Here is a 144,179-nt window from a genome sequence, read left to right on the forward strand (position 1 = left end):
CTCTCCTGAATGAAAAATGGATCAAAACAGAAATGAAGAAATTAGAGACTTTCTAGAATTCAGTGAAAATAAATGCAGAATATACCCAAACTTACCAGACACCATGAAACTGGTGCTAGGAAGAAAGTTCATAGTACTAAGTACCTGCATTAAAAAAAAAATGGGGAAATATCATACTAATAACTTAACAACACACACGAAGGCTCTAGAACAAAAAGAAATAATCACAACTAAGAGAAGTGAATGGCAAGAAATAATCAAATGGAGAGCTGAAATCAATAAAATAGAAATAAGGAGAACAATCCAAAGAACTGATGAAACAAAGAGGTGGTTTATTGAGAAAATCAACAAGATAGATAAACCCTTATTGAAACTAGCTAAAAGATAAGAGAGACCAATAATATCCAAAGAAATCACTAGATCATACTTTAAAACCTGTACTCACAAATTTGAAAAATATAAAAGAAATGGATAATTTTCTCAATTAATACCATTTACCAAAGTTAAATCAATATTAGATAAACAATTTAAATAAAACTATAATCCCTAGTGAAATAGAAGCAGTCATCAAGTCTCCCAACTGAAAAAAAGCCCAAGGTCAAATGGTTTTAGTGCAGTATTCTACCTGACTTTCAAAGAGCTAATGCCAATACTCCTCAAATTATTCTACAAAACAGAAACAGAAAGAACATTGTCAAATCCATTTTATGAGACCACAGTAACCTTGATTCTCAAATTACACAAAGATTCAATTAAAAATATTCCACTAAAATCAGGAGCAAAACAAGGCTGTCCACTCTCTCCATATCTATTCAAAATAATACTTAATGTACTAGCTAGAGCAATAAGACAACAAAAGATCAAGGGGATACAAATTAGAAAGGAATAAGTCAAAGTATCATTATCTGCAGATGATATGATACTTTACATAAATGATCCAAAAATTCCACCAGGGAACTCCTACAACTGATAAACCCCTTCAGTAAAGTGGCTACAAGATTAACTCAAAAAAAAAATCAGTAACCCATTTGTATAGAAATGACAAACAAACTGAGAAAGAAATTAGGGAAATAATACCCTTCATAACAGCCACAAATAAAATAAAATACCCTGGAGTAACTTTTCAAGTTATTATTCAAGCAAAAGAAAGACTTGTATGATTAAAAACTTCAAGTTTTAAAAGAAAGAAATTGAAGAAGATATCAGAAGATGGAAAGATCTCCTATGCTCATGGATCAGTAGGATCAACAGTAAAAATGGTAATCTCATCTTATCAAAGCAAATCTACAGATTCAATGCAATCCCCATCAAAATTACAACAAAATTCTTTACAAAACTTGAAATGACAACTTTCTGCTTCATATGGAAACATATACACACACAAAAAAAAATAACTTAAACAATCCTGAATAACAAAAGAACTTCCAGAAGTATCAACACCCTGGTTTCAAGCTATACTACAGAGCTATAATAATAAAAAACCACATGGTATTGACATGAAAACAGGCACACTCATCAGTGGGATCATATAAAAGAACCAGACATAAATCCACACATCAATGAACACTTGATTTTTGATAAAGGAGACAAAAAGACACAATGAGGTAAAAAAGAATCCATCTTCCACAAATGGTGCTAGTTTAACTGGCTGTCTGCATATAGAAAAATGCAAATAGATCCATATTTATCACCCTACCCAAAATTCAAGTTCAAATAGATCAAAGACTTCAATATAAAATCAGATACACTGGACCTGAAAGAAAAGAAAGTGGAAAATAGCCTTGAATACATTTGCACAAGAGTCAACTTCCTGAACAGAACACCAATAGAACAGGAATTAAAATGGACAATTAATAAATGAGACCTCATAAACTGAAAACCTCCTGGAATGCAAAGAACACTGTTGCCACAACAAAACGATAGTCTACAGAAAGGGAAGAGACTTTCACCAACCTCATCCCAGGGCTAATATGTAAAATATATAAAGAACTCAAGATACTAGACATCAACAAACCAAACAATCCAATTTAAAATGGGCACAGATCTAAACAAAGAATTCTCAATAGATGAATCTTAAACAGCTGAGAAACAAATAAATGTTCAACATCCTTAGCAATTTTGAAATGTAAATCAAAATTACTTTTAGATTCCATCTTAACACCTGTCAGAATGACTAAGATCAATAACACAAGTGACAACCCATGCTGGTGAAATGTGGAGCAAAGGGGTCACTGCTCCATTACTGGTGGGAATGCAATATTGTTGAGCCACTGTAGGAACCAATATGGTTGTTTCTGAGAAAATTGGGAATCATCTATCTCAAGACCCACTTATACCACTCTTGGGCATATACTCAAAGGACACTCCATCCTATCACAAGGACAGTTACTCAATTATGTTCATAGTGGCTTTATTCATAAGAGCCCAGAACTGCAAACAACTTAGATGTCCCTCCTGAAAAATGGATTTAAAAAATATGGTACATGAACACAATGGAGTGTTACTTAGCTGTTAAAAACAATGACGTCATTAAATTTGCAGGCAAATGAATAGAACTAAAAAAAAAATCATCCTGAGTGAGGTAACCCAGACCCAGAAAGATAAACATTGTCTGTACTCACTAATAAGCAGATATTAGCTGTTAAGCAAATGATAATCATGCTACAATCTATAGACCCAGAAAGGCTAAGGAACAAGGAGGGCTTAAGGGGGAATACAAGAATCTCCCTGGAAAGGAGAAATAGAACAGATTTTCTTGCAGGTGGACTAGGGGTGGATGGAAATGAGCTCATTCCCAGTAGAAGCCAGGTTTGGGAGAGGAATGGAAGGAGACAGTATGGGGAGTGACAACTAGAATTGGAGGGCACTGGGGAAGGGGCAATGTGGAAACCTAGTGTAGTAGCGACTCCCAGGAATCCATAAGGATCACCTTATTGAAGACTCTGTCTTAGTTTATGTTCCTATTGCTGTGAAGAAACTCCATGACCATGGCAACTCTTCTAAAGGAAAACACTTAAATGGGGCTATCTTACAGTTCAGAGGTTTAGTTCATTATCATCATGGTAGGAAATGTGGTAGTATACAGGCAGACATGGTGCTGGAGAGGTAGCTGAGTCCTACATCTTGATCTACAGGCAATAGAAGAAGACTGTGTGCTACACTGGGCAAAGTTTGAGCATATGAGACTTCACATCCTGCCTCCAATAAGACCACCCCTCCTAGTAGTGCTACTCCCTATGGACCTAGCATTCAAACAAATGGGTCTATGGAAGCCATTCCTATTCAGACCACCATAGATTCCTAGTAAAGAATATGGAGACTCCATTGTTGGGACTAGTCCACTAACCCAGCCACAAAACCTTCAACCTACAATCGATCCTTCTGCCTGCAAGATGTGCTGGAACAATAGAGCTGCAGAACTTGTGAGGGTGGCCAACTAATGACTGGTCTGATTTGAGAGCCACCCATGAGTTGGAACTCATGCTCTACTGTGCCTGGATGACCAGGAATGGGGGTGGGGTAAGAGTGGGGACTGGACATCCGAGAAACCTTGGAGCTTTGGGTACCCCTGTGAAGATGGAGAGGAAGAATTGTAGAAGTCTGAGGAGTCAAGGACACCAGGAGAACTTATGCCCACAGAATCAACTAAGCAGTGCTAATAGGGGCTCACAGAGACTGAAGCAACAATCATCAGAGCCTATATGTGTCTGAACTAAGTCTCTCACATATATGCTAGGTTTGTTAGCGTAGGGGTTCTATGGGACTTCTAATAGTGGGAGTGGAGGTGTCTCTGACTCTTTTGCCTGCTCTTGGGACTCTTTTCCTCTTACAGGGTTGCCTCATATCCAGCCTTGATAGGAGAGTTTGTGCCAAGTCTTATTGTATCTTGTTATTCTGAGTTTGACTGATATCTGTGGGAAACCTGCTCTTTTCTGAAGGAAAACAGAGGAGGAGTGTCTCTGGGGGATAGGTGAGGTCTGGGGGTGGGGGAGCAGGTACAGTAAGAGAGGAAACTGCTGTCAGGAGGTATGAGAGAAAAATAAATAAAAAGTAAATAAATACATAAATAGATGTTATGACTATATTTTAAGAATGTAATTTACTAGAATCTGATTATTCATATATGTATATGTAAGATTATATATATTGTCTGGACATTGATGGCACATACCTTTAAACTCAGCATTTGGGAGGCAGAAGTAGGCAGATCTCTGAACTCAAGGCCAGCCTAGTCTACAGAGAGAATTCCAGGGCATCCAATGCTACATAGAGAAACCCTGTTTCTAATATTTGTATCATAAGCATATTGAGGAGTTATGTTAATTTAACACATTGGAGTGATGAGTAAAATCAATAATTTAATGAGTACTGTTAAAAATAAAACTTATTTTAAAAATAAGAATAAAATTTTTTAACAATAAAACTTTTCTATTTTGTTGCAAGGCAACATGGAGGAGTGAATTGTAGATCTGGGTCTCATTGTTCATAAAATGTTAAACTTGTGATGACACCTTCTATGGTGGTTTGAATGAGAATGGCCCCCACAGGCTTAAATATTTGAATGTCTGGTTCCCTATGGGGCATTCTCATTCAAACCACCACACCTTCTTACTATGCTTTATTAGTAGCAGCACTAACTAATATCTGCAATCTTCATGTTGGAAAGCACCTCTTAATATTTATCCTAGGGGCCTTTTAGGCAGAGGACTCAGTTACTCTTAAAATGCCCAAGTAAGGACATTCAAGAAGCTTAGTGTCAACAGTGAGCTAAAATAGACATTTGAAGGAATAAAAACATGCCAGAAATGGAAACTGAGCTAGCGTTTCCTAGAAAAGCCTCTGTCAGTGTCACTGTGGTTATGCACTTAGCTGAGTTTCTCATTTGCAAAAAGCCGTGTCACAGGCATAGGCTGACATTTTGGTTCACATGTTGGGCTCCTGCTGCCTTGCACGAACCACCTCCTTAGACAGCACCCTGGCAAGCCTCTCTTCCTCTCTCACTAGACAAGCAGCCACCTACAGTGAGGAGGGAGAGAAGGAGAATGGAGAGAAGGAGAATGGAGGGAGGAAAATAGAAAGCTCTGCACTGATGCAAAGGTCCCAGATTTGCTAGGAATACTGTCATTATTCAACAGCCTTTTAACTCTGTTGAAAGTTTTGAAAATCCAAAATAAATACCTAGAGTTTGGAATGACCAAAGAGAATGAGCTCTTTTGGAAAAAAGCTAATTCAGCTCAGTAACCCTTTATTGAGCTTCCTGCCCTGTGCCCTTCCTTATGCCATGTGCTGGAGGCAAGAGAGCAGGCATGGCGCACAGGATCCTTGTGTTTTCGGAACTTAAAACCTAGGGAGTGAGTGGAATGAGAGGAGCACTCTAATGCAAAACTACTAGCACAAGTTCTAGTTGACCCAACCCTGAAAAGGTTCAGTAATAGATGGGGAACAGGCTTCTATGTTATGTAAGAAAGACCATCTGATTGAGTTGCCCCTGGAGAAAGAAAAACCAGAGAAGGTTGTATTCTCTCAGTTTGATGAACTTGCTTCATGAACATGTCTAAACTTGCCTCTTAAACTCCTCATGCCCTTACTTCTGAGGTAAATAAAATCTCTCAGCAGCATTTAAAGCAATGGGCATCTAAAAGTAATGCTGTAAGGTAGATGGAGGTTGGTAACCAGTGGTCTTTTGGCATTTTAGATTATATTTCTCTCAGAGAAGAAAAAGGGATTGCTTTGAATTTTTTGTGTTGTTTGGTTTGGTTTGGTTTTTTTTGAGACAGGGTTTCTCTGTGTCACAGCCCTGGCTCTCCTGGAACTTGCTTTGTAGCCTAGGCTGGCCTCAAACTCACTGAGTCCTGCCTGTCTCTTCCTCCTGAGTGCTGGAGTTAAAGGCTAACGCCACCACTGAGCAGCAAAAGAGGAATTTTTAAGACCACAGTTCCCATAAACATTCAGCTGCTTTTCATTGTATATGCATAGATGAATAACTAACAAGCTAATAAAATTATTGAGCAATAACCTAACTTGGGACAGAGAGACAGCTCAGAGGTTACAATGCACTGCCTGTTCTTCTAGGGGTCCTGAGTTCAATTCCCAGCAACCACATGGTGGCTTACAGCTATCTGTAATGAGAACTGATGTCTTCTTCTGGTCTGCAAATAGAACAATGTATATATACTAAATAAATTGGTCTTTAAAAAGGAAGGAAGGAAGGAAGGAAGGAAGGAAGGAAGGAAGGAAGGAAGGAAGGAAGGAAGGAAATCTAACCCATAAACCACAGAATTTATCATCAATATTTGGCCACCATAGTTTTTATATATCGTCTCTGATATCACCAACTGTCCTTTCAACTAACCCGAAGCTACTGTGTATTTGCTTATTCGTTATTTATTTAGCTTATTCTCATTTGGTGTTAAAATTACTTCAATGACACCACAAAACTTATATATTTGGGTTTTTAATGTTTTGCAGAAAAAATTAGGTAGCATATTATGGACAATTCTATAAAAAATCATCAAATTTGAAATATTTGTTTCTATAAAACTAATTAGTGACTTAATTCTATAACTCACGCAGTCCTTGAACTTACTGAAGTCCTCCTGTCTATGATTAGAGGTGAGAAACACTACACCTGTTTTACATACTTTACACTGAGGCAATTCCGTTAACTTTGTTAAAAATGATTTCCACAACTCCTGTTACAAAGCAGTGTGAATTCTGACATTTAAAAGCTGTGTTTGTAGCTCTCACATAACTTAATTAGAGAACGCAAATTACATGTGGCACAATCTACTTGCAAGTTGTAAATTCGAGAGGTGCACTTTTCCCAACTTTTACACAGGTAAATTAGAAGGCAGAAAAACTGAAGGCTAAGGGCCTGTGGTCTGGGAGGGACACGGGGTGGGGGTGGGGGGAGGTCCGGGAGTAGCGGACTGGGAAGGACAAGCGTACAGCAGCAACGTACACACGTGCTTCTGAAGTTCTACTTTATTCATCGGCTGATAATGAGGGCAAGAAAAACGTTTAGTTAGGCGTGTTAGATTCTCAGTATGAACGCAGATAAGAAATATTTTACCTAATGCATTTTGTTGTAAGCCCCCCCCCCCCCTTCTGTTTTGTATGTCCTTAAAGGGACGTTTAAATAAATGAGATGTTAGTTAATGAGTTGCTAAGTGGCTCTGGGTCGGTTCGCGCGTCAGCCTTGTCATTTTCTGGCACACGCCGCCCGCCCTGGGCGGTTTCCCTCTTTTCTCAGAACCACGCTAAGCACGCGGGGCGCTAGTGCCGGGGTCACACGCATAGGCTCCTTTCTCACTTAGTTTTAAACCCTCCCTCTGCGGCTCGCTGCGGGCGTGGTGAGAGCGCAGGAGGTACTTCCCCAAGCTCCCGGCACACCCACCGGGGTACTTGCCCTGGTCACAACACCGGGGACCACGCTACAGCGCGGACTCCTGCGGGTGGCGCGGCGCTCGGCCGGGGGTTGCCGGGATCCCTCTCTGCGTCCTGTGCGCGGGAATACCTCTGGTAAGTGGCAACGAGGAACCCAGCAAGGAGGCTTCGCGACTCCGTGGTCCAGTGTCGGACTTCCTTTCACCCTTGGATACTGACTGGTCCTTATTAACTGAGCTTTGCAGGCTTCACTAGGATGAGAATAATGGTTGGTGCTCTTAACGGGGGTCTGGCGGGGAGCCACACCTGGGTGTCATCCGTGACCCGTCCCATACTCAGGAAAGTAAGTCAGGCATTACGGATTCATTATAGTGAGGTGCTGTCTTAGAAGTAGAAGTGAGAGGGAGGAATGAAGAGAGAGGAGAGAGGGAGAGAGAGAGAGACAGAGACAGAGACAGAGACAGAGACAGAGACAGAGAGAGACAGAATTAAATTTCTGATATTCCGAATGGGTACAGCGCTGCTTGTCTTCTGCATCCCCCAGGCCTGATTCGGTGAGTCCTCCGCTATCCCTTCCTTAGGCACATCAGTAAGCTCAGATTCGTACCTTGTAGCTCTTGAGTCACCGTGATTAGTTAGATAGGATGGCAAACTCTGAACCTCAGTCTGACTTTAGAGGAGAAGAATCATCTTACAATAATTTCTCAGTAATGGGTTCTCTTTCCTTCTGCTGCACCTGGCTTGTTCTCTAGCAAATTCTTGCCGTTGCTGCTTTTAAAATGTAACCACCAAATCTCAGAAGAGATCTGGAACAACGGTTTCCTTTGCTCTTGGAAGTTTCTAGTACTCTTTGCATGCGGCAGCAATATTTTTTTTTTTTTTTTGCTGTTTTTAAGATAAAAATATGAACTGAATGTCTGTTTTTCCACACTACCTTTGGTGGGCACTGTAGCTAATAGAAGACTTACTTCACTCCTTCAAAGTTAAAATCAGAGATATACTAAGAGTACAGCAAACGAAGAGACAGCACCTAGTTTTAACCAAATTAATCTTTCAGTGACACTAGAAGAACGTTTAAAGAGAGGGATCAAAAGTTCAGGCTACCTACCTGAATTTTAACAATGTCTTTGAAAAAAAAAATGTGCTGGTGTTCTTTTCCTTTTCAGCTTCAGATAGGAGGGTTACTTACTGAGCATGTTCTATATGATGGGTACAGGGCTTAAGAGCATCTCATGTTAACCCCACAACAGTCCTATGAATCAGGGACCGTTTTCTTTCTCATTCTGTAGCCAGGCCTCACAGCTAGAATCATCAGCTGAGACTGCAGCTTCTTTCCCAGGTCTTCTCAGTTCTTGACTAGGCCAGTTGCTGCCTAGGGATCTCATTTGGAAAGCTTAAAATGAAGTGATAAGAGCATACATCATCCAATTCAGCTGTGAGCTAACTACTTCGTGGCACTGACATGGGAGCACTGAGGCTCACTGAAAATAAATGAGTTGTATAGACAGACCAGTTCCCAGAGAACTGCGAAGGGCAGCATGAGCGGAGCTGCTCTTAGGTTAGCAAGCATCTGGAGTGATGGAGGAGCGAGAGGAATGCACGGGACATACTCTAGTGTGACTCTGAGAACGCTCCTAAGATGCCCGTGTCATCTTCATCACTGCATACGTCACCACAGTCTAGAAATGGTAAGAGTTACTTTGTACAGTAAAGCAAGGATTAATTACTAAATTATGTGCTCTGCATTATGGAAACTTGTTAACAAAGGCCAGAAAAGATGCTCAAGTTTAGAATAATCAGAATGTGTTTTGTCATTATAATGTCAAGGAAAGGAACTGGTTAAGTAAACATCAGGCAGAGATGTTGACATGTGGGATGACCCACATCGGAGCACTGGACTGAGTTCCCAAGGTCCAGTTGAAGAGCAGAAGGAGGGAGAATATGAGCAAGGAAGACAGAACCACGAGGGGTTGGTCCACCCACTGAGACAGTGTGCCTGAGCTAATGGGAGCTCACCATATCCAACTGGACTGGGGCTGAACGAGCATGGACCCTGGACCCTCTGAATGTGATTGACAATTGGGGAAGACTCAGGGGCCAATGATAATGGCACTGGGATTTGTCTCTACTGCATGAACTGGCTTTTTGGTATCCTTTTCTCTTTGGATGCATACCTTCCTAAGCCTGGATGTTACAGGGAAGGCCTTGGACTTCCCACAGGGCAGGGTGCCTTGCCCTCTCTCAGAACTGGAGGGGGGTGAGGGGACAGGTGTGTGGAGGAGTGGGAGGAACGTGGGAATTTCGATTGGTATTATTTATAAAGTAATTTAAAAACGAGGAAAAAACTTAAATCTAACCTCTAAAAGAAAAAAAGAAAAACCTTGTAGGATGGCTGTTTGTCTTAAGTTCACCTCACTTTATGAACAGGCAGAGGGTGATGTCACAGGGGAAGCAAACTTGTCAGGATTTTCCAGGGCTCAAGAGGGAGAAATAAACCTCATGCCTCCACGTGTTGACCACGCAACTTCAGTCCTGAAGTATCATACAGAGGCCTGTCCAACAAACCGAGGAAGAAGCATCTTGCAGGGGATTTGATGTTCTTTTAAAAAAGGATTTATTATTGTTGTTTTCACGTGTGTGTGTTTGTGTGTGTGTGTGTGTGTGTGTGTGTGTGGTGATGAGGAGTGGGTAAGTGCACATGAGTGCAGTTGCCCATGGAGGCGAGAGGTATCCAATGCCCTGGAACTAGAGTTCAAGATTGATGTGAGCTGCCTGATATGAGTGCTGGGAACTGAACTCAGGTTCTCTGCAAGAGTAATTCCACCTTGTAACTACTAAGCAATTTCCCCAACCTTATGATTTAATTTTCTCAATAAATGTTGGTTTTATTTGGGGTCATTTTCTTTTGTTCTTTTATTTGGGGGGGGGGGTTCTGTTTTGTTTGATTTTGGGTTTTTTTGTTTTTACATCACAAAGTTTCTCCTCCCTCCCCTCTTCCCAGCCCCTCCCCCTACTCCACTACCCTTCCACACCTCGACTGTTTCTCTTCAGATACAGGTGGGCATCCCACAGCTATCAGCCATGGTGTATCAAGTTGTAGTGAGACTAGGCACCTCCTCTTCTGTTAAGGCTGATGAGACAATCCAGTAGGAGGAATGGGTCCCAAAAAGCAGAAAACATAGTTAAAAACAGGCCTTGCTCTCACTGTTAGGGGGTCTCACAGGAAAACCAAATTACATAACTATAACTTATATGCAGATGGTCTAGATCAGTTCCATACAGGCTCCCTGGTTGTCAGCTCAGTCTACATATGTGTGTGTGTGTGTGTGTGTGTGTGTGTGTGTATCAGGATGTCATTAGAAATCATTTCATGACGCTTTATTTTAGATGAACTTCTTGCTATGCTTCGCAGGCTGGCCTTGAACTCCTGTGCTATAGTGATCTGCCAGTTTCAGCTTCCTGAGTGCTAAAGTTGCATGTGTATACCACCTTACCTAGTTTGGCCATTTAAATCTTTTAGTAGCAGCAGTAGTAGTAGTGATAGTAGTATGTGTTTATGTGTACCCATGTGCACACCTGCCACAGTTAGCGTGTTGAGGTCAAGGGGAATGCATAGGCATTGATTCCTTTCACTTAGGAACCCAGGAATCAAACTCAGGTCATCAGACTTGCACAGGAGCACTGCTAACCTCTGAACCACTTGCTAATTCTCCTTGTTGTCTGTTTTTTGTTTTGTTTGTTTGTTTGTTTTCCTTATGCCGTCCTGACTTAGATGGAATCTCAATGTGGTTTTTATTTGCATTTCACTGGTTGGTAAAGTCGGACAGTTTATATATGCCTGCTAGTTCTTTGTACTTCATCTTTTAAGAACTGCATGTTCTTTTCATTAGCCCATTTATTGACTGGGTTGTTTGATTTCTTGTTGCTTAGGTTTCTTTTTTTATTTTTATACATTCTATATACTAATACTCTGGTGCATAATTCACAAAGATTTCTGCAGGCTGTCTCTTTACTTGATTAACTATTTCTTTTTCTAAGTAGAATCTTTTACATTTCATTAGGTCCAATATGTCCATTTGGGTTATTCCTTGCATGACTAGAATCCAGGTGAGGATGTCCCTGTCTATGCCCATGTCTGGAAGTATTCTTCTTACCTTTCCCTTAACAATTCTAGGGTTTCTGGTCTGTCACTCAGGCCTTAGGTCTGTTTGGAGGTGATTTTTGTACAGGTCCTAGGTTCAATCTTCAACATGTGGCTATCCAGTTTTCATAAAACTACTTGTTGTCTTAATAGAACTACTGACTTAGCCACATTTAGTATTTTGAGCATCTTTGTTAAAAGAAAAAGTAGGTGACTGTGTCTGTGAGATAGAATCTTTGTCCTTGGTTCCACAGATCATGTCTGTTTTGTGTGAATATTGTGCTGTTTTAGAGTCCTGGAGTACAACTTGAAATCAGGAAGGTAACACACCTAGCTTTATTCTTTTTGCTCTGGATTGCTTTGGCTATCTGGGAACTTTTGTGTTTACAAACAATTTTAAAGGTTTTTTTTTTTTTCTGTCCTGTGAAGAATGTCGATGGAATTTGATTGGTGGCTTCACTGAAACTGGAGTCTGCTTTTGGAAGTGTCACCATTTTCACAATGTTAACTCCTCTAATCCAGGAATACGGGATGTCTTCCCCATCTTCTAGTGTTCCTTTCTTGAGTGTTGAGTGTTTTAGGCCTTTCATTGAAGAGGTCTTTCACTTCTTTACTTGGGCTTATTCTAAGGTGAGATTTTTGTTTTGTTACTGTTTGTTTTAGCGTGTGTGCTAAATGCATGTGATCCTGAGCACATGCATGCGTGTGTGTGTGTGTGTGTGTGTGTGTGTGTGTGTGTTAAATGGGATGGTTTCCCCAATTTCATTGTCTGCATGTTTGTCATAGGTATATAGAAAGATTACTAATTTTTTTATTAATTTTTTATCCTGCTACATTACTGATAGTGTTTATCCATTCTAAGTTTTTTGGTGGAATTTTTAGATTAGTTGGTTGGTTGGTTGGTTGGTTGGTTGGTTGGTTGGTTGGTTGGAGACAAGGCCTCACTATTAAGTCCTGACTAGGCTGGAACTGCCATGTGGAGCAGGCTGACCTCTAACTCACACAGATCTACCTACCTCTGCCTCCCCAGTGTGAGGACTATCATACTGAGCTAAATTTCCTCAGGTGTAGATGTCTTTTGCAAACAAACACACCTTGACTTCTCCCTGTCTTCTTTGCTCCCCTTTTATTACCTTCTCATGTCTTCTTGTTCTGTACTATATTGAGTAAGAGTGGAGAAATTAAAAGCCCTTGTCTCGCTCCCAATTTAGAGGAAATGCTTTGAGGTTCTTCCCATTTAGCATAACGTTGGCAATAAATTTGCTGTGTGTATTGCCTTTATTATGTAGAAATATATTCCTTCCATTTCTAATGTCTTGAAGGTTTTTATCATGAAAGGATGTTGGATTTTTTTAAAAAGCCTTTTTTGTTGAGATGATCAAGTGGTTTCTATCCCTGATTACATTAATGTACTGTATTACATTTACTGACATGTGTGGCAAGCCATCCATGTATCTCAAGAATTAATACAGCAAAAATTTTTTAAGGATAAATGAAAAATAGATCCTAAAAGTGCTGAAAATAAGCAAGCAAGCAAACAAACAAACAAAAAGAAAACATTAAGGAATTTGCTAAACTCAAGCAAGAAAGGAAAGTTCCTTTTCTCAAGTAAACGCTAAGGAACTTATCTTAGAACTGGAGACAGTGAGATAAGTGAGAATCCAATGGCACCTCAGTAGCTACACCCAGAAGACAGGTGTGTGTACCAAATTTGGTTCACATCAATGATGTTTCAGCTTCTGGGGAGAAGAGAAAACTTTGAACTCTGAAGAAGGGTTGCTGGCTACATGGTGACTTTAGAAACTGCCTACTAATTTCAGAAGAAGGAAGGAAAGTCTAGCTCTCTCAATTTTACTTAGCTGAAAATTTTGATTTACTAAAGCTTGTCACGCCATATGGAAAATTATGAAAGAACACACTAAAAGAATAGATATTAGGGTATCATGGCACTTAACTATCATGTGATTGGAGCAGACCACCCTCCTCGACCAGTGCAGGTCTGCATATCCTTCACAAAAACCCAAAAGGTGTGTCAAGCAGGAGATACAGCATCAGAAAAGAGGCCAGGTCTGTTTTTTAAAGCGGTATTTCTGTGCCAGACAAGAACATAACAAAGATGGTTCCCCAGGTGTCCAGCTTTTGCCTGGTAAGAGGCAGGGGTGACATACAAATTGAAAACTCAGATGAGGCTGCACAGACTGCTGGAACATTCCCAGCAGGAAATATTCACCATCCTGTTGCTGTTAGAGCAGAGGTGAAACAAGATGTTAAAACAACCCCCTCCTCCACCCCCTCCTGCTTTGTAAGCCTTTTAGACTCAAGCAAAGAGAACACAGGCCATGATAATTTGTAGTACCTGTAATGGAAAGATCCCTGCCACCATCTCCATCTTCTACTCCAAGGAGAGGTGGGTTTGTTTTTTGCTTTTTGTTTTTGTTTTTGTTTTCAGTAATGACTAGAGAAAACTTTATACTACCAAGGTCCAACCCTCAGTATCTGCAGATGTTAAAAGAGGAGTATTAGAGAACTTTAGAGAATCTAAAACTTTTGGATTGTCTATTCAGGAGGAGAAGGATGAACTTGAAAATACAAAGGAACAGCCAGAGGAGAAGCTGAAGGCAGGTTACTTGCAGCACACTGCACCTGAATATATTTTTTCCTTTTGCAATCTATGATTTGATCATTTTGTTATTTTATGTGTGGGAATGTTTTGATTGTATGTATATCTGTACATCATAGCCATGCCTGGGGCCTGTGGAGGCCAGAAGAGGGTGTGAACTGGAACTGAAGTTAGTTACAGATGATCATGAGTCACTATGTGGATGCTGGGAATCAAACCCAAATCCTCTAGAAAAGCAGCCAGTACTCTTAACTGCTGAATCATCTGTCCTGTTCTAATCTGATAATTTTAATGTTGGCTAAAAGAATTATTTTATGGGAGACCAGGCATCACTCAGGAGGCAGAGGCAGAGCAGGCAGATCTCTATGAGTTTGAGTCCAGCCTGGTCTAGAAAGCAAGTTTCAGGACAGGTAGAATTACACAGAGAAACAAAGTCCACTCTTAAAAAATTATATTTTAATCAGGGAATATCTTGGAACTGAACACATGTTTCATAAAAATGTTTTGTATCTCTATTATGGAAAAACTTTTGACATGACTTTCTTAGTATTCTGATTATTTAAAAGCATACAAGTACAGGCTTAAGCTTGTAATCCTAGCATTTAGAAGGGGGAGGTAAGAGGATAAAAAGTTCAAAATTAGGACTGATGAAATGGCTCAGTGGGTTAAGTAACTTGTCACCAAGTCTGAAAACCTCGGTTTGATCCCTGAGACACACAAACTGGGAGAAGAGAACCAACTTCCACAAGTGGTCCTCTGACCTCCGTACACCTGCCATGGCACAGGTGCACATGCACAAATAGATAGATGATGATGAGAATGAGGATGATGATGGTGGATAGATAGATGGATAGATAGATAAAAGATAGAATTTTAGAAATTAAACAAAGAGTTTAAGATTATCCTCAACATGCAATGAGCGTGAAGCTAGCTTAGATTACATATAGCCATGTCTCAAAAAAATTTCAATTACACAAAAATATTTGTGTTTTTTCAAAGTTTTGAGTCATTGGAATTTTGTATTAGAACCTTGAAAGTTATCAAAGATTTGTTTTTGTTTTGTTTTGTTTTGTTTTTATAACAGGCTTCCTTGACTCTGCTATTAAGTTACAGCATGACTTTGTAACACAGCAAGCAGTGCACATTCAGAGTCAGCATTTGGTAGCTCAGCGGTGAACAAAAATGTCACCTATCAAGAAGGTGGAGTAGTGAGGAACAGACAGCAGCCCATAACAGTTACCTGTTAACCTTTGAGCGGGCTTCTTTCAATGTCTAACGTACAATATTTTACCTTGTTCAGGGAAATGTACAATTCCAGTACACTGAAAATGATTAAGAAAGCAACACAACCCAGGACTAAAGAGAAAATGAAATAGGCAGGGGCCTCGGTGGACAGCTTACCTGGTAAGTCACGGGCCTGAGACTCTACGGCTAGCCTTAGTTTGTCCTCACAATACCACCTTCTTCTTTCAACTTACAGCAGAAGGAAGCAAATGAGAATATACAGAGTGTTCATGTCTGGGTGAAGTCATTACCTGCGGAAGACCAAGTATTTTGGTTTTTTCATAGTCTCCTCAAGGACAGCTTCCAAGAAGCTGCCTGTTTTGCATTTGTCTCTGGGGTGAGTGTGCAGAGACTGACTGGGAACACCTTCTGTACCTTCTTCCTGCCTCTCCTGGTCGTGCTCCCTCCCTCTGAGCATTGTTTTCACTGTCTGGAAGCCATGGGGCGAGTGATGAGTCAGGGACAGAGTCTTTCATTCTGTGTTTCAGAGAGAGCTGTAGTTTTGAGATTGACCTTGGAGGCAGGCTGTGTAAAGGATGTTTACAGCCTGTGTGAGGTTTCATTTTATTGGAAGATGTCTCATTTACTTGAAGGTTGTTGAGGGGTTTGAACTTCTCATAAACGGAACTGTTTTTACCTGATTTTCAGGGGCAATCAAAGCTTCTGTTTACATCCCTGTGTTCCGCTGCTTCCTGGCTTCTCTCTGATGACTTGCTCGGCTTGCTTTCTTTTACCATCCAGTACCTCCTGCCCAGAGGTGGCACTACACCCAGTGGCATTGGGACCACCAACATTAATCATTGTACCATTCAGAAACACGCGCTCAGTAGTGTCACTGCCCCCAGTGACCTGGGACCACCTACATTAGCCATTAATCAAGAAGATGCACCACAGACTTGCCTACAGACAATTTTTTTTCTTTTTTCTCTGAAAATTGTACAATATATTTTGATCACAATTTCCCCTCCCTCGTCTTCTCCCAGACTCTCCCTACCATACCACAGTTTTCTGACTGTTCAGAAAACAAACAGAAAAATAGAAAACAGAATTTAAAAACAATGAAAAAGCATAAGAAACACACAAGTACAAAAAAAATTAAGCACATAATCAGAACCCATAATGCACAAGCAAAAGACCAGTAAGATATAAAAAATATACCCAAACAAAGCAATATGAAAAACAAAAAAAAATCTACAAAAGCACCATTCGTTCATTTTGCATTAGCCACTTACTGCTGGGCGTTCGGTCTACCCTTTTATACCCAGTGAGATTCCAAGGGAGAAAATACATTTGTCCTTTGCAAATAGGTATCAGTTGTGGATAGCTTCTTGAATAGGGATGGAAAATAATGTCCACTTCCCCTTCTCATCATTGGAACCCTGTCTGGCTTGAACCTGTGATGGCCCTGTCTGTGGTCTCACCATCTCTGTGAATTCAAGGTGCATCCATCCTTCCTGCTGTGTCTGGAAGACACTGTTTCCTGGTTGTCCTCCACCACCGCTGGCTCTTACAATTTTTTCACCTCCACTTCCTCATAGCTCCCAGAACCCTAAGGGGAGGTGATTGATATAGACATTTCATTTAGGTGATTTTTCCTAAGTCTCTCACTCCTTGCACATTGTCCAGTTGTTGGATCTCTGTTTTAGTTTCCATCTACTGAAAGAGAAAACTTCTCTGATAGTGGCTTAGTAAGGCACTGATCTATGGGGATAGTAAAATGTCATTAGAAGTTGTTTTATTGTTGTGCTCCTTTAGCAGAACAATAGTGTATTTCCCCTAAGCACATGCCCTGTCTAATCTCAGGTTCTTGGCCATAGAAGCAGTGTTGGGCATGGGTTCCATCTCACGGAATGGAGACACTATCAGACACTATAAGACACTAATCAGAGAGTGGTGTCTTATTCTCATAACATTTACACCCTTATTGCACCAGAATAACTTGCCACCATTGTACATTTAGAATTTGTAACTGGGTTGCTGTTTACTTTTCTCCTCTGGTACCACACAGAATATGTCCCAGTACCGTGAACACCAGTCAGTAAAGGTAAAGTCTATAGTTAGACACCAGCTCAACTTCTTCATGGTTAATGAGTTATGTAAGTGTTGTCTTCAGTCAAAGAGTGTTACAATCAGCTGGTGGAGAGCTACCAATAGCCCTTGCCTGAGTTGTCTAAGGGTGTCCATGGGGCCCCTTTGGCCAACAACTCAATAAGATGTAACCCATTCCTGTCACTTGAATTTCACTTGGTGCCAAAAGATGTCTAGTTGGGGTGTTGTCTTCTCGTTATTTGGTGACTCCATTTAGATTTATTTTATTATGTGCATAGTTTAAAATTTACACATTAGTAGATTTTTATATACCTCATCAAATGGCTCTTGGTGTTGCGCCTCTCATTAGTACCCCCCTCCGCCCCCTTTTGTCTCCTCCTCCCCATTTAATCCTCCTGTTCCATTCTCCCCACTCTCTCTCCAAAACTATGTATTCCATTTCCTCTTCCATGGTAAATCCTCCCTTCCCCACTAAGTCCCTTACTAGTTACCTAGTTACCTGTGGTTATATGGATTGTAGGATTCCTAGTGAAGGCTTAAAAGCCAACATTCACTTATAAGAGAATATATACCATATTTGTCTTTTGGGGTCTGGGTTACCTCACTCTGGCTGAACTCCATCCATTTACCTGTAAAATTTATGCTTTTATTTCTAGTAGCTGAACAATAAATTCTATTGTGTAAGTGTATCACATTCTCTTTATTCATTCATCAGTTAATGGACATCTAGGCCATTTCCAGTATGTGGCTACTATGAATAGAGCACATAAATAATCAAGTGTCTCTGTAATAGGACATAGAGTCCTTTAGGTATAGTATAGTTGGATCTAGATCTATTCCCAGCTTCTTGGGGTATAGTGGTTGTTCAAGTTTGCACTCATACCAAAAAAAAGTGTCCCACTTTTCCCACATCCTCACCAACATGAGCTATGCTATGGGAATATTTCAATTGATAGTCTCTCTTTCCAAATAACTCTAGCCTGCATCAAATCAACATAAACTAATAAGGACAACTGACCCTATTCAACTTCATAAATGAACATTTCACTGCTCAACCATAGCCTTCCCTCTCTTGCTCATCCTGATTATCTCAATATCCTTATTACAGTATAAAACTTTAAAAATCTCACAGTTTTTAAAAATTCAAACACTTAAAATTTAAGTCTTTTTAAAATATCCAAGCTCTCTGTAAATTCCAAAGTCTCTTTATTGTAGGTGCCTGTCAAATCAAAAATAACTTTAATACTTTCTTACTCCAAGGGAAAAAATCAGGGCACAGTTACAATCATATCAAAGCAAAACCAAAATCCTACAGTGTCAGATGCTGTGACTCACAGACTTCCAGACTCTAAAGGATTTGCCACAGCACACACTGTGCCTTATCCAACTTCACACAGAGCCCTTGCTGTCCGTGGTCATCAATTCATGGTACTAGCATCTGCACTGAAACTAGGCTGCGCCTTCACCAACAGCATCTTCTGGGTTCTCTTCAGGGACTCTGGTTCTGCATATGTGTCAAGCCTCGGCTTCTCTCCATGACCCCTTCAATCTTAGGACTTCAGTTACAACTGAGGCTTTTACCTTCACTAATGCACTCTCCTGCCTCTCTTCAGGGATTCCTGCCCTGCCATAGAGTGACAGGCCTCCACTGCTCACCGTGACCCCTTCACGCCTTCAAAACCAGTCCCACCTGGGTGACTCATATATATTACCAAGTTTGGCTGCCAGCATGAGATGTAGCCTTGGACTCTCTGGACCACAGCTTCTGTGTGCTGACCGTGAGGAAATACTCCCAGAAGACTTCACCTAAATGAGGTTAGCCTGTTCTTAATCACAGCTGTTTGTACCAATTGTACCAACAAAGCAAAGGTTTTGTCTTACTGTTGTTGGTTGTTTTTTACTCTTTGTCTCTTTGGAGCCTGCCACCCAGCTCCCAAAGAAATTACACAGAATCTTATTCTTTCTTATGAACGCCCAGCCTGAGCTTGACTTATTCCTAGAAAGCTTCCTAACTTAAATTGTCCCATCTATCTTTTGCCTCTTGGCTTTTACCTTTCTCTATTTCTGTATATAGTTTCTTCCTTCTTGTTCCATAACTGGCTGTGTAGCTGGCTGGCTGGCTCCTTCCTTCTTCCTCTCCTCCTTTTCTTATTCCTTGATCTTGCTTCCCTCTTCCCAGATTTCTCCTCCTATTTATTCTCTCTGACTGCCAACCCAGCCTATCTTTCTCCTACCTGGCTATTGGGCATTCATCTCCTTATTAGATCAATCAGGTATTGTAGACAGACAAAATAACACAGCTTTCACAGTGTTAAACAACTGCAACACATCTTTGCATCATTAAACAAGTGTTTCACAACAAAAATAAATGCAACACATCTTTAATATTCTACAGCACCTTACTGGTTATTATCACTCAAACAACACTGACAGAGTCTTTGCTTCCCTCTAAACGTCACAAACTAGATCTTCACCATCTACACTGCTTCGGTGTTTATCTTCTTAGTTCCCACAATAGTTGACTAAGCTCTAGATGCTCAATGACTTTTCTGGTCCAAAGTCCTAAAGTACTTCCACAATCCTCCCCAAAACAAGAGGGTCAGATCTGTCAGAGCAATAGCCTACTTCTCTTCACAATTTCTATCTATGACTGTGATAAAATACCATGACTAAAAGCAATTTGGGGAAGGAAGGGTTTATTTCATCTTACACAAGTACACCAGAGTCCATCACTGAAAAAAAAACTATGACCAAAACTGGAGCAGGAACCATGAAAGAATACTGTTCGCTGGCTTTCTCCTCTTGGCTTACTCGATCTGTTTTCTTATAGAACCCAGAACCACCTGCCCAGAAATGGCCCTGCTCCCAGTGAGCTGAGACCATCTGCACCAATCATTAACTAAGAAAATGCCCCCATAGAGTTACCTACAGACAGATCTTATGGCGGGCATTTTCTCAAGTGAGAGTCCTTCTCCTCAAATGACTCTACCTTATGTCAAGTTGACATAAAACTTACCAAGACAAAAATTAAAACGATGTCCTGTTGTTATCATTTTGAGACAGGGGTTTGTCCAAGCTGGCTTCACGCCTATGAGACACCTGCCTCAGGCTCCAGAGTGCTGGGGTTGCACATTTGTGCCACCATATTAAGTACAAAATTGACCTAGTGGCTCATGTCTTTCCAGTGTTTGTAGCATTGCTGACTAATGTTCTGTGATAGTGTATTTTAACCTTTTCACTACAATAATGAAAACCTATTAAAGATGCCGATCACAGTGTAACAAAAATAAGCAGAATAAGATAGAATTCAGTGTTCATGCTACCACACCAGTGAGAGCCATTTTTTAATCTACTGTTTTCAGAGCTACAATGAGATTAGAAAATCTTCACCAATCAAGAGGTCTGTTTGATTGTGATGACATAGCCTTTTGAAGAGGAAAAACAAGTTTTATGTGTGGTAGAGTATAGATGAGTTAAGTAATTTCATATGGTCACAATATTTAAACCCAGTTTTAAATGACTTCAAAGTTTGTTTTGTTCATGTCCCTTCAAAACCCACGTGTTTAAACATTAATTCCCAATGGTTGAGGAGATGGAACCTTTGAAAGGTGATCATATCCTAGAGCTCAGCACATATGCATGGGATAGTGCTCCAGCTGCTTTGTTCCTCATACCATGGAAAAGCAAGTCCGGAGTGCCATCCGTGAACTGAGAAGCAGGTTCTCACGAGACATTGAAGTGTCTTCTCTCTTGATGCTCCCAGCATCACTCTCAAGCTGTTGCAGAAGCTTGAAGACAATGAGATGCCCAGCCCCTTCTCATCTCTGCCCATTATATCTTACACTTGCACATCACAGCCCATCATTTAAAGAAGTTATGATAAAAGCAAGGTGGTTCATGGAGATGGGGGGAAGGTAGCTATGATTCTTCAGGTTCCTAAGTTTGCAGTCTTAACAACATGGGGAAACAGTAGTACTAGAATTGTTCTGGAAAGTGGTGGTTCTGACATTTTCTGAATGTACTTAACATGAATGAATTTGTCTTCTTTTGTAAGGAGAACTTGAGTTGCATTCTGGAGTTGACTGCTCATGGCACACACTCTTAGAGGATGCTTGTTGGGACTGAATTTTTTATTCATATGGCTGTTGATTAAAGCAGATGTAGGTAAGAGATTTCTGTAATCTTGTCTGTAGAAAGAATTGTAGTTTAAATTCTCAGGTACAAATGAACCATGTGTTGTGGTAAGTGTTCTAAAGTGAATTTTGTAGTCAGTCTTTTAACATTTAATGGATAAGTTTGGCTCTGTAGTATTGTCTTATTTATTTTAATAATTAACATTGGATATAATCATGTATTTACTCTTGAGAAATTGGCTAAGAAACCTGAAGCATAATGGAATGCATTTTGGAACCAGAAAGATGATTCCGCAGGTAAAGGCCCTTGCTTTGCAAACCTGACCACTTGAGTTTGACCCTATGAGCCCACACCGTAGCCTCAAATGTGTACTGTGGCCCATGTTCACACACACATAAATGGTAAAATTAAAAGTTAGAGTGTACTTTAGCAGGAGTATTCATGGTTGAATTCAGCTATCATATGAATATGATACATACATATGCATGTCTATAAATATGCACAGTGTATGTGTCTACATTTTCCTGGCTTCTTGAGTAAGAGTTTGATTTGGTCTTTCTGGCCCATTACAATGAAGAATCAAAGAAATCAAGACCAGACATAGAATAAAACAAAGAGAGGGAAAGAGATTCCATTTAGCTTTGAAAATAAAAATGAGTGTTTTCTTTTAAAGGATTGTTCAGTATTTCATTTACTTAAGCCAAATAATAACTTCTTCACTAATTCCTCTTTTATTCATATTGATCCTATCACAGAATTATCCCCAAAGATGATTTCACTGGGGGATTTACATCACATCTGAAATTGAGAATGCATCTCTATTTTGTAGTTCTTTTCACTGAAGTGTGTCAGTGAAATGCTTTTGGAAGTGAGTTAAATGGGAATTCAAGATGACATTGGTGATAGTAACTAAGTCATAAGAATCATCCAAAAAGAGGAACATACACGTCATTTACTTCAACCATATTACCCAGGGGCCTACAGCTTAAAGAAATATCAAAATGCAGGTTATTGGACCCACTTTCCTTTTTTTTTGTTTGTTTCTTTGCTACATTTTCTGACTTTGTAGCCTGGTCTGGCCAATAATTCATGATGCTCCACCTTAGCCTCCCATGTGCTGGGATCACAAAATCACACATTTGAATATTTTAGCTTTATTATAAAATGATATTACAAGTTATGCTTATTTAATACAACTGATATATTAAGAGAAGAAATTATTTCTACATATGCCCCTAAAGTCTTGTAAGATTATCTTTGTTTTTCTTAATATAATTATTAAAATAAGCATTTTAAATTACAAAGACGATGGGAATTATATAATTTATCCTGAGAAGCTCTCTTTAAGTGGTCTGGTGTGGAATCTGAATGTAGAAAAGTCTAATTCTCCAGCATTGCCAATGTTGCTGGAGCAATGTAGGTTATTAACAGTTCCGTGGTCTGATGAGTTTTAATTTCACCCTACTATGGAGATTGAACAAACTCTCCATCTTGAAATGGATGTCTTCCTTCTAGCTGAGTTTTGCATTTGTCTCTTCCTGCAGATCCCTGCAAGCGAGGCACAGTGACTGTCAAGCCTTCCCTTGTGATTCCACTTGGGTCAGCTGTCAATATTTCCTGCTCTTTGAATCACAAACACCGCTGTTGGAATCATCCTGGTTCTAAATTAGTCCTCTTAAAGTCTGGCAAAATAGTCCATTCCCACAATGGTCACTCCTCCACTTTTCAAGTCTCCAACCTTTCCGTTGGTACTACCGTATTTGTCTGCCATGTGTACTGTCCACAAACTAGTCAGTACTATGTGTGTGGAGCAGAGATCTCAGTTGGTGGTGAGCATTCCTTTCTGAACTCTCATGAAGTGGTCATTTTGTGTGTGTGTGTGTGTGTGTGTGTGTGTGTGTGTGTGTGTGTTTATATGTGTGTGTGTGTCTGTGTGTTTATATATTTCTGTGTGTCTGTGTGTATCTGTGTATCTCTGTATGTCTATGCATGTGTTTTTGTGTTTGTGTGTGTGTCTGTATGTGTGTTTGTTTGTCTATATATCTGTGTGTGTGTGTGTGTCTGTGTCTGTGTGTATCTCTGTATCTCTGTATGTCTACGTGTGTGTCTGTGTGTGTCTTTGTGTTTGTGTGGGTGTGGGTGTGTGTTTGACATGAGATAAATAGAAACCCAAACACCAGACAGATTTCTCTGTTCTCCCATAACATTATTTTATTGGGAGACCAGCCTGAGAATCCTGGTGTGAAAAGTCTAGAAATCAGCAGAATTAGGATCTTATTTAGGAACTTGCAGTCTCTCTCCATTTCTTGTCCTTCACTCTCTCTTTCTCCCAGTTCTTCTCTTTCTTCCTTTCCTCTTTCTCTGACCATTGGGATAATTTGCTTACTTTCTGTGCGTGGCTTTTTACAGCTAGTTTGCCACACCCTCTTGGTTTAGGAAAACTGGTTCAAAGCTACAAGTTCCTAAAGCGATGGGAGAGTGTCTCTTCCAGCTCTTACATCCCAGACTAGCTGCACATCACTGAGCACCTCCTCTCCCGTCGCTTACTGCCCAGCAAGTAGTTCTTCCATCTCCACCCACGCATGAGGAGTGACAGTCACACACAGAGAGGCTAGCAGGAAACTGCCACCATACTTAGGGACCTTTCCTGGAATTATGCCCAATGCAAAGCTCATGGGCTAATATTTCAAGAAGGGAGCTGAGAGTGAGAAACGAAGCTAGGAAATACAGTTAATGATTCCTTTAGTATTGGGATAGTTCTAGAAAGGTGTCATTAATTTCACCATTGTGCAAACAGCACAAAGTATACATAAGCTAAAATGGCATCTCCGGATGACAACATCTCACAGGATCGTTGTTAAAAATGTGGTCTGTAGACTGACACCATTGTGTGTACATGATGGTATGGTGTGGTGATGTTACTAAGCTAGCAATAGCCTTCGCAGAAAATACTGCTGACGGTTTGATCATTTGAGGACATTTCCAGGAAAAGCATATGGAAATACAATAGCAAGAAAAGGGGAAAACCTTTACCTAGCTCCCCATGAGTCCAAGTTTATCCCATAGAAACTCTTTTATTCTACTGGCTTGCATAGTTGGTCCCTCCAGGCAACTCCTAAGAGGAAAGAACTAGAACATCACAACTGGCCTCTGCTGCATGAGCACAGGGGAGGTAGCAGACCCCTAACTACAGTTTCTAGCCAGAAGCCCACAGCTTCTCAGGTCCAGCTTGGCAAGTCACTGAACATGGTTGAATCCTGGATGGTTTTGTGGCTCTTTTTAGCCTCCATTATGGAGGTATATATGCCTAAATACAAGTATGTAAGGAAATGCTTATTATTTTAGCAAAATGAGTAATTTGTTATTTTATTAAATAGAACCATGAGAGCTATATATTGTTATAGGCAGTCAATAGACAGAACTAAATACTGAGATGTTATTTTGTCCGAGGTCCCACGACGAACACTACTGTGTACATATCTGTGGTGGACACTAGCAAAAAAGGTGATATTTTTCCATCAGTTATGGCTTTGGAAGAAATGGCGAGGATTTTGCAGTATGCATTTTTTTATCTTGCCAAAGGCACATCTATCTGCATTGGAATCTCAGTACTGTATTAGAATGGAAAGGTTGTGCAAGTAAACATTTTCTCAAAATCCTCCATTAACTCTGTTCTTCAAAGGATCTGGGTTCAATTCCCAGTACCCATCTGGAGGTTCATAACCACCTGTAACTCCAGTTGCAGAGAATTTGATACCCTCTTCTGCACTCTGTGGGCACCAGGACTAGAAATGGTGCCTAGATACACATACAGGCAAAACACCCATGAATACTTTAAAAATATATTGTTTGAAAACAGACAGACCCCTTGCCTTGTATATCTTTGTTTTGACAGCTACTATGCCTCGTCAATGGAAGCTATAAAAATCTGTATGCATAAGAAGTAATCTATACCTATTCATAAAGTACTTCAAGCGATACAGTGTCTTGGCATTGCATGGAGACAGAGACAACTGTTTGTTTTGGTTTTTTAATTTGTCACTGGTGGTGGAGATTTGTGTCTGTCTGTTTGTTTGTTTGTTTGTTTTTGTTTCTTTGTTAAGACAAGGTTGAACTACATAGCTCTGACTGTCCTTGAATTTACAATCCTTCTGTGTCAGTCTCCTGAGTGAGGGAATTGTAGTTGGGTGCTACCATGCCTGGCTTAAAACTTCTTCTTATAATGAGTTAGTATTCCTCTGGCATTGTAGAATAATAAATATTTGTCTTTCCAGGAAAAAAAGGGGGTAGAATTATGACTTGTCAGCCACACCTGAACCGGAGCCCTGATTCTGCCCTTCATAGTTTTGAAGTCTGGGCAGATGTTTTGCCTAAGTCTTTGTTTCTTCTTTGATAACGTGAAAAATAATCTTACCTACATTATGGAGTGCTCTGACTGAGAACTGCATATAAGACACTTGGCACCAGGCTTAGGCTAAAGGAAGTGGTCAGTATTTATCACTATTGCTTTAATTATTAGAGAAAATCCATGCCTCGGGAGCAAATCTGAGCATGTTAGAAAATGACTTCATCTAGATGTGTAAGGCATGTGGAAGTTATTATCAATATACTGCAATCAATAACAGTATGATCTTGATATCACCTTCAGACTATTCCAAACACCAAGTCTTGCTCTTTCTTTGTAAAGTTGCTCCAGAGCCACCTCAAAACCTATCATGCCTCCAGGAAGGAGAACGTGGGACTGTAGCCTGCACCTGGGACCGTGGACTAGATACCCATCTGAAAACTCACTACACTTTACAGTGAGTAAGAGGCTATGTGGCTGTTTTGTGTGTATTCTATCTTACAGCCATATTAAATGGTTCCTTAGATGCTAAGGAGAAACAGCAATAGACCCATCACCAAGAATTTAAATGCCATTTCCTATGTCTGTCACTGAGAGCTGCTCCTGTCACTTGAATTATAAGGCCTGATATCTTGGTTCTACATTCTCATTTAAAGTTTTCTTTGGGTCATCCAAGATCTCAATTAAGATAGTGTCCCTACAATTAGGTTAAGATGCCTGTGTAAAACCCCATCTCCTTTGTAATCTCACACTTTTGGGCATCATGATATATAAAGGGACTCTTCCTTGGAGGAATTACATTTTAAAATGCAGTTGGCTGGTGTGAGAGTCCACAAAAAGAGGGGATATGGGGGGCCTCCCTTTTTGGAATATATCCCATAATCCCATCACAGGTACAACTGTGCCTAGGTGAACAGGAAATAGAAAAGACAGTGGGACCAGGATGGAGTTTTCCTACCTCTGGACTGTGAGCTCACACCATACTTCCATTGAATGGAGGTCAGATATTCAAAGATTCTTTGGATAAAGGTTAGAACTTACCTTAAGAGACATGATAACAGCCAGGGTTTGGGAAATTAAAGAGTATAGACCAAAAGCCCTCTATATGGTTATTCATTTCAAAATATTTCAGTTGTACCTAAAAGGAGATAAGGAGGCGACATAATCCTATAAATGAGAACAGGATTCAAGTATCCCCAAAAGAATATTCCCTAGTAATAAGATGAGCCTTAAAATGTGTCTGGAATTTTTGTTGTTAGATCATTTTGTTCTTTTGTAGTGACTGTAGGAAGCAGCATGTAAAGTATATTACTAAACACGGTTGTGCTTCGGTTACAGGTTAACTGGACCAAACAATGTGACCTGTCAGGACCAAAGCAGTTGTCAGAATTGTAATCGCTCGAATCTTGGGATCAGTCTAACCTCTGATTTAGCTGAATCCAAGTTCACAGTCAGTGTCACTGCCAAAAATCAGCTTGGAAACTCTTCTTCATTTCCATATACGTTCACATTCTTGGACATAGGTAAATTTGATTGCAGTTTTCCAGGCCATTTACTGGTCATTTACTGGCACATGCAGATTTGTTTAAAACTCACTAAAGTCTTCTATGTGTAGCTATTTTAAAGGAGTCAGGAGCTGATGGAAAGTAGCAATAAGTTTGAGGCTATTGTGTTGCATGTCATTGGCACATTGGTCCTCTTTAAATCTAGTAAGTGGTGTCCACACATCTATAATCTGGTAAAGATGAGATTGGGTTAAGAGCAGTTATTTCAAATAGCTGACAAGTGAAACCAACATTTTGAATAGCTCATGTCAGTACTTAAAGTAATCGCCGATCATAAAGCCTGACTGGTACATTTTGGTTTGTCTTGGTTACTAGTGAGGCCTCTTCCTCCATGGGACATCACAATCAATTTTCTAAATGCTTCTGGGAGCAGATGTATCATGCAGTGGAAAGACGAGGGGCAAGTGGTGCTCAATCGACTCAGATACCGGCCTTCCAACAGCACGTCCTGGAATATGGTAATAAATAGTCTTAAGAGGAACAGGAGAAAATCAGTAAGGTCTCTTGGCCTTGTTGCACAGACTCATCTTATTATGTCAATAAATTAGGGAGCTTAGGAACTTTCAGCCTAGAGACACATATTGAAATTGCATCAGAAAATTGTATATACCTCTGTCTACATTTTAGAAATTTTGTGTGTGCAAGTATTTCCCTCCCCCACCCCCACCAAAGAGGCAAGAAGAGAGCATCAGATTCCCTGAGGCTAGAGTCACAGACTGCTCTGAGCAACCGTATGGTTGCTGGAAACCAAAACCTGGTCCCAGCAAAGGCAGCACATGCTCTTAACTACTGAGCCATCTCTTTGTTTATTAAGAAATATTGGAGGGGATGGAGAGGTGACTTAGTGGTTGAGAACATTGGCTGCTCTTCCAGAGAACTATGGTTCAATTCCCAACACCCAAATGGCAGCTCACAACTGTCTGTAACACCCTCTCGCAGACATATATGCAGGCAAAACACCAGTGCACATAAAATAAAAATAAGTCATTAAAAACTGATAAATTCTGGGAGAGAGAGAGAGAGAGAGAGAGAGAGAGAGAGAAGAGGAAGAAGAAGGAGGAGGAGGAGGAGGAGGAGGAGGAGGAGGAGGAGGAGGAGGAGGAGGAAGGGAAAAGAAGGCCAGGCGTGGTGGTACACACCTTTAATCTCAGTACTTAGGAGGCAGAGGAAAGCAGATCTCTGAGTTCGAAGAAAGACTGGTCTTCAAAGTGAATTCCGGGACAGCCAGAGCTGTTACACAGAGCTTGAAAAAAAGAAAAAATAAGAAAAGAAAGACTGGGGTAGAAGAGTTGGGTCAGTAGGTAGAGTGAGGACTGATTGTGGATCCTCAGAACCCTCACTGACGAGAGGGTCATGGCAACATAGGTGTGTGATCCCAGCACTGACAGACAGAGACAGGAGGATCTCTGGAGGGCACTGGTCAGCTAGTGCAATCAGTTAGCGAGAACCAGGTTTAATGAGAAACTTTACTCAAAAAGTAAAAAAAAAAGAAAAGAAAAGAAAAGAAAAGAAAAAAGAAGAAAAAGAAAAAAGAACAGTAGAGAAGCAATTGAGGAAGATACCTAACATTGACCTCTGGTCTCACATGCAAAGACATGTGTGTGCCCCACACATGCACACACATGAACAAGTATACACACACATACATTCACTCACACACACAAACACAAGAAATATCTTGATCCCCTGGTACTGAAATTATTTCCATTGTTTAGTTTTATTTATTTTGTGTGGTGTGGGGGAGGGGCTGGTTCCCCCAAATCTTGGGGATCAAATCAAATATCAGACTTTCAGCAAACCCTTTTACCCATCAAGCAATCTCATGATATCCTTAGAGTCTTTAAACAACAGCAGGTTTGGTTGGTTAGTTGGTTGGTTGGTTTTGGGGTGCTGGTAATTGAACCCAAGGCCTTGCCTGTATGGAGCAGGTGTTCTGCCAAACTCTTAAATTTTATTTTACTATTTTGTGCGTGTGTGTTTGTGTGTGCGTGTGTAAGTGCAGGTACATGTGTGCCACAGAGGATATGTGAAGGTCAGAGAACAACTTTGGGGGGTCAGTCCTTCCCTCCCACTGTGAGTTCTGAGTGTTGAACTCAGGTTATAAGGTTTGCACAGCAAGCACCTTTACCAGCTGAGTAATTTCACAGACTCTGATTCTGAATAGTTTAAGCCACAGGCTTTCATAAGCCTATTTGTAATAAATAATTTGTTTCTCCTTATTTTTCCTTCCCCTTCCTGGTTTTTCTTTTTTTAACATTAAAAATATTTTGGAAAGAGGTATTAGAGTATGTACTCGAAGGCTTATGTGGAACTAGATCTTCCCAAGGATAAGACTGCCATTTGATATATTAGGACTACACTGTATGTGTGGGGGTGTTGGGAGTGCATATGTGTTCTGGCATGTATGTGGAGGTCAGAGATGCCAGTCCCCACTTTTCAATTACACCTCATTTGAGACAGTCTGTGTTTGTTGTTCACATATGCACACCACAAGCTTGTAGCATTCCGCTGCCTCCTGCATCACCTCACTGTTGGAGCCTTGGACTACAAATGCCTGTGCCTAGATTTACACCTGTCCTGGAGATTTGACTCAGGCCCTCACATTTGGTCAACAAGAACTTTACCCACTGAGCTGTTTTCCCAGCCTGGTACTACCACTTTTTATGATAAAATATGTAGAAGTACGATTCCTTCAAGAATTTTTGTAAAGTGTAGTGGCTTATGATAATAGAAAAGGATTAGCTCCACATATTGAAACTCAAGAGAGCATGACTAACATTTTTTCCTGAAACCAGTTTTATGTCTATGCTAATGCATTCATCATATGCTAATTATATATGGTGTAGAAATTTCTCCACAAGGCATTAAGAACTGACAGATTTTTGGGCTAGTGTGAAAGCACATACCTATAATCCCAGTGCTCTGAAGGCTGAGAGAGAAAATAGAATCCCAGACCAGCCTGTGCTGTGCCCTGTGTGTGTCGGTTGTCCATGGCAGCCAGAAGAGGGAGGATCCTGTGAGACTGGAGTTACAGACAGTTGAGAGTCATTGTGTGGGGAAGTGCAAATCAAACCTTGGTCATCTGGAAGAGTACAAATGCTCTTAACCATATCTCCAGTCCCCGATAGATAGGCTTTTAATCTCTAGAGTATTTTTTAAAGAGAAACTCTTATAATAGGTTAACATCTCAAATTCAGTAACCTTAGCATTATTCATTCTCATTAAATGGTAGATCTGGAGAATTTAAAATGTCATCTTATCTAGATTGCCCTTTCAAGTTGAAATTCTCTGTATCAGGCTGGGGAAAGGCCTCAACAACAGAGGACCTGGCTTTAGTTCCTAGAACCCATGCTGGGTGACTTAAAACTGCTTGTGATACCAGTTTCAAGGGATCTGATGCCCTCATCTGACTGGCCTCTTTGGACCTCCTGCACATGCATGGTACACATACAAGTGCTCAGGCACACGTATACATAAATAAAGCAATCTTTTCAAAAGTCTTTGTACTATTCTTTCTATATATGAGCTTTGAACATGCTGAAGACATACTGTACGACCAAGCTCCTTCCTCCTTACATTCATTTGCTACTAATAGGTATCTTAAAACCCTTGTGAGTTCTGCTATTCATGCTGTTCTACATGATTGCCTTAATGAGTAAGAACATGTGTTTGTCACTAGAGCCAGTGGTGGGTAGAGAGGAAGGAAGAGATTGTCTGAGTAAAGAAGTGACATCAGGCTCACCCTTAGCACATTAACACCTTAAACAACTGAAGTAACCTATGGTGTACTTCAGAGTGGTCAGTAGAGTGTGAAGTTGTTTACTATTTTCAGGTTGTTGTTGTTGTTGTTTGGTAATGTGTGTGGTTGTTCTGCATGATTTATTATTTCTGTGTTCACGTGCATGTTTGGTACCTGCAGAGGCCAGCACAGGGCATCCGATTAAATCCCCAGGAACTGGAGTTATAGATGGTTATGAGCTGCCATGTTGAGTCCTCTGCAATAATAGAACCCAGGTCCACTGCAAGAGCAGCCAGTGCTCTTAATCTCTGAGCCATCTCTCCAGGCTCAACGCTTACTGTTCTGTGGGAAAGGGGTCTTATCTCCTTTCTTTGGCCATTGCATACCCTCTGCCTGTACTGAACTGTCACACAATACACAGCCCACTCCATAAGAATACAGAAGCATGGTATCTCAGTGAAACAAATCTCATCTGATTCAAGGTTAATGCTACAAATGCCAAAGGAAGATATGGCCTACAGCATCTGAAGCCGTTTACAAAATATGACTTTCAGATTTCGTCTAAGCTGTATCTTTCTAAAGGAAGCTGGAGCAATTGGAGTGAGTTACTGACAATACGAACACCAGAGGAAGGTAGGCATCCAGCCAAAACAGAGGGGGAGGAATCAGTAAGAGGGGACTGGAAAAAGCAAAGTCTTCCCTGGAGTAGACTCATTCAGTGCATGGGTTACAGAAACTACCCGGGAAGGCAAGTTTATGATGCTAAAAAGCTTAACAGGAAGGAGGCCAGCCTGCCCGTGTCTGCCGTCAGTCAAGCCACTGCCTTATTGCCGTCTAGTAAAATGTGTGTTTTTTTTTCTCTTACTTTCTCAGTACCTCTTGTTTTCCAAAGCTGTAGCCAGTAATTAACCTCATTTCTTTGATATATTTTATTGCTTTAGTTTTTTGAAAATTAGAAATGATAATTTAGAAATTATAAAGCATACTAAAAGTTTGAAAGAGTTTCTGAAGACAGTATCCTAAAATAAAAGGAATGTCTAACAATCCTCTTTCCTCAACTGTTGCGTGGCACTTCCGCAGGCCTTTGGCGCTATCCTGCTCAAAGGAGCCATTTGGACCAGGACCAGGAGCAGCATCACAAGCTCAAGTTTTTAACCTAAGGAATGGGCTTTTCCTTTTGATATTTATTAAGAAGTTAATTTCACAGAAATATAAGCCAACGTTTTATTGAAACACAAGTCCTTACATAATCTTTCTGTTGTATCAACAAATTGTTTCTTCATTTTATTAGTTCTCAAAGAGTTTTCTGTAATATGTTTTGATCGTCTTCACTCTGTCCACAGCTCCTACCACATTCATAGCTGACCCACACAATTATGTCTTTTTTTTTTCCTGTTGTTTGTTTTAAAAACCCATAAAGTTCAATTTGTGCTGCCCACATACTCTAGGATGTGTGGTCTTCACTGGAGGGTGGCCAACCTACTAAGAGCTACACACCCTTAAAGAAAACTCTCTCTCTCCCAGCAGTTACCAATTACCAATAGCTCCTCAGCAGGAAGTGGGGCTTCATGCTCCCTCCCCTCTCCATGGGGTGGGGGATGACGGACACTTTGTCCTTTGTCCATGTTGAGCTTGCAGAGTTCTTGTGCATGCTGCCTCAACTCCTGTGAATTCTAAAGTGCAGCTGCCCTGCTGGTTAGAAAACCCTTCCCAATAGTAACAACCCTTGGAATTCACAAGAATCCTGTTTCGTTTTGTTTCCGTTTTGAGTAGTGACATAGTAAGAACATTTCATATTGTTGTGGGGTATTCACTAGAGAAGACTGCTAGAACATGGGTTTAAGCCGAGAGAACATTTTTATTAACTGACTAGCAACTACACTGTATGTTCGGGATCCCAGTGTAGCTCTGAGACTTTCTGAGAGTGAACTTTCAAGCGAACGCACACACGCGCACACACACACACATACACACAAAACCATACTTCAGTTAACAAGAACAGTTAGACAGAAGCAGAACTATAGAATCTAAAAAGCAAGGTTAGTACATTATGAGACTTTCCCAGAACTATATGGACTTTGATTTAGTTTTAGCAGGTGGTACTGTCTACCTGCTGAGTTTTAAAACTGAATGGTATTTTCGTCATGGAGTCAGTTGTGCTAAGGTCTGGGCCCTACTCAGGTCTGGGTCCTGTTCTGATACTTTATGTAAATTTAAATCAAAGAAAAAATTACAGGAATATAATCAATTGTTTATTACTATCTAGAGTTTTGTGAGACGATTTTTTTATTTCATTTTACATTCCAACCACAGTTCTCCCTTCCACCCCTCCTCCCACCCCCACCTCTCTCCCCTACTTCCCCCACAGCCCATCCCCAACCACTCCTCCCAAAGGATAAGGTTTCCCATGGGTCAACAAAGCCTGGCATATTAAATTGAGGCAGGTCCAAGCCCGTCCCCACTGCATCAAATCTGAGCATGACATCCACCATAGGGAATGGACTCCAAAAAGCTAACTCATGCACCAGGAATAGATCCTGGTTCCACTGTCAGGAGCATCTCAGAAAGACCAAGCAACACAACTGGTAAGACAAATTGACTGGCTGACTTAGAACTCACTACATATACCTGGGTGGGCTTGAGCTCACAGAGCTCTACCTGCTTCTGCTTCCCAAGTACTGGGATTAAAAATGGGCACTATCGCGCCCAGCTGAAGTTTTTGTAATGCTGATATGAACATCTAAGTGGTTATTTGCAAAAGTGGGAAAATGTATATGAGAAGAAGCCTTGCATGATTAGGCTGCAGTCTTTGAGCTCCTAATAGTTGGGGGATTTGTTGATTTTGTTTCTTTGTTTTGAGACAGGGTCACCTATATAGTTCTCTTTAGTCTGTAACTCAATATGTAGGCCAGGCTGACCTTGAACTCAAAGACCACACCCTTGCCTCTGCCTCCTGAGCACTGGTATTAAAGGCTTGCACCACCCACCCCCAGTGTGAAGTAATATTTTTTTTAAATACCTCGTGGATTATATTTTTGTTTGCACAATGCAGATAAGATTTTTTCAAATAGGTCAAATTTGATATTCAAATTCATAATAGTATATGGGTCTAGACATCTGTAAGTTACATTATTGCATCACATGGGTCCGAGCTATAAACTACAGAAACATGAGGCTTAGGAATCCTTGTCATTTATACATGGATTAATGATTTACTGAGAAAAGTAAGCTATTTAATAGTTATCAAAAAGAATTTTCCTTTCTTATTTTTTAGTACTTACCTGATAAACTCAAACTTCTCTAAGGCAAGCTAGAAACTCTAACATGCGATGAATAAGTTACCAGTCACCATGAGGCTGCTGTGTTCAGAGCAGAGCAGGCACCCAGAGATCTGAGGCATGGCTTACCTCAGCCCATGGGCTTCCTTTCAGTGTCTGCACCTTGCTTCTCTGGTTTGATCTTTCTGTGGGTTGTCCTGTGCTCCTGCTCTTACTTTAAGCTCTGTGGTTTACACCCCTTACCACACTCTCTGTCATCAGTTTCTTTTTGAAACACCAACTGATGTAAACCTAAACGTGTGAAAAAATTTTTAACACTTCTTCGTTTTAACCCTTTGAAGTGTGTAGTCATACGTAACTGGCTTCACTCTCTGAAACTGTGAATGACTTATGATGGGACTCTTTTTCTGTGGCCTCAGCTTCCAAACCGGAGAGGAGCATGGTGTCCCCTGGTGGTCCAGGTGTGGCTGTTTGTGTCATCCCAGCTGAGTGAAGGCTCTCTCCACTGCACGTAGGCCCCTTCCGTTGGTGTTAAATTTTACTTCTGTCATGGTCTTCAGAGAAATGACCACTAAGAAAGGGGAGGAGGAAGGAAGCCTATGCCACCTTCTGAAAAACAGTCTCTAATTCAACATCCATCAAAAGCTGTCTCAACTCTGGGGACTTGAAGCCATGTTTTCTTTCTAGTGAGAAAATACTCATGAATTTGAGCTCAAAAGTATCCAGACCTGTCTGTGCACACTCAACACTCACGACACTTAGCAGAAGGCTCCCCTATGAGGAATAGGCCTTCTTTTATGTATGTGACTCTGTTTACAGGTTTGAGTGCTACTCACCTCAATTAATTTGGCAAATTAATTAAGGAGACACGGCATGCTTATCTTCAGGACAGAAAGTGCTTCCTGCCATGGTGACAACAGAGAGGAGTAAAAGATGCCCAAGAAAGAGAGACTAACCTATTAACACCATTAAGGTAGATGTGAACAATTAAATACTAGAGTTAGTCTACCATATTAGAAAATAAGCCTTTCATCAGGGTGAATCTTGGGAGTCAGCAGTTGATCTGCAGATCCAGGAAGTTAGTACTTGTGCTTTGTAAACCATATAGCTCTGCAGTTACTAAAAGTTGTTCTTGACGTGTCTGAGCAGCCATTGGCATCAGCCAAAGATGAAAGTGGGTTCCAAAAAAAACTGCATATAGAAGTACCAACATTTAGATTTTACATAATTTCCATGTGTTACTAAAAATGATATTTCTGATGTTATAACCATTTTAAAATGCCAAGCAACTATTAATGTTTATAGCTCTACAAAAAGTGGGAAACAGGCTGGAATTGGCCCACAAGCCGTGGTTCTCAACACCTAGATTAAGGCAAGAGATTATCGTGTTTCTTTACCTTTGCCTAAGGCTGGAGAAAATGAGAATGAAGGTCTCTATACACCACTAAAAGGGCTTGCATGCACATATTTCACTGTGGGGGGTCATTTTTGAGGGCTGGATCTTTTCCCTTCTTCAGTCTCCCCTAAGGTTGTCCCTGTCCCTGATGAAGCAAATGCTTGTGCTCAGATACATGGTGGCCACCCCAGTGCTGGAAAGTTCACTCTTGAAATAGAAAGCATGGCCTGCAAGAAACGTGTTTGCATCAGGAGCTACAGCTAGTGCTGGGACATAACAACAACCAGTCAGAACCTCACACTCTAGGAGTTGCAAATTATCTTGAACAGATACAGCAAAATTCCTGGACAGGCAACACCAAGGTGAAGAATAACACACAAGAGGAATCTGGCAGCCTTTTTACTTTTCTTCCCTGCTAAAGTTCATGTTCCCACAAAATTCATATAATGAAGCCCCAATCCCTGACGGAATAGAACTAGGAGGTGAGACTTTTGCCATCACAAGGAGAGGAAAACAGATCTATCTGTCGCCCACTTCCTATGTGAGGATTCAGTCACACCAAGCAGTACATTTACAGGAGATTGACAAGTGTCTGGGGGAGGGGCTGCTGGTGATCCAGGGAGAGCATTCTGAGTCTGGTACAAAAGAGCACCACTAACACTTCACTTGTATTTGTTCTGGAGTTTGTAGAGAGAGCACAACTGCAGAACGTGATTCCCAGTCTGTAATAATCCGTTAGGTGCTGAATCTTTAACAAGCAATGTAGTGATCAATGTCTTTAAATTTGTTGCCAATATGTAATTTGCTGAAGGCACTATTTGCTGTGAACAAGTTAACTGATTTTGATCCTGAACACACCCAATCCTAATTACATGGTCAATGCCTGGACTATGTAATTTGTGGAATGTTCAATATAGATCTTTGTTCAATATAGACACTGCATCGGGAAAAGCAGGATCTTTGGAGATAGCAAGAGCTGGCCTCAGCTCTCAGCTTAGCCAGTTATCAGCTCCTTCTGGTCTTTGCCAACCTCCTTGTCCACACTGTGCAGCAGATACCATCATGGGAGCCTTCTATATCAGAAGAGGGCTCAATGAGACCATGGACTTGGCAGTGTTACTTCGCACTTTGGAGTGGCTAGTGTCAGTTGCCTGTACTTTTTAATTCATTGTACATGGTCTATCAGATACAAGCCCCAGGCTTGGTGTCTGTGTCACTCTCTCATGTCCTGAAGAAATGAAAGCATTTCAGAATGTTTTACAGAAACATTTGTCATCTTGTCCTTGCTGAAAGGACAATGTTAGCCCTAGTGGAAGGAGAGAGGGAAGAAAAAGGCTTTAGGTTCACACACACACACACACACACACACACACACACACACACAAACGTAGAGGATGGGGTGGTGGGGATTAGGGAAGAGTCACAGAAAAGGTTCACCTGATGAAGAATTCAAGTTTTCAAGTTTAGTAGAGGTCACAAGCTTTTTTAGAGCCAAATCACTGCATGGTGCGAAGTTCATACAAAGCTCTAGGGTCAAACAGACCCATGCTCAGAGCCTGACTTCCATAACTATTAATTCTAAGTTTCTTAACCATTTAGCAACTCAGTTTTCTTTCTTTCTTTAATTGATTTTATTGAGCTATACATTTTTCTCTGCTCCCCTCCCATCCTCTCCCCTCCCCTTCAACCCTCTCCCATAGTTTTCCATGCTCCCAATTTACTCAGGAGATCTAATCTTTTTCTACTTCCCATGTAGATTAGATCCATGTATGTCTCTCTTAGGGTCCTCATTGTTGGATAGGTTCTCTAGGATTGTGATTTGTAGGCTGGTTTTCTTTGGTTTATGTCTAAAATCCACTTATGAATGATACATATGATATTTGTCTTTCTGGGTCTGGGTTACCTCACTCAATATGATGTTTTCTAGCTCCATCCATTTGCCTGCAAATTTCAAGATGTCATTATTTTTTTTTGGCTGTGTAGTATTTCATTGTATAAATGTACCACATTTTCTTTATCCATTCTTCAGTCGAGGGAAATTTAAGTTGTATCCAGGTTCTGGATATGACAAACAATGATGCTATGAACATAGTTGAGCATATGTCTCTGTGGTACAATTGAGTATCCTTTGGATATACACCCAAAAGAGGTATTGCTGGGTCTTGACATAGGTTGTTTCCTAATATTGAGAAATGATATCCAAAGAGGCTGTACCAACTTGCACTCCCACCAGCAATGCAGGAGTGTTCCCCTCACCCCACAACCTCTCCAGCATACATTATCATCAGTGTTTTTGGTCTTGGCCATTCTTACAGGAGTAAAAGATAGAATCAAAGAGTTGTTTCTCTGATGACTGAGGATGTTGAGCATTTTCTTAAGTGTCTTTCTGCCATTTTAATTCCACTATTGAGAGTTTTCTGTTTAGGTCTGTACTCTATTTTTCTATTGAGTTATTTGCTCTTCTGATGACCAATATCTTGAGTTATTTGTATATTTGAAGACCAGTCCTCTGTCTGATGTGGGTTGGTGAAGATCATTCGCATTCTGTAGGCTGTCGCTTTGTGTTGTTGACCATGTCCTTTGCTTTTCAGAAGCTTTTCAGTTTCAGGAGGTTTCGTTTATTAGTTGTTTCTCGCAGTGTCTGTGCTGCTGAGGTTATATTTAGGAAGTGGTCTCCTGTCCCAATGTATTCAAGTGTACTTTCCACTTTCTCTTTTATGAAGTTCACTGTGGTTGGCTTTATGTTGAGGTCTTTGATTCATTTAGACTTGAGTTTTGTGTATGGTGATAGATATGGGTCTATTCATTCTTCTACATGTTAATATCCAGTTATGCCCTTCTTTGGGATTTGCTGCTGTGAGATTATCTATTGTCTGCATTTTTGTGGATGTAGCCAACTTCCTTGGGTTGGAGTTTTCCTTCTAGTACTTTGTGTAGGCCTGGGTTTGTGACTAGGTATTGATTGGATAAATCTGGTTCTGTCATGGAATATATTGTTTTGTCCTTTTATGGTAATTGAAAGTTTTGCTGGGTATGGTAGTCTGGGCTGGCATCTGTGGTCTCATAATGTCTGCATAACACTTGACCAGGATTTTCTGGCTTTGTTTCCATTGAGAAGTCAGGTGTAATTCTGATAAGTCTACCTTTATATGTTACTTGGCCTTTTTCCTTTGCAGCTCTTAATATTCTTTCTTTTTACTGTATGTTTAGTGTTTAAATTATTATGTGGCAAGGAGACATTTTTCTTTGATCCAGTCTATTTGGTTTTCTGAAAGCTTCTTGTATCTTCATAGGCATATCTTTGTTTAGGTTGGGAAAGTTTTCTTCTACAATTTTGTTAAGTATATTTTCTATGCTTTTCAGTTGAACTCCTTCTCCTTCTTTTATCCCTTATTCTTAGGTTTGATCTTTTCATGGTGTCCCATATTTCCTGGATATTTTGTATTAAGCTTTTATTAGATTTAATGTTTGACTGGTGAGTCGATTTCCTCTATTGTATCTTCAGTGCTTGAGATTCTCTCTTCCATCTCTTGTATTCTGCTGTTTATGCTTGCATTTGTGGTTCCTGATCATTTCCTCATGATTTCTGTTTTTATACCCTCATGTTTTCTTTATTGTCTCAATTTCAGTTTTCAAGTCTTGAATAGTTTCTTTCATATGTTTGATTACTTTTTCTTGGTTTACTTTAAGGGATTTGTTGATGTCCTCCAATTTTTTGTTTGTCTTTTCCCCCATTCCTTTGAGGAAATTTTTCACTTCCTCTTTAAGGGCCTCAAACATTCTCCTAAAGTTATTTTTTAGGTCATTTTCTTCTGCTTCATCTATATTTGGTTGTTCAAGTCTTGCTGTTGTAGGGTCACTAGTTTTTACTGGTGTCATGTTGCTCTTTGTGGTATTGCATGTGTTCTTACCTTGTTTACCCATCTTTTCCTCTAATTAGTGTAGTTGAGGCTGTCTGTGATTCTGGTGATCAATCTTCCAGGTGCCAGTGGATCCATGGCTTAGACAGTTGCTCCTCGTAGTGCAGTCAGGGCCAGAGTTCCAATCCCCTCACTGGTAACTTTGTGTTCCTGGAGGTCACTTAGTACTCCCGAGGTTCACTCTGTAATTCCACAGGTTGTTCGGGCCTGCTCCCACAAAGAATGATTATTTGGAGCACTTTCTGCTGAGGTTGCTGCCTCGGGCCTGCTCTGGCAGAGGTCCTGGCTCAGGTCTACTCCCTCAAAGATCCCAGACTCACACCCAGACCTGCAGATGTCTCTGATTCTGGCCTCAGTGGTTGCTCCCTTGTACCTGCTCCTGAGGAGTTCACTATCTCAGGACTGCTCAGGCCTAGGTCACTGGCTCAGACCTGTTTCTGTAGATGTCCCTGGTCTGGGCCCGCTCCAGTGAATGTGCCTGGCTTGGGCCTGGTCTCACAAAGGTCTCTGACTCTTGTCTACTTCCTCAGAGGTCCCAGACTCGTGCCACAAGTTAGTTTTCAAAGGAGAAAAATGACAACAGCTAAATTTGCTGACAGTTTACCCCATGGCAACACTCTTCATCTAAATTCTCAAGACAGTCCCCATGATAAAGAGCTACCAACTTCATTTGACAGATGAGGAAGCCTGCTAAAGGGCCTGTTTGTTAGAGATCCCACAGCAGGGTTCTGTGGTAGATAGCCTAGTGCCTTGGTAACCGTTGCACAACATCTCCAGTCCCAGCAAGGCATGAGGAGGAGAAGAGGTACCGAGAAGGGCCCAGTAGGCCCTTGAGACAGTACTATCATGGGACTGTCCTGGTTCCTCCTTTTCCCCACTGATAGTCTCTCCCTGGCTGTTCAGTTTTTTTGTTTTTTTTTTTTTATCCAGGTAGAAGGTGTTACTATTCTTGAAATTTTGTTCTGGTTGAAAGGAACTTTACTCCAGAAGGAACACCACCAGTTCAGTCTCAACTCAAACACACTGCTAATTTTTCTGTTGGGGAAACTGGGTTGGAGTGACAGCAGCTGACTTCTGTGGTTGTACTGACTGATTGTACTCCAGGCTAAAGGCAAATTTATCAAGTAGGAGAGAAAAAATACAGACACGCACACACACACGGCATGGGGTTGATTATTCTCTTTTTCAAGTGTGCTTGCCTTTCTCAAGTTCAGTTGTACTATATTCAACCACTGTCTTATAGTTGCTGCCTATTTATTCTATTTGTTCAGCTTGTGTTTTGACATCAAATGAATAGCATTGCCTTGCCTGGTTTGTTGAACAACGCTTACCACATCCCAGATACTGTATTCGCATTGTGACTTTTAGATAAATGAGATGTGCCTTTGCTTCAAGTAGATCATACCAAATAATCACACTTCAATCTAAGTTCAGGACTGGGAAAAAGATAAAGCTTGCTATTTGTACCTGTGGTTTGTGTTCTTACAGGACCTTCATTTTCTTTGTGGCCTACTTTTCCTCCTTCCAATAAAAAAGAGAAAAGTAATCACACATACCTTGAGTTTTAACTTAAATACTATGTACAAATGAAACATGAGTTAATATATTTTAAAGTTAAGTTAGGAAATAAATTTTCTTAGTATTTTTTATCTTTTTCATTTCAAAGTATCCATCTTTTTTTACTCATGTGCCAAAAGAATTCATGTTTGCTTTTAAATAAAAGAAAAAAGAAAATATTAGATTATAGTGAAAAATGAAATTAGCCTATAATTCTATTTTAAGAATTATTTATTGGCTTTTAAAGATTTTTCTACTTTATATACCTGTATTTATGTGAAACTGTTTTTCACCCCTCCCTCCATCAGTGCCTGTTGGGACATTAGACATCTGGTACATGAAACAGAACATCAGCTCTAACAGACAACGGGTCTCTCTTTTCTGGAAGGTAAGTTTTCAATTTAAAACTCAAGGAGAGTATATACTTAACTGAGTATGAGAACATTATGGTTTCCATATGGCACGGGAGCTCAGACAATTCCATGATACCTGACGTAATATCATCAGCACTCTGGCCCAGTTCCCTTCTCCAAAGTTCACATCCGTGCTTTGTCCCACTTTGCGCCAGGCATTTCTGCCTCTAAACTATACCCTCCCCTTCTGCCACCGTGCTTCCAAAACTGTGCTTGCTCAGCAGAGACTTTCTATCTAACTGAGTCATCCTCCGGGGGAACAAAAGATAAGAAAATTGTGAGTGTGGATGTTTAGGAATTGTCCCCACAGTTATTCAGAGAGCAAAGGTTTTAAGAAATCCAAAATAACCTAAATGATAGTGGAAAGGATCTCCCCCCCCCCCCCCCCCCCCCCCCGCCGCCGCCCAGCAGAGCCTACCTTTCTTATGAAGAACCAAAGCTTTCCCTGGGCTAAAAGTCACCATGACTACCTCATTTAGTTCTCACACTCCCAGGAGTTAGGCTCTAGATTCGCCTACCAGATGGAAAACCAGAGAAAGACAGTGCATGCCTAGGGTCATCCAGCCACTAGGCGGAGATGGGGAGTTGAGAGTCTCCGTGAACCTTTTTGTACTACTTGATGAGCCATCTTTGTTGACTCAAAATACTGTTTGAGCTCAACTAAACACACACACTGTATATGCTACATGCCCACAGGACACATTTCCAAGTGAAGTGTACTATATTTTATTTCTCAAAGCTTCCTGCCAACTCCCACCACCACACACACAGTGTCCAGTGCAAGAGAATCTACTAAAAATAACTTGTTGCATCATGACCAAGACCTTCTCTTTGAAACTAACATTGCAGTTCATAATGAAGCTGCTTTCAAGAACAATGGTCAAAGAAGGATACACTGAGAGCCCTATTTGTAAATGAGACATCCAGCTTGGGTATTTTGTAATTAGGCCCAGCTGGTACTGCACTGGTGGGAAGTCTCGAGGGCAGGCATGTGAGTGTTTTTTAACAGCACTGGAACAACCCATAACTGCAAAGAGGGGCACTAAGGAAGTCCAAAGTAGAACTCCCCCAGCCTGCGAAGACAGAGGCAGAACGAAAGGAAATGTAAAATTGGTCTTGCACTTTTGTAGAGTGTTTGCCTTAGAGAAACGAGTAGGTACTGAGTGGGTGGAGCCCCTGGAGGGAAGGAGTATGTGTTGGTGCAGGTGTAAGTGTGTGCACATACATATCCGTGGGTGGATGGGTGGGTGCATTATGAGATTATGTCATGTATGTGTGAATGTGTTTGCATGTATATAAGAGATAAGTATGTATGGAGGCAAGTATGTACATAGGAGTTTGTGACTATAAGGGAGTGATTGGGTGAGCATGTATGTAGGAATGTGTGCATGCAGGTATGTGTGTATATGAGTGAGTGAGGTTGTGAATGGGTGGAAGGTTTACATATGTGGGTAGAGGGTGGTGTACAGTGTGTAGATATGTGCTTGAATGAATGTGTGGTGTGTTAAGGTGAGGAAGACTTTGTATCGGAGTGCAATTTAAAGACGCCAGGATGAGCCAAAGGGGAACTAAAAATCTGAGAGAAGATCTGAGGGGTAAGAAATCTACTCACAACAGGAATCATCTGACTGTGTTTCTTTATTCTTCTCTCTCCAATCCATCATTCTTCATTGTTCCCCTGAACTTGTTCTCCGTGTTCTACCTTGTTCTTAGTTTTACCCATTACTAACTTCCCAGTCATATATATCTTTAAAACCAGCAATTCCCCAGCCCTATAGATTCTGGACTGAAACTCTCTTGTCCTGTAGAAAATCAGATAAGGGCTTTCACACACACACACACAGAGAGAGAGAGAGAGAGAGAGAGAGAGAGAGAGGTCCATGGGAGTGGCTAGTACATGTCTGGTGAACTCCTTAATTGAGAAAGTTATTTAAGAAAGAAATTAAATCATCAGGGAATTCTAGAGGGGAAGGTTGGTTTTCTATGCTAGCTATATTTTTAGGTGGTTAGAAAGATTTAATTTCAGTAAACTTATGAATAGGGAATGGATTGTTTAAATCAGAGCGCCACTTTTCTCGGGATGCATAGAAGATACCACCAGGTAACTAGGCAACCTATGTAAACAGTCAGGTAGAAGCCATGGCTCTTGATCAAATAGCACATACACCAGACACTGCAATTTCTACGGGCCTAGGTCTAGAGTTAGGCTTACTGCTCTAAGCAAAGAAGAGACCCAGGCCTCTAAGTTATCAGTTCTGGGCTATGTTGTTATCAGTCGTTCTGATCATGGGTGTTATGGGTCTTTCTCTGGACTGCAGTTAATTACCTCTTCTGCTGTCCTTGAAAACAAAAGAGAATTAAAATCATCAGTAAACGGAGGTGAAAATGAGCATAAGGAGTTAAGAATCTTTTAAGTGAGGTAAAACCAGAGCAACAGCTTAAGCAGGTAATAAATATGCTATGCCTGGACCCTAAGCTCTGACAAAATGCCTGCTGATAAAGATAATTGCAAGAAGGTAGATCTCTGTGCTTACCTAAGAGAGAGGAACAAGGCCTGGCAGAGGGAAATAGTTCTCTAGTGCTGAGATTAAAAGCATGAACCACTACTGCTCAGTTTCTATGGCAAACTAGTGTGGCTACTGGGATTAAAGGTGTATATCACCGCTGCCTGGTCTGTAAGGCTAACCAGGGCAAATGTTTTACTCTCCGATCTTCAGGAAAGCTTTATTCATTAAAATACAAGAGAAATATCACTATATTTTAATAGTTCTGGTATCTTGTTAATCACAGCTGATTCTTCAGCCCCAAATAACCAGAACCACAGGATCTTAATTCAAAAGCAACAAATGGCCCTGACACAGTCTTTAAATTTCCCTCTGAAACTTCACAAGACAGGCCTCCATCTCCTACACTAGTCTTAACATTATCTTCCAAGCTCATAAAGAACATCCCAGAGAGTTCTTGGCACTCGACAGTTCTTCTAACACAAAGTTCCAAAGTCCTTCCACAATCCTCCCCAGAACATGACTAGATAGGTCACAGAAATACCACACTCCAGGCACTAATTTGTCTTAGGGTTACTATTGGCAATACAAAACACCATGACCAAAAGCAAGTCAGAGACGAAAGGGTTTATTTGGCTCACACTTTCACATTGTTGCTCATCACTGAAGGAATTCAGGACAGGAACTCAAACAGGGAGGGATCCTGGAGGTAGCAGCTGATGCAGAGGTCATGGAGGGCTGCTGCTTATAGGCCTGCTTCCCCTGGCTTGCTCACACAGATTTCTTGTAGAACTCAGGACCACCATGAGCTGTCCACCCCCACTGATCTCTAACTGAGAAAATGTCTTACAGCTGAATTTCATGACGGCATTCCCTCAACTGAGGCTCCTTCCTCTCTGATGACTCTAATGTGTGTCAGGTTGACACACAAAACCAGCCAGTGCAAAGAGCAACAGTAAAATGTTGATGGTTTGTTGTAGGAGTCCACGCTCTCCTCTTTCTGCTCCAGTTCTTGCCCTATCACAGATGAATACAGCCTATCCAAAGACAGTTACTTATGGGAAGAAAGGTTGCTCTTCCCCAGTTGCTAATGACACATTTCAGCTGAAAGGCAGGGGGTTCTAGTTAGTGAGCAGAATGTGGCCAATGACAAAAATGAGACAATCGGGGGCAGAAAGTTACCAAATTAGAAAGCAGAAACAGAAGGGGAAATAGAGTTTTGATTTCATGAAAGGCTCCCTTATTTTATAGCATTTCTAGATGCAAACTGAGATAGAAATCATGATGTCTGGGCAACACCCATGAGATTTCTTTCTTGATTCGGTCAGCTCAGAAGCAGACCATCCAGGGAACAGGTCATGTGAGTGCTAACTGGTGCGGCTAAGAGTCCATCCTCTAATCTAGATAGAGCTGTGATATCTGGTTCAAGTTCTGTATCTCTGTCATGTGATCCACGTGTTTATGTGTGCCCATCCACAGGTGTCTGTTTGAACATGCATGTGTGTTTATGAGTCTATGTGTGTGTGGACCTGTGGTGTCTCTATGTGTATGTTTGTGTTATAATTTTTAATTTCTTTTTGACAATTTCATACGTATATATAATGTTGAGATTTTTATGTCATAAATACACACAGTGTATTATGCTGAGATTCACACCCATGTCTGTTGCCCACCCACTCCTGCCCGCTATACTCCTTGTTTCTTTTTTTACTAGCCCTGCTCCTACTTTCACGTCTTCTTTCACAAGTATGTGACCCACTGAATTTAATTGAGGTTGCATGCATAAGCATGGATATAGAGTGATTTATCGAAGGTTGAGCAATTTACCAGTGGCTACACCACTGAAGAAAATGACTCCCCTGCCACAGCAACTCACTATCAATCAATTGCTCCTTAAGGAGGGGTAAGAACTCATGTGTCCGTCCCCTAATCTCACACATATCTTCTTCAGGTGACCACAGCTACTGTTTCATGATTGCAATTGCCATGTCCTTGTCCTTCCAGAAGACTGTATAACAGCACTCTTCCTCATCACACATCTTTCTCCTTCCTCTTCCCCATTTTCACTGGACGTTGAAGGGAATGATACAGATGCCCATTTAAGACTAATTTTGTAAGTTTACTTTGTATCCTGCCACTTTGTTCACGGTTATTAGTTCCAGGAGGTTTTGTGGTAGAGTATCTTATGTACTAAATCATAGTGTCTGCAAATATGGAAACTTTAAGTTCTTCCTTTCCTGCTTGTATTTACATTTATTTCCTTCTCTTGTCTTATTACTCTAGCTATGACTTTATTTTGAATAACGGTAGGAAAACGACCGCCCTTGTCTTGTTCATGATCTTAATACGTTTGCATATATAGCCTTTCTTATATTGAGAGATATTTTTCTCCACCCCAGTATTCTCCTGGCCTTTTATGGCCATTTTCTGTATCTATTGCAATGATCATGTGATTTCTGTCCCTTGCTTGTGTTGAACAAACCCTGCGTCACTGATGTAAAGCTAAATTTATCATGATGAGTGATATTTTTGTTATGTTCTTGTATTATGTTTACAACCTTTTGTTGAGAATTTTGTTTATTTATGCTCATCAGAGAGATCATTCTATAGTTGACATATACTTTTCTTTTGCTGTTATTTTTATCTGCTTTTGGTAATAGAGTAAACTGACTTTGCAAAGAGTTTGGAACTCCCTTTCCCTTCCATTTTACAGAATAATTTAAGAAATTTTGGTTGTAGTTCTTCTTTAAAGGCATTGTAGAATTCTGCAATGAGTCCATATGAACCTAGGTTTTTTTTATTACTGCTCCAATTTCATTGTGTACTATAGGTCTGTTTAACTTATTTTTTTTTCGTGGTTTATCTTTTGTAGGTCATAAGCATCCAGAAATTCATCAATTTCCTTTAGATATTTTCAATCTAGTGAGATGTAGCTTTTAAAGATATATCCTTATGATTTAATGCATTTCATTATTATTTCTTGAAATGTCTTCTTTTCTTCTCTAATGTTACTATTTGAGTTTTTCTTTTGGTTAATTTGGCTAAAGATTTGTTAATATTGTTTATCTTTTCAACTAACCAGTTCTACTGATTCATTTCCTAATATCTCAATTTTAAAATTTGTTAGATGTTGAAGTAATATTTGACTATATTATACTAAAGAAAATACAGTATTAAGATTAATCTCACCAATTTTTCTTTTTAAAGAAGAATATCTTTTATTTATTCTCTGAAAATTTCTTACATGTTATGGCGGTTTGAATAGGAATGATCCCCATAAACTCATGTGCTTGAGTGCTTAGCCATAGGGAGCAGAACTATGAGAAGGTGTGGCCTTATTGGAGTAGATGTTTCTTTGTTGGTGGAGGTGTGTCACTACACAGCAGGCTTTGAAGTCTCAGATGCTCAACCCAGGGTCAGTTTGGCAGTCTCTCCCTGCTGCTTTCAGATCCAGATGTAGAACTCTCAGCTACTGCTCCAGCATCGTGTATGCCTGCATGCCACCATGCTTCCCACTATGATGAAAATGGACTAAAAACTCTGAACTGTAAGTCAGCTCCAATTGCATCTTTTTCTTTATAAGAGATGCTGTGGTCATGGAGTCCCTTCACAACAATAGAAACCCTAAATCAGACAAGTTGGTACCAGGAACTGATGTATTGTGGTATGCCTAACCATGCTTTTGTTTGGAGGAATGCAGACTTTGGGATTTTGGATTAGAAAGTATTTGAGCACTTTAAGTGGGACTTAATGGGTCATAGTAATAGGCGCATGGAAGACAGTGGTTTTGAGGGTGATTTGAACTCTGGCAACCCGGCTCAAGAGGTTCCAGAGGAGAAGAATTTTAGTATGTGGCCTAGAGATGTTCCCATGATATTATGGCAAAGAACATGGCTACTTTTTGTTCTTGTCCAAAAACTCTGCCTGATGCTAATGTTATGGGTTAGTTCCATTAGCAAAGGAAATTTCAAAAAAGCCTGGTATTGACTCAATCGTTTGTTTACTAATGTCCATGTTTACAAACGGAGCAAGATGAGTGAGTAAAAATACAAAATGGACAGTTCAAAGAGAAAAGGGTACCAGGATGTGGGATGGAGCTAAATTCTGTGTTCAAGGAGATAAACAGATGAAAGAAAAGCCTGATAGTTATAATAAAGGGATTGGAGACTTCCGGGCTAAGTCTTACAACTTGTGAAAAGGAATTAAAGAAAAGCTTAAGGTCCGGTGAGGTTGTATACACCTTTAACCCCACCAATGCCTGGCTAACCACTAAGCTAACAACCCTAACATATATGCAAAGGACCTAGTGAAGACCCATGTAGGCTCTGGTGATTGTTGCTTCAGTCTCTGTGAGTCCCTATGGATTCTGCTTAGCTGATTCTGCGGGCCGTATTCTCCTGGTGTCCTTGACTCATCAGACTCCTACAATTGTTCTCTGCATCTGCCCAGAGGTTCTCCAAGCTCCAAGGTCTCTGGGCCATCCAGTCCCCACTCCCACTGCCCAACTCCCATTCCTGGACATCCAGGTATGATAGGGCATGGGTTCCCAGTCATAGCTTGATCTCCAATTAGACCAGTAATTAGTTGGCCATCCATCCAAGTTCTGCAGGCCCATTGTCCCAGAACATCTTGCAGTTAGCAGGATAGATTGTAGGCTAAAGGTTTTGTGGCTGGGTTAGTGTCCCAGTCCCACTACTCTTTGCCTGGTTACAGATGATGGCCAATTCAATCTCTGTATCCTTTACTAGGAATCTGTGGTGGTTTGCATAGGAATGACTTCCCCAGACTCATGTGTGTTTGAATGTTTGGCCCATAGGGAGTAGCGCCATTAGGAGGTATGGCCTTGTTGGAGGAAGTATGTCACTGTGGAGGCAGGATTTGAAGTCTCATGTGCTCAAGCTATGCCCAGTGCTTCTTCTGCTGCCTGTAGATCAATATGTAGAGCTCTCAGCTACCTCTCCAGCACCATGTCTGCCTACATGTTTCCACCATGACAGCAACGGACTAAACCTCTGAACTGTAAAACATCCTCAATTAAATGTTTTCCCTTATAAGAGTTGCTTGGTCATGGTGTCTCTTCACAGCCATAGAAACATAAACTAATACAGAGTCCTCAATAAGGTGATTCTAAATAGAATCCTGGGAGTTTCTACTGCACTAGGTTTTCATATTGCCCACCCACCCAGTGCCCTCCAATTCCAGTCATCTTTCCCCATACTGTCTCCTTCCATTCCTCCACCAAACCTGATTCCTTTCAAGAATGATCCCATTCACACCCACTCCCAGTACATCTGCAAACAATTCTATTCTATTTCTCCTTCCCAGGGTATTCTTGTATCCCCCTTAAGTCCTCCTTGTTCCTTAGCCTTTTCTGGGTATATGGATTGTAGCATGATTATTATTTACTTAACTGCTAATATCCACTTATTAGTGAGTACATACCATGTTTGTCTTTCTTGTTCTGGGTTACCTCACTCAGGGTGATTATTTTTTTCTAGTTCCATCCATTTGCCTGCAATTTTCATGATGTCATTGTTTTTAACAGCTAAGTGATACTTTATTATGTAAATGTACCACATTTTTTTATCTATTCTTCATTTGAGGGACATCTAGGCTGTTTGCAGTTTTGGGCTATTTATGAATAAAATCACATAATAAAATGAACATAATTGAGCAAATATCTTTGTGGTGGGATAGAGTGTCCTTTGGCCCTTTGGGTGTATATACCCAAGAGTGGTATAGCTGGTAAACTGATTCCCAATTTTCTGAATCAACCACCATGTTGATTTCCATGGCTCAACAAGATTGCATTCCTACCAACAATGGAGGAGTGTTTCCCTTGCCCCACATGCTCACCAGCATGAGTTGTCACCTGTGTTATTGATCCTAGTCATCCTGACAGGTGTAAGATGGAATCTAAAAGTAGTGGTGATTTACATTTCCCTGATGGCTAAGGATATTGAACATTTCTTTAAGTTTTTCTCAGCTATTTGAGGTTCCTTTATTGAGAATTCTGTTTAGAAATATGTGCCCATTTTAAATTGGATTATTTGGTTTGCTGATGTCTAGTTTCTTGAGTTCTTTATATATTTTGCATATTAGCCCTCTATGGGATAGGGTTGATGGAAATCTTTTTTCATTCAGTAGGCTACCATTTTCTCATATCGACAGTGTCCTTTGCCTTACAGAAGCTTTTCAGTTTCATGAGATCCCATGTATTCATTGTTGTTCTCAGTATCTGTGCTACTGGATTCTATTCAGGAAGTTGTATCCTGAGCCAGTGTGTTCATGGCTATTCCTTACTTTCTCCTCTATCAGGCGTAGTGTATCTGATTCTATGTTAAAGTCCTTGAGCCACTTGGACTTGAGATTTGTGCAGAGTGATAGATATGGACCTATTTGCATTCTTCTACATGCTAACATCCAGTTATGCCAGCACCATTGTTAAAGATGCTTTCTCTTTTCCATTATATAATTTTGGCTTCTTTGTTGAAAATCAGGTGTCCATAGATGTGTGGATTTACATTTGGGTCTTCAATTTGATTACATTAATTCACCTGTCTGTTTTTATGCCAATACAATGAGATTTTTATTACTCTAGCCCTGTAGTAAAGCTTAAAATCTGGGATAGTGATACTTCCAAAGGTTCTTTTATTGTACATGATTGTGTTAACTATCCTGGATTTTGTTTGTTTTTTGTTTGTTTTCCCATATAAAGTTGAATATTATTCTTTCAAGGTCTATGAAGGATTGTATTGGGATTTTAATAGGGATTGCTTTTGGCCATTTTTACTATATTAATCTTACTGGTCCAAGAACATGGGAGATCTTTCCATCTTCTGATACCTTTTCCAATTTCTTTCTTCAAAATACTTGAAGTTTTTGTCATACAGATCTTTTGAGTTACACCCAGATATTTTTTGTTTGTTGTTGTTGTTTTTGTTTGCTTGCTTGCCTTTTTTGAGAAAGGATTTCTCCATATAGCCTTGGTTTTCCTGGAACTCACTCTGTAAACCAGACTGGCCTAGAACTTACAGAGATTCACCTTTCTCTACCTCCGGAGTGCTGGAATTAAAGCATGCACTGCAAAGCAAAGTATTTTATATTATTGTAGCTGTGGTGAAGGATGTTGTTTCCCTGATTTCTTTTTCATCTTATTTATTGCTTGTATATAGGAGAGATACTTATTTTTCTGAGTTAATCTTGTATCCAACCACTTCATTAAAGGTGTTTGTTAGCTGTAGGAATTTTCTGTTAGAATTTTGGGGGCCACTTATGTATACTATCATATCATCTGCAAAGAGTGATAGTTTGACTTCTTCTTTTCCAATTTGTTTCTCCTTGATCTTATTTAGTTGTCTTATTGCTCAAGCTAGAACTTCGAGTACTATTTTGAATAGATATAGAGTGCACATCCTTGTCTTGTTCATGATTTTCGTGAAATTACTTTGAGTCTCTCATTTGATGTTGGCTGTCTACTTGATGTATATTGCTTTTATTATGTTTAGGTATGTTCCTTGTATCCCTGATCTCTCCAAGGCTTTTGTCATGGAGAGGTGCTGAATTTCGGGAATGGCTTTCTCAGCATCTAATGATATGATCATGTGGTTTTGTTCTTTCAATTTGTTTATATCGTGGATTACATTGTCAGATTTTCATATGTTGAATCATCTATGCATCTCTGGGATGAAACTTACTTGATACTAGTGGATGATATTTTTAATGTGTTATTAGATATGGTTATGTTCATTTGATTCAAGAATTTTAAATTTTGCTTCTTGATTTCTTGAATTACACATTCATCATTCAACAGTGTGTTGTTTAATCTCTTTTAGTTTGTGTTTTTCTGTAGTTTCTCTTGTTGTTCGATTCCTAGTGTTAATTTACTGTAGTAAGATAGAATACAAGAAGTTATTTCAGTGTTTCCATATTCATTGAGATTTGTTTTGTGTTCTAATATATTATCTATTTTATATAGTTTCCTGGGCTGTATTTGTTACTATAATAGTATTCTTTAGTGTTCAGGTAGAGTCTCCAGACTTCTTTCAGACATATTTGATCTATGATAAAAGTTAATTTCAGTGTCTCTCTATTTTTTGGCATAACATATCTTTTTTAAAAATATTTATATATTTATTATGACAATATTCTGTCTGTGTGTATGTCTTCAGGCCAGAAGAGGGCACCAAACCTCATTACAGATGGTTGTGAGCCACCATGTGGTTGCCGGGAATTGAACTCAGGACCTTTGGAAGAGCAGGCAATACTCTTAACTACTGAGCCATCTCTCCAGCCCCCGGCATAACCTATCTTTGAGTGACAGTGGGATACTGAAATCACTTGCTATTGATGAGTTGTGATTAGTCTGTGCCTTTGCATCTAGTAATATTTGTTTTGTGAAACTGGATGTACCTCTGTTTAGTGCTCAAATACTTAGAACTATTAATGTCCCTTGACGAGTTGTCCCTTAAATTGTTATGAAGTGATTTTGATCTTGTCCGACGAGGTTTGGTTTGAAGTCTGTTTTTTCAGGCATAACAATATCAAGACCTGTTTGTTTCTTGGTTCCATTTGTTTGGATACCTTTTTCCATTTTCTCACCTGCCTTTGATGTTAAGTGTGTTTCTTAGAAGCAGAAAAAGAGTATTCCTGTTTTCTAGTCAAATCTTCTAGTCTATGTCTTTTGACTGAGGAACCAAAACCATTAATATTTGGGGTTATTATTGAAAGGTGTAAATTAATTCTTGTCATTTGTTGGTTGTGCAGTGCTCAGTGTTTTCTTGGTCCTTCTATGTACAACAACTGTTCTAGCTTCATTTATTCTGTCCCCCTCAAAGCCTCTTGACTGACTGTGCTTCTTTCTCTTCTGTCCATAATATTCTTTCCAGCATCCTCTATTGAGCTGGTTTAATGTTCATAAATTCCTTTAGTCCTTTACCTCCTTTTTTATAGGAAACTTTTCTCTTTTTATTCTTCAATTATGATTGATAGTTTTATCATGTATAGGTAGTCTTGGGATGACATCTGCGGTCTTATATAATTTGAAATATGTCGTTCTAAGTGTTTTAGGCTTTTTGCTGTTGTTTTTGTTTTGTTTTGTTTCATGACAAACTTTCTCTGTTTAGCCCTGACTGTTCTGGAACTCACTCTGTAGACTAGGCTGACCTAAAACTTGGATTCTCAGTTTTCTGCCTCCCAAGTGCTAGGATTAAATGACATGTACCATATTGCCTGGCTCTTGTTTCTGGCTTTTAAAGTTTCTATGTTTGCTATGCCTTCAGCACAGCATTCTTCTCCTTCCTTTTCTCCCATAGTATACATCTGCTTCTATTGGCATCTGAGGATGAAGTGTTGGAGGGTCAACCTCCAGTCTGAAAAGCAAGCAAGATCTCCATGTGGTGTCTGGGAAGGTGGTCGAATTTAGGGTCATAAGTAACATTGGCCAGACAAGCAGATAGGTTCTCTAGATGGTCTTGCAGGGCTGGGGATTAGCATTCTAGGAACAAGGTGTTTGCTGCTGGCCTAATGAACTAGGTTCTCCACTCTGTCCTGTGACAGTGAGGGGCATGTCAGGGCTGGCGGATGTGCTAACCTCTGGCCTCATGAGCAAGCAGTACTCTCTGTGTGACTCTGTTGCAGCTATACGTGTTCTTTATCAAGGTGTTTAACCTCCCGTACACACTTTCCTCATGAGTAAACTTAAGATAATACTAATGTATAACACATGAGGCTACCATAAAGATTCACGTGGTAATTAAGAAAGTCAGGATCACATTCCTGTTATGAGGCAAGCATTGTGCAAGCCCATAAGGACACAAAGGTGAGCTGATAGTCTGCAGGGGAGGGGAGAACACAAACCTGGAAGGTTTCAGTGGAGTGGTGCTTAAAACTTGAAATCCAAATTAGAACACAGCTGCCATGTGCCTGTAGTCCCAACTACTAAACAGGCTGAAGTAGGGGATCATTAAGCCTAGGAACTTAAGGCTAGCCTGGGCAACATAGAGAGACCTCTTCTCAGGAAAGCAAACAAACAACAATGAACCCTTCCTGTTATTTCTACACTTTGGACTGGGGTTGCTGATTGTAAGTCACGAATTCCAAAATGAAAGTACTCAGTTTGTGTAAGTGGGGAAGGGTTGTTGTTGTTGTTGTTGTTGTTGTTTTACACTTATTTCCTTTGGGTCATGTGCATGTGACATTAATAGAATTGATGTCTATCCTCTCCTTCCACCATGTGCATTTCAAAAATTGAACTCAAGTGATCAGGCTTGTCAGCAAATGCCTTTACCCACTGGGCCGTCCTGCCAGCCCTGTATTCAGTTAACTCACAAATTATATGGACTTTATGATCATTTATGGCATTAATAGAAATTTCGTAGACATCTAAACGACAAATCAAGAATTTTTACTATCCTTATTTTGAAAATAGGGATATTATGTCTCAGAGCGATAAAATAACTGTGTGCAATAGATGTTACACAAAGACGTGAAAAAAATCAAAGATGTTTCCTACTGCGATTCGAGGGTGTGGATGCAGTTCAGCATGAAGAGCACGTACTAGCATGCACAGGGCCTGTATTCAATCCCCAGTGTCACCCATGCACAAAACCAGCAAGGATCCAAAGCTGAAACAAAAGGAAAGGAAAGCTGTGGCTAACGTCCCTACGCCTGAGCTTTCAAAGGGGTATTGATTTCTGCTGCTCTTCTTTGGCATGAACAAAACTCTAATGTCCTTCCCTTTCTGTGGTTAGGTTTCTTCTTTTTATTATTTGTACTCAGTGCTACTAGAAGGGATCCAGATGTCAGAAACCAGATGGCAGAAACTGGCAACTGCACACTACAGATAACGCCCCTCCCTGACATCCACCAGGGGGCGTTCTATAGACTCATAAGTCTCTCTAGGTATGGCTTGAGAGGGTCGCTCAGCTGCTCTAAGTCAGGCTCACACCTCAGAAAGGGAAGCAAGAAGATCTAAACATAACAAGCAATGTAAAGCTCGTGATTAACAAAATGTTATTTTCTCCCTTATCACCTTCTCAAATGAGTAGCACTGGCGTACGAATATGTTTATCTGCAGAGTCAGTCAGTCCGTCAGGATGGCTATCTTCAGAGTTCACGGCTCTTCTCCCGTGACTCAGAGCCTTCTGGCTCTTGAAGAAACACGCCTGTCCCCACCCTTCCCAAATTGCTAAATGCATGCCTTCTGTTGACACTGCATGTCAGAATGCATCATAACGCCATAGCTGGAGAAGGTGTTTTGCGACTTTGGGCTGGGAGGGTGACCGGGATTCCATCTGTAAATTGCAGCAGCCTGAACCTCCTCCCTGTCTCATTTACATTTACTTATTTTGTGTCATGAGGGAACAACACATCACAGCAGAGGGAGAAAAACGCTACAGATGAAAGCAAGTGTCGGTTACAGAAAGGCATCCCCTCAGCTATCACTCACTGCATCCTTTCCTGCCAGCCCTATATGTTCAGAGATAAGAGTATCTATCACAGACTGTCCCAAGATCTCTCCACCAAGTCATTGCTCAGAAGTTAACTGCTCACACAGCTCCCTCCATTCCTGCCAGAGGGTGACTTCCCCAACAAGCATTTATTTCATCTATGTTGCTTTTCTCCTCTGATGAAGACCAGGTTTATTAATTTGATGTTTGTTAGAACATCAAACTTTAAAAAACATTTGTGTAGCTGGGTGTGGTGGCACACGCCTATAATCCCAGAGAGGGGAGCACTAACAAAGTAAAAGAAAAGAAAAAGAAAAACTGGGGAACATAATCAAAAGCAAGCAAATGCTTATGTAATCCTCACAACAGGCAATGAGATTGACTGTGATGGACGTAATGGACACCTGAAGTGATAACTTCAGGGAAATGCTGAATGTTCTCCAAAGGCTCCCCATCAGCACTGCTTTCACCCAGTACACTGGACCAGGCTAAGATCTAATTTAGGACTTATGGACCAAAAGTTTCCCCCAAAAGACTTGCATTAACTAAGCACCAGAAATGGCAATATATAGAGCTGAGTTCATTGATTAATTACAGTAAGAATGTAGCTAGTGGGCCAATCAGAAGACATGACTCAGTAAATCAGAACATTCTCTCTCCAGTACTAAATGTCTCAGAATCCAAATTGCAATCAGGACGGCAATTTATGCACTTAAAGTGGAAGAATTGAAGTGCGCCAGCTGTTCATGCCCAAACCCTTCTGACAGATAAACTGCATAGAAAATCAAATTATGCAGCCTCTTTGTAAGCACGGCATTTGCTGGTCCTCAGGTGCGTCTTCCAGCAAATAGTCTCCTGGCATGAATGGGTAGCTGTGCCCAGAAAACTATGCCACTTAAGTCTGTTAGCCAAGGCTTCTTCCTGCAGTAGGTAAGGATGGGCACTGCCAGGGTTAGACTTCACAGCTCTTCAGGTCTGTGTTTCCATTTGCCATGGCCATTGTACAAAACAAGAGAAAAATAACAGTTTCTGCTTACTGTGTGACTTTGTTCCCAAATGATCTCAATCAGAATTTTGCAGTTTGGAGCTAGGTTCCTAGCACACATGGCTAATTCAAGTTCCTAAGGGTCATTTTACTGCTTTAGCTCCTGAATGTGGTGGTTTTGATGTTCCAAGCAGTCTTGCACTTTCTATATTTAAAAAGGCATCCTCACCAGGAGGTGGTGGAACACACCTTTAATCCCAGCATTTGGGAGGCAAAGGCAGGTGAGTCTGAGGCCAGCCTAGTCTATAGAGTTCTGGGACAACCAAGGCTACATAGAGAAACCCTGTCTGAAGAAGCAAAGGGACAAAAATGAACCCTCTCCCACCACTCCCCACCCATGCCTGGCTTTCTCTGAGTGTCTCTCTGTGTCTGTCCATGAGTGTGTCCCTCTGAGCGTCTCTTTGAGTATGGTCTCTGTCTCCCTATGAGCATGTTTCACAAATTTTAAAACAAAAATTCAGAGGAACTGAGTGCTTTCCCTAAGATCTGAGTGTCAGTAAATTCGCAGCTCAGAGCCGGTGCGGCTACAGTCTGACTTCACAGCTCTCCTAAGAGGTGTTTACCATCAGTAAGCTTCATTTTGAAGAAAGAAAAATCAGTGTTTTAAAGAAGTATCTTTTGAAAATGTTAACCAATTTTTTTTTACTAAATAGCAGGTGTGAGGTTGTGAATCACTGAATGAAAGTGTACAGTGGAGATGAGAAGATATAAATAAATAAAGCACTTAAAGTCAGTCACCTGCATCCGATTCGGGTGGTTCCGGCACAAAGAGCATCCATGATCTTGTCTGAGAGTAAGGCTACGTACCTGTGTTCTCTTGCAGAATCTGAGTTCCTCAGAGGCAAGGGGGGAAATCCTCCAGTACCAGGTGACCTTACAGGAGGTAACAAGAAAAATTACACTGCAGAACATTACAGCACACACCTCCTGGACCGAGGTCATTCCCAGAACTGGGGCTTGGACTGCATCTGTGTCTGCAGTCAATTCAAAAGGCTCTTCTGCGCCCACTCGTATTAACATAGTGGACCTGTGTGGCACTGGTAGGTACCTAGTCTCATTAACACTGCCTATGGGAAGTTCTCTCCCTCACCTTTTCTCTCCTGCAGGTGCAGGCCAGAGTGTGGTATGAGCAGCCAAGAGTTTAGATTTTGGAGTCAACAACTGCCCTTTCCTGTTATCCTGGCAATGTCCTTGAGCAAATGAATTATAATTAACCCTCTGAGCTTCAATTTCTTCATAAGATGGAGATTATACTTACTGTCTTGCAAACCACTGTAAGATTACAATCTTACATATGTATTAGTAACATTATATTAGAGTAATATTTTCCAATTAGACTAGTTTTTACAAATTTAATAATAATATATATTGCTAAATTCTGGACCAAAAAAACAGACTTATATTTAAAAACTGAGTATTAAAATGAAATTGTGACCTTAGTGAAACTGTGATAAACTTTTGTTCTTTATTATATACATTTAAATATGTATCTAATTGTCTTAAAGAAAAAATATCAACTAGATGTAGAGTCTCACATTTATAATCATATCTTCTATAATTACTTCCTCAAAGAAAAGACCATAATTAGCTAAGAAAGGGATCTTAAGCTGTGTCTCAAGGTCTACACTGTAGAAAAAAAAAAAGAAAAAGTCTAAACAGGATAAAACACTGTATTTGGACCCTCTCTTATAACTTAGTGTCATAATGTTATGTATACATGGGCTCAGCAATCATCAGTTTGAAGAAATTTCTGCCAAAAGATTGTTATTTTTAAGATGTATTATTTTATGTGTATAGGTCTTTTGCCTGCATGGATGTCTGTATACCATTTGTATGCAGTGCCTATGGTGCTGGAGAGGGCATCAGAACCCCTGAAACTGGAGTTACGAATGGTTGTGAGCCTCTATATGGGTGCTGGGAACCTAACATAGAAGATCAGCCAGTGCTATTAATGACTGAATCATCTCTCCAGTCCCAGAACATTAATGTTTTAGATGCAACATTAAATCTTGATTATATTTTAAGAACACGTGATGAGCACAGCTGGAAGAAAGTACCAGTAAACATGGGTATCAGCTCCATTTGGCATTTGAGTTAGGAATTGCTCCTCAGAGTCGGTCTGACTGAAGGCCTGACTACTGTGGCTCATTTGCCCTCTCACATGATAGCTCAGGGTGGTGACGTCAGTCAGTCTCCAGGCTCCTTTCTCGTTCCCTCTGCCAAAGCTGACGTTCGTCCTCACATGGAAATGGTCCAAAAGGCTGCCGAGCTCTGGCTGTTTCTTTGTAGGCAGCAGAATAGAGAGGAGGCAGAAGGGAGTGGCCCCAGAGCGCAGGAGCTCACCTCAGTGCACAGCAACTTTCCACTCGCTGCTACTTGCTGGCCCTCACCACTCACCTGACCACACCCAGCTGCAAAGAAGGCTCAAGAGCCACATTTCTGGCAGCCACGCTTCCTTCCTGAAGAAGATGAAAAGTTGTTTGGTAGGAAAGACACCCAAGGAAAAAGCGTGAAGGGAAAGATGGATTCTCTAACTATGGGGAAACCCTTCCAAGTTCATACACAGTGAAATAATTTTAACTTAAAAACACCATAAGTGGTAGGTGTGATAGTGAACACCTGTAACCCAAGCAGGAGGCCTGGGCAAGATGTTGGCAAGTTAGAAGCCAGTGTAGACTCTGTAGTAAGATCCTGTCTCAAAAAAAAAAAAAAGAAAAGAAAAAAATGCAAGTAAAGCTTAAACTGCAAATAATAGCTTATAAATAAATATATATGTGTATGTGCATCATACATATCATACACATGTGTGTATCACATATATCATATTTTATCATATTTTAGCATAGAGTTGATATTGTCTATATATTTGTCTATATTAATCTTTTTAATTAATTTTTAATTAATTTGTACTTTTTTCAAATACATAGAATATCAGGGATATAAACACACAACTCAAAAAAAGAAAGTACAAAAGCCCAGCCTGTATAGTTCAGAGATCACTTTTTAATATATACAAGACCCTAAGGTTGATCCCCATTGCATCTCCATGACCCCCCAACTATGATAGGAAAAACAGAGCTATAAAAATGTTTAACTTAGCTAGCAATTAATGAGATGTAAATTTTGAAAAAGTGTGAAAAATCAAGTCAAACTGACAGAGTGAGAAGAATGAGTGTGTTCCATGTTGATGAAACTGTTTTGTGTGCTGTTGGGGGGGGTGCAAATTGGCACAACTTTCTGGAAAACAATTTGTCAATACATAAAAAATGCTAAATATGAACATGCCTTTTGACCAGAGAATTTCACTATTCAATATTCCAGACGAACCCGGGATGCAGAGTGAAACTGTCTCAAAAATAAATAAGAAAGGAGGGAGGGAGGGTGGGAAGGAGGGAGGGAGGGAGGGAGAAAGAGAGAGAAGTTTATCCTCAAGAAATAATAGAATGTTAGAAGTGTAAATGCAGACGTTCATTGAAACTGCTTAAGGTCTGTCGAGACGGCTCAACAGGTAAAGGCACTTGCCCAAGTCTGACATCCTGAGTTCAATCCCCAAGACCCCGCAGGTGGAAGGAAAGAACTGACTCCCTCAGGTTATCCTCTGGCCTTCAGACCTGTGCTGTGGTTCATGTACATGCACAACATGTATACATAAATAATAGATTTTTTTAGCAGAATTTTTCCTTGAAGCAGTATAACAATATAGATGACATAAACATACAATAGAGAATAGACTGGTAAATATGTCTGACCTTTGCCTGTCTTAATCACACCCTAGCATATCACTACTGTTCCATTTTACATTACAAATCACAAAGTAGTCTCTTAAAAAGATACATGGTCCGAGCATATGGAAGGCAGAGGCACGCAGAACCTCATGAGTTCAAACACAGCCTGGTCCACATAGGGAACTCTAGGCCATACATGAATACGGAGAGATCATACACACACACACACACACACACACACACACACACGCACGCACGCACGCACGCATGCGCACACACACACACACAAGCACGCACACACAAAGATAATTCCACTTTAAATCTACATTTATATGAGCAGATTTCTTTCTATACTTAAAAACAAAAAGCAGAGCCAGACAGTGGTGGCACACACCTTTAATCCCAGCACTCAGGAGGCAGAGGCAAGAGAATTTGTGAGTTCAAGGCCAACCTGATCTAAAAGAGTTAGTTCCAGGGCTGGCTCCAAAGCTACAGCAATACCCTGTTTCGAAAAACAAAAAACAAACAAACAAAAAGCCTAGTAGAAACCATGGACATATTAACAGAGGTCATTTTTTGCATCATTGGATTACTGAAAAATTTTCTTCTACTCCCTCCCCCTTTTCGTACATTTTTTTTTCTTTAAAAAAAATCTTATTTAAGGGGGCTGGAGAGATGGCTCAGTGGTTAAGAGCATTGCCTGCTCTTCCAAAGGTCCTGAGTTCAATTCCCAGCAACTACATGGTGGATCACAACCATCTGTAATGAGATCTGGTGCCCTCTTCTGGCCTGCAGGCATACACGCAGACAGAATATTGTATACAATATTAATAATATTAATAAATATTTATTTAATAAATAAATATTAAAAAAAGAAAACATGATATTTAAAAAAAAAATTTTATTTAAGCTGGGTACTGTGGTACATACCTTTAATTCTTCCTCTTGGGAGGCAGAGGTGAATGGATCTCTGAACCAACCTGATCTACAGAGCAAGATCCAGGATGGCCAGGGCACCACAGAGAAACCTTGTCTTGAAAATCCTAAATAAATAAATAAATACCTTATTTTATTTTTTCCATTTATTGATTTAGTATCTGTGTTTGTATTCATGTCACAGTGTGCCTATTGGTCAGAGGATAGCTTTTGGGGTGGCTTCTCTCCTTCCACCAAGTGGGTCTTAGGGATCAAATTCAGGCTTAACAGCCTGTGTCTTACCTGCTTAGCATCCTACACCCCTGTTGTTTTTTATATTTCATGTTTCTCCTCTGTGGATAACTTGTACATAGACTTTTTAAAGATCGATTTGTTTTTGTTTGTTTGTGTGTTTTACCTATGTAAAACATCCATGTGTATGCATAGCATAACTGTGCTTGGTGCCTAGGGCATCGGAGCCTTGGCACTGGAGTTATATACAAATGGTCACGAACTGCCATGCAGTGCTGAGAACCGAACCTGGATCCTCTGCAAGTGTAGCAATTGCTCTTCAAATGCTAAGCCATCTCTCTGGCTCCTGTACACAGCATTTTTTAAAAGTGAATTCTGTGGTAGCATTATGCTGCTTTTAAGATGTGCTACATCAAAATTAGTCATGGTGGCTGTCACAGGCCTGTCATTCCAGCTGTCAGGAGGCTGAAATACGAAAGTTTTGCGTTTGAGAATGGCCTGAGCTACATAGCAATCTCAGCTACACATTGAAATCCAGTATCAAAGATCTACTGTTGATAGGGAAATATTAGAGTAAATACAGAACTTGCCATGCAAGCATGAGCACCTGAGTTCAATCCTCAGAACTGACATTTGAAAAGCCAGGCATGGTTGGCATGACGGTGTATGTTTGTAATCCCAGTACTGGGGAAGCAAAGATAACTAGATCCCTGGAGCTTGCTGGGCAGCCAGCCTAGCCTACCTGGTGGATAACAGGCTAGTGAGAGTCCGTCTCAAAAATAAAAGGTGTTTGAGACCTCAAGAACACCGTCCAAGGCTGTCTTCAGGCATATGCACACACATCTACACATACACACACAAACATGTACAGAATGCACACACTTACATATAAAATCCAGTAACTAGTCATGTATCTCAATAGTACAGCATTTTCTTAACAATGGCCTAGATCCAGGTAACAGAACATGAAACTAGAGCACTCATCTATATAAAATACATATATAAATAAATCTTTCTTAAAAAAATAAAAAAGATTGCTTCTTCCCAGATGACACAACTTTGTATCAAGTTGACATAAAACCTGGAGAGCACAGTGGCCCACACAGATGTCAGAGACTGTGACTCAGGAATGTGAAGTAAAATCCAGTGTGAGAATACAATATTCTGAAAATATCTCTTACGTAGTAAGAGACTGGTACTTTTACTGGATCTCACAGCCAGAGTTAACAATACACCATGAAGCCACGTAAGGCTGCTAACCTACTGTGTACTCAAACCTGCCTTTTACAAGAACAATATAATAAACCAACCTTACTTGTTTTGGATTTCCCATGTAATAAATGTCTAGCACCTAAGCCCCTGCATAAGTGTAATTGGAAATTATGTACTCTTCCATGCCCCTGACCCAGAGAAAGTATGTGTATCATTTGCTGAAAGCAGAAATACAGACAGAAGTTGAGAGCCACCTCCTAAAATCTACTATGAAGGTTGAAAGCAACCATTTATGGATATTGGTTAATAAACAATGATGTTTGTCATCTGGGCCAGTCGGGATCAGTTGGAGCCAGAGGCAACCCCTTGTACAACTCTGTCAAAGATTCCTTCCCTGTGTGATGCTTTCTGTATTGTTCAATAAATACAGACTGAAGAGGCAGACACACATACAGACACAGTCAGACACCATTCATACACACAAGGACACGGACAGTACACACAGACACATACAACAAACAGACACAGAGACACATTCACCTCGTACAACAGACACACAGGAATAAACAGAGGACAGAGACAAAGAACATGAAATAGAAAATTAAAATCTGTTCTCACTCTTGGTTAAATGAGGAAGTGTTTTTCTCTCCTTAATTTGATACTGATGCATTCAAAAAAAAAAGGTAATGAGAATAATCCAAGCAATCCAAGAACAGATACCCATCGAGCAACAGAGCAGGACAGAGAAAGTAACCTCCTTCCTCTTAGGTGGTACCTTACAAGCACCAGAACTCTACAAAGAGGTTTTCAGAAAACATGGAGCTAGGATATTCTGATTGACGCTAAAAAAGTAATTTCATTTTGTGGTTTTCCTGAGACAAGGTCTCACTCAGTAGCCCAGGTTGTTCTTGAACTCACAAAGTTCCACCTGCTTCTGCCTCCGAGTACTGGGATTAGAGGTGTGTGTCACCACACCTAACTTAAAGATAAGAGTCTGAAAGGTGGCCGAGAGAAGGGAAGACTACAGTCTGGCGAACATCCTAGAGAAGGAATCTCAGACGTGTGCCTGGTAAGAGTAATGACCCAGAAGCAGAAGGACTCTACAAGATGCAAGCTGATTTGCTTAGCAAATTCCAGATAAAGCAGAGATGAAAAAGACTTTTTGGACATTTTTAGCACAACCTCAGACAAATGATCTCGCAAACTGTAGCACTCAATATTTATGGAATGAATAAATTTTATTCTAAAGCAATATCCCCAGGCTGACAAGACGAGAGTCTTGGGAAAGGAAACTGCCAGGCCTGAGGACTTGAGTTCTAGCCCTCAGGCCATATGGTGAAAGGAGAGAACCAACTCCTCAAGGTGTCCTCTGACCTCCACACACATGCTTCGACACTTGCATGTAAGTACACACACACATACAAAATAAAACACGCACAAAAATAAAGGCAGTCATAATAACATTCCGAAAGTTAGAGCTAGCTTACCCTAACCTCTATGCTTTTTTAAGAATGCCCAGGCACAAACCACTTTACAATTAAACTTTGAAAAAAATACATAATCTTATTTTATTCAATTTAGATAGAAAATAAGGAAAGCTGTCCAATCCATTTTATGGAATCAATTGTTTTATGATCAATTTCATTTAATAATAAAAGCAAATAAAGACAGTACAGGAAAGATTAATGTTTAATTACTTGTGAATAGAGACACACAATATAAATAAATTATTGGCTATTTGAATCTATATAGACATATATTAAAAATTAGTGCCAATAGTTCCAACTTTCAGGTAAGCATGTACAGCATTTGAAAATTATTACGCTGTCCTAAAGCAAGTAAAAAAGAGACAAATTAAAAAGGCAACAATGTCCTCCTCCTTCCCTCCTCCTAACCCCCACTGCAGATAAAAATAAACGTCTGTACATAGAAAATTTCTTTTGTTGTCTCTAAGAGCCTTTTGCTTTATAGTTTTCTATTATTCTTCAATTAAATGTTTCATTCTTAGGGTATGAAGGTTTTTTTCTAGCTAGTTGTATTTCCACTATTAATTGGAATGCTAGCATAAAATACCTTTCATTTCTACTTAAGAAGAGCTTTTCCATTATTTTTATTAGTGTGTATTCATAAGTTTCATTTTGATATTTTCATACGTGTTTGCCATGTACTTTTATCATATTTACTCTTCCCATTAGTCAATTCTTCTTCAACCCATGGGAGAAGTAAAACCCCAGGAAAGTCGCTGCCTCCAGAATTGAAAGAAAAGGTGAAATTTAATTTAATTTAAGGATTAGCAGGTGCGATGTGTCTGCACAGTTTACAATGCAGACGCACCATCCCTAGAAAACAGAAACAAATAATAGCATTTCCCTTCTTAAAACACTAACCTTTCTAGCTTATATTTCGAACTGAAAACCTAAGCATAAAAAGCAGAAGTAAAGGCCCATAGAAGACAATGCAGTTGAATGTGTTCATAGCCCCAGCGTGCTGGAATTTTACAAACAAGACTCAGAATCAAAACTGTGGTAAATTTACCAGTACCACTGTAGAAAACAAAGTTGTCAGAGGACTAACCGACTGCATTAAGAGTAGAAAACTGGATAGTAATTAGACTCATCAAAGCTACTTGCAGATCGGAAAAAGGCAGAAACACACGGCAAAATGAGCCAAGTCTATTAATAGCCAAAGAGGGAAAGTCATTGAGTAGTTTGGACTCATGAAACTACAAACATGAAAGTCAAATCTCTAATCACGTATGATTTTATACATATCAAATTGATAAGCAGAAAGGGAAATACAAAGTGTAGGTGAGGTGAGAGTCCTCATGCTAGCTACCCTTGGTGAAGTGTCAACGAGCTCTTTGTTTTACCTTCTGTGTGTGTGTACAGTTTCTTGCTCAGGCTGGACAAGGGCTACACCCTCCTCTCATCCATCTGTTTTGGAGATCAGTCAGAGGGACACTCCCTAGCCAAGCAGTTCTGTGTGTACATCCTGAATGGTCTTGCGTGTCACTGTGTCCTTGTGTCAGGACACTCCTGCTGGTCACTGGAAAGCAGAGGAGAAAAGGGCTTAGCAGAAGTGGGAAGGAGTGGGCTAGGTTTCCAAATGAAAAAGGAAAATGAATCCATTCCAGAAACAGAAACTAAGTGAAAAGGTTTGACAAAACATGGTGTGTTTTGTGAGAATACGACACAAGCAAAGGGTCACACTACTCAGCGATACGTTTATGTCTAAGGAGACAAGTGGGCAGTCATTAAAAGGGTGTATATTACATTTAGCAGAGTGAGCACTTTGAGGAAATGCAGTAAGTAAATACAAATAGAAATAAATCCACAAAGAAAGCTACCCTGGATTATAGAACAAGCTGCTGAGGCTAGTCCTCCATGGACTGAAAAATATGAACTTAAACATTGACCTACAAGTCCCTAAAGAGAGATTGATGGTTCCTAAAACTTAGCTGGGATAAACTGCCTTGTGTTTTTTTAGTGTGTGTGTGTGTGTGTGTATGTGTGTGTGTGTGTGTGTTTTCATGTATGAGCAGATGCATGTGTGCACATGTAGCCACAGGATAACCTTAGGTAGATGTTATTCCTTAGGCACTATCTATCTTGTTTTTTCTTTGTTGTTGAAAAAAAAAAGTCTCTCACTTACTAGGTAGGCTAGTTAGACTGGCTGGACATCCCAGGAATCTTCCTCTTTCCACTTCCGCAGGACTGGGCGTACAAGTGTGCAGCACCATACCAGCCACACCTGGCTTTCCCCCAGTGGGTTATGGGGATTGAATCAGCATCCTCAAACACTTGACTGACTGCGATGTCTCTCCAGTTCCCATTTTTATCTTTATCCATTCTGATTTTGTCCTTCCTCTTCCTCACCTCCAAAGGGTTGCTGGCTCCTTCCTGGGTATCTGCTAAGTCAGAGAACATGGACAACATTGTGGTGACCTGGCAGCCTCCCGGGAAAGCCGTTTCTGCTGTTCGAGAGTACATAGTGGAATGGAGGGCTCTAGAACCAGGAAGGAATGTGAGCTTTCCCCCACACTGGCTGCGGGTCCCTCCCTACAACACATCTGCTCTGATTTCAGGTACCTCACTGATCACATTCCTTCTAGAGAGCCACCAAGTTCCCGTTTGTTTGACGGGATGTCTAGTTTTATGTCAACGTGTTAACAAGTTAGAGCTATCTGAGAATAGATAAAGAGGGAGACACAATTGAGAAAATGTCTCCCTAAGACTGGCCTGCAGGCAAAACTGTGGGGTCTTGTCTTAATAATTGGTGTGGGAGGGCCCATCCCAGGTGGCACCTCTGGAAAGGTGGTTCTTGCTATGAGAAAGCAGACTGAGCAAGCTGTAGGGAGCAAGCCAGTGAGCAGCACTTTTCCATGGCTCAGATACTGCTTCTAGAACCACACCGTGAGTCCTACCCTGACTGCCTTGGATGGTAGACTACAAGCAATGAGATGGAATACGCCTTTTCCTCTCTAGGCTGCCTTTGGGCATGTTGTTATATCACAGTAATAGAAGCCCTAGGACATTTGGGGAGACTTAAAGCAATTTATCTTCAATTACAGAGGGTTACATATACCCTCTGTAATTATGATACTAGTTATTATACTAGAGTTATATACTCTATATATATATATATATATACTGTATATATATAGTTATATATACTGTAGTTATTATACTAGAATCCTAAACAGTGGGAACCTAGAGTCCATCAAGACTGCCCTATAAGCCAGATGTGTTTGTGCATGTCTTTAATTCCAGAACTTGGAAGGCAGAGACAGGTGAATCTCTGGAGTTCAAGGCCAGACTGGTCTACATAGTGAGTTCAAGAACAGCAAGAGTTACATAATGAGACCTTGTCTTGAAAAAAAACAAAAAAACAAAAAGACTGCCCTCAGGACTAACTTGAGGACCAACTGACTGAAGAAGGCTTATGTTTTTGGGAGAATTATGTCCCCTAGCACCATGCCCAAGAAGATGAAAGAATAATTGAGCCAAATAAGTATGGCAGAAACCTAACTTGTCAAGATACATTTATCTTTGTAAAGTCATTTAACTCAAAACAATTCTGTGCACTGAGTCATTATTTTTTATGCAAGATAAGATATAAGAAAAATTTGAAATTATAAAATACATAATTGCTTCTGAGGCATTATTTTAAACCCATCATACAGATGGCAAAACCAGGAGATCCTCATTCCCAATCCTGCTATTTGTCATTTGAACTACTATATGAAAATTGGGATCTCTATTCCTAACTGACGTTTCTGTCAGGGGTTGCAATAAAGTGAGAAAAAGTATCTGAAAGCACATTAAAAGGACTAGAGAAAAACCTAATGTCAATTTAAATGTAAGTTCAGTACTGTGGTTCATGGTCTGGCTATACAGACAGCCTACCCAGGTCTGAGTCCCGGCTCCTTCCCTAATAGTTGGGAGATCATAGGCAGATTTCTGCTGTGCCCTCTTTCCTCATCTGAGTGGCTATGAGGACTGACTGTATTAATACATGGAAAATGCTCTGAACAGTGTTTAGCATATTTCAAGTACTAAATAATTTAGCTTTCACGGAATTGTTACTAAATGTGTCCGAAATAAGAACTGAATAGATTTACAAGCTCAAAACACTAAGCTACATTGTTTTTTCCACCATGAACATCATTACTCCTATCTAGGGATGTATACAACCTCCTTAATAAGGTTTACTTGGAGAAAAATATTGTATTATCCAATAACATATGAGCTGGTTCTTGACTGGGTGCCTCTTACATGGCTTGCCTGCCCAGACTTCTACTGGTATACAAGGCTGCATACAGTGAGCACCCAGAGAAAGAGCAAGCCACTGAGAATCTAGAACTTTTCATTTGGAAACCATATATCTTATAGAAGAGAAATTTATAAGCTATAAGACAAGCAGTTTGATTATTTTTGCCGGTCTCAATATCTATACATCCAAAAGTATATGTGCATTTCCTTGGTTGCTCAGGAAAGCAAGATTCAAACCCGGAAAGGGAATGGTAAGAAAAGAAGGCATCAGTTTTGGTTATTGTTTGAAACAGGGTGTCACTCTAGTCCTGGCTGGCTTAGAACTCACAGAAATTCTCCTGCCTCTGCCTCCTGAGTGGTGGAATTGAAGGCATGCATTAATTATCACGCTCCAAAGGGTAGCATCAGATTTGAGAGCAACTTTATGGCTTGCTTCTGGAATAGTTGGAGGCTCTGCAGCAGTGCCAGTTTCTCGGGAAGCTGGGGGCTCTGCAGTGGTGCCAGCTTCCCTCGGGTAGCCGGAGGCTCTGCAGCGGTGCCAGTTTCCCTTGGGTAGATGGAGGCTCGGCAGCAGTGCCAGCTTCCCTCGGGTAGCCGGAGGCTCTGCAGTGATGCCAGCTTCCCTCAGGGCCTATCATACCCATCAAATCAAATGATGCATGGACAGGAAAAACAGTGCCTAAACCAGGAGGTAATATCAAGATTCATCCCGAGTGCTGGGATTAAAAGCGTGCACTCGGGAGGCAGAGACAGGCGAGGCCAGCCTGGTCTACAAGAGCTAGTTCCAGGACAGGCATCAAAGCTACAGAGAAACCATGTCTCGAAAAAACAAAACAAAACAAAAAATATATATATCAAGATTCATCCCTCATGGGCAATTTGAACCTTGCCTTTCTTTGGGAAATCATATAATTCTATATAAATACGATAAAGTGGATATAAAATGAAATATTCAGAATCACTTCTGAATAATGCATTTGAATAAAAACAACAGAATAAAGTTGCAAAATAACCCATTAAGATTGTTCTGACACTTGGAAATATTTGGTTTGCTATTACTTTCTGCTGAACTGAAAATTTCACTAATTGCTACTTACCACAAATTCAGACGTTATTCCTCTTACAAGCTTTTTCTGACTCTGGCTGTATGGACAGCATCAGAAGGTCTGGGATAAGTCAGAATAAACCTGATTCCTGCACTGTGGAATGGTGGAGCTAGAGACTATCAGCCCATCCTGTCTGCCCACCATATCTCAGTATCTGGAAGTTCCTCTGTGAGACCTAGAGTAGCTGTATCCCTCTCCCATATGTGTAGTGAGGCACGTGGGGCTCGAACCCACGACCCTGAGATTAAGAGTCTCATGCTCTACCGACTGAGCTAGCCGGGCGGGAGCTGAACAGGATTAAAAAGCAGGCCTGCCCGCAGCTCCTCACTACACATATGCTTGTCTCGGTATGTACAAAATGATTCTCAGTTACATTATTTGTGGGAGAAATGCCTACTTTCTTCCGCACCTGAGGTAAAACTAAATCTTTGTAGAAAAAAAAAAAAGTCTGTAAAATAGCTTATAAACAGAGACAAGGCCTTTGCCCAAGGGTGTTGTGCATATAGGTCAGCACAGAGACTTGAAATGAGCTTGGAAATTGGGTCCCATTGCAAAAGAAATGAGAGTCTTCTGAGTGTGGACTTCTTCCACTGAAGGTTCTTAAGGTGGGGAGTAGATACCCCTGAGAGTTGGTGTTCATACAAAATGATCCAAAAAATGTATCTCCTTAAAGTCAGAATCAGGAAAATGTTTGCTAGGAAGACTATGCTCTTCTTGAAAGGGAAAATGTCAATGAAGACACACAGCCATGTATCTTTCCTCCTTGACTGAGGGCAAGCAGTTCACAGGGGGAAACCCACAGCTTTCGATTGGTATAGCAGTGCCCTCGCTCACATTTGGCTTTGCAAGGCTCGTCAGGAACTCCCCGATCTCCACAGCACGATGGGTTGGTTGGCTCTTCCCAAGACATGGAACAGGAAACTTAACCAAACATTGGAAATAACAGCCACTTACCAGACCCTTTCAAAGGACATATGATTCCATATCCTTCATGGCCCTTCAGCTGGGATCCCGTGGCATTCTGCAGACTAAGGTGGTGGGTGTCTTCTTCACTTCTCTGGTTTATGAGCTCAAGTTGGTGCCCACTCTCATGTAAATGATCTTGTCAGGCTCTCTTCCAACAATGGTTGCGGGATGATTTAATGGACTTTCATGTAACACACACACACACACACACACACACACACACACACAATTTAGGCATTAACTGTGAGGGAAAATTCCTCTGCAGCCCCAAAAGACATTAAGTCCTAGTCAATTATGAAAATAGGGGACTTGAGTAAGCCATCAGAAGCACTAAGCACTCGATACTATAGTTACCTAGCTAGAGAGATAGCTCGAACAGTAAGAGCACTCCCTGCTCTCCCAAAGGAACCATGTTAGACTGCCCACAGCAGCCTGTAACTCCAGCTCCAGAAGATCCAATGCCTAATGACTTGGAATTGGGGGGTGGGTTTTTTTTTGTTTTGTTTTTTGTTTTTTGTTTTTTTTTTTTTTTGGTTGGTTGGTTGGTTTGGTTTGGTTTTTTCAAGACAGGGTTTCTCTGTGTAGCCCTAGCTATCCTGGAACCCATTTGTAGACCAGGCTGGCCTCAGATTCACAGAGATCCACCTGCCTCTGCCTCCCAGTGCAGAATAAAGGTGTGTGTCACCATGCCCAGCAAGATTGAAATTTTAAAGGCACCTCATGGGCAGTGTTATAAGGACTTACAGTTCTTCACAGGTAGTAAAATATGGACTTTGAGTGGGAAGAGACACTTACTTTCCTCATGACTGACAGAAAATAGCAAAATATAGCCTTTCCAAAGCTAGAAAGGAAATCCTGGAAATCCCCTTAATCTTGAAAGTTGTGAGGCAACTAAGATATAACTGGAAGGGAGCCGAGGGCAGGAACCAGGGGCTGGACTCCACCGCATGCACCCCTTAGTCACAAACATGCATGCCATAGGAAAGCCTCTAAGGTGCTATATCTGCAAAACTCCAGCGGCTTCATATAAATAAGGGACTCATTTGTAGAATCAAATATTCTGCATGCGTGTATTTATATGGATATGTTTAAATCTTCATCAGAGTTTCTTAAAGGCCTTTATCTCCTTTTTAAGAACAATTACTCTGTTCTCTTAAATGAAGAAACTAGGCATAGTAATGTATGCCTGAACTCTTGGCCTAAGAAGTTTGAGGCAGAAGGATTGCTATGAATTTGAAACCAGTATAGGCTACATAGAATTTATCAAAAAAAAATAAACAAAATTCCTACATTTCTTGAAAGTGGTACCTAGAAGCTGGCATCATAGAAAATAAGATGCTAGGAAACTGGATGGAGCCCAGTCCATCCCTTTATTCTCAGTCCAGACTGCTCTTTCTTCAAACTAAGAAAAGCTAAAAATGATTTGGATGCAGGTATTAACACAACTCTCTTTCCTGTGCAGAGAACATCAAGCCCTACGTCTGTTATGAAATTCAGGTGCATGCACTATCAGAGGACCAAGGAGGTTGCAGCTCCACCCTGGGTGACTCCAGGCACAAAGGTGAACTTTAAGATGTTTCCTCAAGCTTCTGGTTTACTGGCTTGGATTTGGAGGGTGACAGAAACCTCTTGTGTTCTTCTCCTCAGCACCATTGACGGGCCCTCATATCACTGCCATCACAGAGAAAAGGAAGAGCCTTTTCATTTCCTGGTCCCATATCCCAGTCCAGGAGCAAATGGGCTGCATCCTCTATTACAGAATATACTGGAAGGAACGAGACTCTGCTGCACAACCTGAGCTCTGTGGTATGTGTGAAAACCAAGTGCTGAGGGGCCTCCTGTTTAGACGCTGGGAAAGCACAGACTGAGCATGTCCTCACTACACACAAGTGCTAGTACTAAGTCAGCACTTGTGAAATGAGTTGAATTATGAAAAATAGACACCCATATGCACGCATGCAAAATTATTGAATATGTGTTACACGCTAAGCAAACTGTTAAAGATATAGAAATGAAGTGAATGGGCCAGGCTCTCAGAGTGCCTGCTCACAAAGACCAAACTAGGATGCCTAAGGTAAGAAGTAGGCCTGGGATACACAGTGAGACGCTGTCTCAAAAAAAAATTACAAAAGTAACACTTGTGGGCTTTGTTAAACTGGTGGACAAACACATAAAGACTGGTAAAAAATAAAAAGAAATCCAGCTTTGCAACCTAAAACTCATGGTTTAGCAGGAGTTCTTGAACAAATAAAAGGATATGACACTCAAGACAGCTCAGAATTATAATGGCATTGATGAGGTTGAATCTAAAAGCAGAGCTGACAATTTAATGAAACAAACATTAAAGGCACTTCAATACTAATTATATAAATCCTTGAGCTCCAAAACATTTAGATAATGTTTAACTCTTCACATTTGCAATTACTATCGTATTATTTTCTTCTTGGAATTGATAAAATACAGCACAGTTTAGATAATTCTTTATGAACTATAATTGTTTTTTGGCTGAAAAGGTAAAATGATTACAATCAATTCTGGCTGGAGCATTATCTCAAATGGTTTCATGAATCATTCCTTCATGGGACTAATCATTTATAAGATCTAATCATCAGTTCTTTTATCTAATCATAGCTGTTTTGTTTTTACTTTTTGCTGTGTCTTGGCCTTCTCTGTTTCAGGAACATTTTTAGGAAAAAGGGACATTTTCATCCCTTCGTTGGCTCAAGTTATGGGCTCAAGAATGCAAAACGGCTTGAGTGGCAGGCTCCAGAGCATTGCTGCAAGAGAGCTTTTTGCCTAGGAACCCTAAGAAAAGTTGTCTTCTCTCTTGACATTTCTCTCAGTTATGCCTCTCACTGTTAATTTTTATAATTAGTTTTGAGAGAAAATAAGATATCTTGGGCTGCTCTGTATATATTCCTCCAGGGAAGAAATTAACGCACACACAGAAACGAGCTTGGGGATTTTCCTATTTGGACCTGCACTTTCAATGCTCTTTCCACCTCTGTCTCTGACTCATTCTTAATCAACAGCTCTGTCGACTTTCCATCATTTGCTAGCTAATCTGTCACCAGGCTCATCAGAATAAGACAGTTCTAAGAGGCCTTCTAAAAGCTGGCGAATCAACTGGCCTTTCCAAGGGCTATTTGGGATCCTTTCTGTTATATTTGCCCCCAAAAATTATTTTATTTTAAGCAACATTTAAAGGAATGCCTGTTTACAGCCACAAAGATCAATGTGGTTAGTTGGTCCTTGTAGCTGTTGCTGTAGATGTTGAAAATAACCTACTATATTTTGTCACAGATTTGTTGCTTCTAGAGCCTACACAGCGCTATTTTTAAATAAGTTAAAAGACAAGATTCACAGTCTGATTTTTACTAGTCTAGATTATATTCCCACTTAATCCAGTAAGCACATATTGGTGAGTAAGCCCCATTCCTTATCATCAGAGCCTTCAGTGTGCCGAGAGCTAGAAAAGTCTAAATAACCACTACAGTAGAACACTGTACTAAAAGCACTAAATTCAAGATCCATTCTAGATGGGAAAGATCAAGAAGAAAGAAGACATCTGGAAAGAAAAGGGACCTGATAGCAGGAGGAATGCCGCCAGTGCCCAACCCAGTTTCAGAGAGCAGTGCAAACATATGTGGAAATATCAGTTCTTTGTCACTAGCTCTACAAGGACAAGTGAAGTGAGGTGAAGAATTAAAAGTGCCCCAGCATCTCAGTGCACAGCCTGCTGTCTGGATATCTGCTGGCATGGCCATATGCACTAGTGCTCCAACAGTAAGCCCACCTCCCTTCTGCAAGACACATGACACTGCCTGGCTGTTTGTCCAAAATTGTCTAAGCATTAAAGGACACAAGCTATGGCAATTTGATCACCATTTCTCTCTTCTAGAACAGAGCCAGAGAGATAGTAGGTGCACTTACAAAGCATGGTATTCATTGAGTAACAAGTGGTTGAATTCATTCCCAGTATCAGTGCATCTGTTCAGCCTGGTCTTCTTGATTTCATTGCCACAGTCTTTCAGATGGTCAGCAGCGATCACACCCTTCTAAATTCATCTGAATTTGTCACTGAACCACCCGTTTAAATTTCCACCCACTGAAACCCACTGAGCCTTGAAGGGATCCCTTTATCTCTCCTGGGAATCACCCCAGAGGCAGCAGGACCAGTCTTTCTTGCTTGACTTCTCCCATTACACAACTCAGCCTATTTTGCCAACAAAACTGCTGACACCACCGCTCGCATCTCCCCACATCAGCTGCTATTTTTGTTCTTCAAATATGTATGTATGTGCGAATGAACATGACCAACCCTTCACACCATAGACATCCCCTCCTTCCTGCTCCAGTGTCTCATCTCATTCCCCAGCCCAGGACATATCACTGACAGCTGACTCCCTGGTGCCTGCAAAACCAACAGAAGCTCTTCCTTAAAAAAAAAAAAAAAAAAAAAAAATTAAATCTCCTCCTTTAGGAATAGGAATCCCCACACACACCCACTTAATCATATTGCTTAAGTCTGTGTAAGCTATTTCACCAGGCTATAGCAGACCTTGGAATTTTCCACAAGATATTTTTCTCAACAGGTTGTAAAATGCAGCGGTTGTTCTGATAGTGCCTATAAAATGATCTGCTCAGGCCTCAGCCCTTTTCAGTGGGGCAGAAGGAACATTCCAGGGCTCCTTCCTACTACCTACCCATAATAAATAGGAACAGACTAGTGGGCAGAGTCTGTTCTTCCTGTCACATGGTGAATTCTCTGAGGCAGTGCTGTGTGTTCAGAGCAGCCGACAGGCATCTGTGACTGTCCATGGGCCCATTTATGCAGTTAGACACAGTTTCCACTATTGCCCTCAGCAAAGGCACAGGCTGTCTGAGTGAGCCAGCAGCTACTGCTGTTCAATTTCTGGCTTTGCAGATGCTGAGGATGAAACCCAGGAGATTGTGCATAGGAGGCAAACACTTTCAGCAAAGCTACAGACTACCCCCTCTGACCTTGATTTTCCAGCCCTCCTCTGATTCCCACATGCTGAGAATACAGGCTGGCACTACCACACTCAGCATCCCTCCCCAGTTGTTGACAGGGCACCTTAAAACCCACTTCAGAACACTGCAAAAGACTGCCTCTTTACTACAGGCTACAACTACTTGTGTTTCCTGCAGGAGAAAGGCAGCATCAGTGCGTCATTCCACACACTCTGCCTTGTAGAGAAGCTATAGGAGGGTTAGAGCGTAAGAAGTGCCCTCTGGGAACCAAGGAAGTCTCTAGTTTTTAATAGTTTTATGTCGAACTGAAGCTAGGCACTGTAAGTTCAAGATCAGAGCTTAACAAAAAGAAGAGCAAAAGCACAGTCTAAAATCTTCAAGTAGAGGCTGGAAAGATGGCTCCGTAGTTACGAACATGGGCTGCTCTTGCAGAGGATGCAGGTCCAATTCTCAGCACCCACATGGTAGCTTACCACTGTATGCACCTTAAGTTTCAGAGCTGGTGCCCTCTTCTGCACTCTGAGGGCACCAAGCACAAACTTGGTACACAGTCATACATGAAGGCAAAACACCCATACACATAAAATTAAATAATTTTTAAATAAAAAAAGCAAATGTAAAAGAGCTTCAAGTAAATGTTTCATTAATCGCTATAGATTTTTTTTAAATCTATTATCTTAGGGTAGGTGGTGACACACATCTTTAATCCTAATATTCAAGAGGCAGGTGGATCTCTATGAGTTCAAGTCCATCATGGTCTACAGAGTGAGTTCCAGGGCAGACAGACAGACCTATCCAGTGAAACCCTGTCTCAAAAAAGAAAAAAGAAAATCTATTATCTTAAAAATAGTTTTACACTAACCTCAGTAATTATAAAAACATATATGAAAATACAGATGTAGAAAACAAAAGAAAATTGCTTCAACTGAATTATTTCTGAAGCAAAAATAACAATTCTTTCAGAATATCTTTATCATGAAAAAAACTGTTTGCTATAGTAACAAGGCTTCATAAATGACCACGCCTATTGAGCACTAAGTGTTGATAAATTTTGATGCTTCTCACAAACCAAACAATGCAACAACAATAGGTGAGTACCCACATTGCTTATTTCCTTTACACAGCTGTGCTTTCCTTTATCTTCCTTTCAGAAATTCCATACAGACACTCCCAAAACTCATCTCCAATAAGCAGCCTGCAGCCCGGAGTGACGTATGTCCTATGGATGACAGCTCTGACTGCTGCTGGGGAAAGTCCTCAAGGAAACCAAAGGGAATTTTGTCCACAAGGTAAGAAGCTACAGGCAGCCAATCCACTGTGGACTCTGAGAGCACAGGCCCTTTCCCCCTGGACTGACTTCCTTGCAAGCACTTCACACTTGCTGTTGAGCTATATGCTGCTCTCCCACCACACCGCCTGCATGAAGACAGTGCCAACTCATCTTCAAAATGCAGTAGAAATACCACCCCACATCCAGGAAGCCCTATGAGACTTATATCCACCATTGTATACTCCTTCCACACTTGTGAGCTAGGGAAGGCATAGGGCTCAAGTGCTTCTTTGAATATGTAATTGGGTCCCCATAGTATCCTTCTAACAGAATAGTTAAAACTGAATTGGCTTTGTTCCTAAACCCAAGTACCCATGCACTGTGGGTTAAGGTCCAGACAATTCACAAAAGTCAGACTTTTGAAGTATTTACTGAAGATAACACCGTAACAAGATTTGCTAACTTTCCAGGCAAAGCCAACTGGAAAGCATTTGTGGCATCAAGCATTTGCATTGCTATCATCACGGTGGGCATTTTCTCAGTTCGTTCCTTCCGGCAAAAGTGAGTTGAGTTGGTTATAACCCCCCCCTCATTTAATATGTGTGTTGAGTGTGTGTGTGTGGTATACATACATGTATGCACATACGGGAAAACATGCAGCTGTGCATAGATATGTGGAGGGCATGCAAGGATGCTAGATGTGTTCCTTTATGCTGTCAGCCTTATTCCCTTTCAGGGTCTTTCCCTGACTCTTAAAGTTGACATTTAAATTTAAGCTAGGCTGGTGGGCCAGCTAACTCTCAGGATTCTCCTGTTTCCTCTTCGCAACACTGGGCTTGGAGGCACACATGACTGGTTTTAATGAGTTCTAAGGAAGTGAACCAGATCCACATGCCTGCACAACACATACTAGTAGCCACTGAGCTCCAGCCCTGTAAATGTATTTTAAAAATGTAAGTCATTGCTGCTGTGGATCAGGTAAATACATCACTGGTAGTAAAATAAATTTATTCAACTTTTTTGGCCAAAAGTATGTTAAATTTTTAAAAGTTTACCTCTAATTTTAAAACCCCAAACAAATATATTCAAAATATATCATATATATGTATGTATATAGCTAATGAAAATATGCTTACTGAAATACTAGTCATAAGGAAAATATTTCAAATAGCCTACATGCTATATTCAGTGAGAATAAACCACATGCAAGTAACTTACTGTTTATCCACTAAAGATATTGAAGTTCGATGTAATGTTATATTAGTTTTTAAATTTTTCAAACAGTATTTTTACATTTTGAAATAATACATACACAGAAACATATTCTATACACAGTTGAAGAGGAGCAGGCAGTCTGCCTGCAAAATCTGACACTACACTAGTGTGACTCAGCTCACCTGGCTAACTAGAAAGGTCTCCTTCCTACCTCATCACTCTACATAGTGCTTCCCACGGGTACACATCAAGAATCCCTTTCATAGGTCGAGGACTGTTCTTCCATCAAGGGTATGAGTAGTTATGTTTCCGTTAGAACCTCCTAACAAGCTTTCAATATGTAATTAGTTGTGTGTACTCTACTGGCCTGAATCTATATAAGCGTGTAGCAGGTTCTTACCTGGGTAAAGAGCTCCTTGGTAGCTCCAAAGGTGACAGGAACAAATTTCCTATTGCACTATCCTAATTTAGATGATACATAGCTTCTGTGTGACTTTTCACCCTGTGATCTCATGGCTGTGGGAACTACAGCTATTATATTTATTCTACAATCGGGGAAGAAAGGAAAAGGGGTCAGGCTTTCTTTTTAAAGAGCTTGAAGACTGCACATGATACTTACAGTTATATCTCAACAGACAGAACTCAAGTGAGGCAAGAGTGGCTAACTTTATGGTCTTTTATCTGCATTCACTGTCATCCCAACAAATCAAAATCCTGAACTGAGGAAAAAGGAGGAAATAGAATATCGAGTGGTGATGAACACTCTGCCCCAAAGACATGACACAGTATGAAATGGTGGTTATATCTGGAAACAAACCATAGGTGACTCTATTTTACCTATTTTATAACTATTTTATAAAAATTGGGTAAAGGAACTTGTCACCAAGTCTGATGACAGATTCATTGATCCCTAGAACCCACTACCAAGTTGTTCTTTGATTTGACATGAACTCATACCAATATAAAATATTTTAAATCTTTTAAAATTAATTTTAAAAGACATTATTTTGCAAAGGAAAATCAGTTCATTCTTCAACGTGAAGCTTTCTTCAGTTTGCCAAGTAATAGGTGTCAAATAGAACCATTTTGCCAACTGGTGCATTTTGTCTTACAGATCTACCAAAAGATCATCAATGCCAAGTAATAGGTTCCAAATACAACTAACTTGGCATTTTCTTAGCTGGTGCACTTTGCCTGGCAGGTCTACCTAAAGATATCACCAAAGCAAAGCTCCTTAAACACTTTGTAAAGGGCTGGATGCATGGTTCTGCAGTTAAAAAGCACCAGCTGCTCTTTTAGTGGGTAAATGGTGCATTTCCTAGCATCCACATGGTGGCTCAGAACTGCCTGTTACTCTAGTTTCAGCGGACCCAATGCCCTCTTCTGGCCTCTGTGGGCACCAGGCAAAACATTCATATACATAAAAAGACAAAACCGAATAATTAATTTTTAAAAATACTTTGATAAAACTTAATCTTAGGAGTCAAAGAGAATCACATCCAAGCTATGACACACCATTGCCACATAGCATATCTAGCTATCTAACACAGTAGTTCTCAATCTGTGAGTTGTGGGGTCAAGCAACCCTTTCACAGAAGTTACTTATCGGATATTTACACTATGATTCACAACAATAGCAAAATTATGATGTAACAATGAAAATAATTTTGTGATTGAAGTCACATGAGGAACTATATTGAAGGGCTGCAGCATTAAGGTTGAGAACCACTAACAGTTAAATCATAGCTGGCCTTTCTTCATCAAAGTTTATCTGTCTTTGAACTATAATTTGGTTGAGATTGGGGGGGTGTCTTTTTGAGACAGGGTTTCTGTGTAACCACAATAGCTATCCTGGAACTCGCTCCATAGACCAGGCTGGCCTCAGAGATCCTTCCAGCCTCTGCTCCCGAGACTAAAGGCGTATCTCACCACTGCCAGGCTGGTTTTGAGTCTTTAATGTCCAATAGTTTGTCAAGTGCATTTATAAGCTTCTTGAATTTTTTTCTCATTACAAGACCTCTTTATTTCTTCTGATCAAACTGTAACCAGTGTTAACAGATACTTCTCTAGAATACCCTTTCCTTGGCATTTCAAACATGGTTATATTCAAGATATTACACTATTCTGTATACTATTTTAAATATTCATTACAAACAAAAAATATTCATTCAATACAAATATTTTATTACAAACTCTATACCTTAATTAGCTCATTAGTAAGATCCCCAAGCTTTGCTCTTCTATTCCCAGCATGTGTTACTGTACTGATAACATACTGTTACTTGCTGAATTAATGCACGGCTAACTAGTAAGAGATTACTAAAAACTAAGTGAAGCAACATTTTTTAGTTTATTTAGCAACTCTAACTTACTGTCATCCAGCCTTGGACAATGTCTCTTTAAGGGTTTGTCTTTTACTCTTTCCATACAAAAGAATCCTCTCCCCTAAAATAACTGCAGTGAGACCTGTGCCTTTGGACACATATTTAACCAAATATCACTATTTTCTTATTTATAGAGCATTTGCTTTCCTCTCTACTCTCAGACCTCAATGGTATTGCAGAACCATTCCAGATCCAGCAAACAGCACTTGGGTAAAAAAGTACCCCATTGTGGAGGTAAGCTACAAAGTCACATTGGCAGCTAGTATAGTGCTAATGATGACTATATCTAAGGAAATTCTCCTAGGAAATAAGATGCTGCGGGTGAGCTGAGTTGATAATGAGTCATCGGTGTTTTCTTCTGGAATAAAAACAGTCCATGCATGAGAACTGAAGCCCATGAGCTTAAGACCTACCAGGCTTTATGCCTCCATGAGCTTTCATGCCCCTCCTTACTTCAATTTATTTCAAAAGAAGAAGCAAGTCTGATCATTTGTCATTTGGAACAACACCCTGTAATCTGACTGTTCCAAATTCAGGCAAATGAATTTAACTTTCCCAATCCTGTGGGAGCACAGAACACAGGAGTTTTGATTTTTGTGGGAAGACACTGCAAAAAGGTATTATGGAAGAGATAGCTCAGCATACAAGTGAAAGAGCACTGCAGATAAAGAAGAAAAGGGGCTTTGTCACTGCTTAAAGGAGGGAGGAAGATGGGGTATCTCTGGAGAACTGAAAAGTTGTGGCATCTGAAGGGCAAGAAAGAAACCACATGCCAGTCTTTCCTGTTGTTGTGAGCCCTGAAAGCCTTTTTTCAACATTCTTTTGATTTACTTCCTTAAGTCAGAAGCCAGGGACCCAGCCACTGCTTAGAGGAACTGCTCCTAATCACCTCTGCAAGTCACTGCAGTTCAGCATCTTTGCAATTGGCTCTGGAGAACCCTGATTTCTATTGCACACATGGTAATATGTTCATCTTGGGTAACTTGCCCAACTATCTGAGTACCAAGTGCCAGCATTTCACATTTTATTACTGAAGGGGAAACAATGTGAGTCAAGTGCTTTTTACTTTTTTGTTGAAGCTTTTGTTTTCGAGCTTCGTTTCTAGCTCAGATTGGTCTCAAACTCACAGATATCCTCCTGCCTCAGATTCCCAAGTGCTGGGATTATGGACATAATCCACCATGTCCATTTTTCACTTTTCATTTTCTTCACAAGAACAGTCATACTTGCAGGTTTCTTTCCATTGAGGGGTTTTTGTTTCCATTAAATTACAATAGCAAGAATAGTGACAATGATAGATGCATATTCACAATACACTATATTATGTATGTACTAGTTAAGTTCATAATTATAGTGCACCATTACTTTCTATGTAACCTACATATTATTTCCTATGTAAGCAGGCACTTTTAATTTCATGTATCAACAATTTATTGGCAGCTGTAAGTCATATTATCCTAATTATTTAGATGAAGAAACTGAAGCAGAGAGCCAAATAACTTGCCCAATACTGTGATAAACAATGGATCCTAAATTCATTTTCAAGCAGGAAATGAAGACATTACACCTTACAACAGACCTTTAAACACAGGATGAGGAATATTTCTAGTGGCCCTTACCTCAGAGGTGAACAGACTCACCAGGGAGGTGTCCACACACTAGCCCTCACTGGATACAATCATCTATGGGAGTACATGGTTAAACCACAAGGCCTTATAAGATGCCTTGCTGGCATTAGAGAGGATTCAAGTACCAGGATTTGAACCAACTGAGCTTGACAGCCTAAGCCTAAAACACAGTAGGAGACAGCTCTTGGATGGGTGAAACACAGACTTTCACATTCCCTATAGACATTGACCGGGAAATAGAGGCACACAGAAATGCTACAGGCTGGACAAAATGCCAAGTAAGATATGCAAAAGTTTAGACAGTAAAGTAGCAAAACTGGCACGTAAATGCATGCCCAAAGTCACATGGCAGAAGCACATGTATCACAGTATAAGTAAAACATATATAAAGGAGAGATAGACTTGTACATGCTTAACAGTTTTTAACTCACAAGTGCATATATATATATATATATATATATGTGCATATAATCCCTGAACAGGGCAGTCTAAAGCAGGAGCAATGTGAGCTATCACTGAGTCTCACGAAAAAATAAAAAAGTCAAAGTTTGTAACAATTGCTTAATGTAGTTTTCCTGGGTATGAGGGAGATGGCCTTTATAGAAGCCTGCCAAATACATAAGCCCATTATGGTGGCTGCCTCTTGAAGTGAAGTTGAGAATAGGAAGTCTTCTATTTGACCTATGAACTTTGCAAAAATAATCAATTTCATTGGAAAAAATAAGTAGCTTTTAGTAGCTGGAGAGATGACTCAATGGTTAAGAGCACTTGTTCTTGCTGAGAACCTGGGCTCAGTTACTAGCACCCAAAAGGTGCTACCCACCTTACCACCCCTAGGGGTGCTACCCACTTACCACCCCTAGGGGCCAATGTCTTCTGTATTCCGTAGCTACTTCACGCATGGGTTACAATACAGAGATGCAGGCAAAACACTCATACCCACAAAATAAAATTTATGAATAGACTATAAATTTAGTTGAATACTTTGAGACAACCCCACAGCCCACATAGTTTGACCTCTACAGTGTTTCAAAAAAAAAAAAAACCCATATTGCACTTCGTGCTTGATTGAGGCAGAAACTAGAATTAGAAATAAAGATATACCTTAAAGCTCTGAAGAAAAAGGCCAAACTAAAGAGGATCACTGGAATGCTGTCTTATACAAGCTAAAATTGTGGTGCCCATGGTGTTCCTGAAGCATGAGGTTAAAGGAACCTTCCCTGACACATTCTAGAAGCCAACTCCAAGGACGTGCGGGGGAGTAGTCTGTCAGTATTGCCCCAGCAAAGGAACAGCTCACCTAGTAAAAAAGTTTTTCCCATCCTGTTAATCTCTCCCAAATGTGGCAGCCTTGCTTTGGCACGGCTGCCATGCATACATGCGTGTTCCAAGGCAAACCTACATGCCAGGACCAGCTTGAGGATGATCAGGGAAGGACTGACTTAAAACAATGGAAGCCCTTCATGGAACTTTTGAGTCTCTTGACACTCCTCTCTTGACACTTGCTATGCCCCCAAAAGTGGCCAAATCAGAGGCTAATCATACCAAGACCCTCCTGTGCCACTTGTCATTTATTAAATGAGAAAAACCGGGGCAGAGAGAGATTGGACAAAATTTCCCACGACTATCAAAGCTGGGACTCATCCTCAGAATTTGCCAAACAGCTTACGTGTGGGTGACACTGAGGAGAAACTATGTGGAAGTAAAGTGGGAAACAGATGCAATGGAGGACTAGGGGCTGAAATCTTTTCATATAGGCCTAAGTGTTAATGGCATGGAGCTCTACCGTGGGAAGCCCAGGCAAACTGTGTGGAATAGAGTAAGATGTAAAAAGAGCTGTAAAGGAGAAATGTTAGTCAATTGCCAAGGACTTGGATTTGAAAACTGGCAGTAAATGTATAAAGGAAAAAAAGACAAGGTAGTGCTGGTGACCAAAGAAATGTTGAGAAAATTATCAAGACTAAAGGGAAAGGTGAAAACCTGTTATAGGAAACCTATTCAAGCAAATGTTTAAAATGCCAATCTGACAAGAACATTACCTTATCTGAAACCACTTAATTTCATCAAAGCCCAAACCCCTTAGCATGTCCTAAAGGCCTTAATGATGCAGCACTCAGGAGGCAGAGATCCAGGCTAGCCAGGATGCTGTTCTTAATAAAAGTCCTTCATGAGTAGTCTTGCCCATTTCTAAATCTTGCTTTTTCTAGTACTAACAGAGTTGGGGATGTGACTCAGTAGTAAAGCACTTTCCTTAGCATGTACAATCCCGAGTTTGATTCTCAGCAATGAAGGGGGGGGACAACAAACCAGCAGGCTCAATATCAATTTCACTCTACCACTTCCAATATATAGAACAATTCACCTCTCCAGACTCTCCTCTAACCTTTCATCTCTGCCTCCATGCCCTTGCCACAAGAAAAAAAAAAAATCAAATGGTATAGCTTGATTCAGAGACTAAATGTTAAGTAAACAGTAAGTCTGTCCTTGACTGGAGTTTGGCAATGGTGATAGTGGGGCATGGGTATCTGGCTCTGGCCCCTCCAAAGATTAAAGGTTCAGCTTCTCACCTGAATCTGAGACAGGATAGGGTATGATGTTTTGAAAACCCAGAGTTGTCAAAGTGACCTATATATGCATTCTTCCTTCTCCCAGGAGAAGACACATCTATCCATGGACAATCTCTTGATGGCCTGGCCCACTCCTGAAGAGCCTGAGCCCCTGATCATCAATGAGGTCCTTTACCAAATGACCCCAGTCTTCAGACAACCCTACTGCCCCAAAAGACAAGGGATCCTAAGTCACTCAACTGCCAAAGAAGACACAATATATATTGCCTCCAGTCCACTACCTACAGGAACTCTCACAGCTGACACAAGACAAATAGTCAATCTATACAAGGTGGTAGGAAGGAGAGAACCAGACTCAATACTTGGCAACCTGACCAATTCCTTGACAGTTGCCCCAGTGGACTATCTTTCCAGCCATGAAGGCTATTTACCCTCCAACATGGAAGACCTCTCACCGCATGAGGCCACTCCAACTGATTCTTTAGAACTGGAGCACCAACACATCTCTCTTTCCATTTTTGCATCAGGTTCTCTTCGCCCACTCACCTTCTGTGGTGAGAGGCTGACTCTTGATCAGTTAAAGATGGGGTATGACTCCCTCATGAATAATGAGGCTTGATGCCTAGAAAGTCAGTGCATCCCATTAATATAATTACTCCAGTGGTCACCATCTTTGGTAGTATTGGGACAATGCAGACAAGCCAGCTGTCTCTAGCTTCACCATAAGGACTTGCTGCCTTTGATACATGTCTAAAATTTCAATCCTCAAGAACCTGGACTTTGCTGTTTTGTTTCTTTATATAACTATAACCTGACTCAGCCCCATCTTCTTTATCACCACTGGGTAAGTGCCATTCTAAATTCTCTTTATCAAAAAGATGGAACAAAAGATCCAAAACCTTTTTCCTTAAAATGCCAAATCTGATTCTACCCCCATCCTATTCTCTACAGTGACTACTTTTCTGTATTTGGTATTTTCATTTAATAAAGTTACCTATTACCTAATCTGTACCTCCTTTCCTAACCTACCAAATTAGCAATTTGTCCATATAGCCCAGTCCTGCCACCTGTTTTCAACCTTTCTTTCCTATGCAACTCTAGAAGTTAAAGACGTTTGGTCAGCTTGCTCATAAACATCACTGCTTCCTGCTACTCTTCCAGACTTAATTTCCACAGTTCTTCTCAAAATATTAGGCTCTTTCCATTACATTTCCATTCTACCCCACTAACTACTGTCAGTTATCAGCTTTGGCATCTCTGCACCCATCAAGTGCCCTTAGTTGATTGCCATGACAAAGGTACCTTCCCAGAAGCCAGCCAGCCTATGTTACAGTATGGTTCAGTTTTCTCCTACCCAACTGCTTTTCTCCCTGCTCCCTGGCCCCCAGAAATAGTGAAATCAAGGTTCCCCAACCCTCATCAAGATTCCCATGTCACTTTAATCTACAACTTGGCAAAGTCTTCCCAGTATAGTACATGTCATCTGTCATCACTTCTGTTGGCCAATTCAGCTTGTTTGCTTCCCACCGGCTATTCTAGCACAAGCTTTACAAAGAACAAACAAAATCCACATAAAGGACTATCACACTTTTAAGGTGCATTAAGCAGTCTCACTTTGCCGTATGAGAGCTCACCAAATTACAGACAACAGATAAATTTTCGCAAGTAATTTTTACAATTTGCTTGACTCCCAGATAAAACCAAGTTTCACGTCTTTCATCCCTTGGTAATTTTAAATTCTAAAATATTCCATTAATCTATTTTTTAACTCATAAATGAACCGAAATACCAGCGTACAACACTAAGGGACATGGGAAATCTTGGATGTTTTGGTTGTATTTTGAAGGTGTGGGAGTGGAATCCAGGACTTTGTTAGACAAACTGTGTGAACCTCAAGTTCAGGTACAGATTCTCAAACTGCCCTGAAATTTCCCAAAAGCCAGGGGTTTTGTTCTAGTCTTATCTTTCAGGTTAAGTGGAATGTCAAACCATCTCTCACCCTCTCCCCACTAGCTGTAACCCTACCACCATTTTTCAGCTCCCTCTAATAGCTACAACTACAGCTCACTTATGATATCCTGGAGCAGGGGTTTAGAGAAAGAAATAAAAAGTCTTTTCTAAGTAGGGTCTGTTCTTGAGTCACCAGAAAGTTGCCTCCTGTTCCAATAGCAAAGACCAAGCAAGCCCTCCCAAGGTTTGTTTTCATTCTAGCTTGCAGACTCATGTCCACTTTAAGTTTCTTTATGAAAGCTTTACTTGAAACGGTAGAACTTCCAGAATAAAGTACTTTCAGATACAAGTTTCATATAAAAACCTTCCTTCTTCCCTAAAATAGAAACACAATTCAGACTAAAACAGATACAGCAGCACCCTAACACATTAAAAAACTTGGGTTGGATTCCCCGGCAATGAGGTAAGGGAGGCTTTTCAATCAGAGAGATGGAAAGAATCAAGTTGGAAATCACAGCTTACACCAAAATAAACATACAATAAACTACTATAAAACACAAATAGAAAATGGGTTCCATAATAAGGCTCTCGGTACAGGTAGGTATGAAAGGCTACACTTCGGTAACACGAAGTACATAACTGTGGTCAACTGTAATTAAAGAAATGCAAACTAAGTACTACTTAAGTATTTTCCCCATATTAGCAAATACAGACCAAATTAGCCAATATTAATCAGAGCAGCTGGACAATATTCAATAAAATTCTAATGGTCAAAACTCAATTTTCATCAACATAGCCAAGAGCAGTTTAGTATCTTTAGAACACAGTATTTCTCAACAATGAAATTAAAATGGTGTTCCTTTGACCTAGTGTTTCTGTACAATGAAAATACTGTAGAGTTCAAGGAATGACTCTACATAATTTTTAATTCTAAACAAAACCTAATTAAACTGCATTGTGACACTGGCTTCCATGTTACATTTTCTTTCTAGTAGTGGCAATAAAACTCGTGGCCTTGTGCATGCTAGCAAGCAGGACCTGCCTTTCACATTTTGATATCCCTAAAATTAAGATAGGGCATAAAACTGTTGAAAAACATAGAATATAGACAGAGCAGTGGTTTAGAGCTATTTGCCCTTGCAAAGGACAAAGGTTCCAGTCCCAACACAAAGATGGTAGCTGTTCCTCTACGACTAGAGCATGCATGGTACACATATTTAACATGCAAAACACTCATACACATAATCACATAGGACGACTTAGAATCACCTGTTAAGTCTAGCTGGGGGGAGGGAGAGCACAATGCAATGCCTGTGCTTTCCACACTAAGTGAACATGCCCATACAAGTACATTGGACCTGCCTGTGTAGACTCAAATTCTACTACTGGGACCAACTTCTTCTGGATGTCTCCTTTTTATTGGTACCATAAATCATGAACTAGCACTGAGGGAAGGCAGGGCATAACTGGAGCAGAAGGCTGCTTAATAGCTTGTTCTCATCACTCCAAACTCCCGCACAACAGCCCATTAAGCTATGAACACGTCCACAACTTTCCCCCAAAGCAACAAGGCCAAGGCCAGGCCCGTCTGTCGCAACATTTCACCGCAACATTTCACCGTAACTATCCTAGTTTATTTTGTTGCTGTGAAAAACCCTGACCAAAAGCAAACTTGAGAGTAAAGAGTTTGTCTTACACATTCCAATCACCGTTCATCCATTACTGAAGTAAAGTCAGAACAGGACCCTAGAGGCAGGAACTGAAGCAAGACACCATGAAACTGTTCACTGGCATGCTCATCAATCATTAAACAAGAAAATGTCATCACAGATTTGACTACTAATATGAGCAATTCCCCTCTTCCCAGACAACTCTGCTTGTGACAAGCTGACAAAACCAAACTTATCACAGATAAAATAAATGTTTTTCCCTTGGGAGATGTGGAAAGCGGGCTTTGAAGGTAGGTCCTTGCTATAAAAAACTAGCCTTCAGCTTATTACTTTTAACTCAGCTTCAATGACCACCAACCCTACTTGCCTTTTAAACACTATTTAACTGAGAAGATTCCCCCCTCCTATTTTACCCAATTTATACATTTTGAAGTATGGCTTAAGTTGAGCCATGAAAAAGTATTTCAATGTCAGTAAAAAAAAAAAAAAAAGTCTTTTTTTTCACTCTAGTTATCAAACTACTTTGTGGTTACTGTTTCAGAAAATGAATATCCAGTATCTCTAGACAACTGATCTCATAAACCTCTCACAAACCCTCAAGAATATTTTCACTAGAACACCAAGTCCAGTGCAGTGGCTCATGCTTTTAATCCTACAACTCAAGGCCAGCATGGTCTTTGTTTACATAGTTCCTGGCCAGCCAGGAACAGACTGCAACCCTGTATTTAAAAACTGTATTATAAGTACCTTAAATACTTAAAGACCCTGTTAATAATTCATTTCCTAATCACCCCTTTCACTAATATCCACATAGAAGCAGAAATAACTATTCCATCAGAACAAAGTAAAGACTAATGACCAATGACCAATCTGTGTTCCCTCAAAACTGCAGTAAACACTGGTTTCCATCAACCTCAGACAACTCAACTTTTAGGTTCAATTCTTGTGATCAGAAAATTGCCATGTTTCTATCTCTTCCACCTTTCTCAGGGAGGTGATTACTTTAAAACTGTACTTAACTCTCAATCAAGTGACCGATGAAGCTGGAAAAAAAAAAAAGTAGCCATGCTCTCCTGTAACTACAAACTGCTGGTAAGGCTTCGCAGTCAAGTTTACTGGAAATGTCCCTCTACTTTGGAAAAGATTATCTCTACCCCATACCTTTTAAAATGAGATGCATAGAAGCTAGACCTATCGATACTAATAAAAATTAACCAATATTCTCTCTGATATAGTGACAAAGTACACTTGCTTTTGAAGGCATAGTAAACTGTTACAAACAAAACATAGTAATTGAGGCACATACTACATAACTGAGACTATGATTTACTATTCCACCTCGGTGCCAACAAGAGGGCAATGAACTAGTCAGGTCTTCCACACAGCAAAGTTGTATGTGAACACACAAGGAAACCCTTCATAAATACACTTAAAGGGGTATATGAAATCAAGCTGAAACTAATAAAAATTCAGAAATATGCAAAAGAGCTGCCAGTTACAGTACTGCTTATCTATAAACTGCTGAAAAAAACTAAGGCTGGAGATGCCCAGTTTCAATCCTGAGGACTGTCTCTAGAAAAGAAAACACTCAAATCCCATCAAATTGTCCATCTATCTTTAAAGATTCATTTAATTCATAAATCATGGCGATCTAAGCATTTTCATGTATGTAATGGGACAACACTATCACACACCTTATTAAATCTATTTTTTTATTCATTACTAAAAGCTGAATTATTAAAATAGCCCCATCAAAAACTTCGGCACAAACTGCCACCAAACCAAACATTAAGTCTCTTGATTCCAAGCACAAAAGAATCTATCTATGTACTCAAAAATATAGGTAAAAATTTTAAAAATTGTCTCACTTGGTACTCACTGGCATTTTAGTCCCTGACAAAATCCTACTAAAATAAATTAACTTGGAGTTTACAGAATTTTATGTTTATGAAAATAAATTTCAACAAATAAGACATTACTAAACTTTGAAAAGAACAATTATAACCCAAGTGTTATAAAGTAAACTTTCACCCAATGCAAGCTACAATCTTGCCTAAAAATAGAAAAATTAAAGGCAGGAGTTCCAATTACAGTTCTAAGAGATCTAATGTCCTCATCTGGATTGAATGGGCATTTACACTCTGGCATGCTCAAAGACACTGACACAGACATGTTTGTATAAATCTATAAAAAAAAATAACTAGCAGATATTGTCTCTAGAGTCTTTTGACCATAGATAAGTGACTACCAGATAAGACATCATACCCAACCACACTTTGAACTAAAGTGACAGACTGTTTTAAGAGTAGCAGGACTTAAAGGACATATAGATGGAAGCTTTTATTTTAAAGGAGCTTTTACATTCTGGCCTGGGATGATCAGGAACAGCAGTCAGTTAGGAAGGGAATAGCTAGCAAAACCTATTCACACTTCGGAAAAGCAGCTAATTTACCCCAACAAAACTTTACATGGTAGAGGAATGCTTGGTGGCAGTACGTGTGTCTAGAATACACAAATCCCTAGCATTTCAAATAAACCTTTATAAACACCTGTCGAGTGGTTTTGCCAAAGCAGGTAATTACTAAAACCATTCAATAAGGTAATACTTGACTGTCTTGTTATTAGACACACTTCAAAGCTTACTAGTAGTCTGGTTTCTGGGTTCTTAGTTAATGTGGAGATATGACAGATTGAATATTTACATAGTAATCTCACTACAATCACAAAGGTTTGGGCTAGAATATATTTCCTAAACTTTTCCTTTACTCTGGTGCTGTGGTTATAGCTCAGCATACTTGCCCAGCACCAATAACCAGCACTAAAGTAGTGGGGATAGGAAAACAAAACGGCATGCATTATAGGTATACTATACCAGTTAGTTCACTGTTGGGTCTGTCCACAGTTGTGTCTGCTTTGTCTTACCTTCAAGGTCAACATCAGTAAAGTTCTGGCAGCTTCTCATTTTTAATTTTTAATACCTGGTTTCTTCCACCTACTAATGCTCTGATGTTTTTAAAAACAACAAAAACTACTTACACTTTACTTGCACACTAAACATAACATTTTTTTCTATTTCATCAGTCATATTTAGTAATTATAAAAATAACAATCAGAAGAAATATGTAATAATCTTCTCAAACCCATACCCAAAATAAACCAAATATAGTCACAGCTCTGGAAATTACGTGCCTTGAACTGAATAAAAAGAACTGTAGTACCCGCTAGTACATTTAAGATCTCTGGAAAAACTCCAAATAGTATTCAACTAATAAACTATATCCTCCATTCAATCCAAGCTAGAACTATTCTAAAGTTCAACTGATGCCGTTTATATTTAAAAGCATTTAAGCCAACTATTATATCCGTTCTTAAAATTACTATACTAAATTATCCAACTTTGTCATTATGATAGTTATTTATCGCAAATATAGGACTCAAAAGGTTCAAATTAAATCCCACATATTTAAACATTTGAAATCTTAAAAGTAGCATCTTAACAGTGCAGAGATCGAGAATAGGGAAGCCAAGAAACATACAAAGGGGCTCCCATGTGATTGCTTTTATATCTTTCAGAAAATGAGCATGAAAATAAATTGCTGTTTTTAAAAAACAGAAAGTCTACGTTTGGTTCTTGATATAAAGTGGACCTGAAAGGAAATTCACAGGTATCAGACAGAAACAGACCTACCTCAACCAATTCAACCTACTTTGAAAGCATGCAACAATGTTATAAATGCCACTATATGTTTTCTGGTGATAATGACTCAGTGAGTAAAACTGTATTTCTAAGAGGTGGTGTTTTATACATGTTGTTGGAAAATGGGATTTATAAAGACGTTACTATTAAAAAGTGAATTAGATACTTGAAAGTTTAAACATACTTAATGGCGCATATGCTGCAGTCTCAAAGGACCAAAGGACTAAACATTTGAAGCATTGGTAGAGAACACGTGCAGCATAAGTATCAGCACAAGTCTATTTTAAAAAAAATACCTTCTTTCCAAGCTGTCAGATTCGCTGGCAACCATAAGTAAATGCAAATAAATGAATAACCTATACAATATCTTTTAGATGTGTACATAAAAACCAGTCATCTAACTAGGAAATGCAAGATTGAAATATCCATTATTTCTAAAATTACAATAGAGATTTTAAAGGAAAATACTAACTGATAAGTCTTAAAGCTTTGAATAAAATTCCTCCCCTGGTTAATTAATAAATGTGAATAAAAGTATCCTAGAAAACTTGCTTTTTGATAATTCCATGTACATACTTAACAAGCGATGATTCTGTTCAAAGAATCCATTAATTACCTAATTTTCTAATGGAGGAAACGGAAACTGATACTTAACAATTTCTGTGAAGCATTTCTCTATCCACCCAGGACAAAAATCATAAACAAGATACTTGTTTTGTATTTTATGTACGGTGTTGCTGTTCCAGCCTAAAAAGATGGTTTTAAAATACAAGATAGCTTTCCATCTCAGCAAACTAACCAATGAGTGCCCTTTGGTTTTTACAAATTAATAGATTGTTGATTACAGATAACCATCTTGATTTCGGGTCTTTCAAACACAACGACCATATGATCAAACTCTTATTTTACACAAGTTTAACTATTAGGTATTAATCAAACTAATTTACCCCACCCGCCTTATTGGAGGGAACATAAACCCACCCACAGAACTATTTCACTGAACACAGGCTGTGTCTTTAACAAGAAGTAACTTACACAAGTTCCAAAAGCAGTGTTTAGTTTTACTTTTAAAATGGAGAAGACACACATTTTAAAAGTAAATATAGGTCAATCAGGTATAATTTTAACCTAATAAACCATGCATGAACCAAGAGTTAATAAACCAATGTGTTTTGAATTTGTTCAAGTACTGATAATTCTGTATAAAGATTTAGTATATATCAGCTATCATAAGATGTGAAAAACAAAATTTCAACTCCCAAATAAAAATATATAGTTAAAATACACAGTGGTTAGTATTCCACGCAGCATAAAATCTGGTAAATCAGAAGTTTACATGTCCCAGCTGACCATGTGTGAAAATGCAAAGCAGATATTAAAACCAGTATTTTGTCTAATATTTAAAACCAGCTTATAATTGAGGGAACATCTAAATCCTTAATTAAAAAACACAAATGAAGTGAAAGCTTTAAACTGGTACACACTGTTCACACCTATATTTCAAGTTTGGAAATGCATATTTGCAAGCAGCAATACAAAAGTATTCATGAAGAATGCATAATCTCTGAAAATTATGAAAACATCCCTGCTACCAATACATTTCTAAATACAAAACTGACTAACATATTTGTTACTTCTGTGTAGCTAGAGAAGTTCGTTTTCAAAACAGATAAAATTCAGTCTTTAGGTGTGAATGGTATGAATGACAGTCTTTTTTTTTTTAATAGTTGTTTGGGATCCTTAAGCATGCAAAAGCTTTGAACGGGAGGGTCCGCAAAGGAACCAGTGTTGTATTATGGCATCCAGTTAGGCCAGAGCTGGGAATGCCTCTGGGTCATCTACATCAGGAGCAGAAGCACTTGACTGAGGAGAAAAAAAAAAAAAAAATTAACCACAATTTTCAAATCTTAAAAAATAGCCTACCAGTCTATATTTGGACACTGAATTCTATAAAGTCTTCAGGCTAAAACATCACATAAAAATAGATTGAAGCTTTAACTCTAAAAATAAAATTATAAATCAGATTAAAACTATACACTCAACTGGAATGTTTCTAATATCTGACATGTGAGGGATCAGGTGCGGAGCTTATATATTACTGGATTAAGTGTTCCACCACAGACTGATACATTTCCACATTGGTCCCCCTCCCCCCCCCCCTTAGACAAGATCTTTGCCAATCCCAGCACTTGGACAGCAAAAGTCACTTGGTCTACAGTGAGTTTCAGGACAGCCAGAGCGAGAGCTGTCTCCCCAACACAAAAAAAGAAAGAAAAAAACAGGCTCCCAAAATAAAATAATGCATATACCATGAATTCAGGATTCTATGGTCCATTTTTCAAAGTGGACATTATAGTTAATCCCTAATATTGTCAACAAGCAATTCTGAATTCCAAATCACCTCCTTGGGTATCACTCAAAATCTGCATTAAGAACTTGTTTGAGAGCAAGACATGGTATAAAGACCTACAGTCACAGTCCTTTGGGAGAGTGAAGCCTGATGGCAAATTTGGGAACAGTCTGGTAGAGCACCCATTTAAGAGAGATAGACAGACAGACAGACAGAGGATAGAAATTACATGCCACTCTTACATCATGGCATAGACAAATGTTTCAGGAAAAGGAGCAATCCTAAGAATTTTCTATACCTCAATTTACTCAGTAGTGAGAATACCCCAAGTATAGAGAAATTATACCAATATACAAAAAACCTAACCCTGACAAGCACAAGTAAGAATTCAATAGTATAGTTAATTCACCTTACTGGCAGCACTACTGTAATCATTAAGGTTCTTTAAAACAAAGACAACTAAGGCCAGGTGTAGTGCATGTGTTTAATACCAGCACTCCACAGCAGATCAAAGAGTTCAAAGACAACCTTGGCTACATAGTTCAGAGTTCCAGGCCTGCGGGAGCCACAGTAAAACAGTGGCAAAATGCTGTTTCTTGAAAAATCAATCACTTCCTTCTTCAGTTCTGTTTACCCTCCACACCCTCCACACACATCCAGTCAGCAATCTCTTACAAGTTCTAAACTGCTTAAAATAGAAAAACACATCTTAAAATCACCTTATCAGTCCTGCTGCCACGGTTTGGACGTCCACCACGCCCACGTCCACCACGTCCTCCCCTGCCACCACGTCCTGGGCGGCCTAGGTCTCCAAAATTGATCTCCAGTTGAGACGTTATATCATTTGCTGGCTTCCGGAAATGATGATCCATAACCGAATCTTCAGCATGAGCCTAAAATGGTAAGTAAAGGCCCCTGGGTTAATAATATTAAGTAATGCAAAAAAATTTCTAAATGCACTTTCTCTTTAAAAGACCAACTAGCAATTCTGTACTTTGTATGAATGAATATATCCACTTCTAGCTCTACAGGCAATAAATTCAACTGTGAAATAAGAATTCATTTCATTTCCCTTATCACAAATTTCTCTGAATTGCAGGCAATAACCAGCAGTCCTTAGTTAATGACATATAATCCAAGTGACAAGTTTCCACTCTAGACCTTTATCTTCAATAGTTAATCTATATGACATTTAAAACAGGTCCTTCAAATCAGAATTCCAATGCAAATCCCTGATGAACTTTGAATGAAGACATGGTTCCCACCAGTGATAAATAAATCTAAGGCTTTTGTTAATCTACATTCTTCCCAACTAGGCCCTCCTACCTAAGATTGAATGTACACATTTAAGTTTTGTAGTTTATATGCAAGTAAAAGTTGAACAAGCATGACTACTTCAAATACTAATTTTCAAATTAGGGATGTTTTGCACAAATAACCCAAAACCTGACATGTTTGGTTTCAAGCATTTCAGATAAGGATTACTTAACTGCCAACTTCAAAAGTCAAACAACATAGGCTTTACATAAGAAACTCTTAAAACTATAGATAGATCCACACCTTAAACACACTAAAAGCACTCTAATAAATGAGGCATTATAAAACTAAGATCTTCTTTATATATAAGCCCTATGCCTCAGATTGGAGGAAGGAGGAATAGAATTTAATACTGCTTAATGTCTCACTGTTATATATCGTAGATGAATTAGTTTTAATCCTTGGCTGAAAAGTTTGCTTTGTATTAATAAGTCTACTTTTTATTAATACATACAAAATTTATTTTGAAGGATAACAAGTAAACTGTCCTTTCTAGCTACCTGGAGTATCTATCACAGCCAATAACTAAAACACAAATGAACATTTTGTTTACATTGTTACCATATACGTACTGATATCCAAATTAAATTCTATCCCTTTAGTTATGACAACTCAACTTAAAAGACAACAGTTCCTCAAATATAAATTTTAAGAAAATCTAAAAATCATTAATTATAAATAAATCTACAAAAGCACTAGGCAAATAAAAAAATGTTTTTATTGCCTGTTTTTTTACCTGGGTTTAAATGTTTGGTACTGTTGGTATTAACTTTCTAGACCACAAAAGTAAAACAAACTTAAGTGAATAATTTAAACCTGGATGGTTTACTACCGAGATGTTCAGGGGACATTCCTAACTTTTAGGTTGACTTCTAGAATGAGACACCAAACAAACACACTTGTCTCTCTAGAGTATCTAGGATGTCAACTTGCTCTGACCTCAGCTCTGTCAGTACAATGATTCAGTTTACCATTCTCCAAACCACATTTCTTCCACCTCAGAACCACCCCACTATTTGTTACACAGATACGAAATAAATCAGTAAGCCCATATTAAAATAAGTACACATCACAAAGGCACAATAAATGTATGAGCCCAAATACGTAACTTGATAAATAAGATCATCAAAGTTCCAATTTTTTCAGAAGCAATTATGTACTTTATAATTTTCAGAATTCTTATTGTATCTTACCTTGCATGATACAGCAGACCCCAATATTTGCAGAGGTTACTAAAACTCAGGAGATGGCTGAAACCACAGTACCAAACCCCACACTATGCTGTTTTTCTATATATGAGCTATTAAACAGTCAGAGCCTAGGTAAATCTTTTTTGCATTAACTTTTATTCTTCAATCAGGAGTCCCACCTATAGTGATCTACTCATATGACACTAACAATTTTTTATCTGTATGAAATGGGATAAAAAAATTCATTCTAACTTGAAAAAAACAAATACTCTTATATTAATGGCATATATTGTCAATAGTTGTTAAACCAATATTATTTAGTTTTAAATTATTTTATCTCTTTATAAGTAATATATATATATATTAAAGTTAATCTAGATCTGTGTCAGAAAAAATTCATTCTAATGAAACAAAATGTATTTTTAAGACCTAACAAGACAATTTCCTCATTTATATTTTTATGGAGTAAATATTAAAAACCATCCCTTCTCTACTAAACTTAGAAAACCAACTATTTAACCTCAGTTTAATAGTGTTTCCCATATTGGTCCCAGCCATTTTTATGTCTAGTAAACTAAAAAGTATTAAGAAACTGAGTGCCAGAGGCTTAGCATGATCCAAGTCCTGGGTTCAATCCCCAATGTCAAAAAGAAGTGAACAAAGTCTTATTCAATCTTAGGCTGCCTTCCTAACATTTAATTGTACCTTAGAATGGCAGGATTTGATTTTCTGACACAGCCCAATTTATGACCTGAATAAATACATTTATCAGAAGGCTAGTAAAAGCTGCAAGAAATAATCTGGTTAAATTCATATTCACATAAGCCACCACCAGCATGACTTTCTCAAGTATTTGCATTAGTTCTCATGTTTCTTAGGTAAAAGAAACTCTAATCAGTCTTAAGACACCATTCCATAAAAAGGAAAATACTAACATTTTCTGAGTCCTGGTTATTTTTTTTTCTTTCTGAGCAAGTCACCTACACTAAATTAAGATAAAAGTTATCTGTATTAGCTGGGAGGCAGTGGCGCACATATTTGGGAGACAGAGGCAGGAGATATCTTTGAGTGAGGCCAGTCTAGTCTATGGAGCAAGCTCCAGGACAGCTAGAGCTAAACAGAAAAAAACCTATCTTGGGGGGAAAAGTTACTTGCAAGAAAATGTAACAAAATTAGCATTCAAGTCACAATTGAAATTTTAACTTACCTCTTCACTTTTTGATTTATGCAGAACAAATCCCTTTTTCCATTGTCCATCAGCACCTTCATTTGGTTTTCTGATATTAAATTCTACTTTTGCTCGGTCTTTATTTTGAATAGCTTTCCATTCATCCAAAGTCATCTCTTTTGGACCCTCTTCCTTAACCTCTTCAACTTCATTCTCCCTGTGAAAAATACATTTAAATTTTATTTCTGATGACTGTCACTACTTTGTAGAAAAATATTTGGAGGGCTGAAAATATAAATAAGTTAAGATGTTAAGATGGCTAAGAGCACAGGCTACTACTCTTCCAGACATATGTGGTTCAGTTCCCACACAGTAGCTCACAACTTCCTGTAACTCCAGTTCCAGAGACCTCTTCTCCATAGGCAACAGACAAGGAAATAGTACACATACATACATACAAGGAGACAAAACACCTATACACATTTTTTAAAAATTAAATATATATACATATTTCAAATTATAAGGAAATTGACCCTGACTGTTAGTACCCATTACAAAGACTATCAGAGAATAGCAGGGTTTTGTATAACTCAGCAACAAGCTTGTACTCCAGGCTGGTCTTCAACCCACATAGATCCCGGCCTGCCTCTGCCTCCTGAGTGGTGGGATTAAAGGTGTTCGTGTGCCATTACCACTCAGCTACAACTTGCTTTCTTAAATGACAATTTACCATGAAGTTGCCTTATCAACCCATAAGACACATTTGTTAACTATACTGTACCCTCTTGTGTAATTAATCTCATGGTCTACTTTCTCCAGTATATGGTGCATACCCGTGTTCATGCATGCACGTGCACGCAAAGGTATGCTAAAGGTCAATATTGGTATTTTTCATGATCACTCATTTATTTTTTGAGACCACATCTTTAACTGAACCTGAAGCTCACCAACTGGCTAGGCTAGAAAATCTTCCCATACCCACTGGGAGGATTAAGGTTGGCTTTTATGTGGGTGCTAGAGAATCTGACTGAACTCAGGTCTAAAAGTTTTGAGCAGTAGATAACTTCCTGACTGAACCACCTGCAAAACTCCATCATTTTCATTTCATCTATAAAGACAACTATTTGTTGCTCTTCTATTTTAGTAACTAGCACTCTAGCAAAGTATACAAGCCTGATTTCTACAAATCTGAAATGTAACTCCAACTCTCAAGCCAACCTCCTGTCCAACACATAGACAGGAGACTGAGGTTTCACTAGTAATGGAGCTGTCCACAAAAGAAAGTGGTTTCAATATTTATATCAAGTTATTTCCCAAATCTTAACTATTTTAATTATCTGTTCCCCTTTCTACATAAAGCATAGGCCTAGGAATCCATTATCTTATTCTAATTCCAAATGTCACTAAACAAATCATTTGCTATTTTGGGAACTCTGTTTCCTTCCAAAGATAGCAAGTGATTTTAGTTTAGCATCACTGCTAAAATATCTTTATGAAATTCTTTATATTTTGATAGAGTCTATCTTACATCTTCCTGAAACAAACTGACATTCAATCTTGACAGGATATTGGATATCAAGTCTACCAAGTCACTTTTACAGATGACAGAACTAAAGCTCTGGAAAACTTTCCTAATGACTTGTCAGTTCTGACAGTCCATGACACCCACCTTTAAACACAGTTTTGCTTCTTAAACTTATCCTGGTCAAGTGGTGGTGGCACACGTCTTTGATCCCAGCACTTAGGAGATAGAGGCAGGTAGATCTCAGTTGAGTTCGAGGCCAGCCTGGTCTATCAGAACAGGACTGAGAAACCCCTGTCTTGAAAACAAACAAAAAAAAAACTTGTCCTGAAAATAAAAGATTACATTCCATTTCATTTCCCCCTACTTTATAAGAATAAACTACTCTGAAGTGATGACCATCATCTTCATTAGAACAATTATCCCCAATTGCTCCTGGGTCCCAAGTAGAGGAATACTTTCTATAGCCCATGAATGTATCATTTCCTTCTGGGCAACATTTACAGTCTTGAGGATCACCTTAAAAGCGACTCAAATATGTTTAAAACAAAAAGATGTGCTTAGTTTTGTGAGTTACCATTAATCCACATTATGTTTACCCCTCCAATGTAAAACACACACGAATTCTTAATTCAAACAAGCATCTAATTTACTTTTATATATCCCAATGATTGTTTTCCTAATTCCAACAAGCCCAGAAAATACAATGCTTCCTCTCACCATTAACAGTTGTTCACCAAAACAGCACTTCACATTTCATTTTTTTTTTTTTTGGAAGTAGCCTCAGAGGTCCCAATTCAACAGCTAAAAAACTTGCATAGGGAGTGTGGTAGCATGTACCTTTAATCCCAACACTACAGACAGTTAAGCAGATCTCCTTGTGAACTAAAGCCAGCTTGGACTACATAGCGAGTTCCTGGCCAGCACTGCAATAGTGAGACCCTATCTCAAAACCCAACAGGACTGGAGAAATGATTCAGCAGTTAGGAGCACTAACCACTCTTCCCAAAGACCCAGATTCAAACTTCAGCATCTACATACAGTCTATCACTTACAACTCCAGATCCAGTAACTTTCTCTGGCCTCCATAAGTACCACATGAATGCAGGTAAATAACAGAGTTTAAATGGAAGGAATACTTGAGGGACTTGGTCCAGCCAAAGAACCCCCAAGAAAAGAAAAGGCAAAATCTGACTAATGGGATTAAAAATAAAAAAGGCAAACCTGTAACCCATTCATCAAGTGACTAATAGAGAGTATACATAACAAAGGCAAACAGCCCAACAACAAAAAAACATAACATACATTTTTAAAAAAAATGGGTAAGTAAGGGTTGGCCAGCAGTTAGGAGGCAGAGGCAGGCTGTGTTCAAGACTAGCCTGCCTGCTCTACAAAGTGAGTTCTAGATCAGCTAGGACTGTTACACAAAGTAAATGGAGAGAATAATTAAAAAAAAAAAAAAAGGAAAGTTCAACATCAGTAATTATCAGTGCTAAAACTGAATGAAAACCACAGGGCTGGGGATGTAACTCAGATGGTAGTACATACCTAGTATGTATGAGGTACTGACATAAGAGTCCTAGCAAAGCAAACTGGACATGACTGAACACCAATGTAATCCCTTTTCTTGGAAAGAAGCATACAAAAGTAAAGCAATCCTCTATCACATAGTTAAAGGGCAGTCAGAGCTACATTAAGACCCTGACTAAAAACACCATCAAAATCACAATGAGATAATCTTACCACAGTCACAAATGGCTATTAACAGAAGAAGAAATGCTGGTGAGGATGCAGAGAAAATACCCTCAGAAATGTACCGCAATACAACCACAATGGAAATCAAAGATTCGCAAAAGAATAAAAACCTACAAACAGATCCAACAATTTTACCATTTGGCATATATTGTGCTGAGCTTAACTTTTCCAGGGTAGACATGAAGAAACATATTCACTTCAGATCAAGTATACATAGTTAGGAAAATTATTACACCTGCTTGGTGGACCAATGTGTTTCATTATTTACAGGAACATGGGTGCATTGGTTATTTACAGGAACATGGAAAATCTATGAGCAATAACACCAACAGAGAAGTGCTTCCCCCATCCCTTAGCAATCAGTTATGGCTTATACATACTCAGAGAAGGTACAGGTCCTCAGACCACCTGGCAAGCCCCATAAGTTAGTTAAGGAAAAGCTGCCATGATTTCAAGACAGCAATGCTCATGTCATATCCAGTAGATTGAGTTCCATAATATACCCCCCCCAAAAAAATCACTATGCCAAAAGCACCTCCACACCCTGTTTGCTTACTGTAGCATGTGTTAATAGTCCAGCAATTCCAGGGACTCCAACACCCTCTTCTGGCTTCTGTAGATACTGCACGAATGTAGTGCACTTAACACACACAAAAGCAAATGGCTCACACACATCAAGTTTTTTTTAAAAAAAGATTAATGAGCTAAAACCATTCTTCTCATTGCTTTTTGCTTTTCAGTTTAACCTACTTTTTACAAAGTTGTTTTTCAACTTCTGTCTTGCTTTAGTATTTATAACTGAAAATGCTGAGATTATTTGAACTATGACTAAACACTACAAATACCTTTTATACCAACAATTTAGTTTTTTTGAGACAGGGTTTCTCTGTGTGACTCTGGCTATCCTAAAATTCAGTTTGTAGATCAGGCTGGCCTTGAACTCAGAAATCCAGCTGCCTCTGTCTCCGAGTGCTGGAATTAAAAGGGAGTGCACCACCACAGCTTGGTTCAGTTTTTCCACACACCCTACCTATTCAGAATCTCAGAACTAAATTCATCACTAGAACTACCCTTCCTAAAGTTCGAAGGCAAAGTACTTTGTTCCTTTTCCTTCATCCCTGGGTAACAACAGGTTATCTTTGTGATTAGGGCTTAAACATTTTACTTAAAATATATATTCCTTAACCTTGCTAAGGTATATAAAAATGGCAAAACTACCAAACCAACACCAAGTCAGGCATGGTAGTACACATCTGTATTCCCAGGACTTAGAAGGTGAGACAAGAGAATACTGAGTTCTAGGCCACCCTAAACTACACACACAATATAAGACAATGTCTCAGCAAGAAAGTCTCATGTCTGTGCTATCAAATAACTGCCACTAAATCAGTTACTTTATTGTTAAAAAGGCAGACAAGTTTCCATGTTGGCTGGAGTATTACATCCTCACACAAAACCACTTACTTATTTTCAGTGTCTGCCACTGGGTGCTCTTCACCTTCAGGTGTTTCCTCAGTCACATTTGATTGCTCCAAATCACTGCAATTATAAGATATTTGTTTCTGAATGTATTTGGGAGACTCTCTAAGGAAAGAAAGAAAAAGAAAGGCATCTAGGTCCATTTACATGTAGCCAAAAGTCCTTCATAGCAAAGTAAAACTCTTACATCCTAGTATTTCTACTAATTAAAAAAAATTAAATAGAAAATAAAATTATTTTTATTTACATTTTTTTTATATTTAATAAAATTATTAGTAGAAATACTAATTTTATTTTCTATTTCACTCTCCAGTAGACCTCTAAGAAAACAAATTATTAAAGTTCACACATTCTTAAAAGGCTTTATTTGTCAGACAACAATAATGGACACCTGTAATTATCTACGCAACAAGTTTAGGGCTAGCTTGGACTATATAAGACCCATCTCAAAAAATCCAAAAACAAAAAAGATGGAAGGCTTATCAAATTTTGTAAGAAGACTACAATAGCTAGAGTTCAAACTATTAAAAAATCATAATACCACAATACCCCCAGCATTTTCATCACAGGGCTTCAGAAAAAGCTACATACATCCATGACAAAAATAAAGTTTTTAAAATCCTTAATTATTTTTATTTAAATATAAACATCCCATAAGACATTATAAGGTTATAGCTTTGAGACAGATAGAACTTCAATGATCTCAGGAACAAAGCTTAAGTATTAATAAGCCTCAAGTAAGTTTTGATTTACTAATTTAAATAATAAATAAGAATTAATTAGAATTTTGGTTTATTATTTAATTTAAATATAATTATTTAACTTTAAAAAATCAGAATACCAACGTTAATTCATCTTTGACAGTTCCCCAGTTGTGAGATCCGCTACCTCCACGCTTGTCCTCATGCTTCAGGCCACTGTAATGCGAAAAAGAACTAACAAAACTGAGTTAACATTATACTCTTTAGTTCTAGAAATTCAAATTTTGTTTTTATTAAATAAGCACATTTAAATCTAAAACATACAGCAATCAGTAAAACTTACGATCTATCACTTCCACTATGCCTATCAAATTCACGTTTGCCACGAGAATCAAATCCATCGCCTCGGCCCATTCCACGTCCACGGCCTCCTCGACCCCTTCCAAGACCACCTCGGCCTCGAATAGGCCTTTCAATAATCGGTCTGCAAAACAAATTTAAAAATTTTATCTCTGATGTTTCCAGAAACAGAAAAAAAAATCCACTCCAATACTCAAAAGTATAATATAGACTATGCTTACTGGTTCATAACCTAACAACTAAATGCATTGTGTAGAAAATTCAAAGTTTATTTCTAGTCATATAAATGAAGAATTACAAACTTTTGCTATTTTTAAAGCATTGCGGCTAGTACACACTTTTTGGCTGACTCACTGCATCAGTCATACTTGTATTTACCAATACTCTTATCTAGCCTGCCTAAGTGACAGACAATAGCACTGTCCTTTTAAACTCAGTTTCTAAACAGAGGAAGGAAAAGAAACTGGCCATTGACTCAATTAAAATATTTACTATTAAGAGCTCTAACTTAGAGCTGGAGAAATAGCTCAGAGGTTAAGAGCACTGGCTTGCTCTTCCAGAGGTCTTGAGTTCAATTCCAAGCACCCACATGGTGGCTCACAGCCATCAGTTATGAGAACTGGCGCCCTCTTCTGGCCTGCAGACATATGTACAGACAGGACACACTATATAATAAATCTTTAAAAAAAAAAAAGAGCTCTAACTTAGAACATGTTATCCATAAATGTAAATGCAAAAACACATATTCTCATTTCTCTGAAACATACTTAAGCAAACACCCCAACTACTACCTGGCAATTATGCCCAATTTACAGCTTTACATTAAGATCTAACTATAAGAGAACAAAGCAAGAAAAACTTGTTTAAGGCTTACCTATCAACTGAAAATTCACCTCCTTCACCCCTTTCTTCAAGGGGCTTTTCAAATCTTCTTTCCCGAGGTGGTCGCCTTTCTGGTCTCCTATCAATTATTTTCCCTTCACCTTGAAGCTGTTGATCAGGTCTTCTTCCAACTCGCCTTATTCCTTATGACAAATAACCATCATAAGCAAATCATTTTTACAATACAAAAATTTAGCCTAGACTATTAAGGCTGATGGGCATCAGCCACGTATAACGAACTGTTTCAGGACATCCTCATTCAACAGTACACATCTCAAACTTTATCTACATGCTATAACTGACTAGGAAATCACTGGTCACCAACACACCTTACTTTCCAAAAAGTCAAAGTCTCCCATGACAAAATTTTAAACTTACAAATATTTCAGTCAAGTGATATATTTTTGGCTTTAGAGAATTCAAAGCTAATACCAGTATCCATTCATAAATAACCAAGTACTGGATATTCCCTAAATATGCCCCCCAGAAAACAGGGAGATTCACACTATTATTTTTCTATATAATCTGAATGGGGGCAATAAAGAACTCTTGAGTCAGGAAAAAAACTCTAAAATAGCTATTTGAGGTGGACGTGGTGCCTACAATATTAACACTAGAAGACTGGGGCAAGGCAGGTTTGCAAGTTCAAGGATCCCACGTCCCAACTCCACCCCAAACAAGCAAATAGAGCTATTTAACCTGAAAAACTCATTATCAAAGTCCAAATATGTATATGCAAATCTCTATACATATTTGCAAGTCTAACATTAACACTATTATGTAACCATTAGGAAATACTTCATTATTAGTATGGGCAGAAGCCTTTTTCTAGGTCTGCTCTTAAGTATCTGTTTTCAAAGCATCTTCACAGATCACACAAAGGTCCTCATTTAGCAATTACGTACTAAGAAGGGTGCGACTGTCCAGAATGTTAGTAACATGCAAAGCCCTGAGTTCAGTCACAGTACTCACCCGTAAAAAAAGAAAATGGAGAACTTATGGCACTAAGTGACATTTAAGAAGGCATAACTAATTTTTCTGCCTCTATTTTTTCTGATAACGTAGGAAACTAACAAAAAGAACCAATATGAATTGAATTATTGATGGTCTTAAAGACAAGTTGATGGTTAAATATGCCTACCATTTCAGATATGCTCAAGCCATATTTACCAAACCATAGGTTTTGACAGTATAAAAACAGCACAAAAATTGTTTCTGTAAAATACTAAGTTATATGACTTATGGAAAATGGAACACCATCAAGATATACCAATTTGTTCAGATATCTCTAACTAGTCGTGCAGCTAATATTTAAAGCTCATTCTCTGTAAATTCTTATGAGGAGCCCTAAATGTGGACCTTATACCAAGACATTTACATAAATTTCATCAGAGTACAGTGTGTTAGGGTGGAGCTATGGAACTCAGTCCTTGTAATGATAACCAAGCTAAACACACCCAAGGAACAATGGCTTGGTTCCCCACCCAATATTCAATGAGGCCTCATAATCAGAAAAACTTATTAAACTCACCATGGAAGTGTTGCTCAGTGAGAGCTACTTTAGCCTAAAGTGTGCAAAACGCTGGATTCTACCAATATTACCACAAAAAGTAAATTCATCTAATGAAAAATGATTGACATTTTTTAAGGCATGCAAGCTTCTTTTGATGTACTCACCCTTAACTGTGGTACAGTCCAGGTTTTTTTTTAATCCAAAAACCTCATCTACATTTAACTCTAAAGTTCTTCAGATAGACAAAAACTAAAAAATTTATATAAGGAAACCAAAACATTCCAACATTGTGTTATCGAGACTCGGGACACACCATGGATTAACAATTCTTTCCTTTCTTAGAGGTACCAACTACCATCCAATACACAGAACTGACATTCTTAATCAAAGTTTCCCCTTATATGTAACTTTCTTTTAAGTAACTCTGGCTTTAGAGTGATCTAAGAGTGGAGGACCAAGGAAGCACAGCTTTCCCCCAGCATGAGCAAGGTCCTGAGTTCTACTTCCAATATCACCCCCTCCCCAAAAAAACCTTCTAAAATACTAAGGAAAACGTCGATCAGAAAGGTAGAAGTTTTCCGAAAGACTCAAGTATATGACAAACTATCCTGGCCATAAATACAAATTTCCTACACGTATGACATACGATCTTAGTTTCCAGGTAAGATCACATATTGGATTCGTGGTGAAAACTGAGTAATTTAAATTAAGATTAATGCGCTGAACATTTTAATTAGTGAGCACACAACCTGGTGTGTTTCAAGGAGGTAAACAGTTTAAAATACACCAGCCAGTGTTCCTTACTTAACACAAGAATTAAATACCTTAAATTGTGTGCTGTCAAGAGGCTTAACCGGCTGAGTACTTTTCCCCAAGTGATGTTTCTTCTAACACTCCAGCTATGCTGCCCTTCCAAATCTATCATTTTTAAGCACAAGAAGTCTTCCTTTGATCCAATCAACAAGGTACTGGATGTTTACTCCACGCCTTACAAAAAAAAAAAACCCTGCCCCAAAAGATACCTTAATCCAAAACCTAAACAATTCCTTTCATGAGCACGTGGCAGTAAGGGGCAACGTTACCACCTAAAGGCAACTTCAAAGATTCACAGCTTAGATTGTATACCTACCTGCTACTCAATTTGTACTTTTTCTTGACCCTTAATTGCTTTGCCTTTTCACCCACAATGAACCAGTATTGGGGAAGAATGCTAAAATCGAAACCACTACAAAACTTTCAGCGCCCTGCAAGAGACTATTAATGAAGACCTGACCACGCTTCACGCACGTGCGGAGGAAAAGCTGCAGACTCCAAAGAGCTCTGCTGCCGGGACGTGACAGGCTGGGCACTCGGGAAAGCCCTAGGACCAGGGGACTCAAGGGAGTTGGAAGAGGGAATCGCGACACGAGAACGGTTCTGCTAGTGACCGGTCTTCCTTCAGAACTCCCCCTAAAACGCGTGGGGCCAAACTCCTCTCCTTTCCACCAGTTCCATTCACGCCAGCAAGTCACACTAAGTTTGGCACGAGAGCGCCAGGGTGCAATCAAAAGCACACGTGCGGCCCAAACAGCACCTTTCCTCCACTCGAACACTGCCCCAAACTGAGACGCAGCCCGGGTGAACACTCCGAGCCCCGGCCCGTCCACGAGGGTCCGCGCCATTGTGGGACAAGATGGCTGGGCAAGAGCCCAGAGCGGGCAGCGGCACCCAGGAGCACGCCGACCAGGAAACGTGCCCGGCAGAGGCAGGCGGCGAGCGCCCGGGCCGAATCGGCGGGAACGCCCGGGCAGCCCTCCCGGAGCACGTTCAGTCAGCCCGAGGCGGGAAGGTTCCCGCCGCGACTGCGGGCGGCGTGGGCTCCGCGGTCCCCTCCAGTGCACACGCCGCGGCGGCGCACGCCCCCGGCCCGCCCGCCAGCCCGGCGCTCCCCCACCGGGTGCCTCGCCCGGCTTTACCTTCTTTCTTAAGCGCCACCGGCGGCTGCGTCTCCTCCTTTTTGTCGGCCACGCCGACGATGGCGGGCAGCGGGTTCTTGCGGTCCTTCTGCGACTCTTTCCGCAACTGTTTGCCCGCCGCGTTAGAGTTGGTCTGGGCCGCGGCCTGAGCAGCGCTCTTGGCCCCGGGGCCCCCAACGCCGCCCCCGCCGGCTTCTTTTTTCTTGTTCTCTGCTGCCTTCAGTACCTCGAAAGGGTCCGATTCGTCGTCAAATAGCTGGTCGAATCGGTTGGTGACCACGCAGCCGAAGCCTTCCTGTAGGTGCCCAGGCATGATGGTGGCTCGGCGGCGCGTTCCTCCACGGATTGCAGCGGACCGCGCCGAGCCAAAAGCGCCTGCTTCAGCTCTTCCCACAAGATGGCCGGGCCGAGAGAGGGGGGCCGCCTTCTCTTCCGGCGACAAGCACACATCCGGGAGCGGCCTGCGCCGCACAGCACCATGGGGCACGTAGGCCGCAGCCGAGCATCCTGAAGCGACTACCTATTGCTGGACCACAACTCCCAGCGTGCACCGCGCAGCAACCCTTCGCGCGCGCCTGAGAGGCGGGATCTCAGGAAGAGAGTGAAGCGTGCTCGCTAAAGGTGGAGGAGCGTGTGCTGGGCGGAGTTCTGCCACCTGCTCTTGTCACCCTAAAACTCTCGGTCTTTAGCGACCCCTGAGAACAGGAAAACGTGAGGGCGCCTTCTGCTCACGAAAGTGTTCTCTGTCTTTGGTTTCACCCACTCCGTCTCCGGCCGAGGACTTTCTCCACCTTTCTGAGAGAGTCAAGGTGACTCCCAGATCTAGTAACTGGAGCCTCAAAAACTTCCGGCGGGGGGTGGGGGGTAAGGTGCCACTCTAACCACCCGTAGTTTGCAGTTTGCGGCCGCTCTACTGCACGTCCCTAGCGGTTAGGTTTCTGGAGCTATCCTCCACCCTTCGTAGCGAATCGAGGCAGTTCGGTTTAATGTGGAACGGAATTCCTGGCTTGCCCTCACCGAGCCGTGAATTTGGGTGGCAGAACTAATCAAAAAGACGAGTTGAACTATCTAGGTTGCGCGCCTTTTCCGGTCATTGCGACCATGCTTTAAGAGCTGTTAACGCCCGACTGCAGCACTGGACGCCCGGGCAAGCCTACAAAGGCGATGTTTGGAAACGCTTTCTAGATTCACTCTGATTAACTGATCTGTCAGTATCTGGCCACCCACGGCTTAAGAGATGGTGCTTCTAGTAAAATGTGCTCAAGAGCCGGGAGCTGGTGGCGCGTGCCTTTAATCCCAGTACTCTCACCGAGGTAGGCAAATCTCTGAGTTCGAGGTCAGCCTGGCCTACCGAGCAAGTTCGGAAAGCACTGCGGTCCACACAGCGAAATCCTTTCTTGAAGACCCCCTCACACACACACACACACCCCGCTCAAAAGATGTACACAAGAAGAATGATTGTAAACTACACTATTATGTGTGAAGGGAGGAAAATTAATTTACATACTTAATTTAGAAACGGCTTGAAAACACTGATATTAGTTTGGAACCTTTAGAAACATAGTTTGTAAATCTTTTTCATTGATACAAAGTGTAATAGAAAATGTATCTCTCAAGTAGCAGGTGCTAGGAATACTTTATCCTCACATCTTTTTAGGTCAATAATTGTCCCCTTTTCACAAGTGGTAAAATCATGTGATGTGATTTACCAAGTTCACTCTTATGTTAGTTAAGTTCTAGTAGCAGTCTACTAACTGCACTATGAGATTGTTGACATCAGTTCTATAAACCAGCCTCTGTCCTGATAGAAGTGAAGACAAGTGTTGAAATTCTGATAACTAAACAGGTTTAGACAACATGCTTGAAGGTAATAACAATTTCTGAGCATATTTTAAATCAATGCCTCGAGGAAATTAGAAGACAGAATTCTAGTACAGGTGTCAGCAGCATGCCTCTTGCTTTTCTTATGTTCTATTCTCCTTAATGCTTCAATGTTTATTTCCCCATTGCTTCATTCCCCCACCCACACATCCACATCTTCCCTCTCTCCCACAGAGAGACTCTTTACCAATACTAAACCAGCAGATCTTAGCCATACTTTTTATAGCAGGTCCCAGACCTTAGCATAACTCCATGATGGCAATACCATTCAGGCTTAAAACTCAACGTAGACAGTGCCACCTGCCAAAACCAAAACAAATGCCCAATCCATCAAAGCCCATATAGTTCTGGGAAAGTCTCAAAATGTACTAACTTTGCGTTTTAGCTTCTGTAGTTCCACTTCTGGCCAACTATTCTTATTAACTGAACTGTGTCAACCAAGCACATGGTTTTTGTCCTTAAAGGCTCACTTTGAGAAAAGCTCAGGGCTCCACTGGGACCCTGAACATCCAATGTCGTTGCCAGATGGCTAATAAATACTGTCTATTGACTTAACCCATGTCCTACCAGTTTTCTCTGGCCGATACCCCACAACACTCTCTCCACCCCTAGAAAATAGCTCAAGTACAATTTCAAGATCACACTTTAACAAATGCTTTCTCTTCAGCAAGTATAGTAACTATCTGTAGTCGTGAGGCATCTCCAGAAACTCTGACCTTTTTCTCACCACTGCCACAATAACAATATTAATAACTAAAACAATATTATACTATGTGCCTAAAGTTCTTTACATTTAATCCTCATTGGCTCTGTAAGTAAGTATTAGTCTCATTTTAAGGTGAAGAAAATGAGGGCTGGGGTTGTAGCTCAGTAGTAGAGCACTAACGTGTCTGAAACCCTCCAGTCCCCAGAGGAAGATGGGGAGGAGAAAAGGAAGCACAGTGAGGATAAGCTGCTCTCCCATATCGCAGTATAGGGAATGGAGAGGGCCTCTGCTTGGTCAGTTTCCTCTGACATTGTTTATCCTAAGAATATAGATTATACGTAGAATTGGCTACCTAGAAATGTATAACACTGACACACTCCAGAGAATTTGCCTGTTGTGATAACTTCAGAATGTCAGGAGTAAACATTTGAGAGGACAGTGAGAGTCTTCAGAGAATTTACAAAGCTAGAGTCTGGCTAATCCAGATAAAGGTTAATGCCCATTTTTAAAGTATACAAATAAAACCCAGGGTGTTAAGCCGTTTACACCTTAAAATCTACTGTCTAGTTATTATTTCACAACTACTAGCACTAATTTTGCCTTTATTCTCAGAAATTAAAGTGATCTTTAGAGGTAAGTATATAGCTTAGTACAACTGTGTTTTAGTATTCCCCATAAATTCACATTGATGAAGAGCCCAAAAAAATCTGATCTTTTTTATTTTTTTTATTTTATTTTATGTGTATTGATGTTTGCGTACATGTATGAATGTGGACCACATGTGCACCTACAGGCTAGAAGAGGGCACTGGAGCCTTTGGAACTGGAATTACAGATTTTGTGAGCCAACATGTGTGTGCTAGGGTACTGAACCCTGTCTGCTTGGAAGACAAGCACTCTTATCTGCTAAGCCATCTCTCCAACCCCAAGCAGTCTGGTCTTACACCTTGGTAGTAACCCAATCTCTATCATTGTGAGGGCCATAGGCCAGGAAAAAGTCTATCTTTACATAGTTACCACAACTACTAAAATAAAACTATAATTGTCTTTTAGTAGGACACATTGGGAAAAACAAGCATCACATAAAAATAAATAGGAAACTGATACATTTTAAGTTTACCAAATGGATAATTCATTTTTCTAAACAAAACAAACACATTAAAGAAAGTTCTCATGAAAAGGACCAATCTTTTATGTATGAGGATGAAATGCTTTCAGCATAATATTGTAGGCCTGAGGTCTTGCTAAAATTAAGGACTAGCAGAGCTAAAAACAGAAACATTGTACTCCCCATTTTGCTACCTTAAAGTTACTTTGAAGGGTGAGCCTTTTGATTTTAAACTTTAGGTGGTTATATTTTGTTTTGTTTGTCTTCCATTATGCTCTTTTAAAAAATTAAGAACATCATTGACAAAACCCACAGAGCTAGTGTTCTAGTCACACCCACCGTCCCAGAATTGGGTAAGTTAATGTAGGGATGCTGCCATAAGTTCAAGGCCAGCCTGGACTGCAGAGTGATACTTTGTCTCAAAAGAATGAAACAACAAACAAACAAAAAACAGAAAGTCAACTTTCCTGAGCTATAACTCATTGACCAAAGAATCCATTCATGGAAAGGGTACTGTGTAGTTGTTTCATTTATTTTTAGTATATTCACACAGCTGAAACCATCCATTCTCAGCCTTAGGCAATCACTAGGGTGCTTTTCTTTGTGTGTGTCCATTTTCTACATACAAATAAAATCATACAGTGTGTGTCTTTTCATGACTGGCTTCCTTCTCTCACTTATATAAGGTCTTCAAGGTTTATACTTGTTATAGCATAAATCAGTACTCTATTGCTTCTTATGACTGAATAATTTTCCACTTATTTCCAAATTTTAACTATCTCTTTTTCAAGTTGGCAGAAATGTAGGTATTTTCATGTCTTATCATCTATGAGTAATGCTGTATGAATGCTGGTTTACAGATTTTGTGTGACTATATGTATTCAGTTATTTGGGATATTTCCTTGGACATACCAGATTAGAATTTCTGGGTCATACAGTAACACTGTGCTTAACATTTTTGAGAAACTGTTCAACTATTTTCCCAAAAGGCCACTCCATCTAATCCACCAGCAATGAGGAAAGCCCCAGACCTTCATGACCTTGCTGTGGCTTGTTCTGTCCTTGGTCATGGCCATCCTGCTGTATAAGACATGGCATCTGTGTGTCTTGGGTTTGCTCTTCCCTGGTAGCTGATAGAACTGAGCACCTTGGCTCCTGCTTATTGGCCCTTCTTACATGTTTTTTGGAAAATGTCTACTCAGATTATTTAACTTGTATTAATTACTATGTTTATCTTTTTATTATTGTGTTGTAGGACTTCTTCATATGCGTTAGATGATTATCTCATCAGATATATTATCTGCAAATATTTTCTTCTACAGGCTAATTTTTTACTTTCTTTTCTCTTAATTTTTTTCATATAAAGTCTTTTATTTAAAAGATCATTCAATGGCCAACAAGATACAGGTATAGGCACTTGTCAAAATTGACAACTTGAGTTTGATTTCCAGGACCCACAAAATGGAATACAACTGATTCTAACAAGTTGTGCTCTAACCTACACGCATTTGTCATAGAATGTGAATGTGCTGCCACCCCCCACACAAATAAATAAATGTAGCAAAATTAGATTTTAAATTCCTCAAGAGTGATCACAAAATTCCATATCCTTGGATTTACTTTTTGTTTGTTTCTTTCTTAGTTTTTTGAGACAGCGTTTCTCTGTGTAGCTCTGGCTGACCTGCAACTCATTCAGTAGACTAGGCCACGAACTCACAGACAACTGTCTGCCTCTGCCTCCCACATGCTGGGATTACAGGCATGCACTACCAGCACACGGCTTAGATTTACTTTCTGTATTAAAACTGGATATTTGTGTTCAAAATGCTACTATGTTTGAAAATATGAAACATTTCCTAAATCTGCATATTGTCCTTGTGCCTAGATAATTAAGAGCTTTTCATAGGTTATTTGTTGTTGTTGTTATTGTGGTTGTTTGGAGGAATTTTTTGTTTTTGTTTTTGTTTTTGTTTTTGTTTTTTCAAGACAGGGTTTCTCTCTGTCATCTTAGCTGTTCTTGGCTGTCCTGGAACTCAATCTGTAGACCAGGCTGGCCTCAACCTCACAGAGATCCTCCTGCCTCTGCCTCCTGAGTGCTGGGATCAAAGGTGTGTGCCACCATTGCCCAGCTCCCTTTTTTATTAAGGTCATATTTCATATGCTGTGAAGCTAATGTTTACTTTTGACTTTCTCAGTAGTTCCTTTGCAACATAAAAGGATCTTTATGATGAAGTACTATTATTCTGTATTGTTGTTTTGTACTTCTGTTCTCACACTTGACAACAAGGCTTTGCCCAAGCTGAGTTTATAGAAATTTTCTTTTATGCCTTCTGCTATATTGCCTGTAAATCCGCTCAAGAGACAGGTACAAGGAACCACAAGTTCAGGACTGTCTCAAAGCACCAGGGACTGTGGATATAACATAGTGGGTGTATGTTTACCTTTAAAAAACTTACTAGTTTCAGGTCTTTGGATTGATCCTAGGGATCAAACTTAGGTTATCAGGTTTTTTACAAGGCAAGCACTTTATCCACTGACTCCCCAGTTCGAGGTTTTCAGTTTAAATGTATCCAGTAATGTTTTCATTGTGTCTATAGAAAGCATTTTGAAAGTAGGTAATAGATTTCATACTTTCTGCTTTTATGTATTCCAGTTATTCAACAACTATATGGTTTAATAGTTATTTAATTCAACAACTGCTAAACATACTCTAGTATATAGTTCTGAATTGACAGAGTCTATGAGGAACATTATAAACAAGGCCTCTGTTTTCCATTTGTTTGTTTTACTGAAAATAGAGGGTTTTTTTCATATGATAGATTCTGATTATGGTTCTCCCTTTCCCAGTTCCTCCTAACTCCTCCCCACCTCCTTTTCCATCCAAATCCACACCCTTTCTTGTTCTCTCTCATCAAAAAAACAAGTAAGCATAAAATAATAATGATACTAATAGATAAAATAAAAAAACAACCTGAGTAGAACAAAACAAACAGAAAAACAAAGAGAAAAGAAAAGCATAAGAAACAAATATAGACACAAAGACACATTGGCAAACAGAAATTCCACAAAAATACAAAATAGGAAATCATAATATGTAAGTAAAAGAGCAGTAGGATAAAAAGAAAAAAGAAAGAAAGAAAGAAAAGAAGGAAGGAAGGAAGGAAAGAAGGAAGGAAGAAAGAAAGAAAGAAAGAAAGAAAGAAAGAAAGAAAGAAAGAAAGAAAGAAAATTGCCCAAACAAAGCATTATGAGCCCAATAAGCAAACAAAACCAAAAAACAAACAAACAAACAAAAAGCATTTCAGTTTGGCCATCTACTATCGGTCATGGGACCTGACCTTATGAGTAGTTGCTATCCCAAGTGAGATTCCATTGGGGAAAAAAATTCATTTGCTAGTGTTTATCAATTAAAGGTAGCTTCTGGTTTGCAAATGTGCTCAGTACTGGGACCCTATCAGGCCCAGGCCTGTGCAGACCCTAAGCATGCTTCCACAATCTCTGCATTCTCTTGTGTATCAGTCCTGCTGTGTTAAGGAAGGCCTGGTTTCCTTGGTGTCTTCCATCCCCTCCGGCTCTTAAAATCTTTCTGCTACCTCCTCTACAGAGTTCCCTAAGCCCTAAGGGGAGGAATTTAATGGAGCAATTCCATTTGGGACCAAGTGTTTCAAGGTCTCTTACTCTATGCACATTGCCCATCAGGAGGTCCCTGTATTTATTCCCATCTACTGGGGGAGGAAGCTTCTCTGAATGGTAGCTGAGCAAGACACTGGTCTATGGGTAGAGCAGAAATCTGTTAGCCATTTTGTTGCTACATTCCATTAGCAGACCAGAATTTGGTTTTCCTCTAGGTCCCTGTCCTGGTCTCAGGTTGTTGGCCATCTGAGAAGTTTACGGGTGTGACATTCTCCCTCCTCCAGCAGCTATCAATTGTAGGTAGCTCCGTACTAATGGGTGGGATCTGGAATCATCTATGCTGGAATTTTGGTCAGATTGATGTTCAGCAAGAACCATAGCTGCTGTGAGTTTCTGAGTGCTATAGCTATGCAAGTACAGAAATTTGCATTTTGAAACACTCCTCCCCCTCCTTCGGCTCTTACATTCTCCGCACTTTCTTTTCGAGCTGTCCCCTGAGCCTTGGTGCCAGAACTTATTTTTTAGTTTCAGAACATTCGTAAATACCACACTCTGAGTGTTTACTATGTGCTAGGCACTATATTAGGCACTTTGCATTTAGCTAATCAACAGTCATAGCAAACTAAGAAGTTTGCTGTCTACACAAAAGCATGAAAAATACAAAAAGAAAAAGAAAATATGCCTAGTCAGAATTCATTCGAGACAGCAGATGGCTTTTTGGTTTTTGACCATACTAAATGCTGAAATAAAATTTTAATCAAGATAAAAATCTTACAGCATGGAGTTCACCAAAATGGAGTTTATAGTGTGGTGTTTTTCCTTGCACTCATGGACTTGTATGACCATCACTGAGATCTGATTTTAGAACATTTTCTTTACCCTTAAAAGAAATTCCGTACCTTTCTTAGCAATCACTGTCTTTTTCCCACTGCCCCTTCTCTTTTTCTGTCTTCCCTACTTTCCTCCTTTTCCTTTCCTTCTTTCTTCCCTCTCTCCTTCCTTCATTCTTTCTTTCTCCCTTCCATCTTCCTAACTCCTGCCTTCTCTTCCTTTATTTTATTTTTTTCTTCTAAAGTTAACAATTTAAAAACAGGTTCTAGTTCCATTCCTCGAGCTGGCCTTGAACTCTTGATCATGTCTTTGCTTTCTTTTTTTGTTTGCTTAGGGTTTTTTTGTTTTGTTTTGTTTTGTTTTGTTATTGTCGTCATTTTTTAGAGACAAGTTTTCTCTGTGTAGCTCTGGCTGTCCTGGAATTTTCTCTGAAGACCAGGCTGGCCTCGAACTCAGAAATCTCTTGAGTGCTGAGATTAAAGGCATATGCCAACACACCCAGACTGCCTCTGCCTTCTAAGTGAAGAAATTACAAGCGTACATCAAGATGCCCTGCTTAAGCTACTTTTTGTCTGTAAATTTGCTCTTAGATTCTTTTGATGGTTTATGAAAGTGATTTCTTTCTGAAAATATGTGTGAATTAGGATATGAGAGTCCTTATATTAAGTTATTCTTTATAAACTCAAATCCAGTCTCTACAGAATTGACCCCAAAGAACAAACACATGGTCTAATGCATGTGGGACTTGCAGTAACCTTATAATCACGATCCCTGGCCTGACATCTTGATACTCACATGGTTTGCTCCAAAGTTTCCAGAGAAAATCACTATTGTAAACGTCATCCGTAAGAGTCTATCTCACTTACATTAACTTATTTCCTCTGGAAGCAGTCAAAATCTGAGAGCAATTAGAAGCCATGTTTAGCCAGGCATGGTGATGAACTTGGGGGGTGGAGGCTGGAGATTGTGAGATCAAGACTAACTTGATACAGATACACACACACACACACACACACACACACAGCAATTCTCTTTTATTTATGTCTTATAGTCCTGGCTGACTACAAGCTTGCTATATAGAATAGGCTGCCCTCAAGCTCATGGAGATCTGCCTGCCTCTACCTCCTGAGTGCTGGGATTAAAGCCATGCGACACCGTGCTAGATCATACTGTTTTTTGGTTTACTTTTTTCTTTTCTTCCTTCCTTCTTTAGTTCTTCCTTTCTTTGCACGTGCTTGTGTATGTGTGTGTGTGTGTGTGTGTGTGTGTGTGTATGTGTGTGTGTCCATGAAAGTTTGAAGATGTCATATTCCCTGGAGCTGGAATTACAGGCAGTTGTATGCTGTCTGGTGTGGGTGCTGGGGACTGAACTCAGTTCCTCTACAAATTCATCAAGCACTCCTAACTGCTAAACCATTTTCCACCTCCATAATACAACTTCTGAAGACAAGTTAGGATATTACTGCCCTTCCAAAGCCATTCAAGCCAATCATTATAGTCCAATAACTCTTTTGTCTCCTACAATCCTCCATCCCTAAGGTCAACACTCCAATGAAGACCTTTAAATTTTCAATGGGAGTGTTGTGTAACTGGAGCTGTGACTCTAGATTTCATCTAGCCTGGATTACTTTTTATCACATCATCTGTAGAGGAAATGTTTCCTGTGATAAGCCTCCCTTGCCTGCCCAATTACCAGATGCCTACCTCAGTTACCTCTTATTATACTGCATTGTTGTTGTTTGCTTTCCTGTTGGCCTCTTCCAGGTCTTTAAAAATACTGGCAGTGTTGTCTAGCTGTTATACTCCCATCTTCTGGTGTTTAGTGTTTAGAAATGCCTACTGATGAACAAAGGTGCCTAGTGGAAACTAGACTGTCCTTTCTCTTCTGATCTTATTTCTTGTTCCTAAATATCTGCTCAATAAGGTCTCAGCATGCCAAGCATGTTCTTACATATTCCCCATGGTTATAAAACTCATAATAACTATGTGAGGACAACATTATCATTTCCTTATTTTATATACAGGATCTAAGTTACAGAAAGTCAAAATAAGTTCTGTAACCTTGGGTAAATGATCTGCAAGGCTGCAATTCAAAGTCCTTTGGTTCCTAACACCCCTAAAATTATTCCACATTACCTGTGTATTCTTAATTGCTTGTCAAGTGATGAAATAAAATAAAATCTTTTCTACTGTCTACAGGAGACTTGGACAAGAGATTCAGATACACATGTGCTCGTATGCATATGGAGGCCAGAGGGACAACCTTGGCAATCATTGTTCTGGTGCCATATACCTTTTTAAAAAGATAGGTGCATGGCCTGTTGGCTGTATGGTGTCCAGCAATTATGATGTTCAGTCTGGGGAGGGGTGAGGAGTTCCTTACTCATTCATGGTTTATGTTTTCTTTTTCTACAAGTGACTTGTATAATTGGAACACACACACATACCCCACGCCAATCCTCTATTTTCAAGAGAAGCCGCAGGCCCTTATCAACCTGTTGGAAACTTTTAAGGTAAGAGGGGAATTAGACACTTTTTTCACCAAACACTGGGAGGATTAAAAGAGGCAGTCAGAAAACTTATACAGGGTAGATAAGGTGACTCAATGACCTGATGAATTGCCCATGGGTTTCTGGAAAAGCTCTGTGAGACATATTGGATATTTACTCCAATCTTTAAATGCCCTGAAAACCAGACTATTGCCTTTGTCGTGCAACTGTTCCCAGATATAAGAAAAAAACTTCTGAAATTTGAAGGGTTGAATAGATCCCAACTTTTGGAAATAACTCAGAAAGCTTACAACAGCTAAGATTCAGCTGAAGACAGACAAAGAAAGAAATTCTACCAGGTAGTAATTGCAGCCCTTGGGGAAACAGACAAGAGAGAAAACAAGGAAAATAGACCAGGAGCAGGGGTTCAGATACTCACCAGCATCATTTGAATTTAGAAACAAATACCTACAAAACACTCTGCTGTAGTATGTAGATGGCCTCCTCACATCTCTGACCACTGAGGAGGAATGTGAACAAGCAACAGAAAACCTTTTAGAAGCCTCTGAGCCCTGGGGTACAGAGTCTCAGCCAAGAAGGCTCAGCTGTACATCCTTCAGGTCACATACCTAGGCTACTACCTAGACTATGTTTCAGGCATCCTGGAAATCCCCATTCACACAACAACAATAGCCACAACAAAAAGTGTGGGAATTCCTATAGGTTGTGGGATCCTGAACCTGCCAACTATGTATAATGGGATTTGCTGAGACAGTCAGTCCTCTCTATGCCAGCACTGGGAGTATGCAGTCTTTGGAATGAATTGAGACTGAGCAGAGGACCTTCAAGGTCTTGAAAAAGGTGCTGGCATCTGTCCCAATTCTAGCCCTCCAAGACAATACTAAGCCATTCCACTTCCACATGTATATAGATGAGACCAGAGGTATTGCTTTGGGGGTCCTCACACAAACTCTGGATATTTGGACAAGACTAGTGGCATATCCTTCTGAGAGACTTGACCTGGTCACAGCTATATGGCCAGCATGTGTAAGAGCCATAGCTGCCACTGCCCTGCTTGTAAAAGAAGTTGACAAATTAGCATTAGGGCACAAACTGTTCTTGACAGTCCCATATTCTATTGAGGCCCCTTTGAGAGGAGCACCTGAGAGATGGATGTCTAAAGCCCAGGTAAACCAATACCAGGCTCTGCTTCTGGATCAGCCCTGCATTCTATAAGACATCAGCCCCCGATCCCACCAATCTCTTGCCAGATGACAATGTCATGAGTTGCCTGCATGACTTGAGGTGACTGATCTGATCCAGTTTCTAAGGCCAAACCTGACTGACATCCCGTTGGTGATACCAGACAAGGCATTGTTCACAGGTGGGAGCAGTTTCACCCAAGACAGGATCAGGTATGCAGGGGGAAGTGGTAGTGACCCAAGATAAGACTATCTGTGCCCAATCTTTAAGCAGGGCAACCACAGCCAACCTCACCTCTATAAAGCTGAACTTTGAACTCAAGCACTCTGCTGAGGGAAAGACAAGGTTTTCAACATATATACTGATAGCCAATATGCTTTCACCATGACCCATGTCCGGGGCTCTATACAGGGAAAGACTGGTAAACTTAGCAGGAGAAGAAGTCTTAACCTTTTTGAAAACTATCTGGTTACTCCAGAGGGTGGCTATTGTCCAGTACACAGGACACCAAAAAGGGGATTCCCCAGAAACCAGAGGAAGCAAGAGTAGCTTACTTGGCCCTGGAACCAGTGAGACTTCTCCAAGTCTTGGTAGCCCTGCTGAAGCCCTGTTTACTGGCCTGCCTGGGAAGAAATTGACTGGGCAGGACAAGAACTGGTCAAACAGGATAAACAAGGATGGCGGATGAAATGGTGCCTGATAGCAGACCAAGCCTTCCCGAGGGAAAGTGCTGAATTCCTCACACCAAAGTATTATGTTCCGAATTTGTGAAGCCTGCTTCAGGCTTTCAGGTAAACCCCAAATGAGGAAGGAAAATCTCACAAGGGATTTTGACTCGAGGAAATTGCCCTGGGGATATTGGAAGTTGGACTTTGCTGAAATCAGGCATATTGGTTCAGGCTATAAATATTTGCTGCTATTTGTAGACACCTTCTCAGGATGGGTCAAGATCTATCCAACCCGAACAGAGACTGCCCTAACAGTTACTAAGAAACTTCTTCAGGAAATAATTCCTAGGTTTGAACTGCCCTTAGCTTTGGTGTCCAACAATGGCCCGGACTTCACAGTCAAAGTATCTCAAAATATGACAAAGGTATTAAATATTAGTTGGAAATTATATTGTGCACATAGGCCACAGAGCTCAGGACATTGGAAAAATGAATAGAATTTAAGGTGACTATTACCATGGTACTGGAACCATAAAAAATTGGGCCAATCTCCTCCCTTTTGCTTTGCTCAGGACCTGATATACTCCTTACTGGGAAGGGCTTCCTCCTTTAGAAATTATGTTTGGGAGGTCACCTCCCATCCTCTGCAAACTCCAAGATATTCCCAAGTCAGAAATGTCGAATCACTCCCTTCTCAAGTCCTTACAAGCTTTGCAGGAAGCATGCCTGGTCATTGATCTTACTGTGAAGGGAATCCTGCCATCTTCTACCTCCAAACCCACCTACCAGTTCCAGCTCAGAGACCTAGTTAGGATAAAACTGATCCCTGACTGGACCCTGGAACCTGTCTGGAAGGGATCCAACAAGCCAACCTTACCACCCCAACTGCTGTCAAAGTAGCTATTGTCATCCCTTGAAAAAAGGCCACTGAGGATACGAAAGAAGAAGCATCCCTTAAGTCCCAGACCCCTTAAAGATAAGACTGACCAGAGTTTACTAACTGAGGGTATACAATTCCCATCCACCCCAAGCCTGGGCATGGGAATTCAGAAAAACTGGGGATGAGAAGCTCTCTCTCTTATTTCCCTTCCAGGTATGAAAAAATATTGGTCTCGGGGAGGGACATAGCTCACTCAGTAAACCAAGTTGTGAAGAAGACAACCTAGAAAAAGGTCGTCAGGGATTAAGATACCTAAACCAGATAACTGGTGTCAGTCTCTGTTTACAGTCCCCATGACTGACCACCTTACTGTCAGCATTAGCTTGAGTTTTGATTCCTTTGTTTTGTTTTTCAAGACAGGGTCTCTTTGTGTACCTCTGGCTGTCCTGGAAACTCACAGATGTGCCACCACTTCCTGGCTGACTTTTGATTCTTATTCTGATTGGGCTAACAGTGAAACCCTGCATACTCAACTGCCTAGCCAACTAAGCAACTGATCCTTAGGACCAACTATGCCCCAGTAGAACAGGATAAGTCAACAATTTGATTCGTGCACAGCGAACTAGTGGGGAATGTGTCAGGGCAAAACAAATGAAGAGGTTCCTCCATCCTGTATTCTAGCTGAGGTCATTTCAAGTTTAACTAGAATTCTATCTCCTTGATGGAGAATTCCATGGAAAATTATCCAACTCTATTCTAGGAACCCAAGTTCAAGATATCCTGATAACTTGACTTCTGCTAAACTGCTTGCTTGTGAAGATCCACCCACTCCAGCTAACAGCTTATATTAGCTTTTGTTAAACCGCTTGCTTGTGCAAACCTTCTCCTCTGCAGCTGCTAAGCTAGATTTCAGAATGTGGTTTTTACCTTTTAAGCTCCTTGGTCTAAATGCTCAGGGCTACACTTGGGTTCTAAATACTTAAGTATAAAGACTTTCAATAAACTGTGTCTGAGTAGTCATCTCTGGGAGGACCCCATACCAGCACATGCAGGCAAAACACCAGACATGCCAAGTGGTATAATCTCAGCACTCAGGAAACAGAGGCAGGCAGGTCTCTGTGTTTGACCAGCCAGCCTGGTCTACAGAGTGAGTTCCAGGACATCTAGAGCTATACAGGAAAACTCTGTCTTGAAAAACAAAACAAACAGAAAAATGCATACAAATAAAAATAACACAAATAATTTAAAAAAAAATTGGACCATATAATTAATTGCAAAAAAAAGAAAAAGGAAAGAAGGGAGGGAGGGGGAGAGGAAAAGAGAGAGAGAGAGAGAGAGAGAGAGAGAGAGAGAGAGAGAAAGAGAGAGAAACTGTTTTCCTCCTTCAGGAGGGCAGCAAGAGATCCTATTAATGGTTTGTGGATAGCTTCCAGCTCCTTTTCCAAATGAATACAGAGTCTGAGAGTAAGCCGATCCAGCTTATTTTCAGCAAGTGGGGGATTCAGTTAGGAATACTTAAAGGGAATGTTGAGGACACCACACAAGTAAACAAGTGGAGGCCTCCTCAAGTCAACAAGAGATGAATGATTGTACAGAGAATAGAACACCTTCTTTTGAAGAATTTAAGCAGTTTTTAAAAATTAGGATCTAACTGGAAAGTGGTAGTGCACACCTTTAATCCCAGCACTGGGGAGGCAGAGGCGTGGAGATCTCTGTGAGTTCAAGGCCAGCCTGATCTACAGAGTGAGTTCCAGGATAGTCAAGAACAGCTAAAGCTACACAGTCTTAGGAAACCCTGTCTTGGAAAACAAAACAAAACAAATTGAATTATCTATCTTAGAACATTTTGGTCTTTCTCTTTCTTTCTCTTTTTCTTTCTTTCTTTCTTTCTTTCTTTCTTTCTTTCTTTCTTTCCTTCCTCCTTCCTCCCTCGCTCCCTCGCTCCCTCCCTCCCTCCCTTCTTTCCTTCCTTCCTTCCTTCCTTTCTTCCCTTGTTTGTTTGAGACATAGTCTTGCTATGTAGCTCTGGTTGGCTCAAGCTGTAATGATCCTTCTGCCTGTTTCCCAAGTGCTATGAGTATAAGCATGTGCCACTATCTCCGACTGGCATCCTGAGTTCTGTGAACTATTTTAAGGACCCTGCTTTCTTTTCTTTCTTTCTTTCTTTCTTTCTTTCTTTCTTTCTTTCTTTCTTTCTTTCTTTCTCTCTTTCTCTCTCTCTCTCTCTCTCTCTCCCTCCCTCCCTCCCTCCCTTCCTTCCTTCCTTCCTTTCTTTCTTTCTTTCTTTTTTTGATTTTTGAGACAGGGTTTATCTCTAGTTTTTGGTGCCTGTCCTGGAACTAGCTCTTGTAGACCAGGCTGGCCTCGAACTCACAGAGATCTGCCTGCCTCTGCCTCCCGAGAGCTGGTATTAAAGGTGTGTGCCATCACCGCCCGGCAGGACCCTATTTTCTCAGCCATTGTTTTCCTTTCTTTCTCCTCCTGAATCAGAGAGATTTCAATTAAGATTCTGGGCACAATTTTTCACCTTGAGGATTTTGTACAAATTGCTCAAATTTGTCAAGCAACTTTTATTTATTTATTTATTTACTTATTATTTTGTGGTATTATTTATTCATGCTAAGCAAAGTTCTCTACAACTGAGCAACATCTGTAGCCTGTATATTTTGTCAGTAAAATTAAAAATGGATGATAGGAAGATGACTCATTGAGTAAATTGTTTTCTGTGCAAGTTTGAAGACCTGAATTTGGATCCTTGGTACCCACAGTAAAAGTCAAGAGGGTGGAGTGACAAGCATCTATAACATAACACAGGGCACACTAGCCAGCCATTCTGGTTGAAATAGCAAGCTTCCAGTTAAAGAAATGAAGTAGAGAGCAATAGAGGAAGATATCCAATATCCACTTCTGGCCTCCAGAACCATACATAAGGTGATCACACCTGCACATGCATGTACACACACACACACACACACACACACACACACAGAGAGAGAGAGAGAGAGAGAGAGAGAGAGAGAGAGAGAGAGAGAATGAAGCAGCCCTCATTGCACAAAGTGAAGATAATTAAAATTTCCTGCCTGGAGTGTAGCTTAGTGGTAGGGCTTTTGCCTGTCATGACGAAGGCCCAGGGTTGGATGTCCAAAATAAAAATAAATAAATAAAATATTTTAAATGTCTCTACTACATTCAAGTAACTTGCTCAGATATTAGTTAACACTATAGGAGGAACCAATACCTTCTCTATTTCAAGTATGCAAATTTCTGGAGTATGCCATCCTTAGATGGTTTCCATTATGTCTGCAACAGTAAGTCATTCTGGAGAATTTGGGCAGGTCCAGTAACTCAACCACAAGGTTTTGAAAGGAGAACAAGAGTTAACTTGTGAAAGCAAATAACTTGAATAACTTGATATGTTATTGATATTACCTGTTACCTTCTGAGCATCATTTTTATCCTACAGAGTCATCACAAAAACCGCATGGGAGTTTTGTCTCCCATCACTTGTTTTGCTTGCAAGCTTATTTTGTTTTGTTTTGTTGTTGTTTTTGAGACAGGCAGCCCTGAAAACCCAGGTTACCCCTGAACTCCCAGCAGTGCTTCTTCCTCTGCCTCCCAAGTATTACATGCCATTACATTTGGTCATTTCTCCCATCTATAAATGAATAAACTGAAGGCGCCAGAAGCTTAAAGTGAGGAGTAGAACTAGGATTTATTCCTAGAATCAAATTTCAAATATGTGTTAATGACATCATAGAGAAGAAATCCCCAGGATTCAGCAATTCATTCTGGAAGAACTTAGTTATTTTTCTCAATGTGAACTGGTAGGAATGATTCAAAATAATGTCTCTCAATGCCTTAATGGCCCCAGCTGGAGATTCGAGTGCTACTTATGAATACTTCCAATAGGCACATATTTAGGTTGAAGAGATCCTGGACCAGACTTATTTTCAATCAAAGTAAAAAGAAATCGGAACACCGGGCTGAAGCTGTCTTGTGTCGTAGGAATTCCTACAGCCAGTAGCCTTTAAGTTACCTGCCCACTTGGGCGTGGCCTCTTATACTACATTTGTCGATGTAAAGCGCGCATCTGGTCTCTCTTTCGGTGGTGTGATTCGGTTGTTGTTCTCTGTTCAAGCAGAGGATTGTGATCTGTGAGTCTACCCCTAAATAAATAACCCTCTATTTTACTCAATTCTAAGCGAGTGTGGGACTTCTTTTAAGTGTCCATCTTCAGTCTTGTCCATCCACATATGGCAATGGATGCCTACAGATTGGGCAGAGCATGGACTGCAAAACCAGCCCTGGCCAAGTAAACTCACTAAAGGGACTCAAGAGACCAGACCTGTAGTGAGAACTTCCCAGGCCAATCAAGCTATAGAATTATAAGACCCAATGATACATTGTTCAGAAAAAGCATAATAGAATAGGTTGTTTATTACTAAAGGAGCAGAAAATGATCACAAAGCTTATTCACTGGGAATAAATTATGGAAGACACAATTGATAAAGGGGAAATAGGTCTCCTCTGGGAGTTCTTAGGCTCATTAATAACGAAATTTGAAAATGGACTCAAATGTCAACACAACAATTTTATTAGAGTTGAAGAGGAAACTTACAGGGTAGGCAAACTCTAAAACCTAAGCTTCTACTCCAAGAAGGAGAATGCAGAGGAAAAGGAAAAAGCCATGCCATTTTAACTGCAATAGAGGTTAGATGTGTCGCTGACAAGCAGCCATAACATAGGAAGAGAAGATTCAGAGAGAGTAAGAAAGTCTAAACTTTGGAGGAAAGCCCAAAGTGCCAAGAAAATATGCTGTCTTCCTTTTTTTTCTAACTAAACACAAACTGGAGTTATTTGTGAAGAGGAACATCAGCAGAGAAAACGCCTCCATTATATTGCCAATTGGCAACTCTGTAGGGTATTTTCTAGGTTAGTGGCTGATGTAGGAGCGTCTAGCATGCCATGAGTGGTATCATTCTTGAGCTGGTGGTTCTAGGTGGTATAAGAAAGCAGGCTGAACAAGCCACGGGAGCAAGCCAGTAAACAGTTCTCCTTCATGACTTCTTGCCTCCAGATTCCTGTCTTAAATTCTGCCTTGACTTCCCTCAGTGGACTGTGACACAGAATATGGAGGCCAAATAAGTCTTTCCTCCCTAAGCTACTTTGGTCAAAGTGTTCATCACAGCAATCAAAGCCGAACATTAGGACACATGCTTAGAAATTTCGTAGAAAGAAGAAAAAGAAAACATTATGCTTTTCTGAACTATTCACAAAAGTAGGCATATTTATGACCCTATGTGGCTGTGGCCCATAAGATTTTGTACCAGGAGTAGGGTTTCTGGGAAGGAACAGTACAGTATCTCATTAAGGAGCTAATCATGCCATTTATCTCTTTAGCTTAAGTTAAGCCCACCTTCCTGGGGGTAGTCCCTTACCAAAAGTGATTAAACCAGAACAACTGGAATGTTGGATCTCCACGCAAGCCAGGGACTCTAATCTCTTGACCAGGAGCTTTTTCTACTCTAACAACAAAGTCCCCAAAGAAAATATTCTGCGAGTTAGTTTGTCTTTGTGTGTGTGTGTGTGTGTGTGTGTACACAATGTGTGTGCATGTGCCTATACATATGTGTGGAGGACAGAGGAGCATGTAAATTGTCCTGTACTTTCACTTTTCTTTGAGACAGGACCAGTCAATAAATCTAGAGTTAGGCCATTAAACAACAGTGAGCCCCTGTCTCAGCCCACCACAACATTGGGGTTATAGGTGTGCTTTTAGCCAAATCCAGCTTATATGGGTGCTGGGGTTTGAACCCAGACTCTCGTGTTTATTTAGCACATGTTCTTCACCAATGACCCTCCTTTTCTGCTTGTTTGCCTCGCTCCCTTCCCTTTCTTCCTTCTTTCTGTTTTTGTTGTGACAGTGTCTCACTATGTAGTGCAGCCAGGCTTCAAACTCACAATCATCCTGCCTGTGAGTCTTCACAGCGCTGTGATTCTAGACATGTATGTGCTTGGCCATATTTCTTTTTGCCATTGAAGATGCCACACATTTCATAAGAAATTCAAAGGATGCTCTGTTGAAGGGGGTGGGGGGTGTTAGTTTGTTTCCTGCCACCTGGCAGCTTAGATCCAAAATAATCACACAGAAGCCATATTATTTAAATCACTGCTTGGCCCATTAGCTCTAGCATCTTATTGGCTAACTCGTACATATAAATTTAACCCATCTCCATTAATCTGTGTATTGCCACGTGGCAGTGGCTTACAGGGTAAAGTTCTGGAGTCTGTCTCCGGAGGGGCTACATGGCTTCTCCCTGACTCTGCCTTCTTTCTCCCAGCATTCAGCCTACAATTTCTTCCCTATCAATAGGCCAAGGCAGTTTCTTTATTCACCAGTGGTATTCACAGCATACAGAGGGGGATCCCATATCATATCACAAGGACATGTGCTCAACTATGTTCATAGCAGCATTATTTGTCATAACCAGAACATGGAAACAGCCTAAATGCCCCTTGACCGAAGAATGGATAAGGAAAATGTGGCACATTTACACAATGGAGTACTACACAGCAGAAAAAAAATAATGACACCTTGAAATTTGCGGGCAAATGGGTGGATCTAGAAAACATCAAACATCATACTGAGTGAGGTAACCCAGACCCAGAAAGACAAATATCATATGTACTCACTCATAAGTGGCTTTTAGACATAAAGCAAAGAAAAAACAGCCTACAGTTCACAATCCCAGAGAACTTAGACAACAAAGAAGACCCTAAAAGAAACATACATGGATCTAATCTATATGGGAGGTAGAAAAAGATAAGATTTCCAGGTAAATTGGGAGTGTGGGGATCATGGGAGAGGGCAGAAGAGGAGGAGGAAGGGAGGGGTGTGGAGAAAAATATATTGCTCAGTAAAAATATTTTTTTAAAAAAAAAGAAATTCAAGGCATTTACCAAAAACTTTATGAATTTACTGAGGAAAAGAAAGAGATATTGCAGCCAGGCAGTGGTGGCATATGCCTTTAATGCTAGCACTCAGGAGGCAGAGACAGGCGGATCTCTGTGAATTCAAAACCAACCTAGTCTACAGAGAAAGTTCCAGGACAGACTTCTTCAAAGCTGCAGAGAAGCCCTCTCTTGAAAAAAGAAGAAAGAAAGAAAGAAAGAAAGAAAGAAAGAAAGAAAGAAAGAAAGAAAGAAAGAGAGAAAGAAAGAAAGGAAAAGATGTTGGTTTCTGGCCTATAGAGTTAGGTGTTTTGTATTTTAAGTTTTTCAACAGTAATAAACACTGTAAAAGTCAGAAGGAATCGGTCACCAAGAAAAGCTCCTTGTGAGATGCCTGATTAAAGGGTCCTTTTCACAGACTTGGTGCTTTTACCATTTTGTAGGAATGTTCCCATTATTTGTACATAACAAATTTCCCCTAAACCCAGTGAACCCCCAAGCCTGGTAGAATAAGGAGTGGGTTTGAGTGAAGATACTCTGCTGCTTGCTAGCAGTAATAATCACTTCCCATATAGGATGGCCGTGAAGTAGTTCAGCAGAAACTCTGAAGCTAATTGCCTATATTCAACTTCCAGAGATCCAAGACAAGTGGTCCTCTATCAAGGGAACAGTTGCAACGAGAAGCAAAAGGAAGCCTATAAAGAAAGGAACTTTAAGTGAGAGAAGAGTCTTTAAGCAGCCCCTGGCCCAGAAGATGGCCTTTTTTCCAACAGACTGATTTTTCCCCTTTTCAAACCCAAGACTTTGTGCAAAGCAGATAAGTATTCTGCCCCTGAACTGTACCCCAACCCTTGTTTTTTATGACATGGCCTTTGCAGCTAAGGCTGGCCTTGAACTTTGGATACCTCTGCTTTAGCATCATTGTCAATGTGAGTAATACAAATTCAACATTAGAAATATATACTACAAAAAAGCCCGTTAGAAGGAATTAGCTTGGAACAGTTTCAGTAGAGTTCGGTGCAGTTGCCAGGTTAGCATTAGAACAATAAAGCAAAAGATTTCAGTACAGCCCCTCTTAGAGGCTAAACAGAGAGCAGCCAAAGGCTGCCCTGGGGCCTGGCCTCCTTGGCAGACTTTTGACATGATCTCAAGTGAGGTTGTATTTTTGTCCCCAGGACATGCAGGAACAAGTTCAGATTCATCATACAGTTTGAAACTTGTGCTCCACATCTCCTGTGATGCATAATCAATTAATATGGTTTAAGAAAATAATCATTGAATTATTTCATATAAAGACAGATATATTGCTTTTTTGAAATTTTAGCAAAAATATTTATTTTTATCCTCCCTCCCTCCCTTCCTTCCTCCCTCCCTCCCTCCCTCCCTCCCTCCCTCCCTCCCTCCCTCCCTCCCTTCCTTTCTAACAGCTCTGGCTGTCTCAGAAATTGCTTTGTGTACCAGACTGGTTTTGAACTCAGAGATCCACCTGCCTCTGCCTCTCAAATGCTGGGATTAAAGGTATGTGCCACCACCACCCAGCTGAAAAATGTTTTTTAAATATGTAGCTCTCCTCCTTCCCAGGGTCCACTGGCCATCGGACCACAAGGGTAAAGGGGGTAGAAATGGCAGGCCGGGCCTTGTCTGGCCTGTGAGCACGATAGAAGTAGCCTCTGGGAGACTGCTTCAGAGTTACAGCTCAGCTTTACTCCAGAGTGAGGGGAGATATAAAGGATGGGGACAGTGACTGAAGCACCACTTTATTCGCATTAAACAGCATGCTCCCATCATCAGGCTCCCTATGTGGCAGCAGGGTCCTATCGTAAAGCTCCTAACACTATGTCTAATTACCATATGGGCAGCAGGGTGAAAGCTTCTGTAAGGAGTTGTATCAAGGGTCATACTAGAGATAAGTCAGGCATTGGGGGCCTAGAAACATTCTCCAAGTAAGGCCAGGTAGAGAGCAAGAAGTCCTATGCTGGGGGGATGGAGTTGTCCATGTTGCCAAACTCACAGGCCATGGTAGACTGTAACTTCTGACCAACAGAGCCTCCCAATATAAACCCACTTAATACCACAGTGTGTGTGTGTGTGTGTGTGTGTGTGTGTGTGTGTATGTGTGCGTGCACACAAGCTCACACATGACCTGGACTTCTTTCTGCTTCTGAGAGAAGGTAGACAAAAGCCAGGCATGAGTCACAAAACAGGGTTGTTCAGAAGAAGACATCATAGGAGTCCTTAGCTGAATTTCTCTGAAATGTGTGGGTGACAATTTCCTGTTGAAAGACTACACTTCCACAGCTTTCCTTGTAGACTATGAAAATCATGTCTGCCCCTATAAGGAGCAGCATCCCATCTTCTGTAGGCATTTTGGCCATCTGCACACATGGGTGAGAAAAGTACCTTCTTGCCATGAATAAACATGGTCATGCCTAAGATCAGACCAAACTTCTCTTCCCACCTTCCATCTTCATAGCTGTTTTAAAATAATCTAACATATGGTGCTGAAACCCAGGATGGAAAATCTAAACCTACTAGGGGCTCAAGCCCACTCATGGAACTCATATGAGCCCCGGCCTGACCCTGTCAGGAAAGGGTTAGGCTGGGTCCCCCATTTCTCTCAGGCAACCTTTTCTTTTACCACCACCCCATCTTACTGTCTTACACTGACACATTCAGACTTTCTAGGTGCAAGGCTATGCTGCATTCAAGCAGATTACACATGCACACAGAAAAATGCCAGGACAAGGTAATCCACTGGACCTAACTCAAAGGCACCCACCCTAGCTAGGTCTGGGAGCTCACTGGAGCATTCCTCTGTCTTTCTTAAGACCACCTCAGTTGACAGCACTGGAGACTTCCTTCTGGCTGTTTTAACAAGGCCCCGAACAACTGACTTCATGATGGAAGTACCATTCAGGCTGTGGAAGAACTCAGCATGTAGACTGTACCACCTGCCAAAACAAAAACAAAGACCTAATCCATAAACGTCTGGGGAAATCTTTAAATGGACTAACTTTGTTTTTTGGCTTCTGTAGTTCTGACTCTGGCTAACTGTTCTTGCTAACTGAGGTATGGCAACCCAGGATATGGTTTGTGTGCTTAAAAGCCCTTCCTGAGGAAGGCTCAGTGCTATACTGGGATCCCAAACACCCAGTGTAGTTTTCAGTCAGCTAATAAGGAATTGCTTTTTGCTTAAACCCAAGTCCAAGCAGTCTTCTCTGGTGAATACCACACAGCACTGGGAGAGACTTTGGCTGGGAAATCTAATCCTGGGAATTCTGCACTGTTCTATTACTCCATCTTCCACTGACACTGTGGTTTATTGACCTTGGAACTGTAGTGGTTTGGGGATGTTCACTTGTTCAGTTCTCAGTCCAAATCTGGTCTCAGTATATACTAGACAAATGGGCACTGCTTACCCAAATTCAGAGCTTTTGGCGTTTAATAACTAAATTGATGTAGGTAACTCCACAAGAAGGCATGCTAGTGTGGTTGAGGCCCCTCCCTGATATGACTCACAGTTCACATTAATCTTTCTCAAGGCTCTGGCTTACAACCACACCCAGAGCCGGAATGCCCATCTTTTCTACGGGGCCTCGAATTGTTACAATTATTCCTGAGGAAATAGATCTCTTTTTTCTTTATGTCTCTTTACCCTTATGCTTTCAGTCTACTTGTGTGTCTTTCTCTCCAAATCTGGACAAATTCTACTTGTATCGTTATTAGCTAAGAGGTGAAAGCTTTGCAGATTGTCTGTTCTTCTCTGTAGACACACACAAACTGTTTACAGATATGTCGATCAATGGGTTCAGTTTTACAATGGTTCAAATGTCTTTGGGGTATAGATAACATTGAAAAATTATTTGAAGTTGTTGTTCTCTACTGAGAAGGCTGGCTCTGGAGCAGGAACTTCACCTATCCGCTCCAAACCCAAGTCTGCTGGTTTAAAAGTTCCCTCCAAAGTGTCTCTTCTGGGTCAGGCAGGCCTCCTGACCTGTGACAGGGAGGAGAGCAAAACAGCAGATCCTAAGAAAAGACACTTTGTGCTTAAGAACAAGTTAGAAGTCAACCATTTCTCATAGAGGTTACAAATGGCAAGGTGTTTAACTCTCTGGACTCTCCCCACTTTTCCTTGGTTTTGTTTACTATTTTTATTTTTACTTTTTTGCTTTTTGTTGGTTTGTTTGTTGTTTTTGGTTTTTTTGAGACAAGGTTTCTCTGTAGCTTTGGAGCCTGTCCTGGAGCTCGCTCTGTAGACCAGGCTGCATTCAAACTCACAGAGATCTGCCTGCCTCTGCCTCCCAAGTGCTGGGATTAAAGGCCTGCGCCATCACTGCCTTGTATTGCTTACTATTTTTACAACTTGTGTGAAACTTTAACTTTCTGGATTTCAGGGTTTGTTAAGTTCATTGAGCATGATATGAAAAAGATGTAAAAATAATTTAAATTAGCGGTAACATACCATGTATGTAACCTGGAGTCATCTCTTGGTTAGGAAAAGGGTATGTACCTGATGGACTCACCTTGGGGTACCATCTTGGCTGATGGAGTAGCAACCACGTGGCTTGTCACCATCTTGGCTGATGACCTCATCAGGACGAAAACATATGTGTAACTTTACCATCATCTTGGTTACAGTGATCATATACTATCGCTATGCTTTTCATTGTATCCTCAGAGTGTTTATTTTAGAACTTGTTCTTATTTTTGCTATGTTTGTTAAGCTTTAGCTATTTGTTAAAACTGTCATATAAAAAACTATGATATTTTTGTTCTTCATTAAGATTTAGCTATATGGTAAAACTGAGTCATAAAAATGGAAATTTTTGCTCTCTGTTAAGCTTTAGTGGCTTGGAGAAATTAAATCATATTTTAAAAATTGGCATTTTGTAAAATTACACTATGAAAAGTTCATAAAAATGAGGCTCCTAGTCTCTCTGTGAATTGTACTTATGGTTTAAAGTTTACTTTAATAATAAAGTATCTTTAATTCAAGAATTATAATTTTAAGACTCAAGTTTAATAGGAATAAAATGGCAAACTCTTGTAAAAGATACCAACTTGTTTTAAACTGTTAAAGATAATTAAAATATATAAGTTAATAAACAACCATGCTATGTACAAATGTAATTTACTTACATGAACAAGCTTAGCGGGTTAGACCAATTCTATCTCCTATTATACAGCCTTCTGTATTTGTTGTCAAAGCAAGTAACTCAAAAACAAGTTTAAAGTAAACTTATTTTGCTTAATGTAGAATAATATTAAAAATCAGATATATAAAACTGGTTTTGAAAAATTGAATGCTTGAGTAAAATGGGTTAAATGTACAATACACTTGCATAGTAGGCTACCCCCAGGCTCAAGTAGTTCTCCTGGATGGAGAAACAGCCCACCAGAGTATGTTTCATGCTAGCCTCATTACAGAATAAAACTGCATGGAAAATAAGAGCTCCCATAGGTCTGTTGCTTCTGCCGCTGGCTGTATAGGCCTGACCAGTTCTGGCTGTGTAAGCTTGGCCAGCTCCGTTCATGAAGACTAAACCATAAAGAAACCCCCTTATCCAGAGATGACATGACAGGGGAATGGATTTTCTTGACTAGTGGAGGATTTCAGTCTTCACCCACATCCTAAATGCCTCTAACAACAAAAAGGCAACTAGCAATTACTCTGTCCGCAGTGTCTCCCAAACTGACATATGAGGCTGCTGTGAATAGGGAAACCTTATACCTAAGCCTACCATCTTACTGATATAAGACCTGCATGCTAGTTCAATTGGCCATGCCCTTTACCCTGGCTTTCAGTTCTTCTTCTTAGCACAAGCTAATTCCAGATTCCACACCCTAGCTACCCATGTGCCCCGATTAAAGGGAGATGCCAGTGTAGCATGATTCTAATTGATTTTAATAATAAAAACCTTGAGTCAGATATAGGGGTAAATGCTGAAAGATCAGAGAAGCAGAGCAACCAACCATTTATTCTTATCTTTACTGAATCCTCAAACTGAATGGGCAATCCTGTCTCTAGGAATTCTCAGACTGAATCTTTCTCTATAAAACCTCAGACTGACTCCTAAACTTCTGCTTCTTCCTGCCTAATAGTCCTCTCTCTGCCCAGCCATATCACTTTCTGTCTCCACCTCCCTAGTGCTGGGATTAAAGATGTAAGCCACCACCTCTTTATTGGCTGTTTCTCTTTTAGACTAATTCAGTCTCACGTAGCCCAGGGTGGCCTTGAACTCACAGAGATCCATCTGCCTCTGTCTCCCAAATGCTGGGATTAAAGGTGTGTGCTACCTCTAACTGTCCTCTATAGCTAACTAGTGTGGCTAACTCTGCATTCTGATCTTCAGGCAAGCTTTATTTGTTAAAGCATACACACACACACACACACACACACACACACACACACAAATCACATTTCCCCTTTTTTGCCTAAAATAAAAAGGCTATAAATAATATAAGAAAAACTATATACAATGAGTACAATAACTTATAGAATGTATACAGGCAATAAGTACATCAACAATGTCTAGTATATTTGCATTTGACAAATTCAGAGAAAATACTCCATTATCTATCCTATCTTGGTGAGTCCAAAGTGTTGAACCTAATTCACTTTTCATTCTAACTTGTATTACCAATCAAAATTATCTTTTTATGTTTCTCAACCTTATACACTTGATATTTCTTTAGTGAATTTTTTTCCTGAGTCTGGTAAACAACCAAACAAAAAATCTATAATTATCTGGTCTTCAACTTCCTCAGAAACCCAAGAAGAAAATATTAACTGAGTAAGCAGAAGTGCAAGCAAGCAACTTCCAAAAAAATGTGAGAAAAGACAGAAACAGCTGCCTATCTGGACAGTCACCAAAGATTCCTTTGTAACATTGGGGCATTCATCTTCGGCCTACAGGTCTAGCATATTCAACACTTTTCTATGAAGCAGGATTTTTGAAAGACTGTCCTGCCTTGCCTTTCCAAGGTTTGGTAGTCACTCTCTTTTGTGTCCTGCTTGTCCAATTTGGACAGCTTACTGTCAGCAGTCAAGGGAAGAGCACTTTATTTCCCAGTGGCTTACCTTTGCCATAAAGAAGGTAAACTCCATGTGGAGTTTCTTCTACATTCATCTTCTCTGAAATAGATTGGTGCTGCCAGGAGCAGACATATCTCATTTTCATAAAAAAAAAACTTAAGTTATTAAAACATCTTAAATGCCATATTCTGAAGATATCTGAAGTGTTTGAAGCCCACCTGTCTATCTAAAATGTATCTGTTTGACCTTGAAAATATACCTAACATGACTACAAGTTCATTTAATAGATAACTAACAACCTGCATTTCTTTATTATCCTAAATAGTTGGTACTAATAACTTTCAAGGGCTAAAAATTCGCATTGCACTGCTAAATGAGCAACATAGGTACAACACCTTGAATAAGATTAGAATTGTATTTATAGTATGTTTTAACAAAAATAATCTTAAATTTGTATCAATAGATAAAAATATATATCAATGTAAAATGCTTAAAACTAGCAGTTACTTCTTAGGTTTAAAAGTAGAATCAATCATCTACCTTTATACCCTGTTTCCAATTCTCTCCCCCACTTTATCTTTTCAGAGTAAATTCAGTAATCTACTCTTATATCCTATTGTATCTTTATCCCCCGTTTTTTCTTTTCAAAACAAGAACCCTAAATCTTAACTCCTTTGTTCAACTTTTTCCTTGACCCTTACCAATAACAACTTGTAACCAACCATTTTAAACAGTGACAAATATCCACAACCCACTAAATGACCAAAAACTATCCACCCCATCTCTTGGGAATGTGGACATCATGTTCTTAAATTTACTTCTTGCTTTCTGGGGATGATGATATCCTTAGGGGATCCTGAAAAGAAAAATTGCTGGCTAATTATCAAGTCCTGGGAGAGGAAGCTGTATCACCTGTTATCCAGTCTCTGTGTAATGGGAAAGTGCAAGCAAGGTTTGTCTCAGGTCCTGACTACAGTAGTCTGTGAGGCTGGATCACTTCAAAATGGTCCTGAGCAGTTTGTAGTCCCAAGTCAATCTTTAGGTGGTACTTTTCAGTTTAGTGTTGTTATCATAGTCCTGGAAGAATCATCATTTTGGCATCCTATCATCTTTTTGGAGATTTCAGAGATCACATTACATAGGTCAGATTATTCTTTTCTTGGTAATTTTTTCCAAGTAGTTCTTTTTTCTTCTTTAAATGCTTATTTATCCAAAGGTCTTTAAATTTCTTGAGATGGTTGTTTTTATTTTCCTGAAAAGACAAAAATAAAACCCTTCCCCAACACTAATCTTGGAGAGGTTCCCTTTAAGCAAGTTATATCTGATCAAATGAAAAACATTTGTTAGTTTTTTTAAGGTAGTTTAGATTGAGTGGTCATTCTGTATGATGAACTATATCACCTCTTCTAATCAAGAGTTCTCTCTTGTTCAAATCTAACCTTTATCAATTTTGATGTATGGTTTCTCCTGAAATTTTTGTTCCATTTTCTGAAACTGTTCTATCATTCAGAGCAGTGTGATTTTTTTTTTTATACAATAGACATTAGGTTCTTTAATTGCTCTGGGAAGGAATTTCTTCCATGATGACAGGAAACAACTGAACCAAATTTGACATGGGGGCTTGTGAGTTTCCTAACAACAAAGAGTTAACTTGACTGTCCCTTGTTGATTTACATTCATTAGTCTAATACCTGCCTTGCCAAATCTTCTGCATAATCCAGAAGGGAGGGGCATTCTGTTTGGATTATGCTTAGAAAAAAAAAAAACATTGTTTCTAGGAATTCCCTATTTACAATCCCTTTTTAGGTGCCCTTGTTTACCAAAATTGAAACAGTTGAGAATTTGATTTTCTTCAAACCTCTGGAAATCACATCTCCTATCTAAGCACTGTCATGAGATTCAATACTGATTATGTCTCAGATCCATTCCTCCAAGTGTGCTGACCTTGCCTTTAATGGCCTAATTCCCACTTTGCATTGTGGATTAGCATTTTCAAAAGCCAAAGATTCAATTATTATTTGTCTAGTTTCTGAATTTGGTATCATACTATTTATCATTGAAGTTGATCTTTGTAAGAAACCAGTGGTTTCTTTTGGACCCTGTATGACTTTATTAAATGACTCAATTATCTATCCTACTTCTTCAATTCTGTCCCAAGCATTTAAAGCTGCTGTGTGGCAAAAAGCTAGGGTGTGGTAATCATACACAGATTGCCTTTCTACCATGGCATAATCTCCCTCTCCAAGAAGTTGGTCTTTAGCCCTACTTCATTGTTCAATGGTCTTAACTTCACCTTCCCACCAGGTCTTTCACTGTAATTGTGGACCAGGTTCCAATACTGCTGCAACCAAGTCTCTCCAGTGTTGAGGGATAATTTTATTACAAGGTGACCATGAGTTTAATATTTGTTTCATAAAGGTGAGTATATGTCATATGAGACTATCACTTCCTTGAATGTTCTTAAATCTAACATTTCTCAGGAGTTCATTGAACTCTTGCACAGCCTTAGGGAAGCTATCATTTGGCAGTTCCTGTAAGGTGATTGGCTACAGTAAGGTTAATATCTTAAGGTTGGTTGTTTGAAAACCTTAGGCTGTTCCTCTCTAACCTTATAATAATGCAAGGCTGAAATTAGTTCTCCTTTAAATGCTTCTGTGTGGATTTGAATACCTCTATGATCTGTTTTAATAAGTTCTTCTAATGCCTGTATCATGGCACTCATATCAACCAGCTTTTTTAGAGATAAACCAAGAATTATCAAGATGATAATTAACATTATGTCAGTCTCAGTTAAGCTGATTATTTCTTCATTTAATTGATTAAATTGTTCCAGTTTTAAATCATGCAATGCATAATCATAAAGAGACCTAACTCTCTCCATCATAATAGTATTACTCATTTTCTAATGTGGGGGGGGGGGAAAAGCTGCCTTAACTAATTCTTCATTTTAAAAATTCCCAATTGTCTCACTGAATCTGCCACCCATGACGATTCAAATGGCAATGAGGTGTGAAACTGACTGTGCTGCTTAAAACAGTAGAAGCCCAAGCCAGTTTTAAGGCAGTTACCTAGCTTGGCAGCGGCTTGAGAAAGGAGTCCAGGGAAAACCCACAATCCACCGGGAAAGAAGAAAGGAAAACTAGCCAGGCAGGTGGTGACTCTGGCCATGTTTAGCTCTGGCCTATGCAGGTGGCTGCAAAGCCACAGGTAAGTGGCTTTTTTTGTGAATTCATGCCCCAAAAGTTGAGTGCCAGTTCATTTAATTTGGTTATCTTCCTTTGTAAATTATGCCTCTAAGCAATTAGTCTATTTTGAAATAGGATGATGTTAAGCAATATGTTTACTGCTGTCAGTATTTGGTGATCTAGAGACTTGTCCATAAACAAAAGGAGTAGAGTTGACTTTAACCTTCTTTGCAAAGTCCATGTTACATGTAAATTATTTGTTACAGACTTAACATGACTGGTTGTTTTCATCTTTCATCATTTAATTGAGTGCATGGTATGAAAATGTAGAGAATTTTTTTAAAGTTTCTGTTAATAGAGTTAATTTTACAAAACTACGTAAAATGAATCATTTATTTTTGACAAGGCAGTCATCTCTGGGAGCATACATTTTTAATTGAAAGAAGACAGTGATTTTGTGTGTGTGGGGAATATAACTTCAGATAGCCTGATACTTATAATACATCTTGGAATACAGGTATACAACTTGATATTAACAAAAAATATGTATTAAGTCATGTTTTAAAAATCTAGATATGGTCATTTAAAGCAATTGTTCCAATTTTAAAAACATTTACCTTAGCAAATTGTTTCTAACCGAAAACTGTGTTTTCCTTGAGATTCTGTTTTTGTTCATCAACATCTGGTATTGTTAACATCTGAAACAAATCTCAAAAGTTTATCACATTTGGAAGCCAAGGACATCACTTAGACACGTTCTGTTCACAGTCGTTCCTTGGATGATGCTGACTTTGACTTCTTTTCCAAAGCATCTAGGTCCTTGTTCCTTATGCAGGAGTCTGCTGTAAGCAAACAGCTAATCACAGTCACCTTATCCTTCTACAGAGCTCTGGTGCATGATCCAGCCAGTTGGACAATTGCATTTAACCCTTGTTAATGTAGATATAGAAGTTTTCCTTATGTAATTTCATCTATTAACATCTCCCACAAAGTTGTACAGTGATTACCTTCGACTTATGCTCTGTATTTTGCCAACTGTTAAGTTTTATCATAGCCCCTTGGATGAACCCTCTTCAGAGGCACTCTGTTGCTCCCCTGCCAGCCACTCTTCTGTCAGCCTTGACACAGTTATCAAGAGATCCATGGCCCCAAACCCTTAAAAGCAGTTTGACTAATGGGCCGTGTGCCATCCAACTCAACCCTCTTATGGCTACTCTAGACATTATTTGGGGGACTCAGAACTAAAACAGCTAACTTCTTTGTCTCACCACCTCAGATTGTCTTAACATCCTTCAGGACCAGCTCAACTCCTTGAGTCTTGTAGTACTCCAAGGTTTTCACTCTCCTTGAACAGTATTGCTTCCATGTCAGCAAATCCTATCTGTTTTGAGATGGTGCAGCAGTCTCCTCCTCTGTATGGGCTTCTGGTTCCCTACTCCTCCTGGTCTTCCCATGGAGCATTTCTTTCTTCCTTATTATCCTCATAAATATAATTTTACCCTGTCCTTTAAGTATTTTACTTATAGAACTTCACCCTATATCCAAACAATGCTCTCCCAATAGTTTTCACCCAACAGCAATTCCCTCCATTTATTCTCGAAACATCTGCAAACAAACCTTCTGGATGCTGTGGAGAAACTGGCTAAAGGAGCCTCCATCCCTTTCACTGTAGGTCAGATCTGGTTCCATACATTAGTCCCCTGTTTTTTGCTGTCCCCTTCCTTTGATGCTCTGAAGCTCTCCACTACTTCTGCTAGCTCATGTCCCTGCAGCAGTTCTGGCAATGGGACCTGTCATTGTCACTCTGAATCAACTCTATGCACATGTTCTCTCACTGGCCTACTTTATTTTCCCAGCTCTACTCCTCCCTCTCCCCTAACCTTCCCAGAAAAGTCTCTCAGTTCTACTCTGTAGTCAAATCATCTGCTTACAGCCCTCTATCAGTTATTTTCCAAGTCTCTTCAGAATACAGGACAGCAATTGCCTGGTCGGTCAAAGCCCATCCCTTCCCATATAACCCGAGGACACTCCCTTCAATGGATCCAGAACTGTGCCCTCTGACAAAGAATCAACAGAAAGAGCTATAACCCCCTGCCCTGCATTTTTTCCTATTCTCTCAGAGTTAGGAACGAGTGTTTCCTGCTAAAAGACTACATTTCCCAACTTCTCTTGTGGGCTTTGGAGTTATTTCCACCCTTACAAGGTGCTACATCTCATCTTCTTCTGTGGGTGTGTTTCCCACAAGGAGAAGCATCCCATCCACATGGGTGAACAAAATGCCCTCTTTTAGTGAATAAATGGTCCTGTCTAAGGTCAGACTAAACCGGTCTTTCTTTTCACCTTCCGTTTCTCCACAGATGCTTTAAATAACCCAACAGTGGGGATGCTGGCAGACGTTTGTGAGTTTGAATGTCAGTGGACATTATCAGACATTATTTCTGCAACAAAGCGTGTGAAGGTTCCTGCGAGGTAAGAAATCAAAGATCAAAGATCAAAGATTATATATATAGTCTATAACATGTGAGCTCAGTTTAGGTTTTGCCACATAATAAACTCTGGTCAGGTTGTGTCTAGGCATCAAATGACTTCTAAATAAATCAGAGATCATCAGGCAACTTTCAGTTGAGAACTCTTGAGATTCCTGAGTTATACAGTTAAATCCCCGTACATCCTTAAATGCATACCTTCTATCATATGAAATTTGGGCTTACCTAAATTGTTCATCATTGTGTGCCTTCCCCATGTGCTTTCTTCACTGACCATTGTTATTTGTTTGTTCTTAAGAAGTCCCAAGGTAAGAGAGGTTCTGCTATAGAGAAAGGCATCCGGTCCCTACAACCCCAGTTTTCCATTTACAAGAGATACTGTGCTGCTCCCCAGTACTGTTCCCCTGCTCCCTGAGCAGCACACCTGTGCCTTTGTTGTTGCCTCCCTCACCACTCCCAGCCCTCAGACTTACAGACTGTCCTTTTCTCATGCTGACTCGACCACATTCCTTGGATAATTTATTTTAGTAAAACCTTCTTCCCTAGGCAAAGACCTCCTCCCTGGAGAGAGCAAGGCCATAAGGACTGAGGAAATCTGGTCCTGAACCCAGTTTATTCGCCCACAAGCGTCACAGGACAGAGTGCCTAAGAGGAAGCAGATATTTGACCTCTTGATTATTACTTTTCTACAAAATGTCAGTTTAAAATACACCCCTCCACCTCTGCTGGGCACGGCGGGTACAGCTGTGAAGGTGAATGTGGGAGAACCGCCTCTAAGGATGTGAAAGTGGGAGAACCGACTTCCACCTTTGCTCCTCGCTGCAAGGGGTGAACTTGCCGTGGTGGTGAAGGCAGGGGAGAGCTGGTGGGCTGACCAGCCCTGAAACTACCCAGGCCCAGAACCAGGGTTAAGTGTGTTAGCCCACCCCAACATGCACCCCACCTGTGATCAGCTGGAGCTCTGGGGGTGGGAGGGAGGGTTGTGGTCCTGTGGATCCAAGGCTACATAATCTCCACAGCACAGGGCAGCAATAGGATGTTCAGGAAGAGTCCCGGTGAGGCCCAGTGTCAGGCCCTAGGCACTGTAGCAGAGATCAGGAGCCACAAACCCCTTTGCAATGAACTTAAAGATGTATGGATAAAGGGGTTTACTGAATGACTCGCTGTGTCACACTGCAGCTTCCATGATGAAAATTTCCCCTCTTGATCCCAGGTCCAAGGAGAGATCCCCAGATTGTTCTCTGGACAGAGGAGAGGGTGCCTGAACCGGCCGTGGCCCATAACCATACTGATGTATATTTTGCTTATCACCATAGATCCTTCATCTGGCGAAGGACGGCGATACAGACGGAGACCCACATTGGAGCACCGGACTGAGCTCCCCAAGGTCCAAATGAGGAGCAGAAGGAGGAAGAACATGAAAAAGAAAATCAGGACTTCAAGGGATGCTATCACCCACTGATACAAGGGAACGGATCTAATGAGAGTTTACCAAGGCCAGTTGGACTGGGACTGAACGAGGACGTGATCTAATCAGATTCTCGGAATTTGGCCGGATTCTCTGAATGTGGCTGGCCCGAAGTCTTTCTGAAAAGCCATTGACTATGATACTGGGACTTGTTTACTCTGCATATACTGGATTTTGGGGACCCAGTCTGTTTGGATACTCACCTGCCTGGACCTGGAGGGAGGGGGGAGGAACTTGAACTTCCCACAGGGCAGGAAACCCTGACTGCCCTAAGGGACGAAGAGGGAGGAGGAGAGGGAGTGGGGGGAGTGGGAGGGTGTTGGGAAGAGGGGTGGAAATGGAAACTTTTATAATTTAATAAAATTTACTCTCAAAAAAAAAAAAAAAGAAAAGAAAGAAATTTTCCCCTCTTATTTCTCTTTACTTTTGTTTTGTTTTATTTTCGGGGGGGGGGGGGTGCAGCAAAGGCAAAGGATGGATTTGAGGGTAAAGCAGATGGGTGAGATTGGGATGCATGATGTGAAAGACAGAAACGAATAAATAGAAAAAGAAAGTTAAAAAAATACTTGCTGCTAGCAGCTCCACCAATGAGTAATGAGGATAAAGGATGAAGCATCCGGATGCAGGGAGTTGCATATCCAGTTTCTTCTTACTGGAGCTGCAATATGCGCAAGTGAGTAGAAAAGTTGCAGAAGGCTGGCAAAGCCTGCAAGGGATGGTGGAGCCCTGACATCCCCTACCTCTTCTTCTCTCTTAGACCCAGTGAGAAAGTTTGCCAGGATACCTTCTGGTTTTTGTTAGTCTCTTTTCTTTGAACCATTTCATGCACCCATATAATCAGTTCGTCTCAAATATGGCTAAAATAATAGTGCTTTTTAGGTGTAAAAAGTATCAGAAAGGGAGAAAAACGACAATTTCCTGGAATATGCTTACTCCATCCAGATTGTTTGGCGCTTTAGACACAGCTGTGGCTATTACCCGTTCCTCATTGCCATCACGACTCTACCAAACACACCAACACTGTCAAATATCATCTCAATGATCTTTTTGGAAGGCAGTGGGTGTCCGAGGTCAGTGTTAGACTTTCTGGTCCAACTCAGCCACATGTATGCCCCTGAGCACATCTCAAACCTTGCATTTGACCATTATAAAATAGTATCAATGCTACCTCATCTACAGGACCATTCATTCACTCCTAGACGTGTGGTCAGGCATAGTGTCAGACATTGTGGATAGAGAGGAAACAAAGCTAAATCCCTCCATTATAGTCTTTGCATTCTGATGGGAGAGCAGAGAAGAGGCCAGGCAATGTCA

General features: G+C 40.1%; 2 protein-coding genes across 6 annotated transcripts; one reads left to right on the plus strand and one right to left on the minus strand.

Moving 5' to 3' along the window:
- Positions 1 to 7,305: 7,305 nt before the first annotated feature.
- Il12rb2 (interleukin 12 receptor subunit beta 2) lies at positions 7,306 to 85,837 on the plus strand. Of its 2 annotated transcripts, XM_048439977.3 has the most exons (18): positions 7,306 to 7,521; positions 15,448 to 15,551; positions 19,094 to 19,295; positions 21,535 to 21,644; positions 23,159 to 23,443; positions 26,302 to 26,416; positions 27,298 to 27,482; positions 27,840 to 27,982; positions 31,746 to 31,896; positions 41,723 to 41,802; positions 57,650 to 57,866; positions 66,814 to 67,014; positions 72,236 to 72,334; positions 72,421 to 72,579; positions 76,920 to 77,057; positions 77,509 to 77,599; positions 80,772 to 80,871; positions 84,918 to 85,837. In XM_048439977.3, the coding sequence occupies exons 4-18, from the start codon at positions 21,569 to 21,571 to the stop codon at positions 85,449 to 85,451; spliced, it is 2,574 nt and encodes an 857-aa protein (XP_048295934.3). In that variant the 5' UTR covers positions 7,306 to 7,521; positions 15,448 to 15,551; positions 19,094 to 19,295; positions 21,535 to 21,568; the 3' UTR covers positions 85,452 to 85,837. The 2 variants fall into 2 exon arrangements, with proteins under 2 accessions (XP_048295934.3, XP_048295935.3); XM_048439978.3 differs by lacking the exon at positions 15,448 to 15,551.
- A 7,019-nt stretch (positions 85,838 to 92,856) lies between these two features.
- Positions 92,857 to 108,763, minus strand: Serbp1 (SERPINE1 mRNA binding protein 1). Of its 4 annotated transcripts, none has more exons than XM_048439982.3 (8): positions 108,342 to 108,763; positions 104,866 to 105,016; positions 103,975 to 104,115; positions 103,776 to 103,847; positions 102,916 to 103,035; positions 98,214 to 98,391; positions 95,219 to 95,392; positions 92,857 to 94,012 (listed from the first exon to the last, which is right to left on the minus strand). In XM_048439982.3, exons 1-8 carry the CDS (start codon positions 108,652 to 108,654, stop codon positions 93,956 to 93,958), a joined length of 1,206 nt encoding a protein of 401 aa, XP_048295939.1. In that variant the 5' UTR covers positions 108,655 to 108,763; the 3' UTR covers positions 92,857 to 93,955. The 4 variants fall into 4 exon arrangements, with proteins under 4 accessions (XP_048295939.1, XP_048295941.1, XP_048295940.1 ...); XM_048439984.3 differs by having other exon boundaries at positions 102,916 to 102,990; positions 108,342 to 108,762; XM_048439983.3 differs by having other exon boundaries at positions 102,916 to 102,990; positions 103,776 to 103,865; positions 108,342 to 108,762.
- Between the last annotated feature and the right edge of the window lie 35,416 nt (positions 108,764 to 144,179).

Source organism: Myodes glareolus, chromosome 6 (assembly GCF_982192425.1).
Source record: "Myodes glareolus chromosome 6, mMyoGla1.1, whole genome shotgun sequence".
Lineage (NCBI taxonomy): Eukaryota > Metazoa > Chordata > Mammalia > Rodentia > Cricetidae > Myodes > Myodes glareolus.

Bases quoted from the DNA above. Each gene is read 5' to 3' on its own strand.
- Il12rb2 (XM_048439977.3), top strand. From the start codon at position 21,569: ATGGCACACACTCTTAGAGGATGCTTGTTGGGACTGAATTTTTTATTC. The intron at 21,645-23,158 runs GTAAGAGATTTC...CTCTTCCTGCAG, and splicing joins GTTGATTAAAGCAGATGTAG to ATCCCTGCAAGCGAGGCACA. The intron at 27,983-31,745 runs GTAATAAATAGT...ATCTGATTCAAG, and splicing joins ACAGCACGTCCTGGAATATG to GTTAATGCTACAAATGCCAA.
- Serbp1 (XM_048439981.3), bottom strand. From the start codon at position 108,654: ATGCCTGGGCACCTACAGGAAGGCTTCGGCTGCGTGGTCACCAACCGA. The intron at 103,866-103,974 runs GTAAGTTTTACT...CAGTTTTGTTAG, and splicing joins CATAGTGGAAGTGATAGATC to TTCTTTTTCGCATTACAGTG. The intron at 103,036-103,775 runs GTTGGTATTCTG...TTCTTTCCTTAG, and splicing joins ACTGTCAAAGATGAATTAAC to AGAGTCTCCCAAATACATTC.